Below are 105794 nucleotides of genomic sequence, written 5' to 3'. Positions count from 1 at the left end.
GGGGCGCGTGGTGCCAAAAACCGCTGAGACTTTTTGCTGCACAATGATGGAGCTGATTGCCAGGCGGTGATTTAGGAGGAGAGGAAACTGACTCGGCGGCAATGGCGCAAGGTTGGGTGAGGCGAGAAAAAAAAGTGGCGTCGCTGTCTGGCGTCTTTCGAGATGTGTGTGCGTCTGTGCCTTTCATGGGAAGGGGCAGTGGATGGGATGGCGGACCGGGCGGAAGGGGGCATCGCAAAGGGACGGGGGAGGGAGAGAGAGAGAGAGGGACATTTCATGGTGAGGCCGGGTGCGAGCAGTGGTGTTGGGAGACCAAAGCGAAAAGCAGGGTGCAGCAGAGCTTGAGGAGCGGGCGGGGGCATCGCTATTCTGCAGCGCGGTGCAGAGGATGGGATAAGGTCAGTGCTTGCGCAGCGGGCGGACACTGAGCGGGAAAACAAGGCGGAAGGGCGACACTCCGACATTCACAAGCATCACTTTTGTCTATTGAGTCGTCTTGCTTTGGTAAGGCAACGGCCATTTGTATCGTGAATCGCGCAAGCAAGTTAGTCCGCGGCAGATCTCAGTCAACCAGCGCCGTCCCGTGCGCCCTGCAGGAGGACTAGTAAGCGCGAGCACTTGGGGGACATTATTGCTCGCCAGAGGCTCTTCGTGGCTGGGCAGCGTCATGTCAAGCAGCGGAGCAGGGACAGGGAGGGATCACCAGACGACGAGAAGGCGAAATAGCCGTCGGCGTTACAGCGCGGTGGCTATCGCCGTGGCTGCCATGGCTATTACCGCTGGCGCTTGACACGCCGCTGCCAGGAAAAAGAACAAATGCAATCAATCAGTCAGGCAATTAATTGACCATCGAACCATGTCAATATCTCCTCAAACAAGGCTCCGTCGCAATAAAGGAAGGACGGTGATTGACGAGCGTCAGCCACGCACCCAGCAACCACTGAGCACCAGCGGCAGCGGCAGCAGCAGTTCCAGCTTCAACAATGATGAGCGGGCGGATGTGACGACCTCCAGCCCTCGCCCTGGTGCCGGGGTACCTCTGGCCGTGTCTGATCACTGCGCCTCTCTCTCCCTGTCTCTCGCTTGTCGCTTAGCCCTGTCGGTTCTTTTACCACCAGCTGGCTCCTTCTCTTTCTCTTTCCCCTTTCTGATCTCTGCCCTAGGGAGGACGTGCGCGTTCCTATTTTTTTGGCCTTGGCAACTTCACCTGTTCCCCAGGCGGCTTCTCCAGCTGCCGTCCCACTATTGCAACTATACAAGTCATTCATGAAGGCCCATCGGCCTATATTGGCCGAGTGAGCGACTCAGGCGCCAGCACTCCACCGTGACGGTTAGCCTCTGCTTGGGCAGAATCCATCCCCAGGCTGCCTGCCGCAACCGTCGTGAGGTGATGGCGGACGGAGAGGGAGGGGGAGGGGGGGGAGCGGATGGAACGGACGGGGCGGTGCGTCCTTCGGGTTTCCGGGATTGACGGGCGGCGCTTTTCGCTGGCTGTCCGCTTCATTTTCTCGGAGGGTGGAGTGGGCGGTGGGGAAATAGAGGGGTTTCGCTCATCAATACTGGGTGGCAGTGTCCCTCCAGCGTCCGTGAGCCGTTTCTGGCCGACTCATGCCAGTGCTCTCGCCTGCGATTGACACAGCAGAGCCTGAGTCGAGCCGTCAGTGCTGTGGAACGAGCAGTCGGATCCTCGACGCTGCCGGTGGGCTGCTCTGTGCGCTGCAGCGCGTGGGCAGCGGTTTGCAGAAAGAGGGGTAGGAATGGACGCACGCGGGCAGACTGCGGCGTGTAAGAGTGGCACCAGAGCGAACGGCGCCGATATGGGCGTCGCCAGCAGTGAGCGGTGACAGTAGGGCTAGCTAGCTCGTTGGAGCCCTAAGGGAGGTGGTGCAGGCTGAGGACGGGGCGCGGATGTCCAGTGGAAAGCACTGGCTCCTGACGCGGGCGGTGATGAGAGATCGGTGACGAGGGGGGAGACACACGGGGACGTGCGGCAGGGCTGTGAGGCCATTGCTGTGGTTGCTGCCGCTGCGACGCATGATGAGCGTACATTCCGGCGGCGCCGTCCGTCTCGTCTGCCACAAATGCATGGCCTGCCGTTTCAAGGTAGCCAGCATCGACATTGCGCTGGTCCTCCCGCACGCCAGTTCCTGCTCCCCCGCCTTCACGGCTCCTGTCAGCGTCCAATCCCGTCTCTTCGCCTTGTCTATTTTTTTTTTCTTGGCGGGACAACGGTGCTGTGCCAAAGGTACTTGCCGCGCACCTGGGCTGATCTGGTCTAAATCATTTCCCGATGGAAATCCCTAGGTACCTAGGTGACTGGCCGCGCTAGGGGATGCGCGCTGCTGCGTGGAAACAGTAAACTACTGGATTGGCGGCTCCGTCGCAGACACCCGAATGCCGTCCGAGTGCCGGGAGCAGCGCAGCGCTGTTGACGGTAGTCCGTGGTGTCTGCGCGGTGGTGTTGGCGGAAGCGCAGTCCACGCGCTCCGGTTTTGCACAAGCAATCGGCCCTAGTGCTGAGAGGCTAAGCGGATCTCCCCAGGCATGAGCATCGGGCCAAAATTTCAAATGCACCTGTCCCCACGCCGGTCAGGTGCAAGATTGCCCAATTTTAGACGTGACAGAGGCAAGAGCCATGAGGTGTGGGTTCGCCATCCCCTCATCACTTCGCGCTAGATGCTGGTGGTGTGGGCTTGTTCTAATTTTGCTGCTGCCAGCGGCGCGGGACATGAGTAAGGACGTCGCGACGACAAGTAGGGGGGCATCCGTCATGTTCCATCATGCCGTCTAGTGGGCCTTCTCGGCCGTTGCGAAGGCGAAAGTGAAGGCTCGAGAAAAAAAACCCAGCCCATGCACGTGGTCTTGCAGGGGTGCAGGCTGTAACGTAGCCTGGCCGCACGGCAGAGGAGGAGGTGGGGATCAGCATGGAGGAGCAGCAGCGAGAAGCACCGAATTTAGCAGCGAGTCGGGCTGAGGACGGCGCGCTGCAACGGCCACCGCCTGGACGCCAGCAGCGCCGGAGGACGGAGGACGGAGGACGGAGATTCTTCCGGGGCGGCCCATCGTTGACCGGAGGACCGAGGAAGGGGGAAGGCTCGCGTCAACGACGTGTGTGCCTGAAGCCACCATGGCGCCGTCGTCGACGGGGTGGCATGGGGGACGCACTCCGCGATCTTCTTCGTTTCACCCACAGTCCAGTGCCGAATGCGTCCCGCTGCAGCGGCCACGGGATCCACCATCACCGCCGGCGAGCCCGTGGCCACGGATGCCTCTGCCTGAACTGGCATTCCCCCTTTCGGCCGGCTCGAGTGCTGCGGAAATCAGGACGAGGGGTGGCACTGCCACGCGAATGGGGCCCGGATGCCGCCCGTCACGCCCCTCCCCTTGGTCAGTGGGCGGGCGGCGCAAGATCGGGGACACGGTAGTGCAGAGCCTATGACGGCCGATACGACAGGGCTGGATGGTAGGGCAAAGGGGCGTGGTCCCGTGGAGCGTGTGCTGATGAGAACGCGAGGGTGATGTGCGCATATCACCCCCAAGGGAGAGACGAGGGGAGGCCTCTGGTCGGCCATCTGCAGGCGTGGGCGGCGCGTGCTGGAGCGTCCGGTGGGAGCAGCCGGTGGGATACGGTAGGGCAAGCGCGGGATGCGCGATGCGGGCGTGCGACGGTGGACCGGACGGTAGGGCGACGGCGGGCATGCAAAGACGACTGCTGGTCGGCATCGGGCGGTGTCTGGGCGAGCGGGTTCGACTCGGTCGGCCATTTGACTCGCGGAGGTCTCAGCTTGCGGAGCTTGGGGAGTGTCCAGAAAAGCCGGCAGGGCTGAAGGATCGGCGCGACTGTGCCCGCGCACACACGGAGAAATCCTCGCTTCGGGGGGTGGTAGGGCGGAGAGCAAAATGCTTGTGCGCGGGAGGGAGCGAGGGTCACAGAAAGACAGCCGCCCAATTTCGGCGCCGCTGATTGATCAATGTCTGGAGACGAGCTCGACGCGAGCCCAACCGCGCCGCGGTGATCACTTGCGCCATGGGACGCCTGCGGGCTGGGCGCCTGCGCATGCCGGGGCGATGTTCCACGCCCAAAGCATGCCATCCAGTGCCATCCAGTGCCATCCGGTGCACTCTCGCGGTGGCGGTGCTGCGCGCTCGGAGCCGCACGCGGGTGGGGGGGTTGCTGTGTCGTGGGCGTTGGCGTTGGCGTTGGCGTTGGCGGGTTGCTCCCAGCAAGCGGATGGGAGAGAATCGCTCGGACCGAAACGCTGCTGCAGGGTGCCGAGGCAGTCCCCCGGGTGCAGCAGCGGCGCCGCGGGGCAGAGGGCTGAAAGGCGGTGATGGGGGTGGATCGCTTGCCCGTTTGGGGTCTGGGGGCATCGTGAAGTGCCCGCTCTGGTGTTGAGGCTGTGGCGGGGCGTGCGGTCCGTGGGCGCATCACGGTTTTCTTCCCTATCATTTCACGACGTTTCGTTACAGGCGATGCACTACGCCCGTACCGGGTAGCAGGGAGACGGCGACAAGGGCAGGGTTGCGCCGGGGGGCCACCGCCTCCGCCCGGAGCAGCCCGCTCTTGCGCGAGATGAGGCCCGCGCGCCGGCCGGATGCCTGCTGAACCGGGCAACGCGCCTCCGACGACGCCCAGTGGCCCGCCGCCAAGCGCCCAAGGCGCACTCGCCCTCCATCTGCCGCTCCTCCCCAACGACTATTTTTTTTCTGCCCGGGATGATTGTCCATCAGTGGCCCCTGCGGCTCGGTCCCAGCGCGACGGCCTGTGTGTGGCGGAGCATTAAGGCCAGGCTAATCAGCGGCGAAGCGCAGCCCGCGTTGCATGAGAAAACAACATGCCTTGCTGGGCGGCGCGCGGCGCGAGGTCGCAGTCCGATCGACGCCCGGCGCGAGCATGTTTGCCGGGTGCTACGGGTACAACGGCATGGTGCGACTTTCGCGCGTGCTGCTATCCCACGCGGCTCCGGTGCCTCGAGGTCGCCGGAGCGCTCTCCAAACGTAGCGGCGGCAGCTGGCGGCAGTGCTCGTCTGCCACCCGCAGCGCCGCCGACTTCATACCGCTGCGCCCCCGTCTTGATGCTCTGCTCGCTAATTTGGGCGCTGAGCCGCGTTTTGGGAACCCTGTCGAACGGTCGTCCCAGGCTGCCCGTTCCGGAAGGACCTGGCCATGGCAGCGAGCTGCACCACGCTTGACGTAGTAGCTGCTTTCCCTCGACCGCGTGCAACACTGCCGCCTGCCATCAGCCCATCTTTGCACGTAGCTGAAACGACGACACGGCTGGTCCCAGACTGTGCCTGTCGAGTGCTGCGGCGGCGGCCTCGCCCGGGGCCAGGGTGGCCAAGCCGCACCTTCTTTTCACAGAGAGGCGTTGTGTGACTGGCAGCCCGCGCTAGTGAGGCGGCGCTACTGGGCGACCCCTACCCTAGAGTGGGAGAGGTCGCGCGCCGGTGACCAAATGTGCTCATCAGTGGCTTCTTCTTGTTGCTCCTGCTCCTGCTGCTCCGCTCCACTCGCTCTCGCTTTCTCCCATGTCTCCGCGGCGGCTGCTGCTCCTCCTCGTTGTAGATTGATCCGACCCGCGCCACCCACGTCCGACGGGTTGATCGACTGGCGCGCCGGCAGATCTTGTCTGCCTCAGGCTACTCTTCCGAAGAGACACGAAGAACCATGGCGACGGCTGCCGTGTCACGTCGCGTGCGCTGTAAGGGCGGACAGCCGTGGCGGCCTTCGTGGTAGCTGCCCGTCATCGCACCGCAGATGGTAAGACGAAGATGCTGATGCGCATGCCGGGGCTGGCGGCGTGTGAGTGGGCAGCGCGATACTGCGACCACATGGCGAGCCCGTTGTGCTTGGGTTCCTTGCGCTGCGGGCTGAGCTTAAGTCGTCTGCATGTGTTGTCTTGCGCGCGCGCGTCCTGCCTGCGTTCCCAGAGCTGCTGCCTGCCTACGTGCGTCGCCCGGCTGCTGCGCAATGGACCCCGTAGAACCGCCTGCCACTGGCGCTGCCCGCCGAACTTTCCAGAGCATCTTAGCCCAAAGTCTATTTGCTCCTATGGCGTTGCCAGCACTGTTCGCAACCACCGTTACTTTACGCTTGGGGTCTCACCACGCTCCCCTCTGATTGGTGACGCGTGGCCTCTCGGACGCTCTTTGCTAGCCCGACCTGTCCGTAGGCGCCCTAGCTGTATCAATGGAAAAGCACTTGTGGGGTCTGCTTGAGGTCATGTTTGAGAATTCGATATCTTTGAAAATGGCGAAGCTCGTAGCTTCAGCCCGTTGCTAACCTATCTCGACAAGGTACTTGGTCCTCCGTCCCTGATCCCGCTCTCGTGGGAACCGGACATCCGGTAGTGAGAAATCAGCCCCTCTTCTGAGCCCCCGATAGCGCCGCAGCTATGCAAGTCTGAAAACTGAAACTGAAACACTCGCAACGCGTGCCCAACCTGTCCCTCCAGGCCGCGCCTTCTGCGCGGCACAAACTTTAGAAACCAGATGCCATTATTTCCTGCGCCAAAATTTTCGCCAAATGCCCAGATATGCAAATATGTGTGCTTCGCTTCGCTCGCTAGAAATTGCAAAATAAATAGAGGTGGATGGCGTCCGTCGGCGTGGCGCCCGCCGTCTCGTAGGCCGGTTCGTCCCATCCGATGGTGTAGGCAGAAAGGTCGAGTCAGGAGCCCGTCCAGGTGCAAATGCGACTTATGGGATTGCAACCATGATCGTCATGTCGTAAGAGCGGTGCCAGGATCGTAGATACGCATTGGCTCGCCCGGCGATGGGCACAGGTGGCGTGCCATATTGAGAGCGGCTGACTGTGTTGTCGATGTTTGAGCTTGTGGTCGTTGAAATTTGGTTTGCGGCCCGCTGTGCGCTCTCACATCGTATCTCCTCGGCCTTTGCCTTTGAAGTTCGGGTCGTGGGTGTCGAACTTGATGGTGGGCTGAGAGTGGTGGTGTTGGTGATGGTAGTGATGTTGGTGAGACTGATCCCTGGAAGAAACGAATTCGATTCAGCCTCGTCCTTTGTCTCTACGTCCATACCGTCGGAGTGGCCACGAACCCGCCGGTATATCCAAGCCCCATACCACCACCGTAGTTAAACATATTGTCCTCGTGCGCGTAGCTGATGGGCGGGGCTGCTGGCGATCCGAGCGGCGACGAATAGGCGCTACTCGGCCTGTAATCTATCGCGGACCTAGGAACCTCCAAGTACGGCGAACGAGCTTCCATGATCCCGGGAGCTTGCACGTGAAGAGGGGAAGGAGCAAAGGCCGGGCTCAGGCTCTGGCCATAGCCGTACTCCTGAATCTGCGTCTCGAGGTCGAGGTTGAGGGTGTCCAGGCCATATGGATCTTGCTTGATCTGCAGATCGTCCGTCTGCTGACGGGACCACTCCCGACGCGTCCGATACGACGAGGCCGTGTCCCGGGGGAAATCCATCAAGTACGCGGCGGTCTGCACAGCCTGTGCGTAGCCCTGGGTTGCTTGCAAGGTATTCACGTAGCGAATAATCTCTTCCAAGGGCAACAGAGCATTGTCCGCACAGAAGGCGGCGCCAATGTCGGGGAAAATCGGTTCGATCGCGACTGCAGCGGCGTAGAAGAACGAGAGCACAAGCAGAACGTTGATGTCCCCACTCCTAGCCGACAACAGAGAGATTGGCACCCAGAAAAGCCATTTTCTTAAAGCATAAAGCTGTTGGAACTGATCCTCTGGCGTCTGCGGCGGATTCGATATTCTCAAGCGCTCGATGTAACCCTTCAGCTGCTCCAACCACTTGCACTCCTGGTCGTAGTTCGCCAGGTAAGGCTGTAACCGCTGGATGTGGCTGTGAACCAACTGCAGAGTCGAGAGGTGATCGCGGCGGGCATCTGGTGCGACGAAGGAACCAGCCGAGTTCATGAATGATTGGGAAACGGTCGCTCCTTGTTCCGCGATGTAGTCTGCAAATGCGGACTCGTGTCTCCAGGGCTGCATAGCATTGACAATCTATGAGACCAGTGTTAGCGGACCAGATGCGCTCGGAATGAATCACACTGCGTTCGAGTCGCAGAACAGGAAGCCTTACCGTCTTGATGCCCGTCATGAGCGATGCCCATCCACGCCTGAAATAAACCGTCAGCACTAGAGCTTTTGCTGGGCCAGCCGTGCACGAGGGTGGGAAAGAAAACTCACCAATCCGTGGCCTGCCATGACAGGAGGAGCGAGGAAGCCAACACAGCATCTGAGTTGGCCCTGGAAAAGTTGCCAATGGCCTCGTGAAGGCCCTTGAGGGCAATGCCACCGTGGGCGATGGCCAGATTTCGCGTCTCGGTAGACTGGGAGATCCAAGCCAGGTGCGAGGCGGAGAAGGCCAAGATGGAGTGCATGACGAAAGGATAAGAGGAGGCGATGCTCAAAAACCTGGCAGACCGGTCAGCTAGTGCACTGGCGAATACGAGGACCCCTCCAAGCAGTGGAGGAGCGAGGCCCACTACTCACTTTGGCATGTTCTCGGCCCAGACAGTGAGCTTGGAGGTCCTGCCACGGAACATCTCGTTGGAGATGGATGACAGGTGGTGGATCAGACGGAGATCGGTCTTGGAGTAGCCGCGCCATTGCGGCTGCGGGTAGACGTTGAGCTCGGGGAAGGGGAATTCGCCGGTCGACTGCCAGATGTTGATTGTCGCCTCGATCTCAGGGGTCCACAGAAGGTTGGGCTGCTGGGGTCCCTTGGGGCTGTCTGGGGCGGCCGAGGCCGGGTTGTCGTTGTAGTCGCAACGGACCTGGTGCTTGGTGCAATTGCGGCTGGAGGAGCGTCAGCAGGAGTGCTCGCAGCACCGGGGCGGCGGGGAGGGGCGGGCATACCATTGCGGGTAGGTCTCGTCGCAGCGGATGTGACGCTTCTTGCACGTCTTGCAGCCTTTCCGCGACTTGGTGTGGCTGCGGCGCGAGGGTCCACCACCGGGGCCAGCCATTGCGATTCGAGCTTCGAGCGGACGGTCGAGGGGAGCGTGAGGGTTTTCCGGGCCTCGGGACAGCGGCACGAGGCGGGGTTGCGGGCCTTCAAATCCCCGCGCGGGTGCAGGCGGGCGTGAAGCTGGGCAGCGGCGACGCCGTGATGGTGCTGCTGCTGGTGCGCTGACCGCGGAGTCGAGGGCTTACTCAGGCGGGTTGCAGGACAGGTGAGCGAAGGTGAGGTGTAGCGACGGTGCGGTCTGCGAACGAGGTAAGGCTGATATGCACCGTTGGCGTGCTAACGAATGTGACGGCGGAAAGCCAAAGCGAGCGTCTGAGTTGGTTCCCTGCAGCGAGTCCGCTGGGCACAGCTGAGAACCAGGCTACTCTTATGGCTTGTGCGAGGTTCCGCTGGCGGCCCATGATGGCAGCTCAGTGATCAGACTGAGTGAGAGGTGCCGAGCGCAGGGACGGGCATGCATGTCCACAAATAGAACCGGCTACTGCTGAAATTGCCTAGTCAGCAAGTGCTCAAGCTCCCGTTAGTTAACCTTCTCCACGAGTTGCTGGCCAGGGAACGTGATCAGATGCGGTCGTGTCATGTATGATGGCATAGCCCCCCGCTGTAACACTTGGGTGTTAAGCTCACCACACGGATCCAGGCACACGGTCCGTTTCGGGCGGACGTCGAATGGCGAGCAGGGCGCCGGCCCAAACGGGCGAGCGCGGTGTTGGCCGCCGGCGCTTGGCTGCCCGCCGGCGCGCTGCCCTCGGCCCTCGATGCCCCCGGCGCTGGATGGCTTGCATGAAGCAGACCGCCACATTCGCCGGCGCCCGAGCGCTGCGGTGCTGAGCACGATCGGGAGCAGCGAATGAGACAGGCTGCGAGGGACTGCCGCAACCGGCAAGGCGGAGGATCGAGCGCAGCTGCCACAGGGTCCGCTGGAGGTCCGCTAGATCGCGTGCGGCAGCTGCAGCGCCGGCTATATTTAGGACAGCGATGCCCGCCGGCCGCGAGCTGAGAGCGCCTCCACGCGCCGCTGCTGCCTCTGCGGCGTGCGCCCTGCCCTCGCGGCGCTGCTGGATGAGCTGGCGCGCGACGGGCGGGCCTGCGCGCACCTGGCCGCACCTGGCCGCCCTCGCGCGCGCTGGGCGCACCCGATTCGTGCATATTGGCTGCTGGCCCCTGCGCGCGTACTGCAATAACTTTCACGTCGCGTCAGTAACAAAACGACCGCGCCCAGCGCCAGGCGGAGCGAAGGCAGATCGCCGGCCCCACCGCGCGCGATGCGAGAGTCCGGCGGTGGAGCGGCGGCAGCGGGCGGCGGCGTGAAACTGCCTGGGCGGCGCTGGGCGAAGCGAAGCGGCCGGGGGCGCGCTGATGATGAGTCGCCGGCACAGCAAGAGCCCCGAGTGCAGCGCGCTGCGACGCGGGCACAGAGGGAGCCCCGAGTGCAGGCCAGGCTGCTGGCCCTCGCGGCGCGCCTCGGCAGGCCGGTCGGCGTCCGTCCGTAAGGCTGAGATGACGCCTACCTATCCTAGGGGTGCCGAACAGCGGCGGGTCATCAGCGGCGAGCCCTGGAGCCCTGGAGCCCTGCTGCCCTGCTGCCGCCCTGCCGCCCGCCCCGGGGAGCGCAGCAGCGCAACGTCGTATCCCCCCTCCGAGCCCAGCAGGTAGTATTGACGGCGCGTGCATGCGCGCCCGCGGCGGCGACGGCCTTTAACAATCGATCGCCACGCGCAAGAATCTGATAACGCGCTAATAATAGCGTCCAGCCTGCCCTGCTGACCCGCCAAGCCCGCTGCAGCACGCCCCAATATCGCCAGGCCAAGGGGCTGCCCAGTGGCCGCACCCGTGACCGCACCGCGCCTGCTGCGCCGGGCGTCGGTTGAATCGTTGCGCCTGGGCGCCTTGGCGGTCGTTCGATGAAACCGCTGCAGACTCAGTCGCCCGCCCAGCAGCCATCTCCCCGAGTCATCCTCGAGCCGGCTGGCAGTCGTGTGCCAGTGTGCCAGTGTGCCTGTGCCAGCGTGCCAGTGTGCCAGTGTGCCGTTTGGCACGCCGCTGCAACGGCTGCGCATTATTTTTAGCGCCGCGCCGCGCAAATGATCTGGCCTGCATGGGCTTCCATTGCTTCCATGGGATTTTGGGCAAGCCACCTGCCCGGGCTCTGGGAACCGCCTGGGGTCGGGGGTAGACGGAATGCCCGGCCGCACCCTCATCAGAGCCTGCGCCTGCTAAGCGACCGGCCACCGCTGCTCGCATCCCGCGCGTGCGGGTATCAAATAGACCCGCCCTGCTGAGCGAGCATGCCACGGCACCTTGCCCACCACCACACCGGTCGCCCAGGGGCCAGAGACCCGAGTGCGCATTGAAGAGCCGTCAGCCGCAGCGTCGCTCAGCCCGGCTGCCCATGCTGCTGCTGCTGCTGGAGCAGGGCGGGCGCCGTCGGCCGGTGCTCCTAGTGGTCGAACCACCTCATATACACCGGAGTGGCCGGACGCCGTTCAGAGACCATGATGAAACCTCTCCAGCTTTTCTTGGAACGCCCAAACGTCCTGTTCGTCTTCGCGCCGGTCTGAACCAATCCCGCTAAGCGATGGCAGCCCGGAGAAGAACAGCTACCTACTGCTACCTATTTGGAAAAACGCCTCGCAATGTTCCGTGGCAAGGAAACGACTTCATGGCCCATGGAAACGCTACGCGCTACGTGTCTGCCAGCTCCTGCGTGCCGGCCTTCCGCCCACGCCCTGATGGAGTATACGCAAAAAAGTCGCTCAAACAACAATGTCTATATATATCATCATCGCCGTCCGCCGCCGACGAATCAATGTGCAACTACTCAAGCCGCATCTGCACTGCCCCATCCTCCCTGTACCCAGCGCTTCCAAGACCTTCCTATTCGTTATTCCATCCTTGCCCATTCCTTATTTCAGCTCTACAGTGCCGCCGCCTCCTTGCCCGGCGGGAGTGCAGGGGCGCGGGAGAATGTCTGTCTTCACAAGTGATACGTCTGCCGTAGCGCCTGCTCCTTGTCCGGAGGCAGGTGGTGTAGGAATGCGTCGAAGTCCGGGATCATGTTTTTGTATTGCATGAGGGCCTGGCCAAAGATTAGTGTGATTCCATGATAGATCTGACGTAGATTTACCCTCGAGAACGGTTCTGCCGGCCCGTCCGGGTTGGGCGTGCAGAGAAACTCGCTCGGCGCCGACGCCATCTCCGCGAAGAAGTCGAGCAAGCACTGCTCCATGGCCTGCGGGTTTTGCAGGACAATGTTGATGAATCCATTCAGTGCGTGGCCCTTTTCATCCGTCCAATCGACATGTTTTATGGCGTTGATGAAGTATGGCGCAAATGTTCCCAAATGCGGGGCAAGCGCCTGAGCGTTGCCAATGCCCAGCCTGCCGAGAGCTATAGCCGCATTCTCATTCAATGACATCGGGACCTTGCCGTTGAAGAGAATCGTGGCAAGCTTCTGAAGAAGTCGCTCAACGTAAGGCGCCATGCCTTCCCTCTGGCGCATCGCAATCTCACCAACAGACCAGCAAGCGTTGTTGACAACAGAGAAACCGTTGTCCTCCACGCTAGCCACGGTGTGGTCCAGGTCAAGCTGTGCCGTCAAAATCTCCAGGATTGATGGAAGGAAAGGCTGAAGTTGAGGAAAGACGTAGATTGCACAGTCGCCAAGCAGAGCGTAGGCAGACTGACGCACGTCATTATTTACGTCTTTCATGCAATAAGCCAATAGCTCAAACATGTTGGGCTGGGAAGTCGCCACCAGCTCTGAGCTCTTCGCCTCTTCAAGTGACTGGATGATTGCGCTCAAAAGATCCAGGCTTGTGACCAGAAAGTCCTTGTCTGGCTCATCAAGACCAGGGTTGGCAGTAGCCTGGAAGTACTCCTCCAGGTTCTGGTGTACGATGTTGATACACCTCGTGAAAATCGGTTTGGCGAAAGGGGCGAAGAGGTCGCCGAGGGCAGTGGCCACGTAAGATAGGCATTCCAGCAACGGGAACATCTCCCTCGAGTTGTCTGAAACCTTGTTCCAACGCTCGATGAGGGTGGGCATGAGGAGGTTGACGAGGTCAGGAGCCTTTAGTGCAGGGCCGACATGCTCTGCCAAAGTCTGAACGCAGTCGTACAAGATGAACATGTTGCGGTCCTTGTACCTTGCGAAGCATTCAACGAATTGCTGAACTATTACCGCGCAGTACGGAGTCAGTTGGGCATTGGCCTTTTCCTCCAGGTTGGCGAAAGCAGAAGCGGCAGCTTCTTGAACCCGCTTGTTGGAGTCCAGCATCCTCTTCAAGATTCCATCCATCATCGGCTCAAAGAATTGTCTCTGGCCGGCTGGTTCAAGGTGCGCCGCCCAGGAGGAATACCGACCTAACGACCAGCAGGTGATTTGGCGTACAACAGGCTCTTTGTCCTGAAGTAAAGTAATGAGGTATTGAGTGAGCTCCGGAAGATGACGCTGGACTACGTCCATGCAGCCATCGGCAATGGCCCCGAGTGCCAAGACTGCAGCTTCGCGGTTTGGCCACTCGGCGTGAACAAGGTTCTCCTTGAGGTAAGGGAGTGTGACCTCGAACACGGGTTGGTGGAAAACTGAAGCGAGGACGTCCAGGGCGGCAGCCGAGCACTTCCTCAAGTTCCATTGATCTTCCGGGTCCAATCCATCCTCGTCATCGTCATCATCGTCGAAGTCCTCGAGTTCGCCATCGCTCAAGTCATCTTCGCCAAAAGATTTTGGAACCACGCTCTTGTCAGGATCCGGTGTATCTCCGTTCGCCGTGGTGAACCGGTTGGCCTTGGAGCTGGCAAAAGTAGGTTTGATGTCCTGCTCGCGATCCTCCTGTTCAGCATCATCCCTCTCGCCTTCAAGTCGAAGAATGTCGTCTTCGCTATAGACCATGCTCTCCAGGAGAACAGGCACAATCTTGGGAAGATAAGGGCCAAGTGAGTTTCGCAGATTGTCATCTTCACCCACGCACAGCCAGAACTCAGCTGCGTCTAGTGCGAGCTCCGGGTCATCCACGGAGCGCTGCTGAGTGACCATGTAGTCCACCAGACCTTCCATGTGCGGGACGATCTTCTCCGGACTGATCTCGGCGATGTGAACGAAAGCTCGGCAGACATGCTTCCGGACCTCACCACTGTTGTCACTGGCGAGGCGGAAGAGCGCCAAGAGAAGAGCGTCGAGGCTGGAGACCACGGCGGTTTGCTTGTCGGGGACGAAGACGTTGATGGCTGCCAAAGCATTGGCACGAACCTTGGGGCGTTGACTGTTGGTGAAGTCCAGTAGCTTGGGGAAGATGAAATCCAGCGGGCGTTGGCCCTGGTATTCCCGATCCAGGGCGCGCCTGTTGTCCTCGCATATCTTGAGTAACGCGCCCATGGCACCCTCTTGAGTCTCCGGTGAAACAGAGCCGCTCTGGTTGGAAACCAATGAGATGAGCTCCGCAAGAATCTGGGGCCACCCAAGGATGCCGCCCTGTCGCACAACTTCGGTGATCACGTTCCCTGCATAGTTCCGCATCTGTTCACTGGGGTCTTGGAGCGCGTTCAGAATGGTCGACCGGATGAAAGCCTTGCTGTCATCGGGGATCGACTTGTAGTGTGTCTTGATATCGTTTTTCAACATGATTGCCGCGGCACTTCTCGCCAGGCTGTAGTATTCGGGAGTAAGGTCGATGCCAGCGGGGGGCTGGGAGTTGGTGAAGAGGCAGACGAGATAGTTCTCGATGTCGGGGGCGCGCTTTGCTTGCGCGAGCATCTAGGGCCGCGATGAAGGGTCAGCGGAGGACAATGCGACACGGGGTAGTAGCAGGGCAGACTCGGAAAGGAGTTGAGGCTACGTACAAGCTCCGCATTCTTTTGCGCATTTTGGTCATGGCCGCTGAGTGAGTCCTTGAGACACTGAGCGAGCTGCCGCAGCGGCTCCTGCTGGGGTTCCCAAGACATTGTTCAGGTGTGTCGTGTCCGCGATTCCGAATCTCGCACGGTTGCTGAACACCGGAGGGGTAGCGATGAATGATCCGCGGGGTAGGTCCGAGAGTCGAGATATAAAGGTTCACGCACCAGCGATAGCAGCTAAAAGGGCCAGCTTCGGCAGCACACGCACCTGTCAGCTCGCGGTCAAAAGTAGAAGAAAAAATCTAAAACGCGTCCGAAGATGCGGGCGGGAGCAGTGCGACGCAGAGGGAACCCACCTTCAGTGTCCTACTGTGCGACGACCATCTTTCCAGAAAACACAATTTAGACCTTGGCTTTTCAAATCGTTCTCGGCGTTCCGTTTGACCGGCCGTGAAGCTCACAGCTGGCCTGGGCGGGAGTGTGCAGAGCGGGCAAGCGTCGTTGAAGCACGAGCGGATGGCGCTGTGGCGGTTGTGTAACTGTGGGCGGGCGGGTGACGATGACAGAGGCGAGCGAAGAACGAGCCGTGGGGCCCGGCGGCGAAGTGGAGCAGCGTGTTTCTCAGGACGCGGTGTTGGCGGTGCGATGGTGCGGGCTCGACAAAGAGCGTCGTCCAGCCAAGGCGGGCAAAGCAAGGGCGAGGTGGCCGCGCTACCAGAAATTTTGGCGCCTGGGAAGCTCGACGCGAGCACGCACGTTGCTTGCTGGCAGCCCACGCACGCGTTTGCCTGCACGAGCGACGTCTTCATATAACCTGCGCGAATACCGCTGCCGCCGCTGCTGTTGCCTCTCCCTCCGCCCGCGCTGTGCGGTGAGCGCGCGCAGAGCAGCCCCGGCAACCCACCATCGCCAGCGACCGCGCTGGTGCGATCCAGCGCCCGCCCCAGCGCCGACATCGAAATAAGCCTGCGGTCGAGACACAGGCACGGCGCGTGCGCTGCCGGCATTGGCGATGCTTGTAATCGCGTGCCGTTGGCTGGAGGCGTGCACACGCTCTGCTACGGCTGCTGTCTCTTTGTGCTGGCCGGCCTAGCATCACTTCGCCTTCCAGCATGCTCTGCAGCAGATCGCGCCGGCCCCTGACTATACCGCCCTTGGCCCATTGTCACAGCCGCTTAACCTCTTGCATCAGACGCAGTTATCCGGTCGAAAAAAAGAAGTTCGTCAGGATGAAACGTGCGTCACTGGGCGGATGGATGCCTCGTCCCCACCGAGCGGGATTGATGTGCTGTCCCAGGAAGAAGGCCAAGTGTTGCTGGATGTGAACTTGACTTCACTCCATCTAAGGGCCCGCCGACCATCATCTTGCTGTGCCGTGCGCGACGTTACGTGCTGCCCTCACTTGGCATGTCTGTTACTGTCATACCACGACGCCGATGCAAACACCCGCCGGCTAGCCCAGGCCACGCGAGCGGCTCCTTATAGAGCGTCAAACGGTCGTCCCTTTCTGCCGTTCCGGATGCAGGGACAGCCGTAGGGATCCTGAGACGCCCTGATGCTACGGGCGTGTTCCTGGACATCAGAGAAGCATGAACCCGTCATCCGTTCTTTTCGCACGAACCATTCCGCCCACTTCCGGAAATAGCGTCATGTCACTAAAGCATAGAACACCGCCCAGTGGCTGTGTTGTTTGCCTCTGCAGATGTCAAAAACAACGGCGACATTGTATGGATGCCCCGTCTTGTGTTCCTCGGACACAAATACGCAACAAGCGGCTGAAATGTCAGGCTTCAGCCGGGCCGTCTGGGGCACCACGGTGTTTCCTAATTAGGAAAATTTGTAGGTCGCGGCTGGATGTCGGAATGTCCAGCCCAAGGCGGCGCGCATTGCGTGTAGAGATTTGCACAGGGGTCGCAGCGAATACGACCGGCAATGCTGTGTTGTGCTGCGATGGCGGCGGTGTTTTGCGACGCAGCGCGGACTCCTTAGTCGCGGAATCGTGGATCCCGCCCGACCTTGGCCGTTTGGCTTGAGAGGAGAGCCGCCGAGCAGCAGCGGGATCAGCGGCGGTGAGTTTGAAGCGGCGAGGTTGTGTTGCGCTGCAAGATTGACGAGTGGACTGTATCTAATGTCGGCAGAGGCCCTGACATGGCGATGCATATTTAGCTACATTTGGACAGGACATGGGTGCGCGGCGTGCAGGGCCGGCCATTCGTGCGAGTCAGGTTGGCTGGGGAATGAGACGGCGGCACTGGCGCTGACCCTGATACACTGTCTCACGTCCGGGCGCGCGACAGCTCCAGCATGGTCGACCGGCCAGCGCGGGTTGAGGTGAGGGCCGACCACAGGAGAAGCGCGTATGTGGGGGGTTTGGCGCGACCGGCGGCTCCGGATTCCGCGCGCGCGGCTGAGCGGCGGTCAAGTGTTGGTGTTGGCAGTGCACCGAGTGGAGGTGGCAAGGCGTCTCGAACACTCGCTTCGTCGTCGCATGCAAACGGAAGGGCGGGCCAGCGACAGCTCATGCGACGCTTCCTCTGCACCAACAACACCCTCTCTGCCGCCTCGTCACCACCGATCTCCGAGCGAACGCCTACTATCTTTTGGAACCCTCACCCATCCACGATCTCGACCACGCCGCCCGCTGTCGATCTCGTGCCACTCGCTTGCCCTCTTGCGCGCCGAGTCTGCCCCCGACGTCACCTCTCTTCACTCCAGCACCCTGGTCCCCAGCAGCGGGGCGGACGTGCGGCACGACCGGAGCCAGCCCAACACCACCACCCGCGACTGCTCTCACCACCAGTGCCTCCATCATCGCAGCTGCCGCCGTACCCGCGACCGGACCGAGCATCGCCACGATGCGGCTGCCCGACGCCGAGTTCCTTGCCGCGGTGCCCACCACCTTATCCACCCACGCCATCCACTCACGCCCGACTGCTGCCTCTTCGCTGCCGTTCCTCGCATCGCACCCCGAGGGGATGCAGGCGCCTCCCGGCGGAGCGACGGACACGCTGAGCATCGACAGGATGAGTTCGACGGGGAAGGGGATCTTGGTGGGCATGATATCCGCCTTCGGCTCGGCCGCTTTTGTCGCCGTTGTTTTCGCAATCATCTATTTCTTCCGATACACACAGCAAGGCAGGATTTTCCTGGATCGCATAGGCAGGCCCGGAGAGTACGACGATGAACAAGCGTTCCTCAAGGAGGAAGCGGAGGCGCTCGAGGAAATGGACGATCTGCAGCGCACCGAATACATGCGAGCCAAGGGTAAGACCGCTCTGCGCGCGCCCGCTCTCAAGATGCGGTCCTGCTGTCGCTGAGTTTGCTGACTGGGTCACAGCGTTCATCCAGGCAAACCCGCCCGAGTCGGTGCAGACGGACATCTCGCTATCCCAGTTCTTGGCGATCCAGGAGAAGGGTGTTTCAGCCTGGGAATTTGAGCCGGAACTGGAAATTGCAAACTGCTTCGTCGAGGGCCGCACCGAAGTTGAATTCTTCGACTCAGAATGCAGCGTGCAGAGCAATCTCCCGATTCCGAAGCAGAACGAGGTGTACTACTGGGAGGCAAAGGTCTACGACAAGCCCGAGAATACTACCATCAGCATTGGCCTCACTACCAAGCCGTATCCTCTCTTCCGTCTTCCAGGTAAGTCCGATGCGTTAGACTGCAATGCACGGCTTTAACTCCGGGCTAGGCTTTCACAAGACTTCCATCGCATACACCTCCCCCGGCTCCCGGCGGTTTAACCAACCCTTCACTCCTACTCCCTATGGCCCTTCTTACGTTCAGGGTGACGTTATAGGGGTCGGATACAGGCCTCGGACTGGAACGATCTTCTTCACTCGCAACGGCAAAAAGCTCGAGGATGTGGCACACGGTCTCAAGGCGCAGAACTTCTTCCCCACGATCGGAGCCAATGGCCCGTGCCAGGTGCACGTGAATTTTGGTCAGATGGGATTTGTCTTCATCGAGGCAAACGTGAAGAAATGGGGTCTCGCGCCCATGAACGGCTCGTTGGCGCCACCGCCGCCATACGGCAGTGAGCAAGGCAGCATTCTTTTGGAGGGTGGAAGAGAAGGCATCAGAGAGGGCATGGGTTACCTTGCAGCCGGTTACGCCCATGCGCGGAGAAGCAGTCAGCAGATGCGACTGGGAAGAAACCAGCCCACGAGTCCCGGACCGCAACGTTCTCCCACGGATATTTCTTTGGCCCAGCTGAGCCTGGTCGACTCCAACGAAGGCGATGTAGGTGAGGGCACCAGCACCATTGCTGGAGAATCATTCACGCCGTACGGCCAGGTGCCGCAAAGCCTGGCAATTCCCGTTGCCGAGCTCCCACCGGAGTACGAGTCTCCCCAAGGAAGCCCCAGCACCCAAGCTAGCTTCGACGGCGGGGTGCCTTTGTTGGGAGACAGGACTGGGGATCCCCCAATCCCCACATACGATGCTGCAATGGCGGATTCCCGAGCGGAAAGTAGGGGGAGGAGTGATACCCGTGGCTCGCGCTCATGACTATGACGACGACGACAACAACAACAACAACAACACTTGTACATTGATTGCACTGCGCTCGTTTGCTTTTGAGGCAGCCATGGAGACCTGGCGTTCCCGTGTTTCAGATATCTGATTTCTTTGCATTGCTGCGGTTGTGGGTTGGAGGTCTGTCTGATACAGGAGTATGCCTACTTTGGTTTTGGCAAAAGGAATAGCGTTTCAAAGGTGTCTAAAGGCGTGAGATACCACAGGAGGGAAAGTGTGGCAGTTTGGACGGAGAATCAAGCTGGCAACAAACGTTCTCATGACCGCTGGATAGATACCGTCGTCGGTGTATTTGGATCAAAGTTTTTACTCTCACGCTCGCACCCGTCTTCTTAGGAATTCTTTCCCCTCCTACTTCCGCTCGTTTCCTAGTCTCGATTCTTTCTCCCGTTCCCTCTCGTCACAGCACATACCTAAAATAAAGGTTTTCCTTGTCTGTCAAGTCCTTAAAAGCAAGCTTATCCCTTTCTTCTTCGTCGATTGGTTGTGCATCTCGCCATTTGTTTTCTCTGCGCAGAACGGCATACAGAACCGCAGCTGCTACTATGACTATACAGTAGCTTTCGTCACCCCATCGCGTCAGCACAGAAGGCGAAGCGAGCTCAGATCAAGATGCCAACCCACTGGAGTTCAGGGGGAGGGGTAGTGGATCAAAGAGAGGGAGAGGGAGAGGGAGAGAGAAAGGGTGGGGAAGGTGAAAGGTCACATCACAACTTACCAGATGATCAAGCCCAGCCACAACTCGGGGTAATGGCGATCCTTGGTCTGGCTCTTGACGAGCTGGGGGCCGACGATGTTGCCGACGCAGTAGGCGACGAAGACGGCGGCGGCGACGGTGCTCTTTTTGGTGGCGCCGGCGACGTTGGAGACGGCGATCGTAATGACGAGGCTGACGACGGCGCCGAAGGTGCCGATGATGGAGTAGCCGGCGACGGGGGCGGCGGCGCGGTGGGTCCAGGCGGAGCGCCAGACGAGGGCGCAGCCGGCCATGACGGGCAGGCAGTTGAGCACGAGCAGGGCGATGCGGGCGTCGGGCAGGCGGGCGGCCAGCCAGCCGGCCAGCAGGATGGCGGCGAGGCAGACGGCGCCGAGCGGGAACTGCAGCAGGATGGCCTCGAGCGGCGAGTAGCCGAAGGTGGTGACGATCAGGGGCCCGAAGCCGGACACGGCGCCGTTGACGGTGTAGGCGGCGGCCATGATGACGAAGACGAGCGGCGTCTTGACGTCGCGCAGCAGCGCCTCGACGACCTGCCCGCCCTTGACCGCGGTGCAGCGCGTGCCCGCGGCGCCGCGCCGCAGCCGCTCGACGGCCACGCGCCGCTCCTCGCCGCCGCGCAGGAACCACGCCGTGGCGGGCGAGTCCGGGACCAGCGCCCAGCACCACGCGCCGAAGAGGACGGTGGCGGCGCCGGCGGCGAGGTAGAGGTACTGCCAGCGCTCGAGCGGCGTGGCGGCGTCGTCGATGGTGCCGAAGGCGTAGTTGAGCGCGGCGCCGACGATGGTGAAGAGCCCCGTCGACGCGAACCACAGGCTCTGGCGCAGCGCCTGCTCGCGCTGCGCGTAAAAGGACGACACGATGCAGGTGAAGCCCGTCGGCACCACCGACTCGAGGAAGCCGAGCACGAAGCGCTGCGCGTAGAGGCCGCGGTACGTCGTCACGCCCGCCGTGCTCATGCACACGACGCCCCAGAGCATGACGATGGCGCCCAGCGTGCGGTTCTGCCGCGGCAGCCGCTGCAGCAGGAAGGTGAGGGGGTAGAGGCCCCCGAGCATGCCGAAGTAGAAGAGCGACGTCGCCCAGCTGAGCCGCGTCGAGTCGGTCGTGGCCGGCTGGCCGGGGCCCGCTGCTGGGCGGGTGACGGTCAGCTCGAGCGTCGTGGACATGCCCAGCAGGGCGGCGGACCCGAGGATGGCCTTGTCATAGTAGACGAGCCCGTAGCCTTTGTGGGAGCGTCAGCGGATGGGGGTTCTGCGCTGCTGAGCAGATCGTAGCGTGGTTGCAACGAGGAGCGTGCGGGGCAGCGAGTCAGTAGTAGTGACGGTGACGCCAGCTGTCAACGTAGATACACAGCGTTTATCTGGCTAGCAGAATCGGGCAATACGATCTACAGGGTTTCGTGTTGAAGAATAACAACGGGCGGGTGTGGAGCGTGAAAGCGAAAAGGCGGAGCACGCCTATGCCCTGATCGGGCACCACGCGGTACCACGGGGTTTTCTTCCTCAATCCATCCAAAAAAACGTACCTAGAATCATCGTCGGCATCAGGAACCAATCGATCTTGCGCAGCACCCGCGCCTCGACCTGCGGGTCGTATTCCTGCGCGCGCTCCCCGACCACCGTCAGCGCGACATCCTTGCCCTTGTCGAATGCTGCTGCTGCGCCGGAAGTCGCCGCGTGCGGACCGTGTGATCTCCCGCATGCGCTTCCGCCCGCCGACGGGGACGACGAGATATTGGACGCGCGCAGCGGGGTGCCGTGGCTGCGGTCCCGATCTTGGCCCTGCTGCTGCTGCCGCTGCTGCCGCTGTTCCCGCTGCTGACCGCCGCCGCCGCCGCCGCTGATGCGGCGGGCATTGTGTTCATTACGAGGAGCGGTAGCGACCGCGGAAGCGGGTGCTGCAGCCGCGGCCGGGGACTTCACGTCTGCTGCGGACCCCTCCATGGTGATGGAGGATTGTGATGAGAATTAAGAGAGAAACCGCAGGGCGGGCTCGAGAGGGAGGACAAGGGCGGGGCGCAGCGTGATTGAGTTGAACGGTCTCCAATCCAAAACGGTGGTGTCTGTGTCGCTAAATGGGCTTCCCGGTCCCCTGCGATATCGCAACAAGTTTTCCCTTCCTGGTCGCAGCAAAGGCCGCTTTGGGGCCGATCGTGTCATTCTACCATGCCACAATGCCGAGTGCTGGCATTCTCATCATCCTGCAAGCCACCCTAGGGCATAAGAAGAAGGAAAAACAACCTCGCAGCTGACAAGGATCGTGGCGCGTCTGGGCGTCTTCTGGGCCATATCGAGCATGCCGTTGCCGCCTCTTTGCTCTGCATCGGGCCGGGTATGGGTGTTACGTGCATGCACCGGATCAACCGTGTCGCTGGGCCGTTTTCTGTCGCGCTCAGAGCATGGGTTTGAGTCTGAGAGCATACCGGTGCGCTTTGTCTCCGCCCTGCTCACCGGCCATTGCTGAAGAAGAGATGGTTCTCGGTCCAAATCCTCTGCCGTAAATTCAATCCTGCGGCTCCTCCCACAATGTTGGAGCAGTAAGATCAGGCGGGCTGTCGTGACCTGAGTAGCGGCACAAGCATTGACTTTAATTGCGGGTCTAGCAAAGGATCAACTCAACAAGTCGGAACTGGCGTTGGGTCTCTAGAGAGTGGCGTCTCCACCAAGCGCCCCAAGAACTCTACGAATCAGTCTCTTTTGTTTGAACCCAATGGATTGACCCTCGAAGGGTGACCATGGACAGAGAATATTATATACGTGACACTCCCAATATGTACGCGCTAACCCCCTTTGGATTAACTCAGGCTGCTCTGTCTACTCACCGTTGCTGTTGACTTTTAATAACCTTCACACTCTAAATCGTCGAAGTATTCGAAGATCTTTGTTCTTATCGATGGAAATTTCACAGGCCGACCAGCAGTCATCGCTGGAATTAAATACTGCGCGAACTATGTGAACGCTTAATGTATAACGCTAGACCCATGTTAACTAATGAAATAGTTTGCGACAACATCTGAGATGATACTATCACACAGTAATTACCGCGACGACTCTTACACACAATGCAGATATTATTGTCGCCCCATCGCATAACTCCTCTCCCTCCCTCCCGGTGAAATCGAACGAGATTATTCACTTTGGCATCAAGACAGCATCATCTCGCTTCCGCGGCTGTTCTTTCTCGACATCTCCAGCACAGTCGATGACCCCCGACTGCCCGACCTCGATTCGAGCACATGTCCTGACCCATGGCTACCCGTCCGCGAGTGCATCATCTGCCCGGGCCCGGGACTGGTTTTCCTCGTGGGAACGTCTAGCATGTGCGACGAGCTACGGCTCCCCCTCACCGTTGCGTCCTGAAGCATGTTGGACGAACCACGGCTGGACCGCCGCTGCTCCACCATCGTCATCTTGTCGTTCTCCCCGCGCATCTCTGCCTCTAGATCCGACCGGCTCAACTGCCTCCTCTGGCGGTTCGCGGCCACAGCCGGTGGCATGATACCAACCTGCACTGGGCGGCCCAGTGGCTGCTGCTGCTGCTGCTGCTGCTGCTGCTGCTGCTGTTGCTGTTGCTGATGACGCTTCTCACTCGGCGACATCAGCGGTGCCATGCCATACCAGACAATGGCCGCCATTCCTAGAACGGCGGAAATGCAGCTGAATACCAGCGCGACGATACCTCTCGCAGTGAAGCCAGAGGGTAATGGTGCAGGGCTTTTGTTCTCACCAGAGAGATCAAGGTAATCAATGGTGTTTCCAGCAGCGTTGCCCGCAGTGGGTGTGCCGGCGGCGAGACAGGCACGCCAGTGATCAGCGGGTATGTTGTTGCGAAGTGAGGATTGTAAGTCGAGTGGGGCTGAGACCATCGTGGCGATGAGACCTGAAGCGACGTGCCTGAGTGCGGAAGGGGAGGCGGTCAGTAGATGCAAGTTGCGGAACCGAGGAAGCCTTACCATTCGATGTGACAGTGGAAAAGCCAGGCGCCAGGATTGTCGGCTTTGAACCTCAGTACCATGTTGCCATTGGGGCGGACGAGAATGGTATCACGACGCATGGGTTTTGAAGGAAAGGTTTCATTTCCAACGTAGGAACCGGCCTCTTCCTGAGAGCGAACGACTGCCTGGAATGCATGACCATGCAAATGGAAGGGGTGCTTGCCGGGGTCATTGTTGTTAAGAATGATCTCGACGATTTCGCCCTTGTCCAAGACGAAGGCATTCGTGTTACTACCGTAGATGACGGGATCTGTGGCATTGTTCCCGGTGGATAAAACGGTGTAGAGAGTCGGCACCTTCGGCTCAACGTACGTCACATCGTTGAAGAAGGCGCTAGGTTCGGTGAGTGCTCGTTACTTCATAGGTCTGGGTGCACTTACTAGTTTGCGCCGTCTCCAAGGTTGTCCATCTTCATATCCAGCGTAATGGAATGGTCTACGTGATCATACAAGGCCAAGCCGTCTTGTGGCACGAGCAAAAAGTCATCAAAAGCGTCGTAATCGCCAATCTGCAAAGGCGGAAGGTTCGCATTCCTGTCGTCGTAGACGAGCCATCCGGTTACATTGTTGTTGAGGGTCGAGGGAACAGTATCAAAAAGGTCCTGCAGCAGTTAGTGATGGTATAGGCTGACAGTGTCGCAGCGCCTACCTCGTCCATGCTGCTAACGAAGGGATAGTTGGAGTTGGTTTCATTCTTGGCTGTGATGATTACGCTGTAACGCTGGGCGGCAGTGATGTAGAGTCTCTCAGCATCTGCAGGCTCCGTGTAGACGCCATCGACTTCAACAATACTCATTGTGTGCCCTTCGAACCAGACGTACTGTGCGGCGAAAGCTCCAATGTTGATCAGGCGGAACATGTACCGCTTTCCCGGAGTCATTCGGAAGGTGAGGTCTTGGGTATCATTCATCAATGCCGAATTGGGAACAGGCTCTGCTCCAGTAGGATTGGTGACACTGATGAAGCTTTTCATAAGGGTCGGGATGCGATCATGGTACCAGTCCGAGAAAGTTAAGACAACCTCCTCGTCGTAGTCATCCTTGAACGGACTGTCCGGGTCTCTGACAATGAAGGGCCCGCGCAGTCCGTCAGGATACTGTCCGCGGTTGTGAGAGTGATACCTGAGCCAGGTCAGCGCCGTAGCTAAGAGCTACCAACCACCTACCAGTAGGTCCCGGGCTGGTCAACCTATAAGGGTGGTCAGTTGGACACGCCGACTAGCTGGAGGCAGAGCCTTACGGTAAAGTTGTAGGTGAAGGAGCTGCCGGGCGGGATTTCACACTGGGTGACGCCGGTGGGGCCGTCCATGTGGTTTGTGCCGTTCATGTAGATGCCATGGAAATGCAGGCTGGTGCTCTCAGTCTCGAGCTGGTTGTTGACATTGACAATGACGCGGTCGCCCTTGGTAACGTCGATGGCGGGCAGAGGCCACTGGCCGTTGATGCCAATGGTGGTGCGACGATAAGCCCCATCGGGATTGGCGGCAACCCAGGTCACGTTGAAGTCATAGGTGAGGGTGGCAGCGTGGCTGCACAGGGCGGCGGCGAGCAGGAGGAACAAAGAGCGGGCCATGGCTGCGGAATGGAGCGGGAGCCTCGCTGCGATTACCCCTCATATACAGAGAGACACGGCGGGGCGGGCGGGGCAGATGGGCGGGCGGTGCTGGAGGCGCCACGGACGCGCTGATGCAAGCACCAGGTGGGTGGAGGAAGAGCGTGGTGTGGATCGAGGATTGGCAGAAGGTTGGGACGGGCAGTGATTGATCGATTAGATTTGATAGCGGCGATGCATCTGATTCTGATTGCACGGCGGCGCGCGATCAGACGATCCAGACAGGGTCCAGGCAAGCCAAGCCGCCCAGATGGAGGCCGAAGCTTGATCGACTACGGATCCGTAATGCCGCAGCCTATGGGACGGGGGGCATTGAGGCGGGCCAGGCGGACGCGGGCGGCGGTGCGGTGGGTTAGCGGAGCCGGCGAGGCGGCCTAAAGAGCGCCCTCGGGCTGAAGAATGTCGATTCCGGCGGGGAAAAACAAACGCAGGCGACGGCTGGTGGCGAGGTTATAGAATGCTGGTCGAAACCATGCCCGGCTAGTCATGGTGCAGGAATGGGAGCACATGTACCGCATTGCGGGTCTGCCGATCCGTGGACGTGCGGTGAAGCAAGCAACAGCCAAACTCAAGGATGGGGAGGAGGGGCGGGCGGAGGCCAAAGTAGCGGGCGGGTCGCTAATGCACAAGCCGCCGCAACTGGCCTGACCCTTGCGGCATCCTGTCTCAAATGCCTGGAACGCACGCCAACCGCGCCCATGGCTTTAAGTCTTGTATCCCGCCCAGATAGCCGCTATCTGATCCGCCCAAGCCCCCTTCTTTTCCCAACCTCGCTCCTCACGACACCATGGTGAACGTGTTTGCCGTGCCCAGTTAGTCTGCTGCCGCCGGCCGTCTGATGGCCGCTTCGCCGCTGACCCTGCTGCAGTCTTCTTCATTTGCATGCGCGAATGCCTCGAGACGAGCATCATCGTCTCTGTCCTGCTGTCTTTCCTCAAGCAGACGCTGGGTCCCGGGCATGACCCGCTCACGTACAAGCGCCTGGTCAAGCAGGTGAGTCCGTCGCATCGCCCTCGTATGCCGCGGTGCCGAGCTGACCAGGGCCCAGGTGTGGAGTGGAGTTGCCGCCGGCCTGTTTATCTGCCTTATCATCGGCGGCGGCTTTATTGGCGCCTTCTACGGCGTTGGCCACGACTATTTCTCCAAGACAGAAGACCTGTGGGAGGGCATCTTCAGCCTGATTGCCGCCATCATCATCACCATCATGGGCGCAGCGCTGCTCCGGGTGTCCAAGCTGCAGGACAAGTGGCGCCTGAAGCTTGCGAAAGCCCTCGAGGCCAGGGAGAGCATCAGGACGGTGAACAAGGGCCGCGTGAAGCTCTGGGCCGAGAAGTACGCCATGTTCCTCCTCCCATTCGTCACCGTGCTGCGCGAAGGGCTCGAGGCGGTCGTGTTCATTGGCGGCGTCAGTCTCGGCATGCCGGCCGAGAGCTTCCCACTGGCTGTCGTTGCTGGCTTGGCTGCAGGCATCGTAATCGGCTACCTCATCTACAAGTGAGTCCGTCGCCTCCATGTCCGCATAAGCGTGCTCACCCCGCCATACAGGGGCGGGAATTTCGCATCGCTGCAAATCTTCCTGATCATTTCCACCTGCTTCCTGTACTTGGTCGCGGCCGGCCTGTTTTCCAAGGCCGTGTGGAGCCTCGAGATGCACCGCGTAAGCAAGCCCTTCCCCAACTGGATCCGGACGCTTCGTGTTGACTTCTTTCAGTGGACCCAGCTTACGGGCGGAGACGCGGCTGAGACTGGATCGGGCCCTGGCTCATACGACATCCGGCAGAGCGTGTGGCATGTGAACTGCTGCAACCCGGAGATCAACGGCGGCGGCGGCTGGGGCATCTTCAACAGCATCCTGGGCTGGCAGAACTCGGCCACGTACGGATCCGTCATTTCGTACAACCTCTACTGGGTCTTGGTGTTGGTGACGTTCGCGGGCATGCGCCACGTAGAGAGGGGCGGCCGGGTGCCCTTCTTCAAGAAGAAGCCAAGCTCGCAGTGGGAGCGCGACAACGAGCCCGGTGTCCAAGACAAGGCCATCGTCGGCAAGAAGGTCGCTGGTGGCGACGGAGTGCCCGCGTCGACAAATGTGCGGGAGCTTCACGAGCACGAAACGCGCGAGTCCTACAGAATCTCGTCGCACTCCCGACTGTCGGTGCTGACCGCTGATCTCCGCCAACACTAGCCACTCGAGGTGCTGAAGTCGGGACGGGACTGGGTTTTGCGAGTGGTGTTGATGTTAATGTTAATTATTCGATGCTCCACTAGCTGTCAACGTATATCAGGGTGATGTCTGCTGATGTGTCTCACCGTCTCTGAAGCAGGCCAACTGTGGCTCCGCATAAGTACCAGGCGCACGTGGGGTTGCGGCGGTGGCGGGCGGGCACAGGTGGGCACAGGTGGGCAGTGTGTAGGGTGATGATGCGGGGCAGATGGAGAAGTTCAGCCTTATCGCCTCACGTAGCCAGCCACCCAGCTAGCCAGTCACCCAGTCACCCAGCACCTACACGCACGCCGAGATTTCGCCGCCACGGCCGGTCACAGCGTCCTGCGCCCGGCCGTGACGTGAGCCTTTCTCACCAAGCTCCCGGCCTCTTTGCACGATTCCGTCTGCCTCTTGCTCGTCTACCCGGGGCTCTACTGCACCCTCCACCATGAACTGGCCGTATCCCTGAGTTGCCTACTTGTCTAGTCCAGCACTCTCCGAACTTACTCTGCTAGTGCGCTCAGCTCGCCGACTCCCTTCGTAATGACCTGCGAGTCTCTCTTTGGCACGCCTGCTGCCCCGCCCGCCCCCCCGGTTGTGAGCACCAAGGATGATGCACAATCCGAGGCAGGGCTTATGGCTATCTCAGGCAGTGGAGACTTGCTTCTGCGCGTGAAGGAGGACGACGACCAGGAGGGATTCCTGTACCGTGTCGAGTCCGGTCGCCTCCGTGCCGCGTCTTCATATTTTGAGAAGCTTCTCAGTGGCAGCTTCAGCGAGGCTGCCAACGTTGCCGTTCACCATGAGCGTCTCCGCAACCAGTACTCGGCCATGGCAGACGTGCCTGCTGACGAGCTCCCCGAAGTGACCATCGTCGACATTGGAAGAATCTCCAAGGTCAGCACCATCAAGCTGATCACAGCCGACTTCCTTCGCGCTCTCCACGACCAGGCTCTCGGAAATGGAAAAGATGCCCCGCCCGTCACGAACATGGCCAACCTCACAATTGTCGCCGACCGTTTCGACGCCCTTGCCACATTCGCGCACTTTGTACATCGGAGGAAATACTTGCAGATGATAGACACAAAGACAAAAGGCAAGCCTGCTGCAAGCTTACCAGAGGAGCGCGTGCGGCAAAAGCTCTTGATCGGTGCGCTTTTGGACTACCCACCGTGGGTCAAGCTGTACAGCAAGCGGCTGATACTGGGTGGTTCTGAACGGTGGAACAATGACGCTATCGATGAGTCCGAGAGCGCGCTATGGTGGGATGTCCCGGCCGGTATTGAAGGTAAGAACTGTCTCGACAAGGATCCGTCTCAAGACGCGCCCATCGAAGGCTCGTAGCCGTTCCCAAGGCTCTGGATCATACCCCCTTCCTGCTCCACATGTCAATCCCGCTGACACTTTGTAGACGAGCTTGTTTTTCGTCGCCGGTGCATTTTAAGCACCATGAACTCACTACAAAGCCATTTCGTCAAGCTGTATACTTCGGGTCAACGGCAGTGCAGACTTGGTTACGACTCGTCCTCTCAGTGTGATGTCTATCAGCTTGGAGAGATGGTTCGTTTTTTCGCTCGCATCGGCACATTGCGTCTTGAGTCGGCCATTTGTGGTTCTGACGCGACTCATGACTATGAAGGCGACATATCCCGGCTGTTGGAGTCTTTACGCCAATGTCCCTCGTACCAGATCGATAACAACCACTCTCACTGTGGGCTGCGGACGAAGATCATCCCGATCCTAGACCTCATACAGAGCTGCCTTGGTAGCAACGCCACACAGTATGACTGTGGAATCTGCGGCGACTGCTGGCGAGAGCGTAGAACGGAATATGCCTGGGCACAAGCCAAGCGACCAGTGCTGTGGAGCATCCGCTCTGCTGCTCCACGACCAGGCCCTCGAGAGCCGCACACAAAGGAAAAATGCCTGCGACATCATGCCGCAATCCGGGACATGTTCATGGCTGCGGAGCGTGACTGGTCTGGGGCTGATAATCTGGCTGTAAGGCCGTTTGGGACATGGATGGTGGATCGGAGGAGTACATAAAGGGGCGGCGGTGAATCGCTTCTGCTGCCTTGGGACCCGGCTGTAGGCAGACTTTGCCCTTTTTTTTCTTTCTCAACAGCGCTTCAGGAGGGAGGGTGTCATGATGGCTTAGAGGAAACCTGCGGCTTTGCTAGACTCTTACCTCACACGGGTTCGCCGTAGGGCTGAAACCAAGACAACATGCGAACCATCGAGACTCAGTTGCTTAGTAGATGAGCGTATTGGAAGGATGGGGCGAGGTTCGAAAGGAATGGGTGGCCGAACCCAAGGGGGCAAGGTACCGAAAGCAATAATGGGGCGCAGGCGGCAGGGCTTGTCTTACAAGTCTGCCTTAGGCGTCGCGCAGGAGGGAAGTTGGTGCGCACAGCCCCCAAAAAAAGCCTAGAGGCTACCACCCAAGGCGGGGCAATGATCAAAGAAGGCTGCACAGGCGCTTTGCGACCACCACCACCCCCACCCCCCATCCATCGCGCTCTCGGGTAGGCCTGTGCTAATGCATGACATGCTCAGCCGATTTTGAATTGCCGCATCCCGTGAGAACAGCCACCCGGGCATATTCAAGGCGGACTCTGGTGCTCAACACCAGATCAGTAGTTGAGGGGTATAAAACCTCTTCGTTGGTATGTTTGCTTGGTTCACGCATACCACGGGTCCACAACCGCAGTGCATTCGTTGAAATCATCTGCCTGCCGCCTTCCGTTTGCCCCCGTGCGCCTTCCGCTTATTTAAAGCTCCGCAGTATGACTACCCCGGCTGTTCGGGGCTTCTTCCACGACAACTGCTCGCAAACGCCACATATCGTGCGCCGGGCCTCCTCCACCATGGACCGCAGAGACTCCATTCTTGGCAGCTTAAAGCACAGGTTCTCTCGAGGAAGCGCAAAGGACGCGTCTGCACCCGCACCTTCGCGCGTGAAGAGCCTCAAGTCCGTCATACCGGGAAGCCAAAGGCAAACGACCGACAACCCCTACTCGCAGACCTCGACCCCAACCAGGCGACCAGGTGCGTACTCCTCTCTCCACTGACTGAATACGACAGCTGACCATGACAATGATACCAGACCGGCCCGGCATGAATGCCTTCACAACCCCGGCCACGGAGCCGCCACCCGCTTATTCGGCAACTCCGCAGGGCGGCAACACCACTGCCGCCACCGCCCCTGGGGTGCCCAGCGCCGCCACATCCGCGGCGGTTCCGGCCGACGACCGCTACGCTTTCCTTGGCTCATTCGACACGGTCTTCCTAATTGATGACTCGGGCAGCATGGCCGGCCGCTCATGGCGCGAGACAGGCAAGGCGCTAGAGACCATCACACCCATTTGCACAGAGCACGATGCCGACGGAATCGACATTTTCTTCCTGAACCACCCGGACAACCCCTACCACCACAACGTCACGCTGCCATCCACCGTCACCGAGATCTTCACCACGGTGCGCCCACAGGGTGGCACGCCCACCGGCCAGCGCCTCAACCAGATCCTTAAGCCCTACCTCCAGCGCGTTGCTGCTGACCCGGACAGGACGAAGCCGCTAAACATCATCGTCATCACGGACGGCGAGCCTAGCGACGATGTTGAGAGTGTCATCATCAACGCCGCGAAGAAGCTGGACAAGTGTGACGCTCCTGCCTGGCAAGTTGGCATCCAGTTCTTCCAGGTTGGCCGCGAGCCCGGCGCCAAAGAGCACTTGAAGCAGCTGGATGACGAACTGGCCGAGCTGTCGGGCGAGGACGACCTCAGGGACATCGTTGACACTGTGCCGTTCACCGGCAAAGACGATGCCGAGTTGACCGCTGAAGGCATTCTGAAGGTTGTGCTGGGTGCTGTCAACCGCCGCTTAGATCGCAAGAAGTCGAAGGATTTGCACAGATGAGTGGGAAACTTCTCCGGCTGCTGGTCGTCTCGGCCAAATGCGCTTTCTCGGATGCCTCTGGCTTCTCATTCTTATGGATACCTCTAGTGTTTTCTTTCTAGGCATTTCGGAATGAATTCCGAACGGCACGTCAAACCAGTCTAATTCTTGGGCTCTTCTTCGTTTGCCAATACTCACAGGTATGGGTGTTTTCGTTGAGCTTGGGGATGATTGTCTTTGCTTTGACAACGGAGGCATTTTTTGGTCTGCTTCGGTATGTTAGATGCTCCTGGCGAGTCGCAACACAGGAATGATTTCCCCACGGGACTCTGTGCCTGCAATCGATCATGGACGAGTTATGATTGATTGATGGTGCCAAGGAAAGAAGATACGGATTGGGATAGGCGGCAAGCATTTAGTAAGCGAGAGCGTGGCCCACATGGTCGACGCGCCCTCGCGTCCGGTTCAACAAAACTTCTTCATCTCCGCGTCTTCATCGACTGCACCGCACACGCCTCGCCACCGTTCGGCATGTGTTCTCCACCTTCATACTTTCCCCCTTGACTCTGTGACTGCCGTCATGGAGCCCGCCTCGTCGAGAGCTCTCGGGATTGCTCATCTCGTTGCTAACGTCCTGCACCAATCCCAGGATCACCAGCTTATTGGCCGGGCCAGTGTTGCCCCACTGTCCAGATATGCCTCGGTGAACAAGCTGTGGGCCGACGAGGTGACTGAGATGATCTGGGCCGAGCTCTCTACTCTTGAACCTCTCGAACTCGTCAGGCCCGAGCGTCGGCAGTACTACGCAAGAAAAATCCGGACGCTGAGAGTCGCCTTGGTGGACCCGCGTGTGCCTTCAGCTACTGCCTGCCTCTCGGATCTGGAGCTACCGCGTCTGAGAGAGGTCGAATTGAGGTTTCATTATGACGCGACGCCGCAGCATATTCCGCCCGTCTTGACGTCCAAGCTACGCTCTGTCGCAGTGAAGTGCTCTAATCGATGCCTATCGCGGGCCACTGAACATGCCATCCAGGCCATCATAGTAAGTGTGCTACTTCTGTCATACCTCCGCTGTCAGTCTTTTCACCTCTCGGGAATGGTAGCCCGCTGCCTGCACGGGCTGGGTCTAGCAATGTGACTGCCCTGGGTCCGTTTCTCGTCCCTTTGCACGCTGATCGCATACTACAGGTGCGGTGTCAGCGACTAAAGGCGTTCAATTACACCGGACCCTCGCACCATCTTGTGCCAAAAAGACTGTTGGATCTCTTCATGAGCCAGCGCTCAACTCTTTCAGATATCCGGATCCACATGACGGACTCCCTCACCCAAAATGAGGTTTCTGAGGATCTTGTTACTTACCTCGCCGAACAATCCGTCGTTCGGAATATTCGCGCCCCGCAGTTGAAGCTCCATGCTCCACCAAGATTCGCCATTGCTAACCCGTTCCAAGCACTGGAGTTGCTTGACATCAAGGCTGATTACGATTCATTGTATGCCATCAGTGCCTCGCTCCCTGAACTGAGGACGCTTCAAATCAATTTGGTTCCGAATCAGGCCGTCGTATCTGAACCTTTGGCTCCAATACTTTCCCGCCTGGCCGCCAGCACCAAGCTTGAAATCCTGAAGATTGAACGCCGTTCCCAACCTCGCGAAAGTGGCCTGGAGGTCCAAACTCCAGTGATCATTTCAGGGGCTGCATTTGCGGAATTTGCCCAAAGCTGCCGAAGTCTGCGGAAATTTTGTCTTGAAATACAACCTGGCATGGTTGCAGAGGACTTTACCGCTTCTCATCTCTTGCAAGCTTCGTCGTCTCTTCAATGCCTCCAGGAGGTTGGATTGTTCTTGACGCCGGAGTCCAGCTCGTTAACGGCTGCGACTGTTTCCATTTTCGGACAGTACTGCCCGGACTTGGAGTGTTGTCACATCCTGGGAGAGTTCACGGTCCTCGACATTGACTGGGGGACGGAGGCGATATTTCCGAAGCTTCGAAGGCTCAGCCTCAACCAAATCAGGGGATACCAGACGAATTGGTCCCTTGATGTCTTCGATTCCAAGCTTCGAAAAAAGTTCCCTCGTCTTGAGCTGCTACAGGTGATGAGGGCCTTTCCAGGCCCACTCTCCATCTCCACCTCGTACCTCTACGACGTGCCACAAACACCTCGTAGCCATCCTTCTAGTTGAGAGCGGTTCCCTGAGCCGCAGTTGTCTCATGCCTCGCTCGGTCTTCAGTCCTCAATCTGAAGATCTTGAGCTGGATACACTTTCGTGTAAGAGACAAGAACGACCTTTCGACGATCTTTGAGTACGGGCGCGCCGGAACTTGTCCAGCGGCAAACTCGTAATTTATCAGTCGGAACATACCTTGTTTGCCCAAGAGTCTCTCATGTCTAGAGTGTTGCTAGAACGCAACGTGTCCCCGTTCGTCCATTTTTCTGATCCAGAGAGTTGCGTTGTGGGGTGTGGTGTGATCCAGCCGGCTCCATGGCTTCAGTTGTCATTTTCTTTTCTAGAGTCTATTCCAATCAATAGAGTAATTCTTCGTCCTTCACAAACACTCCCTGTGTGCTAATGGGAAATAGTGTCAGGTTAAAGAGGTACTCGATATATAGTGCTGCATCTAAGAGCTGTACACGATTATTCTTGCTACTCAACCGCTCCAACCCACTTCAATAGCGCTATGATGATATGAAGTGCTAATGAATAATAATAAAAAACAGTTCAACCATTCCAACTCCTATCGCGCTGGGCTCCATGCCATTCAGCCCCCACACCATCGCTCACAAAGGCTCGTCCCCAAAGCCATCACTCATCACCACCTCCGTCGCCACCGCACCCGACCTACCCACCTCCTCCTTTCCCTTCTTCATCTGCACCTCATCCTCCACCACCACCCCTTCGTCCACCACCTCGTCGACCGTCTCGTCCAAACTCTTCCGCTTGAAGATGCCCGAGAACCGCACAATCGTCGGCCTCCTCGCCCGCCTGCTCGCCGCGCCGACACCGCCGCCGGCAGACTCGTCCGGCGTCCAGCTGGGCATGCGCGAGTCGAACGTGCCGAGACTGCTGCTCCTTCTCCTGCTGCCACCACCACCACCACCACCACCACCGATGCTCCCCATCATGCCGGCGTTACCGCTCGACAACAAGCGCTGCTGCGGCTGGCCGTGCCTCGCCACCACCATCATGTCCTCGGGGGAGTTTGTCGTTGTTGTTGCTGTTGTCGTCGTCGCGCTGTTGCTCTCCGCCGCCAGCTGATGATCCCTCAACCTGCTGCCACCCATCTCGTGTGCAGCCGAGGACGAGGAGGCGGAGGCGGCCTCGACATCACCGCCATGCCAGCTCCTCCTCGCTCCAGGACCCGCAAGAGCAGCACCGATGTCCCGGCCATCTCCCGCCGCAGTCGTCGCCGCCGCCGCCGTCGTAGCCGCTTGTTGTTGTTGTTGTTGATCGTCGCCCCTGCTGCTCCTCTGCGCCCTTCCGGCGCCGGCGCCACCACCACCACCATCGCTGCCGAACCCGCCCGAGTAGTACGAGTCCAAGCGCGAGCCGGAGCGGGAGCGCGAGCGCGAGCCCGAGCCAGAGCCCAAGCTGATGCCCTCGTACGCGGCGGCCGGCTCGCCCTCGAGCGCCATGTCCGGATACTCCGGGTCCGGGCACTCGTCCCACACGTCGTCGAGCGCGGCCAGCAGCAGCCGCGGGTCGACGCCCTCCGCCTGGCGGTCGTAGTCCTCGTACACGGCGCGGTCGCGCCGCCGGAGGTGGCGCGGTTTCCCCTTCTTGGGCTTGTCCGTGGACAGGGGCGGGTGGTGCTGATTTTTTCCCGAGGCATCGTCGGCGTCGACGGGAGTTCCCCAGTGGACTTGGCGGAGGATGGGGTCTTTGCTGCCTTTTTCCGAGGGCGGCGGACCCGTGTCGCCCGCCGAAGCGGCTGCCGGAGTGGTTGCTGGAGGAGGAGGTGGTGGTGGTGGTGGCGGTGGGACTGGTGGGGGTGCGTCGAAGGGGTAGGAGGACGGTTCGCTGCCCCTGTCGTATCCGGCGAGGACGGAGCCGAAGGGCGATTCTGGAATCTCGCTGTCAAGAGCGCCGTCGGCGAAGATGCGCGTGAAAGTCTTCGCGATGCTGCTTCTGGCATCGCGGCCGGTCGACAGCGCTCGAGCGAAGTCTTTGACGCTCGATTTGGCGCTGGTGTCGGGCGGCTGCTGGGATGGGGTGGCGGATTTTGCGGAGGTGGCTTCACCTTGTGGCTTCTGTGTCCGGGCCTTGCGAAGGCTCTGCGGAACGGTAAGGCTGCGCGGTTGTGGTTGGGTCTCACGCTGTGACTTGACTACTGGACCAGTCTGCACCCGTGGCGATGGTGGTTGGAAGAAGGAAGTGCGTGATAGAGGTGGGCTTTCTGGAGAGCCTGGCAGCACTGGCTCCCGCATCAGGCAGTAATCACCTACAAAGAAGGGCATTTCTGTTCTAGGAGACATTGGAGGGGACTGAATCGTAATAGCTGGCTTCTCTGGGGCGGAAGGCGCAGCTGGCGGAGAGGGGGGCTTTTTGGAGGGAACGCCATTCAGAATCCTCTCGCGGACTTTGTGGAGCATTTCCTTCCTAACTTTCTTGTACTCCATGTAGTCGTCTGTTTCTTCGGCTGTGGGATGCTTTAAGGGCGGAATTTGTGAGTGTTCATCCTCGAGAGTGTAGTCACGCTCCAGCCTTATTTCCCATATGAGGCTTGAGCCGCCATTTTCCGCTGGATCGGCAGGTCTGATGGACCATCCCGTGGTTCTGTGTCTGTGTTTGTCAGTGATTTTCCCACTTTAGCATTGAACCGATAGAACAGACAGGCCTTCGTATCGCATCCCGGACCTTGGCGCCCAAAGAGAATTCAGGGTGTGAGATCTGAGTACTCTTATGGGAAACCGAGACTGGAAGTCGGCAGAAGTCATCCGGAATCGACCTGGGTCATTCGGCTTGCAGCGATATTTGAACTTGTCCGGGGACTCGGTGTACACTTCGTCATTATCCTTCATGACCACTGCGTAGGCGCCTCGGCTGTTGGCACAGATACCGCCGTCGGTACAATCGAGGTTTATGATGCCGGAATGGAAAGCAAAGGTGCCGTTAATCCACCAACTATAAGCCGTCACTGTCAGCTTCAATCGAGAGTTGGCGTCGTCGATACTACAGCATTGACTTACTCTCCAGGGCTGAAGCCAAGTGATCCATGCTGCATGCCTCTGTCCGGACTCATGTAGCTGGGGTCTTGCTGCGACCAGAACCTCACAAGAGCCTGTGACCTCGTCAGTGTGTCTGTAACAAAGCACAAAGTGCTAAGGAAATGACCTTACATCGCGAGTGAGCTCCCTTCCGGTACAGACACCATAAAGCCTTCCATCTGGTTTGAACAGCCTTGGGCGAATGTCGCTCAGTTTGCCGTACTTTTTCGTCCACAGATCAACGATCTTGTCGCACTCCTCGGCCAGCCTCTTTGGCCAGCGCGTTGCCTTTCCTGACACTTCCAGCACAACGACGTGTATGCGCGAATACCGGAGTGTCGCTATCGAGAGGTCGGCGCTCTGAAGGCCAAGGAACAACTCATGCAACGTAAGTACGTCATCCGGCTGCATGCATTCGGGGCCATCGCGGGAGATGCGCGGATCAAGCTCATCGCGGATCCAACAAGCACGCTGGCGCAAGAACTCTTTGGAGAAGTTTAGTGGCATGAGGAAGCAGGGAGTTGGCGCTGTCCGGGTGGGGTCCGCCAGGCCAAAGGTTGCCGGAGAAGAAAGCACACGCAGGGCTCAGCGGACAGCAGGCGCTTCATGTGAGGTGAGTCGAAGTGACGAAATATCGGTGCCAAGTGCTTTGTTGCTGCCGAATTGGGAGAGGTTTAGTGTCGGTGATAGCGCTCCCGGGCACCATTTTCATTGCTAGACACGCTATGGCGCAATCGCTGGTTGTTGCGCATGCAGTGACCAAGAGCAAAGTGGGTGAAAATCACTGCCGAAAGGTGCGGCGCGTCGGCTTGTATAGCCTGGGGCATCGTGTAGGTGGTGCAGAGTGCAGGCCGCGGAGAGCCCTCCGTGGAACCAGTCGCTCCCCGTTTCGGCCGTGAAGCCCCTTGCTTCCCTCTGCTACATGTTCTAGTGGCCATTCCGTCACTCCCTTGAGCGGCCTGGGTAGCAGTTTCCGTAAGCAGTCAACGATGCTTACACTGCGCTTGTCAGCATGACTTGGCCAAGAAGGAGAAGGCTATCACTGACTGTCCGGGAACATGGGGTTCAAGCGAGGCGGAGCGTTGGCAGGGAAGTCGACTGCGAGAGGTCGGCAGGAAATCCTGGGCGGAAAAAGACCCATAAGAACGTGCATTGTGGCTAAGAGGACGAGTGCCTTGCAGTAGAAACCTAATGCCTGCTCCTCAGTGTTTGTAGAAGTCCACAAGGATATTGTCATGAAAACGAGGTCCGCAAGGATTGCTACGAGAAGTCTGTCGAATGGATCCATGTCGGAGAAGCTGGCGAGCTGCTAAATTCGTGCTCGTTATGTGCTTGGTTGACTCAGGCTCGGACGCCGGGGAGTCGGTGGACTTTGAGAGGGAGCTTCTCTTGGCTAGACCTGAGATGCCTTTGATTGGAATGTACGGGTGCATCCGCCGACCCACACCTGCAAACAGCCGCCAGGGAACAAGGACTTGAGCTAGCAGTCATGTCTCCACTTGCGACGGAAAAGAGTTCGCAGCCGGATGAGCGCAGATGCACCGAACAACCCTCGAAGACACAGCGATCAGCAACAAGGCCATCACCATCAGGACTCGCTCGGCACAGGATGAGCCGGCAACACAGAGATTGGCTGGAGAAGGCGAAGACACGGGCCGTTTGCCAGCTTGAAAGTCGAGAGGCAGGATACTATGGTCGGTGTTGGCCTGCGAGGTCAGAGCAGATCAGCGAGGGGTTCCTCACGCAGCGGCTTACAGCGATAGAAAACAGCGTAACGGGAACGTCGATCATGGAGCCCCTGAGGCTCCCCGGTGCCAATGGATGCGAGCGAAGCGTGGCACGAGTGGCACAAGTGGAGAGCAGCGTTTGTTGTCGACAGAGTGCGGAAGAATGGCGTGCTGGGCAAGCGCGTTTGGGATCGGCCTGATGCCTGATGCCTGCCGCCGATCTCCCGCGCGTCTCCCCCGGCAGCATGCAATGCACTCCCCAGACGATCCCAAGAGATGACGACAGCCTCCCTCAGCCTTAGCCGCTCCCAGCTGTCCGGGCTTGGGCCTTGATGCCGGAGCTCTCTCCCACTGCTTCCCGGCCACAAGCGCCACAATGCGACATATCTCCGACAACACCACGCAGACGCATCAAGCACTCTTGATCAACACCCAGCTCCAAGCCGCACCATCCCCGTGCTAATTGCCAGATTGCTTGCCTTGTTGCGGGGATCCATACCTCAAGCATGATCAGGTGGACCGTTAGATCTCGCCCTTTCCGCTTGATCGCCTGCCCCTGCACCGGCCGCTTGGGAAAGCGCCGCATTTTAATCTACCCGCTTTTCGGACGATTCTCCCGACCCTTGCCCACCAGGCACAAGTGTCTGTTGATCAAGATCCAGTCACCATCGTGCTGTGGAGACGGGAGGGGGTTATCCGCAGCGAGACGGCTGGGTGCCTTGCAAATATTTCGACGAAGTAGTAGTAGACGTTCTCGTTCGAAGTTCATCGTACATCAGGCACGGTTGCAGACAACGATGAAGGCTATCAGATGAACATTGAGGCTGAATAAATTAGGCTATTTGAGCACCGTGGCCACGAAATGACAAGCACTTCGGATGCTGGTCAGATCAGCCCGGTTCCATCACAACGACCGCCTGACCCGACACTTCCTGCGTATACTACTCATCCAGCAACGTCATCGCCATCGCACGTTTGTAAGGCCAGAAGGCAAGGGAGAACCGGCCGAGAACACAGCACAGCGCTTGGGGTGCAGCTGAGGAGACTATAGCAGGTCAGCGCGTTGCCACGAGGACTAAGCTTGTAGGAGTTGGGTTTAGGTGTGTAGTATCAGACAAAGGTGAAAGATGGTAAGTGTGTTTCTCCATTGGCACGAGGCCGTCGGTTGAACTATGCATAAAGTTTTGAACATCATGAAAGAGTCGGGTTGCAAAGGAAGATTCCTGACGTACCATGTGCGAGTACCAAGCGTGCGATCCGTCCTGTCTGTCAGCAGTCAACAGCCTATCCCACGGCAGCCGGTGCGAGATCGCCAGGCTAGGACAATGTTGGTCACAAGGCCATATCGTGAACAACAGCGCGCACAGGCTGCCGTACCGCAATCAGCGTGGTGGATGGAGGTGTTGAGGTTGGGTTTCTCGACGCGGGCGCGAGCTGCAAGAAAAACTTGCGGCAAGCGAGCACCAGCTCTTGCCGGCGTATCCCCGGAGTGCCTCAGGCATCAACCACCGAACCCTCCTCTGCTGTCCTTAGTATCCCTCAATAAGCTTTGCCTGGCCTTCTATATAGCCAAAACAGTGGTCCACTGCATGTGCTTCACTCTGCATGCGCGGCCAAGTGGCGTACTACGTAAGTGCAAGCTCGGCACATGGTCCTCCGTTCCCATGCCAGCAATGCCCACTCAACCAAGCTACCCCGCACCAAGCCCCAACATCGTGAGCGACATCGATGAGCATTCTTCAAAGAACCCACCAGCATCCGCGGGTGCTTTCACGCCGCATTCTTGAACCGGGACAGTCCTCCAATGCATTCACCTGGGGGTTTTTTTGCACTGCAGCCGGAGTGGGATTGGATCTATGGTACTGGGAGACCAACATGGATCAAAGCCGAGCAGTCCTCTTGCCGTTCCGCCAAGTCAAAGAAGGGCACCGCGAGGTCCACCTTGGCTGACACTAGTGCAGTAGCTTCTGAAATCGTAGCTTTCCTCGCATCCTTTTCAATCGGGCCCGCTGTGCATCCAAGTCCATCCTGCCGGCCTTCGACAAATGGAGTCTTGCATGATGGACTAGCCGACATCGGCTGCGTGATAGATAGTACACAGTAAGTGCGCCGTACCACAATGACACCACTCGTGAATGACTGGAAGGGGTTGTGAAGCTGTTGACCTGCTTGTTTGCACAGACCAAAGGAGGGGGTTCCTCTTCAATGCCGTGGCCAACCCACTATCAAATAAGCTTGCGGCAAAACTTCCACCACCTCACACGATCATGCTGCTTTGCAAGAAGCCTGGCCGGGGCCCATGATTCAACAACAGAGACGCTCAGGGTGAGAATAACGCCTCGTCTACGGATAATGATAGACTCGAAAGAGGACGTCGGTCGACCGGGAAAGAGATTCATGTGCAGCACATGCAACAACGTAGGATGCGGAAGAACATCTTGAGTGAAACAAGGCACCTGCATCAAGCGGTAGAGAAAGAGAGCTGGACATGCAGAAGGCAGGTGTACCGACCGTCTGCCCCTCCATGCCTACTGTGGTACTCTACCGGTGTGGCTCCCAACAGGGGTGCCGGAGCAACATTCGCGAGTCTGCACGCGTGGTTTTCATGGGGCTGCGGAGTCAGGATAAGGGTCCAGACGTCACAGTGAGCGGTCAGTGGAGAAATCTGATGATCGTAGTCCTTTGATCTCGGCAGCAATTGCCCGTCCAACCCAACGGGCACGACACGAGTCTGGAGTCGGACATGCACTTCCTTTCGTTCCTGGCAAGAACCAAGCCGTCGGCTATGAGGATGTCACGATGTCACATATGCACCCCCCGAAAACAAGCGTGCGGGACGCCGATCATCAGACGAAACCCACGTCGGATGAGCCCGTCGCTGGAGATCCTCAGGCGTCCTGCTTCCGTGGCCGTTTGTGACGCAGACCCGTTTGCAGATGCTGTTTTTTGTTTGCTCTGCGTTGCCAATGTGCCATGCTTCCGAGACATGCTCCTTCCAATCAGCAGCGCGAATTTTTTCCAATTTTTTTTTTCCCGCGGCACGGTCGCTTTAGGCGGCATCTGTGCAGAACACATCGACACACTCCACACGCAGCGCTACCACTGCCAAGCTCAATCCGGACTGACGCGGGCGAGGTTGTATCTGTCTCGTAACAATTGCCGTACCAAATGCCTAGCTGCGCCACCGGCACTGACTTGTTTGGGCGAAGGCCGCCATCAGAGTTTTCCGCCTCGTCAAATCTGGGGACTTACCGGTGCACGCGCTTGCGGGCGCGCAGGGCGGGTGCGCAGGGCGGGTGCGAAGGGGAAGCGATAACGTACCACCCTCGAAATCTTAACGTACCACCCTCCCCACTTTTTAGCGATTAGTGTAGCACGTTCGGTAATAACGAATATAATAATAATACTTACTACTATAATTATAGTATTTTAAACGTATATACCACGCTATAAATTCTTCTACTCTACTTCGGTGCGACCGAAGCTGCAGTTCTTATAGCTTACGGTTATCGAATAACGTAACCCGTAAGCCTTAAGCCTCTAGTAATAATACTTCGTTTATACCGACTAGCATATCCGACTACGTTCTAAACGAAGCGATATACTATATTATACGTATTAGACGAGAACCGCCTAGATAGAGACGTATACGTGCCTTAGGTATATACGTCGCCCGCTAATTACTACTACCGCCCGATCCGCTTGGTTCTAACGAACGCGAAGACGCGCCTTCTATCTATACTACTATAGAGATTATCGACCTCGGATCTACTAGCGAGTTCGACGATAGGCACCGGCTCGTTAATAACGAAGCTAGTATTACCGGTAATAATATCTTCGCTAGAAACGAGCTAAAGTCCGGATCTAAGTCTAAGGAGGATATTATAGCCCTCGGTAAAATCGAAGAGGACCCTAATACCGCTATTAAGAATAATAGAGTTCTATCCTAGCTTCTTTATTCTTCGTTTATAACGGACGAGGGCGAATAGGTCTTTATTATTAAGCCTCTACTAATAGAGACGTTCGAGTCCTTCGCTAATAGCGAAAGGGCTTATTATAACTAGGGCCTTACGTATAGTATAGACTTCCGCAAGCGTAAGTAGAAGAAGATAAATAGAGCCGTCTATTAGATACGTATTATTTATAATTATAAGGGGCGAAAGAATAGCACCCGTAATAACTCTAACCCGGACGATAACGATTATCTAGACGAATACTATTCGTCTAGGCCGAATTAGCTAAATAGTCGCCGCCCTAGAAGAGGTTCTATCCGTATAGATTATAAGATAGGCTTTCTCTTCGTTACTACCGACCGTAATAACGTTAATAGCGAATAGAAGATTCGTTATTAATAAGAAAATCTAAGCTTCTATTATAATTATCCGCTTAGTATTAATGGCCGTATCTTCGCCTCTTAGCGTCGTCGGTAACGAGCCGAGATGCTATAGCTTACCGAGCTTATTTAAGAGTAGTAGCTTAGTAGTATTCGAGCGAACTAGTCTCTTACGTCTATTATAAATGGATATCCTACTACGCTCGTAACGTAATAGAATATCTATAACCTTCGATAGGCTAATCGCCTTTAGGAGCTTATATACGAGAATATAGTAAATATACTACTCTCTCGTTTTTAACGAAAGAACTTTACCTTCCGCTTTATCGTTAATAACGAGTATTAACTAGATTCCCTACTTACGCTTTCTCCCGAGACGATTAAGCTCTAACGTATTAATCCGGATATTCTACTTATTAATCTTACGTTTAAGACGAATAGATATAACCGGCTATTATTAAATATAGTTAGTATAATAGTAAATAACCGAATAATCCCGCTTAGTATTAGCCTTCTTTCGTTTTAAACGGAGGAGGTATATTACTAGGCGCTCTTAAGCCTCTATAAGATCCTCGTTAAAAACGAAGTACTACTTCTAAGAGTTATTCTAATAGATCGTAATATTAGTTGTATTAATACAGTAAAGCGTAGCTTTACGGGCATTTTAATTATCCTTTACTACTAGTATATTAATAAGGATGTTCTTACCTATATACGAGAGAGGCATTCTTAATTCCGGTAAGATACGGAGTAGGTAGATTCGGCGAGGGCGAAAGAGATTATAGATCGTTTCTCTATATACTATAACGCCTAGATCGAAGAGGAGTTTACTTCGGCCGTAGCGAGTATAGAGAGACTTAATACTCGTATTTCCGACTATCTAAAGGCGGAGTAGTAGCCGTAAAAGAAGATATTTATTTCGATATAGACGAAGGCCTATCTATATTTCGGTAATATTACTACGTCTCGTATTAAAGGCGCTTATACCTAAATTAAGAAGTAGATTATTAACTCTCGTAGTAACGTCTTTACGCTTATCTATAGGCTAGAGACGTAGTGGGCGCTTACTACTACGATAATCGTTTACGACGAAGCGAAGAATAATATCTAGCGTCTAACCGCCGTTCGTAGCGAGTTCTAGAACTACTATTAGAGTTAGATTTACCGCTACGCGTTAATATAGACCTTCCTTAAGCTTACTAAGGCTAAGTAAAATTAGATTAAGAGCTAGTCTAACCCTCGTTTCTAACGAAGATAATATACTAGTTCGTTTAAGGCGATATATGGCCGACTATACTACTAGATACTCTTTACGATTCTATATAAACGAAGACACTTCCTTAATTCTCGGTTATTCGACCGATACTAGTAGATTAATAGAGACTCGATACTAACGATAGAACTAGAGACGCCCGTCTACTATAAACCCGCTATTATTTAGCGTCGACGAAGGGTAGGACTAAGAGTAACGGCACGTCTAATAAAATTCGGAGTAAATAGTATAAGAAGAGACCCTCTTCGTTTAGAACGAGTAGATTAAAATAACGTAGTATTACTACCGATTCTATCTTCTACCCCTACTCGGTCTAAACGAGTCTATATTATCCTTCCTTCGTAGCCTTTATAGCCTTCGTAGCCTTTATAGCCTCCGTAGCTATCGGCTGCTATAATAATATAGCGGGAGGTCTAGTATCTTCGTCTAAAACGAGTATAAACTCTAGTATAGCCAGCCTAGTAACGAGCTCTACTACCCTTTCGAGTACCCTCCTCTTCGCTACTAACGATGCCTATATAATACTACTACTTCGCTAACGGCGAACTATAGTATTATTTCGCCCCGCCGATAGTATTCGCTTACGGCGAACTATAGTATTATTTCGCCCCGTTAATAGCATTCGCTTACGGCGAACTATAATATTATTTCGCTCCGCTAATAGTATTCGCTTATAGCGAACTATAGTATTATTTCGCTCTACTAGTAGCATTCGCCCGTGGCGAACCTACTCTACTAATATACCTAATCGCACTACTATAATAGTATTAATAGACGTTCGTCCCGGGCGAATAGTAGTTCTTCTATAGCCGTATACTAGTAAGGGCGTATAGCTAGTTATCTCGCTCTTCGTTTAGTACGAATACTATATAAGTATTTATTATTAGCTAGCCTTCGGTAATAGCGAGTATAAGTAGTTATCCGGCTATACGGCCTAAGAGCGCTAGCTACTCGGCCGTACTACTTACGTTCGCTATTAACGAGCGCTAGCTATCCGGCTATATAGCCTAGAAGCGCTATTAACGAATACTAGCTACTTAGCTAGCTACTTACGTTCGCTATTAACGAGCGCTAGCTATCCGGCCGTACGGTTTACGAGCGCTAGCTGCTAGGCCGTATAGCTTATACTCGCTAGTTGCGAGGGCTAGCTATTCGGCTATTTAGCTATAAAATTAGCTATTTAACTACACTACTAGCACTCGTTAATAGCGAGTATAAGCTATGCGGCCTAGCAGCTAGCGCCCGTAAATCGTACGGCCGGATAGCTGGCGCTCGTTAATAGCGAGCGCGAGTAGCTGGTATTCGTTAATAGCGTTTCTAGGCCGTACGGCCGGATAGCTAACGCTCGTTAATAGCGAGCGTAAGTAGTATAATATTCGTTAATAGCGAGCGTAAGTAGTACGGCCGAGTAGCTAGTACTCTTAGACCGTATAGCCGGATAGCTGCTTATACTCGCTATTACCGAAGGTTTACTATATAACGAACGTCTCTTACGGTCTTATTTCCCTTCTTTATACTATACTAGTTTACTTCGTTATTAACGATAGCTATACCTTTCTAGTCTTTCTTTATTCTTTCCGGCTATCTAGCCGGTGCTAGCTTCCGTAGCGGCTTTAGCTAAGCTAGCTAAGTTCTAAGATTCTATACGGCTAATTAGGCTAGGCGTATGGACGGTTTATAGTAGAGCTTAAGTAATCTAAGAAAGGCGTAAGTTTAACCCCCCCTTCGTTATAAACGAACTAACTATAAAAAAAGTCGGGTTTAAGCGTATACGGCTCGCTAGAGCCCGTATACGAAGCCTTAAAATACCTAAGGTAGGATAGAGGAGTTTATTTAGTAAGAACGAGCCCTTCTTATTATAATTCGTTACTAACGAGTAAATTATAGTATAACCTTCTAGCGTTCTACGGGTGGTTCGCTAAAGTACTATACCTACTAGGCGTTAAATGCCTCTATATCTATCGAAAATAATATTATCTACGATACTTAGATCGTCCTAGACGAAGACACCTTACCCTATAGCTACGTATACGAAGATACGTTTTTAGAGGCTTAGCTAATCTTAATTAGTAGTTAGATTAAGCGGTAGACGGCTTTAAATAAGTTTAAGATACGTAATATTAACTCTAAATCTATTCGTTGCTAACGAAGCGCTAGGCGATAGGTTAAAAGTAGCGTAATCTTATAAAGAATATCGTTTACGCTATTCTAAATACTAGGTCTATTCTAACGGCCTTAGTTGCGTACCGTACGCCTACTACTTACCCTTATTAATTGCTGTTTAGGCTTCGGTGTGAACGAAGAGATTAGGTTGGCGAGTAGATAGTAAATTATATAATAAATTCTCTCCCTTCGTTAACAACGAATAAGTGTAATAATACTAACAACACGTGCAAATGCTGCTAAGAACTCGTCTATAACGAAACAATAAAGGTATGTATCATGCATTCGTTATTACCGAGCGATCTGCGCTAATTACCACTAAGTGGGGCGGGGTGGTACGTTAAGATTTCGAGGGTGGTACGTTATCGCTTCCCGTGCGAAGGTGTCAGGGCCCGCAGTTAATCCCTCTGCACAAGCCTACCCGCCGGCCGGCCTCAGAATTTCCCCGCTAGCTGTACCTATGTATGGTCGCACAATGTTGAGCGTGCCCCGCTCCCAACGGCGGCGGTGCTGGTACGGCAGCGAAAGTCCGAAGCAGTGTTCAGGAAACGGCCTCGAAGGCTCGTCGTCGGCGAGTTTCTGATTGTGAAGCTTGTGAATGGCCGGTGGGCTGGTGGCCTGGCGGGCGGTTCCCTGGGTGCAGGTCAGCTCCGACATAAGTGGGCAGGACGAGCTTCTGGGCTCTGCAGCTGAGGTGGCGCGCAGGCGGCGAACGGAAGGGGACTAGGAGTGCGCGAGATAAGTGGGATAGGAGACGGCGCCGGACGTATCATGGGCGTTGAAAATCGCATGGTGGTGAGCTGCAGCATCTCGGGCGAGGCACTGTGGCATGAACCGGGCTGCGCGTGGGGCCGCGGCTGCCCTTGGCCCGGGCGGCGCCAGTGACGTGTGGAGGCCAGGAAGGCCCCCCTGGAGCCTTAGGCGGGCGGACGTCGTCTGCAGCGGCAGCGGGAGCCACGGAGCCACGGAGCCACGGGGCCTGGGGCAACAGCCAGCGGCCAGCGGCCGGCGGCCTGTGAGATCACCCGCGCACCCGCAATCAAGCAATCACGCAATGCGCGGGCGTGCGAATAGCCAACCTCTCCACAGGCCGCTGGCATGTGCCCGATGCAGCCCTATCTGGCGCATCTGCTGCAACGCCAACGCGCGCATCGCGACCCGCCGACGGGGTATGGCAGGGCACATGGGCGGGCGCCTGCCGTGCCCTGCCTTGTGCCCTGCCACCGGAGGACTAGCGCCTTAGCGCATTCCGCATATCCACACATTTCACCTGCGCCCGCTTGCGCCCCTTACGATTGCTTGGTTTCCATCTCCCGATTCGGGCGTCGTTACTGGCCTGCTCCCCTGATTTGCCCGCTGGCCCAGCTGCATCCCGGCCCGCGACCATATATATTCGCCCGCCGGCTGCTGCCATTCCGCCACCAATAGCCAGCTTCAGACGCCATCATGTCGAAGAAACCCATTTTCGCTGCAACCCACCCGCGGGCATGCTCCACGGCCTTCGAGCGCGTTCGTTCTCCCCTCCCGCCGCACTCCCGCCGGCTCTCGTTGACACCTCGCCCTGCTTAGGTCTTCATGACGTGCCGGGACACGCTCCAATGCGTGCACGAGCCCTTCGGTGACGCCTTCTACTTCGGCCCCGAAAGACTCAGCGACCGTTACGAGAACGACCTGAAGGCGAGAGCAGAGAGCGGCTTCGAAGACAGCACCTACAGGACTATCTTTGACAGAATCGAGCGTGAAAACACTGAGGTTGGATCCCTTCCCCCGAGATGCAAGCAGCCGTACCCTCGGCCTTGCTCCCCGTTTCCTTTGTCCACGCCATCTTTCTTTTCCGCGCCTATTCAGAAGTCAAGAGAGGGGAAAGAAAAAAAAAGAATATACTACTTTCTCAAGTCACCTCAACCGCGTTTTGTGCTCGACCATGCCTCAACGGTGTGCGATCATGATACTACCTCCTGCAGATTCGACAAAGGCGGCAGTTCAACCTGCTTGCTGAGCGGAGCCCGAATGACGCATCCCCTCGCACATTTCCTTACGCACCTAGCCTGGCGGGCCCCGCCCGAGCTCGCACTCTGTCATGGTGAAGCCGACATGTACTTACCGGGGTCAACAGGGCAAGCGGATCTTCATCAAGGACATTACGCACTATCTGGTGCCGGCGGATCAACAGCCGGCGTCGATTGCGCCATCCCTCGTGAAGTACAAGCGCGGCGTCGGCACTGACGCCGCTCAGCCTGACGCACACGCCCGCGTTGACAGCGCCCACGGCAGCGACGCTGCCACCAACGGCGATGTCAACGCAGCGCCGAATGGGGTGAGCCATGAGGCGAGGATCGAGGGGCACGAGGCTACCAAACCTCCGTACCCCTACCCGACGTTCGTTGAGCCCGGAAACCCGACGGTTGTCCCCACGGAGCTGCTCGCCAAGTTCCACTGGACCTTTTTGATCCGCCACCCTCGCAACAGTATCCCCTCGTATTACCGTTGCACCGTCCCGCCGCTCGACGACATCACTGGCTTCTACAACTTCATGCCCTCCGAGGCCGGCTACGACGAGCTCCGCCGCACCTTCGACTATCTCAAGAACATTGGTCTTGTCGGTCCCAAGATCGCCGGCCAGGAGGGTGCGGAGACGAACGGCGAGACCAACGGCACCGTCATCCCTCCTTTCGGCACTGAACCGGTTGAGATCTGCGTCATCGACGCCGACGACCTTCTCGACAACCCTGCCGGCATCATCCAGCGCTACTGCGAGAGCGTTGGCATCGAGTACAAGCCGGAGATGTTGACCTGGGACAACGACGAGGATCACCGTATCGCCAAGGAGAGGTTCGAGAAGTGGAAGGGCTTCCACGAGGATGCCATCGAATCGAGGGATCTCAAGCCTCGCGCCCAGGTGAGTTGGCTGGCTGTTTCTTCCGTCAGACCGTCATGGTCCTGAATCTCCTTTCTCCTTTGTCTTCCGTACATCATTCTTCCGTCTATCAGTTCGATTGTTGTAAGCACTCGCTTTACATGGACTCGAGGATGTGATTGAGAGAGGATTGTCGGCGACAAGAGATTGGACTTCTAGTGACTACGGCTCTGGGTTGGAAGGAACAGCCTGCTTCGTTACATCCCAATATTCTTTTTCTTGAACAGACATATTAACATCGCTGATCAAAAAGAAAAAGGTTCCGAAGCCCGACGACGTGCTGTACGCCGAATGGGTCGAGAAGTTCGGTGAAGAGGGTGCCAAGGTCATCCAGGACACTGTCGACAAGAACGTCGCCGACTACGAATACCTCAAGCAGTTTGCCATGAGAGTGTAAATGCGGTAGTCCAAACCTACCATTTTGCCGGCCGCAACTGATAACAGCGGCTCGACACATTTATGAGTAACGACCTGCTTTTTGAACATTCTTGGTTTGATGGGATACCTTGGACTTATTTCTCTATCGTCTCTTTCTATTGGAAAAATTGATTACTGGGATTCGATGACTGTTGGAAACGGCAAATTGCAAATTGGTAAAAGACCACTGGACGGGTGATATGATTTTGCGTCCTTTTGGTTCAAGTCTCTCTTGCAACTCTTTCGTACAGTGACACTCGTTTAACAAGATCGTACTGCTCTCGTGTTCTCTCAAGTCTTCTCATACTCAAGCCGCACTCAATCTGCTGTCGAGATCAATGAAACATCTCTCGACTTATTCATCTGTTTTTGGTGCTATGCCGATGATGGTATGGTATGCGCCTGTGCCGGATCCGCGGACATGCTGGGAACATCAAAGTGGAGCCATGACTTCTTCAAATCACGAATTTCGACCGTCTGTGCATGTCTTTGGCACCATGAGCTGACAGAAAAATAGGATCGAAGTTTGTTTCTATTGCTTTCGGCGAAGAGACCTGAGGCACATGCATCCGCAAAGTTTTCTTGCTCAACCCCTTGGTAAGCTTATGCGTATGCCTATGCTTGGGTCTGTCACTACTGCTCCTCTGATCAAATGGACCGACCAACGCAATGGTTGAGCGTACCCTTCCTCCTCCAAAGAATAGTTTGTTGGCTTCGTGCCGCCAGGAATAAGGTTGCGGGTGAGGTAAGTTCATGAGGTCAAATTCAGTATGCTCCGGCTTTCTGACATCGTACCAGTCCCGTTACTGCCAAGTATCATGCTTTTTGTCCCTCCCTCTCCCGGAAGTTGCCAAGGTCTTTCGTTTTGTTTGCCTCAAACGGAAGAGAGGATACATATTTCAAGACTCGAAAGGGGACGCGTAGAGCCTTGACTGAGACAACAGCCTCTCTATCTGACAGCCATACCACTGCTTGCAAATGTGTAGTGATGGTATGGCCAAAGATGCAGTATCGTTGGTAAATGGGAAGCCAATGGTAGGGAAAATCGCCAAAGGTTGCCTGAAGCCGAGCTTCTGGAAGGAAGTGCGGAACCCGCCACCAAACCGGAGGGAACGGCCTTAGGAACGAGAACCAACAAGCGGAGACACACCGACAAGCGGAGGCGCCCCGATGGCGATCGAATTCCGGAAGATTCAGACCCGGGGAGGACCAAAGGAATCGCGGTCGCGGGAAGAGGCCGAGAAGACAGGCCGAGAGAGACCAAGCATAACAGACGACAAGTAACAACCGTCTCAAGGAAGACTCCGACAATTGCGGAAGAAATAACAGCAAGCTCGAAGGATGCTTACAATAGGGATATGCGATCCGGGCCTCACTACACTGAGGCGGCACAAGTAATATCACACCAGTTCGCGGAAGGACTTGTCACTCTTGCGTGGTGTGCGGATCAGACAAATTTTACGAGGCATCTCTGCGACGCGACCCTCTCTCCTTCCTCCAATAGCCTCAGCTGGGATTAGTGGTGGATCCTGGCCAAACATGGCGTCTCACACATGCAAACACCATTGATCGGCTCCTCGGCACCCCAACATGATCTCCCAACCACGCACGAGTCATACCTCTTTCAACAACGGGCTGCTCTCACTCGAAACCGACCAAAGGCAGAAGTGGCTCGACACCGGAACCGAGCGTGCGTCCGTACTGGAGGTGTGCATGTGAGGCAGAGGGCGCGACAGGGCGATGGGGTGAAATAAAGTTTGCGGGTGTCCTGGTGTCCGGAGCCGTCTAGCCGCACGGATTCGTTCCCCACATTGGAGTGGTGGTCCAACGTCTGATGGCACGTCTCATGATTTCCCATTGCGGTTGCGGAGCAACGACCGGCGCAGGTTTGGTGGACAAGCGTAGTGATCCTTCCGGAAGCGGTAATGCCTTTCGTCTACTACGCTGATCACTGGCTCGGCGAGCGAACCAAGGCCATGGCCGGAGCGTCGGTAGCGAGATTCAAGTTGCGGTGCGGTGATGGATTGGACGAGATGGCTTTTGGCTCACTCGAGCGTGAGCGTGAGCGTGGGCTTGGGCATAGCGTTGCAGCCGTGTAGAGCCGGGCTAGCGCTGTTGGGTATAAGAGTCCTTTGGTGGCCGGCTGAGAGCGAGCATGGTCTTGTCCGGAGAAGACGGCAGGCGCTGAACAATGGGCCCCTCTCCCCTATTGGACGCTGATTCGCAGCCTGGGGGTGAAGAAGGGCGAGGTGAGGTTAGCGTTGGAGGCGATTGCGATGCGACGGGTGGGAGGGTTTAGCGCCGGGACCAGCGGCAGGTGAGCAGCATGATGTTTACTCATATCCGGCAGCGGTGCCGATCCCAATAGGCAGCGAGCGCAGCGTCAATGCGAAAGAAATTGTTTTGGCGGCCGGAGTCGATTGCCGAAACGCGTTGCTCGTCCTGCAGCCCGTCGGCCCTTTTCAGACCTCCTTATGCCTGGCCGATCTGCGACACACTCGTCACCAACCCGGCGGCGTCATTTCCCTTGTGGAGAAGCCGTGCGTCGCCTCCAGCTGAGCTTATTTCTAGCGAGCGTGCGAGCTTGCTGCCACTGCCACCGCCTAATGCGAAATAGGGACGCGCTGCTCTAGCCTGGTTTCGACCTTCAGGCTTCACACACCGGCGGCCATCACGTCGCCCATGGCGAGCCATTCAGACACAGCTGCAGCACCAAGCAAACTATACGCCCCACCGCCGCCCTTCGTCCGCTCGTCACGCGCCGTGTCCCAATGCCATCCGGCCACTGGTGCGGCGAGGACGCCCGCCGCCAGCGTCGCTGTGCTCTCCTCCTTGGGCCGGCGTCCGCGGCGGGGCTGCCCATCGACGTGAAGTCGCCATCATGAGAGCGTCTCCGGACCACCTGCGCCTTATTTCCGACCGTACATGTCCAGCCGGCTAGTTTCGATAAAGCTTGGACGGCTGCCCACCAGCTTCACTTGCACGTGGAGTGGATCAGCCGAAGATCCTACACGTGCCCGCCGTCGCCCAGGCCCTGCTCTTCCCTGCACCTATCTCTGCCAGGGACCCTTCTTCATGCATTGCACGCCCTGCAGACTGCAATACTAAAAGCCACCCCGGAGCCTGCCCGTCCTGAGCCACCTACCCGGATCCTACCCCGCCCAATATATCCCGACGCCTCCCGCGACTCAAGCTCCCACGACACCATCCCTCGGCCGTTGCCATGCCTGGTGGCGTGGTGCCTCCACTGGAGCTGGTGCTCCAATGGCAGACCGACGCCTATCCCCACGGCATCCGCGCCCCGCCCACCCTGACCATCATCAGTGTCGTCTTCACCGTCCTCTCGCTGGGCATTGTCGGCTCCCGATTCTACGATCGCTTCATCATCAGGCGTAATGCCGGTTTGGACGATGCTCTCATTGCCGTGGCCTTGGTATGCTGTCCAGCAGCCCCCTTGCTCGACCCCGATCGCTGACTCGCCATTGAAGATTCCACAAATTGCCCTTTGTGTCGCTACCTGCCTTGGTAAGAACCAGTACCGCCGCGTCGCCTCGATGCCCCCTGCTAACCCATCCATCTGTAGCCGAGCAGCTCTACGGCTTCGACCGCCATGCCTGGGACATCACGCCACAGATGGGTCCGATCAGCAGGAAGGTCACGCTTGGCATATCGTTGCTTTACATAACCAGCACCACCTTGACCAAGCTCTCCATCCTGCTCTTCTACCGCCGGCTAGGAAAGATCCGCCAGTGGTTCAAATGGACCATCTGGGCCAACATGACCTTCATCGTTGCCTACGCCGTCTGCTTCATCATAACAATTCCTTTGGAGTGCCACCCGGTGAATGCCTACTGGAACAAGGTCAATCCGATGTGGGCAATGAAGCACGAGTACACTTGCGTCAACGAAGGCGCCGGCAATGTCGCCAACGGTGCAATCAGCGCCGCCCAAGACTTCATTGCCTGCATCCTGCCCATGGCCATCTTCTGGGACCTCCGCATCTCCAAGCGCGCCAAAATGGCTCTCGGCTTCGTCTTTAGCTTGGGATTGATGTAAGTTCTCGCCGCGCTTGCATCTACACACATGGTCTTAACCGCGGCAATAAACAGCACTGGCGTCTGCGGCATCCTGCGAACCATCGAACTTCACCGCATCTTCTTCAAGACCTACGACACGACCTGGAACGCACGCTGGCCCTTCGCTCTGACCATCGTCGAATCGTCGCTGGGCCTGATTTGTGCCTCGATCCCAGCCCTCAAAGGCAGCCTATCGCGCCTCTTCTCCTCCTTCATCAAGCCGCTGCGCTCGGCCAACCGCAACAGCAAGCTTTACGCCCGCCGTCGCTGGACCAACCCCTTCTTTGCCAGCATGAAGCGCAACTCGGCCATGTACAACTTCAACTGGAGCGGCGAAACACCCACCGATTCCCACCGCAGCCGCAACGCCGAGGGCGGCGTCGCTGCCCCGCAAAACACCTACATCGACCCCAACGCTCCTCCCCACTCGCAGGCCGACTCCGTTCCCCAAACACCTAATACCGTCGGCGGATCCGAGTTCGAGTTGGCGCCGGGACACAAGATGGAAGTGTAAGAAAAGAGCAAAAAAAGGAAGATGTCTTTTCACACAACCCCTTCGCTCTCCTGAAGAAGAGGTTCGCTTCGGGCTTACCATACCGACTCCCTGGTACTCCCCGCCCCCAGCACCTTTCCTCCTTGTCAGAGGAGACGTGGTGTCTGAGGAAAGAAGTGCGTGTGCGCTCTCGAGATTGCTTCACGCCCGCCTCACCACTCTCGGATCAAATGATCCAGTCTGAGCGTCCATCCGCTCCACAAGCACACCCGCCTGCCAGAGCAGCGACGGCCGATTACGAGAAAAGAAAAGAGATTCCCCTGGTCCATTCCTCGTTGACGAAGAAACGTCGCATGATCCGAAACCTGTAAGCTATTTAATTAATTCGGAGAGGGGGTGAGGGAAGGGAGATAAATAGGAAAGGTCAGTGGCTGGTCCACGATTCCCACCTAGCAGGAGAGGAGACAAACATCCGCCGCTTTCCACGCTCGGGGTTGGGAGAGAGTAAAGACCACTTTGGCGACGAAGTTCAGGCCACTAAACCTGACCTTGTATAGAAAGGAGTGGATTGCGTGGTTGCGTATGATTCCAGCAAAACCAAGGGTAATTCTTGTTGACCTTCAGAAAAAGATGTAAATATTTTTTTAACAGCCTTTAGTTCAGCGGTGTCGACAAGTAGGGCAAGTTTGTGTCGGCCTGTAGTTACGACAGTTTATGAAGTAACGTTCACTCATAGTTCGGGCTGCTGTGTGACTGAAAGGCCATATGGACACCACTGACAGTGCAGTTCTAACTACATTCAGTAGATACAACGGGTATTCGTCTCAAGCGAGACTTGGGAAAGCATGAGAGGGAATATCGACATTCTTCAGAAAGAGAAGGATATCTTGCCAACACCAAACCAGAAGAATGCTTCGAACAAAAGACAACGACCTCCCAATGACGCTATTCCTGAACCTCCATCCTGAGAAATCGTACACAACTTCGGTCAATGCTGCCGCACCCGTTGTGAGAGAAGGACAAATTCGAAGGGAAAACGTAATGTACATGATGATATAGCACAGAATGGTACTATACGCGTTGAAACTCTAACAAACTCGTAAGCAGGCATCCTTTATACGAGAAACCCTCTCCGTGCGTTCCTTGCCGCCTCTCCTGCATATGCGTCAAGCTTGACGGCATGCATGATGACTTCAACCCGAGATTCACCGTCGAATCGCCGAGGCTGAACTCGCAGTCTCCAATGGCTTTTCGAGATCACCCAGTCCAGGGGTATTTCGTCGTCGGCCTCGGGCGTTCTCAGACGCAGGAGCAAGCTCGACTGCGGATCAAAAGTCTGGCCAGTCTCACGGTCTCGCTTCTCAGCCAGCACTCGCACTCCATCCAGGTCGATCGAACAGTCGGAGCCGATGGCGATCTTGACTCTATCACCACTTACTCCGGAGTTTGCTGGGCTCGCAGGTTGAGCAGCCACGCCGCCGCCTGTTTGCAGCATCATAAGACCCAGTGGTTGAGTCGCCGGTAGGCCCATTTTGCTGGCGATGACTTGGAAAAGACTGGAGATGCGAGCCTTTGTGTCGCCGTAGAACGTGGCACGCATTGACTGCACGTCGATTCGCGCCGATTCGCCTGAGAGCTCCAATATAAGCTCGTACGCGGATTCATCTGCATATGGTCGTGCATAGGTGACCCACCCAGCGCGAGTACTCCCGCCCACGCTCGGCGGTGGTCCTGGGGCTGGAGTTGCAGCAGCGCTTGAAGTAGAGTCTGCGCCCGAGAACGATTCCACTTCGGGCGAGAACGAAACGCCTGACTGGCGGATGTCCTCTAGGCGCATGACTATTTCTGACCTTTCGCGCGCGAGGTTGTACATGATTTCGCAGGGGAGAAGACGTTGTTCGAGGCCTTTGAAATGGAAGTATCGTGCGTCCCGGATCAGATCAGCCCGATGGCCTTCGTTCCGGATGTGTAGAGGATAGCCTTGAAGCAAGCGCAAGAGATCCTCGAATGTTTGTGCAGATCGGTTCGGTACAGATGGCGGTAGGATCGATGGTGGTCGAAGCAGGGTCTGACGATCCAGTCCCGGGAAAACTTCTTGAGGAGTTGTGAAGAAATGCGCGAAACCCAGAGAAAAGAAATTCGGTGAGTCTCCAGGGCTAGAAAAGAGATCTCGGGGAATCTGAAAGTCACGACCGCCGATCTGAATGAAAATTTCCGATTTGAAAAGCTGTTGGGTCAGACGAGGCACTGTGCAAAATCAGCATTTCTTCCCCCGAATGCCAAAGCACTCGACTTACAGCTGTAAAACTGGGCATCAGCAAACAGGCGGACGAAATGCTCTCCATCGCGGGGCCTGACGTAGTAGCCCTGAAGATGAAGGGAGATGTCCTTGAAAGTGGTTGGATCGCGGTCGATGTATAACGTTTTCACGTCACCGGCCTTTCCGCTGGGGTTGTTGTACAGCTGCTCGGCAAAGAAATGCGAGAAATACGAGGGTGCTCTGGCAGCCTTAGTAACAGTTCGACCCTGAGGTTGAGGATTGGTGTCTAACTTACCATCTGAAGAGATGGAGGCGCCGGAGAGCCGGAATAGTTCATTTCCTATTTGGATGGGGAAGACTTTGCCGGCAGGTAAGATGGCCGAATAATTGCTCGAGAGCTCAGGAATCTTGCGTGGCCGCGTGGCTACTGGCTGGGCTGCACTGGGGGTACTTGCGGAGCCAGCCGGCGCGGATTGGCTTCCCGAATGAGCGGCGGCGGTCATGGGAGTCACTCTGGCGGCATTACCATGCCCTTCTGGGGACCCCACTGGGGCGTTCGTAAAGGTGGCGCCCTGCGTCAGCGTAGGGCTTTCGTCTGCCACAGAGGAAGAGCGCGACGTTGCAGTACGCTTGGCGGCTGGCTCCTGGAGGGCTTCAATGCCGAACGGCACGGCGGCGGCGGAGCCAACAGAGGCCGACTCGGAACGGTCCTTTCTCTTCATGGCCGGCTGGGAAAGCAGGGCGGAAGGAAAGGCGGAGAAGGGATTGCTCGCAGGCTGGGCATCCAGGAAGGGAGAGCCGGCGGAGGACGTAAGCCTCGGGCTGCTTGCACCGGCGCTGAGGTCGGAGGCGGCAACGGCGTGGGGGAAGCTGAAATCCTGGGCGGGAGGCTGGTACCGGGCGGTGGTGAGCTCGCCCTGAGGCTCGTAGAACTCGGCGACGTCGGTGAAGTCGATTGCGTTTTCCCAGTCCCAGAACTCAGAGGTGGTGGCCGAGCGTGGGGGCTGGGGGCGCGCAGGCTGGGCGGGCACGGGGGCGCGCAGCTGGGCCTGCAACTGGGCCTGCAACTGGGCCTGGCTGCTGCTGCGCGGGGTGGCAAGGCCCGAAGAGCTCGTGGGTGTTGCTATCTGGCTAGACGACTGGACATGGCGCGGGGCATTGCGTCGCGGTGGGTTTGCAGGGTCTTGGTCGGCGCTGAGGGCGCAGTGAGGGAAGCCCGACATGCCGCCCGCCGCGTCGCTTAAGCTTCAATGTCGTTGCCGAGCACCGCCGTTCACCACCGCTCTCTCCTCGTCCTCGCACGCCAGACGGACTCGAGTTTATGCCCAGGCGCGCGCGGCACTGCTGACGGGGGTCCTGTCTGGGGCCCCTCACCGGCGGTACCCTTGGTAGTCCAGGAATTCGGCTGATCTTGTTGAGTATTAGGGCGCGAAACAACAGCACACAGGTAGCGCTGCGCACATGCAGCCCGCCCGCCGTCCTATATATCCTCGACCGTCTCACGATGCGCTCGGTGCCAGTGGCGACGGCGGCGCGTCTAAGCTCCGCGCGCATTCTCCCCAGTTCGGGGTGAAGACCTGCCCAGCATGTAGTAGACTGTGCCGCACCCGTCTCGAACAGGAGCCGCAGCTGACTCTGCGGCCGCCATGTCAGCAATTCGGCCGGCGGACGCTGCGGCATGGAGCGACGCCGTCGCAGCACGCCTGGCTCTGGTTCGTTGGGCGACGGCCCTCGAATGACGCACGTAAGCAACGCCCTCGTTGTTAAGCCCAGGTCACTCGCTTCCTGCCGCATTGCTCTGGTCGATTCCACGCGCTCTGAAAGGGCGAGCTGGCTGTCCGTCGTCCATGACGCTGCCCAGGCACGGCGTGACTGAGCCTCTGTTGCTGCAAGTGCCCGTCATCCTCGCCCCGAGCGCTGCTCTCGGCCGCCGCCCTTCGCGGTTTCGGGCACCCGCCGCCTCCGCCGTCGGGCGACGGCCTTCCCGCTCATAGGCGGTTCGGACGGCAACGGGGTTGCGCTGCACTAACTTTATCGCAACACCATCCAAGATCTTCGATGAGCCTCTGCCAGGCACCGCCGCCTGAGCCGCCCACCCGATTACACACCAGCCCGCCGGTGACGCCGTGCTGCCACGACTGTTGCCACCAGCCGCTCCGAAAGAAGCCTCGAAATGGCTCACTAATCCCTCTCGACACGGATGCACGAATGCGCAAATTCACCCCAGATCTGCAACTGGACACTACTTTTGATTCCACATTCATTGCGTCTAAGCTATTCCCTGCAACCAAGCCGTTGCTTTCCCCAAGCCGTGTTCCTTTACACCCTCCGTCCACCCTTACGCATTGAAGATGTTTGGGTCGTACTCTTGCCCCGTTACTTCCTTGATCTTCGCATTCGCCTTCTTGAACGCTTCCCTCTCATGCAGAAGGTCCAGATAGGCCGCGAGCTTGGGATACTTGTCCTTGGTCAGACCCGCGCGAAGCGTTGCCGCCTCCAATGGATAGCTCATGAGGATGTCAGCAGCAGTGATTTCTTTGCCACAGAGGTAATCCCCTCCGGAGGTGGCAAGCTGTTCCTCCAAGAAAGTAAGGTGCGTCTTAAAGTTTGGCTTCAGAAAGCCGCCTTCGACCTTCCCCGCGATGGCATTAGAGATTGGCCTGATGAAAAAGGGAACAGGCGCCGTCTTGATCACTACGAATAGTCAGCAGCGTGATCCGCAGCCTAGAGAGGGGCCGTACTGTAGATGAGCAGCGAAAACACCATCAGTGGCATGATGCTGCCCTCGGCATAGTGCATCAGGAAGCGGTACCGAATCCAGGCCTCGGTTTCACCGCCAATCTGGCCCTCTTTGCCTTCGACATAGCGCGTTGGGATCAGCCATTTGCCAAAGTACTCGGTGAGGTACTCGGTGATGGCGCCCGACTCGGCAAGCATGATCGGTTTGTCGGCGCCAGGAGCCTGAATGCCCACCACTGGAGACTTGCCGAGAGGATGCACCTCCTTCAACTCGGGCGGCGCGAGCTTGTCCTTCGTCCGCTTGAAGACCTTGAGTTCATAGTCGAGTTTCAGCTCTTCGAGCAGCCAGAGCACACGATGGGAGCGGGACTTGTCAAGCCTTCAACGTGTTAATCGAAGGACAAGGAAACCCTGCCGCAGACGTGGCGCTGCTGAAGGAGATGCTGGACACTGCAAAGCGGATGGCTGTACTGACCAGTAGAGTGTAATCTTTGCGTTCTGCTGATCGGTGGCCATGTTGACGTGGTTGGAGGTTGAAATACGGTTGCTCACAGAAGTGGAGAGCACACGACGAGAAACCGGGCTCAAACCGGGATGCGATTGAAATTTAAGATGAAGACCAGCGGATATACGATTGCCGGCGCTAGCAGTAAAGTACCTAGGCACAGAGGCCCTATTGCAGATAAGGATACTCCTTTGAAGCATCACATGCAGCTCTTTCCTTTTGAGCCTAGGGAGACGAACTGGGTATGCCGGCCGCAAGATCGGATGCCGGAGGAGCTGATGAGTGGTGTGGAGAACATGAGATGGACCGATGCGTGGATCCGTCCATTGCAAGTGCGGAATCGGGCTGCACGTGACCGTGCCAAGCATCGCAGCCACACGGCCAATCGCTGGGGCGTCATTACAGCAGGAGCACGACCGCAACACCCCGAGCTTGCTGCTGGTAACATCACCCACCATGGCAGGCGACCACCACGGTATGCTCTCACTCGGCGCATGCGCTGCGCCGTCCTGGCTCTCCCGACCGCATTGAGCTGACATTGCGTGTTTCCGCAGTTCTCCACGAAGACCCGGCGCTGGTCAAGTACGGCAGTACGACACCTTCCTGCGGCCCTGCCGCCTGAGCGCGCGCTCGTCCGTCCTTCGCTGCAGCTTGCATTGACGATCCTACAGACGTCGGCCCCAACCGCTACAAGTACTTCCGTTGGACTCCCCGGACTGCTTGGATTTCCATCTGGGTCGCAGTCGCTGTGCCGAGCGTCGTCGGACTCCTTGCCTACAAGACCGATGTGAGTGCATATGCCATGGCTATTCCCTGTGGAGGAACGCATTCGGCCGGAGGAGACGAGTCGGTTCCAACGAGTGCAGGCGGAGCACAAGACGACGAGCATGTGTGGGGCAGGACTTTGAACTCCAAGTGCATTGAAGAACAGGCTGTCGTCGGGCTACAACGTGGACACAAGGCTGACGCTATGATGCAGGGCAAGTACGAGCTTCGTGGCAAGCGTAGAGGAGATGTCATCAAGGAGTTCTGAGCAAGATACCATGATCAATCAGATGCGGTTGTAAACCGCACGTCGAAGCCCCGTCCGCAACAATCGGTAGATGCACAGCGTGTATGTTTCAGGCCAAGAACAACTTGTCCTCATTCAGGAGGACGCCCGTAGTCTCAAGAAAGCAATGGTTCCCGAGAGAGAGGACATGTCTAGCGGTTGCAGAACAAATGATCACGAGAAACATCGCCAGGAACACGACTTGTGACAGGAAACTATCCGTGAGCCATCGAGTCAGGGGCCATGATGAACAGCTACCCGAATCGTAGGAGTGAGCATGAGCGTGAGGTCATCCGACCCTAGCAACGATTACTGTAATCATCAGGACGGACATTCCCTGCCAGGAGGAACACGCGAGCAATAGGACCTCGGTCACCGATGACAAAGCACGGTCGGCGGGTCTCGTCGTAGTTACGCCGGAGCGAATCGGGCGATTCATGGGAGGAAAGACTCAGGCCGGCGTGCCTTTGTTCAGGACGTCGTTGGTGCACTTCCGGAAGCAAGCGGGCAAGCATGCGGGGCCAGCCAATAGGCATGGGAGCCAAGGGCGGAAAAAGGAAAAATTCTCAGCATTCAAAGAAACGGCGGAAGATGCGGGCGTGGGCGCGCTGCAATTGGCAACCTAATCCGCCCGGGATGCGGGCAAGCCATGACGGTAAAGCCGGCGCCCCCACTCGTAGAGGAAAGGCTGGCCACCTTCACGCGGGCGGCCGCTTTGCATTCTAACCGCCTGACAAATCTACAAGACCACCACCATGGCCCGGCCAACACGCGCGACTCCCCGTTCCATGGCGCCCCAGGCTTTGCAGAAATGCGCGACATGGCGAGCACCGCGCTCCGGGACGTTGACACGGTGATTGTGGGTAAGTGCCGGCCCGCGCCCGCCCACCGGGTCGCCTTTGTGGTACTGCGGCCTCCAACCCACGCCTGTTGGCTGACGCAATGGACTTGCTTTCTTGCGAATGACAGGCAATGGCCCCTCGGCGTTGGTCCTGTCTTATATCCTCCACGGCCACATTCCGTACTATGCCCGTCCGCACCACGATCCCTTGCTTCGCGCGAAGCTCGAATCCCGTCGCAACCTCCTCGACCTGACGCCAGACCTCTACGCCCATTTCCAGTCCTCGCTGCGCTACTCGACCCAGGCCTTACCCATCAACACCCTGCTCGACACTCTGATCCGCCCAAATGCCGATACTGAGATCGATCCGGAATCCTGCGTCGATTGGCGCTATGAGCCGGACCAAGCCATTTCACATCTCGCTTTGGGCAACACCCCCGATGCCGGAGGCCAGTGGACCGACAACCCAGTCTCAGCGACCAGTGATATCGGCACATTGAGTTATGCTGAGATGCTCTCATTGCCCGGCTACTCCTTTGCCGACCATTGGAAGGCTGCGAATGGCGAACCGTTGCCGCATTTTCTGCGCCCTACTCGGACGCAGGTAGCTGCGTACTACAAGGCGTACCCGCATGCTGTCGGCATCGCGAAGTCGATTCTGAACAATGCTCAAGTGTCCGGTGTCTCAAGGACGACCGACGGCTTCTACATCGCTTCTCATGGCATTCGATGCAAGCACCTCGTTCTCGGATCTGGGCTATTTTCAGTCAATATACCATCGCCGCCGCTTCTATCTCCTCTGCATAGCCTACGCAATGCGACGGAGCCTGTTCTGGTGGTTGGCTCAGGATTCTCCGCTGCCGATGTCATCATTTCGACGCCGCCGCACCGGAAGGTCATTCACATGTTCAACTGGTCACCGGAGGATAGGCCATCTCCCCTACGGGGCTGCCATCACCAAGCCTATCCTGAATATGCCGGTATCTATCGACAGATGAAACTTGCCGCACTCCCATCTTCGAAGTCCAAATCAGCTGCCTCCCCGCTGAGGAGGAGGAAAAACAACCCTTTCTTCTCCAATCGCGACTGGGCAGATGTATACGAAGGCCTGGCCAACGCCACAGTCGTGGATGTCACCTTGATTGACGACCTCGCCAAGGTTTCGATACGTCTGGAGTCTGGCGACCTGGTTGAACGTGTCGTTGGTGGATTTGAGTACGTGGTGGGAAGGCGCGGGTCTCTTCAGTATCTTGAGGAGCCGCTCCAATCAGAGGTCATTGGTCCCGCCACCGGTCAATGCAAAGAGGAGGACGGGCCCTTGCAGGGCCTGATTTCTGGCCGGACTCTTCGTGAAAAGGCCGAAGAGGATTTGGAGATTGCGCCCTCAGTCTTCATCATCGGCAGTCTGACGGGTGATTCGTTAGTTCGCCATGCTTTCGGCGCGTGTGCCTACGCCGGTGGTAGGATCTTGGATGCGAAGAACGAGTTCGCCAGGGAGAACGGCTGTGCGGCGTCGGCTGCAAAGACGAAGATACCGACCCCCCCAAGGAGCCCCGTCCACAAGGAAGTCAACGGGCATTCTCGTAATGGGAGTAGCCCCAGAATCAGATCAAATGGCGTCAGTCATCAGGACCTCCACCTCGACCGAAGGAAGCTGCCAAGGGCAATGGTGCTACAGGGCGCGGAAAATCAGTAAGCATGTTGCAGAAGCACCTGCTCGTGTAAAAGCTTGGGCAGGTTTGATTTGGCAGAGGAGTTCAGATGGGGATAGATAGTTTTGCTCATGCGCTTGAATATCTTTGCATCGGCGGGTCTTTTGATTTCGTAGAGAGACAATAGAATACCTAAGCCACCTTTCCAGCCAGTTGTTTGCTTTTCATGGTGCTCAAGATTCGCCGTTACGCGTGCTGGCGAGCACTAGAAGCATTAGCCTTGCCCTTCCTGTGCTCAGTCACACGGGATGAGTGTGCATGGTCATCGGAAAGGCGCGGGAGGGTGGGCAGCCCTATTTAGAAAGACCACAGCACTACTACCGGTGACGCACGCTTGTTCAGGAGCAATTTGGTTCCGTCTCCGACTGACTACCTAGTACCTAGTACCTAGCGGCGCGCGATCCTGGCACGGCGACGTCGAAGTCTTGAACCTTCCGTCCACCATCCGAGAACATCCGCAACGGTGCAGGGACGACCAACGTATGCATGAGGAGCACGAATCGAACGCGTAGCCGGCGGCGGTCGAATCGTACGTTGCGGGCTGAAAAGAGGGCTGAACCAAGCCACCCACGTGCCCCCCACGGCGGGCGCGTCTCTGATCCACAGCGGGCAAAGGCGGAGCATGGCCGCATCCGGCGATGACGGCGCAGCTGAGGACCGGGAAGCGGGCATGGATGGGCGCCCAGCTGCAAGGCATCAGGTAGCGCGTCGTCGCGCTTCCGACGACATCACAATCGCTGTTTCTTCTCGTGGAACAATGGGCGCCTCCAACCTATGGATGCTGGAGCGAGCAGGCGCGCGCCGCGCCCGCACGGATTCCCTCGGCGAGCGAGCGATCGGCCTCCGGTGCTCCTCGCCTCGATGACGGCAACACTATACTTCATCCAGCGAGACAATACATCCGAAGAGGAGTGAACCGACGCGCCTAACGAGCAACGAAGCAGAAATTAACGATACTATCCGTAACGAATCATGGCCCGAGCTACGATTAACGACCTCATCACAGCCAAGCTCCCGGCCTTGTTTGGCTGCAACGGCCTCCTCCCGCTCGCCGCCGACTGCTACTCTGCCTCGCCTCCTAATCGCCCTCCCTCCATGGAGCCCGCTGGCCTCGTCGCATCCGCCGCCTCGGCCATGGCCGAATCAGCAACGGCAGCGGCGGCAGCGTTCGAGCCCGCCGCCGAGGTGCCTGTCCAGCTCAACGCGACGAAACCCCCCGACCCGCTGCACCCTTACTATCCCCTCGAGGTCGAGATTGCCGGATACTTGGCCAACGAGTACACGATGGTGCAGCTGCTCGCGTCCTTTGCGGCCGGGTGCGCGATTGTCTTCATGGTCACATTCCTGGTCGCGAAGAAGATCAGGCCGACACTGCGCGGCTCCGAGATCTTGCAGATACTGTGGTTTGTACTGAGTCGGTGTCCCTCCACGCGAACGTGTGCTCGGGCGCTGCTAATGTTTGTAACAGGCGGCTGCATACACTTCTTCTTCGAAGGCAAGACACCCGCCGTGATTCCTTGAGTCGAGCACAACCTAACGAATGCAAACCAGGCTTCTTTGTGTATAACTTCAGGAGAATGGGCGGCTCGCAACACCTGTTCGGACAGCTGTGGAAGGAATATGCGCTTTCAGACTCTCGTTATCTGACGATGGATCCGTTCGTGCTGTGCATGGAGACCATCACTGCTGTAAGTCAGCCTTGGACGCACTCTGGAGGATCAAATTCACTGAAGCTCGGATTGCAGGTGTGCTGGGGACCGCTTTCTTTTGTGGTCGCGCACATGATTACCACCGACCACCCGCTTCGATACCCTCTCCAGGCGATTGTGTCCCTCGGCCAGTTGTACGGCGATGTCCTGTACTACGCGACTGCCATGTTCGACCATTACTTGACGGACTTGAACTACTCCCGGCCAGAGTCATACTACTTTTGGTTCTACTTTGTGTTCATGAACGCGTTTTGGATTGTCATCCCGACCAGTGAGTACCCGGCACCTCTTTGGACACGCTCTGAACATGCGTGTTGACATACAACCAGTCTTGATCGTGAACAGCCTCAGGGCTTCCGGCAGAGCTTTCAAGGCGGTCGCGCGGGTAGAGAAATGCCTCAACTCGTCGCCTGTCAGTCCGAGGAAGAGGAAGGATCTGTAGGGGTGGAGCTATAGTTGGACGTTTAAGAGCAATACGTTCTTTATTATCATTAGAAAAGGAACTTATATCTTTAATGGCATTGGAGAAGATGGCGCAGCCCCTCCAAATGATGCGTCGCACCCGCTTTTTGTAGCACAATGACGCAGCAGTGGAATGACGGCAACGAAGTCAATTGGTCCACCCCTGAGGATGCAAGAAATACCAAGACGCCAGGCCCCAGGTCGGACTGGGTCTGGCGGATGAGGCCGGCAACCTGTCGTTAAAAAACAGGTAGCGGATGTCATTGCGAGCGTTCTGACCACCGGGCCGGGAGGGATAGAGCAGTCCTGCGCCCGTGCATGACGGTCTCGGTACGAGCAGATCCGTCGATAGCTGCTGCTGATCAGCCGCCGAGTCCTCAGCGCCCAAAGCAGAGGCTATGGACGGGCTGAGGAACGTGGAGGCTGCACGTGGCTGCTGGCGCGTGGACAGCTTACCCCCCCTTCTCGCAGAAGCAGAGAAGGCGTTCGAAGCAGGCGGCGGTGAGGCGTTGGGCGCTGGGTAGGCGGCGCACGGCCAAGGCAAGTCGCGCGAGACAGATCTTCACAAGCATGCATGGGCCGCTGGCCAGAGCTATCGGGCGCAAACAACGCGGCAGCCAGGCAGTAAACATAACGCGGAACGGGCCCAGCGTCGACAACAACCTGCCCACAGCCACCAGCAAGCCCCGACCGGGAACCGACGCCTGCACGCCCCGTTTCAGCACCTCTCCAGGGAGCTCGGGCGCGCCCATCGATTCGCGCAGACCTGCAGCGCACCCTCCAATCCCCAGTCCCACACTTTGCACCCACGCAAACTTGCCTGCAGCACGCCCGCGCAACCAACAGCCCGCCATTCGAGCTAGCACGCCGACGGGCGCTGCGACTGCAGCCACCTCCCGCTTGCCTCCCGTTCGTCTATGGGCGTATTGCCGCGCGCGGCCTGCCCTGTTCTCGAGACATCCATCTGACGTGGTGTCCAGGCCCATGAGGCTTGCTGCAAGGTAAGGAATGCCCACCGCCAGCTCCAGCCAGCCTTTCTGGCCCTCCCTGTCAGCAGCTGCACACCATCTCCGCCGGTCACAAGCCGCAAAACCCGCCCCGCCTCCCTCCGAACTGCCCTCCCTCCCACGCCGTTTTCATTTCTGTGTGGGTTTTCGAAAGCTAAAGCCCAGCCCCTCGATGTGCGCGCTGCCCGACAGACACCCATGACCACGCCGGCGACTCCGAAGAGCAAACCCGCGCCCGCCGACAAGAAGCCAGCCAAGTCGCCCTTCGTCTTAGGCAAGGGCCCCGGTCCCATCGACAATGCGAAGATAAAAGCAAAAATCGAGAAATGGCAAGCCGCGGGCGGCGGCTCCATCACCATCGCCGAGCCTGACGTGCCCGAGCCTGCCAAACCCTCTCCAGCTACACCCAAGGAAACGGCGGCAGCGCCCAGAAAAAAGGCAACACCCAAAAAAGCGGCAACGCCGAAGCGAGCGACAACGCCGAAGGAAGCGGTAACGCCAAAGGAAGCGGCAACGCCAAAGGAAGCGGCAACGCCAAAGGAAGCGGCAACACCAAAGGAAGCGGCAACACCAAAGGAAGCGGCAACGCCCAAGGAAACGGCAGCGCCCAGTGAAGCGGATAAGGACGAGGGACTTAAAGAAGCGGAAGAGGCTGCCGAACCGGTTCCAGCTGCTGCTGCTGACGCGGCTGACGTCGATGCGAAAGAGAAGGATCCACCGGTTATGAAGGCCCCAGCAAGGCCTCCATCCAAGACACCCTCGCCGATCAAGATCATGAAGGGCAATGAGCTTGATCAGGAGATGCAGGCTGCCGTGACGCCGAAGAAGCGGGTCATCAGCGACAGCCATTGGCGCAAAAGTCGGTCTCCGCCAAAGGAAAACAGGCCTACCGGCTGGGTGCGTCCTGCCGTCAAGAAAATACAGGTGCCGAAGCCGGAGGAGAAGAAAGAGGAGCCTAAAAAGAAGGAGGAGGAACCTAAGAAGAAGGCGGTGGAACCTAAGAAGGAGGTGCCTGAACCTAAGAAGGAGGAGCCAAAGAAGAGCCCACCCAAGATCCCGATCCTTCCCAAACCTGTTTTTGCGCCGGACGGAACCAGAGTTGCCGCCGTGCGGAGGCGGCGCAAGTCAACTGTGTCGAAGAGTAGTGACGAAGATGAGCCGCCGGAGCAACCTCCAGCACTTCGAGCAGAGCGCGGACGGGTGGACAGCTTTATTCCCCGAGTACTCTCGTACGAGCCGCCTTCAAGCAGCAATCGCGTGAAAGAAGCCATCAGAAGGCACGAGGCGTTGGCTCGCGGAGATGTCTTGGAGGATGTGCCTGCAAAGAGAAGGTCTGTCCGCAAGACAAAAAGCGTCTACGGCGACGACGAGAGAAAGCGAGACCGGAGCCCAGGTGCAGCATCAGCACCCGGTGCTCGTTCAGAAGACGAGCTCCGGAGGAGGCGAAGGATGAGGAGGCGGCCCACCGAATCCAGAGACGACGTCTCAAGCTTGACCCCCGACGGGGACCGAGCCGTGGAGAGGAGGACAAGCCGACGGAAGTCTCACAGGACTCTTTCCCCTGGGCCCGCTGACAAGCCGACCGCCACTCAATCCGCACCCGTCACGCCTCAACCCGGCACGCCGACTCCGACCGACAACCCAGACACGCCTAGCGAGAAGGTGTTCGGGAGCCGAGTAGAAGCATGGCTCTCGGGCACGCCGGATCCTTTCGTTGAGGGCAAGGATGAGAAGAATAAAGAGAAGAGAAGGACTTCGCGGCGTTCGTCTTCAAGCACGGAAGGCTCGACAGTGTTGTCCTCGACTGTGGTCACTGAGAATACACATGACGAAAAGGACTCTGGAAGGCCTCACGAGTCGCCGTCTTCACGTCACGGAAGCAACAGGAGGAGAAGGTCGCGTAGAAACCACGACAGCCAAGACGAGTCGGTCTTGTCGGACGACAGGCAGAGGAAACCGTCGCTTCCTCCTTCGCAAGACGACCAGAACGTCGTCACGGTCGAGTATGACGAATCTACAACGACGGCTTCTAATACGTCATCCCTCAAGCGAAGGCCGGCGCGGCGCAAGTCAGAGTCGTCATCGAAAGCCCGTCCTTCCCAGTTGCCGGCAACCATTCCAGAGGACGAAGCTGTCTCATCCGTTGCAACATCCTCTGTCGATCCATCGGGTGCTGAATTCCCCGACATGACTCCCCGCCCCCGCAATTCTGTGAAGCGCGGATTCCCAACCACCGGCAGGAAACTTTCAACAATTGCTTCGGTGGATACACTCGATTCCAGGCGGAAGACCTCACGCACGGTTTCTCAAGGGTCCGACAATACAATTCATCCCGATGATGCCATCAAGGACGACCACCCGGCCGACGATTCTGGAAAGCCTGCAGACGCTATGTCGATTATGACTGGAATGACTGGCATGAGCACCCGAAGCAGGAATAGCACAAAGCGGCGACTTGCCACTCACGGTGATCTTATGTCTGTCCTTTCGATGCCAGAGCGTAAGAATTCGAAGAGCAGGAGTATCGTGTCCGCACGCAGCATTCGGACCAACAAGAGCAAGCTGGCCACGGCAACAATGAGCGACTTGATGAGGGAGTTGCAGTCGGACGAGTTGAAGTACATGCGCGAGCTGCGCACACTCGTCGATGGAGTGATCCCAGTCCTTTTGACTTGTGTACTGTCAAAGTCGGAGTCTGCCGTAACAGCCGGGCTGTTCAGCAAGACCGGGACTGGAGGGGAGAGCGCAAAGATCACGAAACCCATTGTGGAGATGGGCGTTGCATTGGAAAGGCTGAAGACTCTGCACAAACGCATTCCGAAGGAGGAACCGGAAGCTCTTCTCTCATGGGCACAAAGTGCAACAAGAGTTTACACCGATTACGTGAAGTCTTGGAGGTTGGGCTTCCAGGACGTAGTCGTGAACCTTGCGCCTGCAAGCGATGAGGATAAGCCTGAGAAGAAAGACGACGATGACGCAGAATCGACCATCGACGCGGGCATGCCGTGCAACGACGAAGGATATGTCGTCGATGGCGATGGTGAAAGAGTCGACGTAGCTTTCCTTCTCAAACGCCCACTCGTTCGCCTCAAGTACCTCGCCAAAACTCTCAAGGGCATCAACATCCTCAAACCATCTGACCGGGCGAATGACCTTGCTGCCAGATATCAAGATCTGGTTATCCAGGCCAGGAAGCGATCGAACGAGGAACGAGCCCGATTGGAGGACGAGGCTGCTAGCAGCATAGACCCTACAAGAGCAAGGGACCCGCGCAGTCTGGCTCCCCTATCCGGTGTTAGCATCGATGCGACTCGATGCGTGCGCGCAAGAGACTATTTCGACATGTCACTGCTGCATTCAAGCGGACAAGAGGTTGACTGCAGGGTTGAGCTACTTATCCGCGATGACGCACCTGGGCGCGGAAGCAGCGGAGATCTCCTCCTTTGTGAAGTTGACAACACGGGCCGCTGGCTCTTCTTCCCACCCATTCAAATCACCCGCGTTTCGGCCCGCAATGGCGATCTCAAGGGCGAGATCGTCGTCATGATTCGCGGTAACAGCTCTGGCGGCGAGGAATGGCGTGAATTGCTTACTCTACGGACCAATGAGGAAGATGTAGGCTTTGAATGGGTCCAGATGCTGGGACTAATACCCGTCCCTCACAAGGTTTCAAGGGGCTTGAGCTTTCGCGAGAAGCCAGCTGTACGTCCGACAAGCAGCCACGAATCTTCCTCGCTGTCAGCTGTCACTGGGTCTACTCCACCAATCAAGAGCAGGACACCCAGCCCCCGCGAGATTGAAATACCAATGGGAGAAAGAGCAGGCGAGTCAGCCAAGAGATGGAGCCACGCAACTCCGGACAAGTCAAGGCCTGTTTCGCCGGAGACACCTGGCAGCTCCGTGCTCAGCAGCGAACAAGGCACTCTCGGCGCCTCTGACGCGGTATCACCTGGGGCGGAAGGCGGCGACCTTACACCACGCAAAACGCGTCTACCGCCGCTGCAGATTTCATCGAGCACCTGGACCGACGCGATGGCTGCGGCTGAGAGCCCGACCACTCCGACGCTGAAGCGGTCAAAGGCCAAGAGATATTCGCGGGGTGATCCCCGGCCGCAGAGAGCCTCGAGGGATTCGAGCGCGGATCAAGCACCGTTGAGCCCAGAAGAGCAGACGTCACGGCCAATGTTGCACTCTGAGCATTCGTACGCCACCACTGCCTCATCTCAGACTGGGAGCTCGTATACCGGCAGTTCATACATCAGTGAGTCTACGGAAAGAGGCGGAAAAAGCAACTATACGGTGTGGTATCCTCGGTCGGAACCGGAAGACCTCAGTGACAGCGATTATTCCGACGAGGACGATTCCCCGTTACCCCAGCGGAGACCTTCACAACGGCCTGCGGCCCAGAGACGTACATCGTCTGTTCCTTCGATCGACCTCCCGTCTATCCCAAAGGTCCGCAGATCTAGCCAGCCGGAGGCCCTGACGAGAGACGAGATGCGTGCGGAGTCCCTTCCTATTCATACGCAGAAGAAATCCAGGGCCATGGCCGAGGAGGAGTCGTTGCCAAAGACAGAGGATGTACCGCCTCCTCCCCCACCGCACCGCTCTGTCAGTCCAACGCCACAATTGAAGGTGTCACCAGTGCCAAACTTCAGTCCACCCGCTCCGGGCTTCCGGAACCACAGACGTACTTCATCTCCGCTGAAGCATGAATACCAGCCTTCCACGTGCAGCGAGTCTTCTGGGGACAGCGAATTGTCCTTCTCTGATGATGTCGGCTCCTCCTATTCCGAGTCTTCCGAGGATGACCTTGAGGCCGACGATGTCGCGCCGCTTGGGCAGTTGCCTCCGATGAACCAAACCCACCAGTTCCCCGAAACTTCGCCACCACAGTCGGAATATGCCCCTGGGACGTCTACTTTGACCCCTTCTCAATCCGCCTCTCAGGGCCCATACAGGACTGTCCCGCCCACTTCTGCCAAGCCTGCCAAACTTGTGGCAGACATTTTCGCTTGGTCTGACAATGGCATGTGGGATACTCTTCATCCCGATGAGTGTAGCATCGTCATCACCCCGGGCCTGATTGAAGCCTTCGAGATGGGGCCTGAGCATTCCCAGGATGCTGTCACCGAGGAGGAGAGTGGCAGACGGCCACTCATCGCGCTTGAACTCACCCCTCTCGTACCTCTTAGGCGCGGAACTGCCCTGGATATTTCCATCCGCTCTCCTCCGACCCCCAATTCCAGGATCCGTACAAGTGCTCATATCATGTTCCGTTCGCGCTCTTCCGAGGAGTGTGAGACGCTATACAACATGATCAACCAGGCCCGTATCAACAATCCGACTTACATAGCCCTTCAAAATGCTCGCGGACCGTATGCTGAGGACACTTGGGCCGCTGCTATGGACCGCCGGAATGCTGAACGCACTGAAGGAAGCACCGCTGGAGGCAGCAGCTGGTGGGGTAGTCTTGGTCGCAGGAACAGTTATCGTGCCAAATCCACTCGTGCGCTCAGCACGTCCGCTGGCACCGGCAGCAGCGTCAACACTATCGGGAGCGCTTTCTCGGCACTTAAGCGCTTCGGTGCGGGTGGCAAGCTCTTCAATGGCAAAGGTAGCATGTACTCATCTAACCAGGACAGCCATAGCCGCAGCACGGACTCGCTGACCGGCGAGGTTGAGACGAGCTCTGGCACCTCGCCACACACGCCGGACCCAGATGATCCGATGCTTGATGCCCAGGGAATGCCGCTTGGCATCATGAACACCAAGATCAGACTGTACGCGCGCGAGTCTCAGCAGAAATGGCGCGATATGGGCGCAGCCAGACTGTCCATCATGCGCCCCTCGCCGCCAGCATCACCGAACGCGAACCCATATGTCAGACAGGGCCAAGGATCCCCTGGCCATCGGAACCCAGAGACGGAGAAGCGTATAGTTGTGCTTGGGAAAACGAAGAGCGAAACGCTGCTCGATGTGACCCTGAGTGAGAGTTGCTTCGAAAGAGTCGCGCGCACGGGTATCGCGGTCAGCGTCTGGGAGGATACAGTGGGCATGAACGGGGAAGTGGGAGGTATCCCAGCCCTTGGAGGTGTGGCGGCTACGAAGGCGAGGGTGTATATGATCCAGGTGAGTGGCGATCCCGCTGGTGTCGTGCGGCTCAGAACGCCAGTGATTGCTAACAGCTTCCAGATGAAATCCGAGCGCGAGTGCGCGTACTGCTTCTCCTTGCTCGGAAAGCTGCGGTACTGAGGCGACGACCGAACCCTGTGTGGCATGGACTTGTTTCTTGCCTCACGGAGCGCCGCACTCAGCCCGATCCTACTTACCTCTTTGGCATCCGGATATCTGCGGTGCCTGCCTACAACCCAAACTCTTGTGGAACGATGACGCAACATGCGTATACGACACAAACCTTTGCTTTGCGCTATAGATCATTCTTCGAGTTGCTAACCGGGGCTTTCCCCCCAACGCTGGTCGCGTATCATGCTGGCTTCCACCGAAGATTCTTTTTTCCCCCTTCCACTCTCGGCTTAAGACCGATTTGCATGTCTGTTGTTTCTTTGCTTTTGCATAGCGACGGGGATGGCACCATTCGTCACCTTGGCTTCCTTTTGCACATAGATATTTCTTCATTGCACAGCGAGTCTTTCCAGCGAGTATGGGGTTGTTTTGTTTTTTGGTCATGGTCGTCGCCGCACGACTTGTGTTTTATGCATTGATTTGAGCATGGCGATGGGTTCCTTGACACGGAGGGGGGGGCATACATGAGGGACAGGGACCCGCACGCGGAAAATGGGGTGGCGTTCCGTCAGCTTAATGGGGGTGGTCTGTTTTTTTTTGAGTGGGGTTTGTTTGCTTTTTGTTCTATCCCAAGATATCCATCTGTCTTTTTGCTTTCTGATCATAGCACATGAATTGTCCTCTCATCTGGTGCTGTCATGTTCTGGTGTGGATGCGATGTCCCGGTGTACTCCCTGCATCTTCTCTTTCGCTAAGCATCCAGAAGGGTTCTTTTGGCCTTGTCTACTTCGAGGATGTGGTAGTGCATTTTTCTTTTGACTTCTAATGATGTGGTCGCCTGGTAGCGGGGGGTGGGTAATTTTGGCACGCTGTTCGAGGTGGAGCTGTTGGAATGAGGTGTTGGCAGCGAGGCTGCACGTTCGAAATTTCATCAAGGCGTTAATCTCGTTCGCGACGTTCGATGAAGCAAGCTGCTGGCTGACACCTGCTGGCTCTTGTGTCGTTTCCGGCCAAGCTATCTGCGTCGCGGTGAAAAAGGAACGCAGAGCCGTGATGAAATTCTTTTTGAGCCCATGCATTGCTTTAATTGGTTGCGCCTAAAGAACCGCTGCGTCTGTTTGATGAAGCTTCATCTTGCTGCGACGTTTGACGGTGGACGAGAACGGCAGTTTTGATTTGATCCCTACTTTTTCCTGTTGCTTTTTGCGGAATGAAGGTTCCGTGATTGAGGTTGATGCCATCTTATTCTGCATGCGTGGTGGGGTGGGTTTCATGGGTTCGCCGGGTGATTGGCTGTCGTGGCGCGCGACCTTTGATGAGGGGCGGGAGGGGCAATCTCGTCGCGACGTTCGACGGTGGCGGGGGGAGAGGAGGGGATTGCCTTTCCTCTCCGCTCGCTCATTTCATCGCTACGTTCGACGGAAGGTCCGTAGGGGAATTTGCAGCAATTCCGCTCAGTCATGCGTGGGTTGGTGGTTGGTCGGATGGCGATAGGCGGCAGGGCTGAAGGGGTTTTGGGGCCTAATTTGGCGGCGGGGACCAGTGATCACCGCGCGCTATTCGCTACGCGGGAGTAGATCCGAATCACTCTATCGAAGAAGCTTTATTGATGGAATCTCGCTTTTCGATCGCAGTCGATCATGGCTTGCAGCCCTACGGCGATACGAGCCTTCTCATTATCTACGTCGTTGGAAGATGCTGGGGTGCCGACGTGATAGGAAGAAGGATGGAGATATCGCCACGAACCGCTAACCAATTCTTCTTGCGCTGTCGGACGAGCAATCTCATATAACGGTCAATTCGTGCTTCGTGCGTCCGCATTACCTTTCCACTGGACGGCAGTTCCGCAACAGCAGCGGAGGATGCTGTGGTGGTCCTCCCAAATCCCTGTGTTGCTTCTCTCAAAAGGATGAGCAGAAGCATGCGGGCCGAGCCTCATGGAAATTCAGAGAGCTTGTTCTGGAACACGTTGTAAGTGCGGAATGGGTTGGCAAGCTTCAAGAAAAAAAAAAATTTAATCTTCCAACAAAAAGCGGGCAATTCAAGTTGGCGGAGTGTGACGAGAACAAACAACCATGCGGTTGCAACATGGTCGTGTCTAGCTTACTAAAAGGGTGTGCTACCGGCCAGACACTTCCGAATTGACGCGCTGACATGCCGTGAGCCGGTTGTACGGGCGAACGTGGACGCTGTCGCACTGTACTGACAACGTGACATTGAATTTCCAAGGCTTGGAACGCTGCGCGGGCAACGGGGTGGGGCGAGGCACTGATATGAAATGAAGTTCTACGGTGGCTAGGTAGCAGATGCAGGTCAAGTGTGAACGGAAACTCAGCACTCGGTCGACGCGACGGAGAGGGCAAAGGAGTGACGGCTCGAGATGGACCCTGGAGCAAGGGTCTGTGGAGCACGGCAGGCGGCGGTGGGACGGCGCAGGCCGGGTGCATGATTCGGGCTAGCCTTATGGCGAATGCGTTATCGCCTCCGGCCAGCGATTCCCTTTTGCGGTAAGAAAGAGCTCGGAAGGCGGGCTCACGGCTCCTCGCTTCGCTGCGCCGCGGGCTGCATGCAGGTACCCCAGACCACTCCCCTTGCGGACGGCCTGGTGTGCTTCTTCTGGCGTGAGCCTCTGGACCGGTCCGCCGCGCATTATTGGCGATGATGCAGGCGCACCCGCGTGGAGCAGCACGAAGCCAGCGAGGTAGCAACGTGCCACGGCCACGACACGCAGACGCCACCGTGGGTTGAGTGCCTGTCTGGCTGGCTGGCTGGCTGGCTGGCTGGCTGACGCGCCCTTGCCTTGAGTCAGCCGACACGACGAAGCGGGCGCTGTGATGCCTCCCTTTCTCGCGAGCAAGCAGAGCGATAGCGGGAACAGCCGTCATTGGGTCAGAGTGTGATGGTGGGTGGGTGGGCGGAGTGAGTGGTTCGTGGCCAAGCAGCGTGCCCGGGAGCGGCTGCAGCTGATTTGCGCCGACCGGAAAGAATCCGCTAAAGATTCTCGCTCGGCATTGCGCCGTGCGCAGGCGGCTTAGCGCGGCGGACGTTCCGGAAGTCGAGAGAAAGCAGATGGAAGCCGCGATGCGTGCGCTGGTGGTTGGCAGCCGGCCATGCGACCAGTTTTTTTTTCTTCTCCGATCCCGACCGTGCGCAGGCGTCATCCATCAATCTCTTCCGCACAGGGCCCGCTAGGCGCACTGGTTTCAGGATGTCGGCCAGGGGCGACGGGCGGGGCGTGACTTGGAAAGCCTGGCAAACCGAAGCCGTTACCCACCGGTGTGACGTCGCCGCAGCCGGCTGGCCCAAGAGGCGGACATTCCGGGATGCAGGTGGCTGCAGCGACGAGAAGCAGGGCGGCAGGAGACGGTCGTCCGCCGGTTGGTCGTCGTCGGCGACGCAGCGGGGTCGGCCGCGCGAGTCGAGCTCGAACAGGGCCCAAACTGGAGATGCTGCAGCGCGCCGGCGCGAAAAGAACAAGATCCAAGTTTGATCGACGGCGCCCTGGTCGAGCGGCGATTGGCCGCCTGCTGCGGCGCGGCCGGCTGGCCGGGAGCTCCCAGGCTGGGATGGGAAATGAAACGCGCTGGGGTTGGGCCGACGTCGAACATCCAGCCTCCAACCCGGCAGCCCTCGTGGCCGACGGCAGCTGAGCTCGCACTCGGCGCCGGCGCGTGGTTGCGGTGGGGCGGGGGGAAATGAGCAGCCACAGCTCCTGCCGCTGCCGACGATGCTGGCCGTTAACCACGGCGGCGAGTCCGCCACACCCAGCTGCCCATGCCTTCGCCCGCAACCCCATCAGCCCGCCACCTGCTGCCGCTGCCGCTGCTCAGCCACCCTCAGCTGCTCGATCGCGGCGCCCGCGGCCAAGAGAAGCTGCTGCGCTCGCCGTCGCCCCGTCGAACGTGCTAGCGGCTCCACCGCCGCCGTCCTCAAGCACGCACAAGACGCTGGCCTGTCATTTCATTCCAACCTCGCAAATGGCCCAAGCGTGACCTGGCACTACTGCTGCTCTTCCGCCCATTTTATTTATACACGCCCGCTCCGCCCCTGCTGGCCGGCCCCTTCGTGCTAGCCCGTCTCTAGTCGCTAGCCCAATCACCTGCCGCACCTCCGCCTCCTAGTCAGCCGTTGGCTGACCCCTCTGGCCTGAGACGCACTGCAGGCATCGGCCTGGTCGGCCCCTCACTCGAGTTCCATCCAGATTGACTGGCTGACTGGCTGTTCGACACCAATGGCGCACGCCCCGGTCCCAGCAATCGCCGGCTCCGTTTTGCTTTAGAACGAGCTGCCCCTCCGCTCCGTCTTCCCTCCCCAGAGGGGGCTGATGCGCAAAACCATGGGGGATACAACGCTCTTCACCTTCAGGATGTACGTCCACCCTTGCCCCTTGCTCGAGCCGAGGCTTATTCTGCTGCAGTGACGTGCCGTCCGGTGTCCGGTCAGTTGAGCTGCTGGGATCATGGGACAACTTCACGCATTCCTACCGCATGGAACGGGACCAGAGGAGAAGCTCTCGCCAGTGGTGTGGCATCTTCACCTTCAAAGACGTCGTCTGCGATGGTGAGAACCAATGCCGTTCCGAAAAGAGGGAAGGCGGCTTGAAGATGGGAGGCACCTATTGGTATTACGTGAGTCCAGAGCCCTGAACCGCCACTTTGCATTCCTCCTCCCGGAGTCACTGACCTCCGCGCAGTACATGCTGGACGGTGTATACGAATACCACGACGAATCCAAGCCTTCAACCACAACCTGTTCTCTCTTGCTGGGCGAGTGTGTCAACATCCTCGAAGTGCCTTATGAAGAAAAATCAGATGACTTCAGCCTCGAGTATGCACCAGCACCGGTTCTTACTCCAGCATTTACCATGGACCCGAATGCCCGTTTCAGCACACCCCGACCCAACAAATTCGAAGCTCTGTCCAGGAAACCGACTTCGCCTCCACCGTCGCCGTTCTTTGCCTCTCCCGCCACTCCCTCGTGCGAGGATTCTTGTCGGTCGTCTCTTGCCCCCAGCTCCGATCAAAGCTATCGCAGCTTCGCGTCCGTGGATACCCCTTACAGTCACCTCGGTTCCTTCGACCCGCCTTCCAGCTCGCACGGCAACGCTCGTCCAAAGTCGGCAGGTAGCGCGATTATTGCTCGAACGAACGCACAGAGAATGCGACACCAGAAGCTTCGCAGCAGTAGGCCGGCCTCTGTCGCGCAGTCTGACCCGGTGACTGGACAGGGCAGGAAACCAGGATGCTCGCGCAATGATTCCGGAGTCGTGGGACCTGGTCTGAGCAGATGCAGGGACAACGGTGGGCCGAGAAGCGACGTGGCGGCGCAAGTGGGACCTGCGGAACAGCAAAGAGAACAGCAGAGACACACGGAGGCCAGGGCAATCGACTTCGGAGAGGACGTGCTATCGGACTCGGGCGCCACATTGGCGTGCTGGCAACACAGGGAATGCCTTTTGCGGATACGAGATGGGACTGCAAGGACCGAAGCGCAGGCACGAGTCATGCATGATACATACCAGACGGTGGTTGCCTGGATCGAGCACACGACGATCGCACTGCTGGGTGGAGAATTCCCCTGGGAGGTCGAGAGCGTCTCTACGCTGGAGCTGAGCCCCACAAGGTCTGAGTTTACAGACGTTTGGGAGGGCTGCAGCACGATGCTTGAAAAGGAAAGCTACTGGGCTTCATCCGCGTTTTCGGATGACGAAGAGCCTCGTTCAAGCGATGATTCTTCCAGTTTCGCTAAGATCTGCAGGCTGTCTTGCGTGGCGGAAGAACCGGTTGAAGAGACATCCTACTTCGATCTGGGGGAGCCTCTCCATCGCCGTGTCTCCGAAACGAGGGCATTTTTCGAGGATTTCGAACCGAGTCCAGTGCTCACTCTTGATCCGAGGGTCGAGGAAATTGCTCAGACACTAGCCACATCGCACCAAGCGCAAGAGGACTGTGGAGCACTGACAGAAGGGCCGACGGACAGCTCGTTGATCACGGACCGCCTCATGGACAGCTTCAAGCTTCCTCCGCTCAATACTCAGTTCGGTGGGGATAACAGCTCACTTCTAGATGATGTTTCGCAGTCAATCTACTCGGCTGTGACCAACACTACGGTTGACCTTCCGCAACTGGAAGATTCGGCAGTGCTCTCGCCCACGTGCAGCAGCCCCTGCACCGCCTCATCGGCGCAGTCTGAAACGTTCCAATTTTGGTATGAGCAGGACGGAGAGGATGATGAGATAGAAGAATCACATCTCGACTGTTCATCGCCGGCAACAAGCCCTGGGTTGCTGCCTACCATTGCTCATACTCGGACGAACTCTTGGTTCAGCAACAGCGGCTTCCAGGGTTACAGTCTGCCGGAGGACGAGTACTCGTCGCAGGCGACTCTCACCAAAACCTCGACGCAGGCCACGATAGTCAGGTCGGAATCGCCACCGCTCTCGGCTAGGAGGCACAGTACCTTGGCCGTGAACCCGGAGTTTGAGAACATGAACAAGCTCCTGAACGACTTCAGCTACCTTGGGGAGGCAGTCATATGATGGCTGCCAAACACCATTTCTTCTGTACAGCTTCCAGAAGCACCTACTCGCTTCAATTGCATTTGAGCAGGCGTCCTTTTGTTTTTGTTTTTGTTTTTCTCAGCAAACGATTTCCCTCGTCTTCATCTGCCCTTTCCTTGCGTCTGTTCCAGCACTTTGTGGAGCTCTCATCGAAACATATCGCCTCTTCGTTTTTGTATTTTTTTTCCTTTATTTTTTTTGGTCAGCATGGCGTTGGGCGACAAGGTTCGCCGCTATGCGAAATGTACACAAGGCAGCTCTGAACATGGGGAACAGCGGTAAAAATAGAGGGAACGCATGGCAGGCGGGAAAAATATGGGAAAGGCTGGGCGATACTTGAACGGCACAGCAGCTAAATATGCAGCGATGAATGGGGCAGATTGCGACAGCTGGGCTGTGCTATCCCATCAGACATGGATAGGAAAATAGACACGGAACATGTGATTGCATCTGTCATCGTCACACGCACTGCAGAGGGTGACGTACCCAGCACAGGCTCGCGGCTTGGCGGAGGAAGCCAAGAAGCGCGGAGAGGCAGCGGTGGTGGTTGTGCCGGACGCGTCTCATCATCAGCTTGCGTATTGGGCCCCAGACTTGCACGCTGCCATTGACGCGCGCGCGAGACCAGGCTGGGGCCAAGCCTCGTTGCACGTTCCGGTCCACGCGTCCAGCCATGTTGCGTCAACGACAGCGCCAGCCCAGCGCCGCAGAGGGGGGCTGTGCTCTGCTGGGCCGTGGGTGTGGGGGAGTCTCTGTGTGTCTGTGAGAGTCGGGTTGAAAAGGCCTCTCGACGCTCGCGCATTTCATTCCCGGCAGCAGCCTTACGAAGACTCATCATCCGGAAGGCCAGGTACATAGTGTTGTTGCCTTGAGTGCAGGACCGCGCGCGACGCTACGCGCTCCTACGCAATTACCGGCGCGGCACGCCAGCGACCGGACCCTTAGCCGCGACCCTCTTTTCCGCATAAACCGCCATCCACCGCTGGAAGCTGTCCCCTGCCCCGCGCTGCACCGCCTGTCGCCTTATTCATTCCGCTTCGACGCCCACTGCTCCCACAAGCCAGCTGCCCACGAGCTCGCTGTCCCGGAGCTCCCACGCCATCACCTTGCCTTCAACAACAACACGCCCCCGGGCGAGTAGGACCGCCATGGTGCTGAAGAAGGTGCAGGGCCTGCTCAGCAGGCGTCCTGGAACCAGTGAGCTTCTCTGCTGTTCTTCTGTCGAGAGCGCCCGCTGACAGCCGCCCACAGGCTCCTCTGAAGATACTCCGACGTACGATCAAAATTCACCCGAGGGGAACGCCACGAGGGGCGTGGTATGTGCAGTATAACCACCGGAAGCTCCTGGGGAGGTACTGATGTGGATATACAGCGGCTCTTTTGCGAGTCTGGCGGCCCCAACAATTCTGTGAGTGTCGATCGAGCTCTCCGTGCTCCCAGTCATTGCCCCCCTTCATGTCATAGCTGACCACCGTCGTGTGACAGACGGAAGAAATCCAGTACCTCCCAGACATCGTGACCGCCGCCGAATCCTCCCCCGTGGCCGCCGAAGCCTGCGCATACCAAATCCGCAAGTTCCTTTCCAAGGAAAACTATGGAAAGCCCCATGTGCAGTACAACTCGATCATGCTGATCCGCATCCTCACCGATAACCCCGGCCCCACCTTCACCCGCAATATCGACACCAAGTTCGTCAGCACGATCAAGGACCTGCTCCGCAACGGCCGGGACTCTAGCGTCCAGCAGATCCTGCGGGAGACGCTGTTTGCGCTGGAGAGGGACAAGGCCTACGACACCAACCTGAATCCCCTGTTCCATATGTGGCGTAAGGAGTACGTCCATAGCAATGGTAGCAGCAGTCACGCTCCCCGCACACTCAACGCCCCGCCGTTTGACGCCAGTCAAGGAAGGCCGTCGGGGCAGGGCTGGGGTGACGACAACGGCCAGACCGCCCGCCGCTCGCGTGGCCTTCCCTCCCCCTCGGAGCTGGCTGCACGGATCGAGGAGGCACGGACGAGCGCGAAGCTCCTGATACAGCTTATCCAGAGCACGCCGCCAGAGGAGCTGGGGAACAATGACCTGATCAAGGAATTCGGCGAGCGGTGTCAGCAGGCGCAGCGCAGCATCCAGGCCTACATCAACACGGCGACCGAGGACTCGGCGCAGGCGGACGACGAGACGATGCTCACCCTGATCGAGACAAACGAGCAGCTGTCGCTCGCGCTGACCAAGCACCAACGCGCCTACCTGGCCGCCCGCCGCACCAACTCGTCCAACAACGTGACTTCTTCTTCCAACACCCCGACCCCGACTCCCCCGCCCGCTGCCAGTACGTTCGCCCCTCCCCCGCCCGCCGCCGCCGCCGCCGCCGCGGCAAGCCCTCCCTTCTCCGAGGATCCCGCAGACGCGTACGCGCCTCCGCCCAACCCGCCTCCCCGCTTGCAGCAGTCGCTGGCCGCGCGCGACTACTCTCCCGATCAAGCGGCAGCAGAAGGAGACGATCCCTTCGCGGACTCGCACGCCTCCTCCTCCTCCACCACCGGCGCAACCCCCCAGGTGCACCCGCTGGAGCCGCTGCACTACGGCACCGCCGGAGACAACGCGCACCTGATCAGGCCTGGTGGCGGTGAGTTCCAGAGCACGCCGAGCTACTTGCACAGGCAGGAGAGTGCGGATGTGCACAGGACGATGCATGGAGCGGCGACGGGGTCGCCGTCGGAGCCGGAGGGCAGGAGTGGCGCTGGTGGGTACGGAGAGGTGCCGGATGTGAGCCCTGTGGAGGAGAGGAGGGTCGTGTATAGGTACTAGAGGTGGGTAAAGCGGTGCATGGGGGTGATGTGGGAGGGTTAGATTTCCTACGCAACTAGGGTTTGGGAGGGGGGTGGGGACGAAAGAAGGGAGGGATGTGTTTGGGGATTTTCTTTTCTACTTAGCCTTTGCATGCTTTTCCTTTTCCTATGAGTGGTCCTTTGGGAGTCACACGAGATACCATACGCTTGCTTGTTGGATAAAATGCCATCATACTATTCTTTTTTCCGCCGCTGTTTCTAATATGCGTCGTTCATATCTACGGCAATGCGGTACAGCATGTTCGCGGTTCTATTCAGGGAGCGGTCTCGGCCGACTTATCCGTGCCCTAGTGGTCGGAGAATATTTGCTGCCCTTGAAGCTGACGGGCAGATGGTCCTAGATCCAGGTGCTCTTGGTGGTAGTGCTCGGCCTTCTCGGGAGTGACCACGTTCTTGGTGATGGCCATGCCATCGCGGTGGGAATAATCTCGCCAATCGTCGCACGTGGAGCTGTCATGCTCGAGCAGGTTCTTCGACGGGTAGTGGTAGCCACCCCTTGCGCTATGCTGCGCTTGCGAAGGCCGATAGATGTGGAGAGGGTAAATTGAGCCGAAGTGAAGATCTCTGTTGACCGGAGCCGGTGATGGCGTTTTCAGGACGTCTTCGGAATCCAATCTAATAAATTCTCCATCACCATCTTTACACATCATGCCCATACTAAACGCACTTCCGTAAAATTGCGGGTGTGGAGCAGGGTTTCCAGGCCGAGCATGCGCAGGGTTGTTGCGGGGTGCGCTGTCGATCCCCCACAGTCGGCCTGCGACCTTTCTGCAACCACACCAGCCACAACCCCCAAGGCAGTGCGGGCGCGGACCCCGGTCTATGCCCTGATAGCCATCCCCCACTCGGCACAATGTACTTCCGAGCGCTGCTGAGCCTCTTCGCCCCTAGGGAACGCGGACTGTGTTCAAATGTTCTCTGAAAGCGGTGGGGATATAAATTCAGTTCTTGCTTCATGACTTGTCCGTCGTTCTTAGTTTGGCCCCTCTCCAGGGACTCCAAGCCTCTTACCCCTTTTGAGAAAGCTGCCGTGAGGGAACAGGTTTTCCAAGTGGACTTGGACGTGGAGGTGGTGTCATAGTGGGATGTGGAAGAAATTGACCTACATCGAAAGCAGATATTCCCACGTAAATGTAGGGCCGAACGTAGTTTTCTTATCAGTGCTAGAAGCAGACTCTCAATTATAGATTCGAGTATTAAAAATGCGCAAGTCCATCCAAACACGAGATCCCACCGCCAAAGTGAAATGGGTGTTAGTTGGTAGCTCACCGTGATGTTCACCCTCCTTATATAATTTGCGGAGAATCCACAGATTCCATAAATCTTCTAAGAGACATCAGACATTGTAAGATGAAAATCCCCCGTGACTTGTACCCAAGCTCACATTTCACCTTTTGGTCGGCCGACCATCTCGACGAATGACAGGAGCAAGAGCAAGCGCGAGTCATTCACCAAGCTCGCCCCTGCATTCAATGACTTGGAGCTCCTACTTAGCTTATATCAACTGCTCCCGAGTACGAGCTACACAACGTCCACCAACCCCACGCATTGCTGACTCAAGATTGCCCGTCCACAATGCCGCTGCCGACACCGTTCCTCAAGAAGGTTCTCGGAGTGGTAAGTTCGCGCTCCTCGCCTGCTTCTCGCCGCCTCCTCTCCCGTCCTCCGCCTTCGAGGTTCCGACACGCCCGTGTCAGTCCCGTAGCTACCGTCGTGGGCGGCGCTGCTGCTGTGACGGGCGTCGCGGCTTACCTCCTCCAACCGTCCACCGCTTCCAAAGATCATAAAAATGCTACGATTTTCGTGCCACAGATCAAACCTCTAAAGAGGAATGGCGACGCCGCCGCCGACAACAGCAACAGCAACATCGTACAGCTCCAAAGCCCGGTCAAAGCGCTCGACGTCGCCGATGCAAATGAGGTCCTGCGGCGAGAGGAGCGCTCCAAGCTCTTCGACGCCGGCAACGGCCAAGTCGGGCGCTGCGATCTCGTCCGCGTGCCCAGCAACAGCCCCGTCGAGGACGAATTCGTCACGGGCACGCAAGCAGGACCCGGGGGGAACCCCTGGACCTTCTGGGGCGTCTTTGATGGCCATGCGTAAGCTGGCTCTACTACAATCTCCTCCCCCCACCATTTCATGGGATTGCAACCGCTAACCCCGCAACTATATAGCGGCTGGGCCACCTCCGTTCTCTTGCGCGAGGCCCTCGTCCCCATGGTATCAGACCACCTAGAGCGCCTCCCCGCCCACGCCACCTCGCCGCAGATATCAACCGGCATCAGCCAGGCCTTCCTCGCCGTCGACGATGCCATCAACCGCTCGGCGCTCGCCGCCATGAACGACCCGGAAGCCCACCCGGGCTCCGCGCAGGTCGTGTCCGCCATCGCGCCCGCCATCGCCGGCTCGTGCGCCCTGCTCGCGGCCTACGACCCAGTCTCGACGACGCTCCGGGTCGCCTGCACCGGCGACTCGCGCGCGGTGCTGGGCCGCGCCATCAACCACGACGGCTCCGCGTCCTGCAAGCCGAGGGACAAGTACGCGGCCGTCGCCCTCTCGCGCGACCAGACGGGCAAGAACGACGACGAGTACGCGCGCCTCGTGGCGGCGCACCCGGGCGAGGCCGAGACCATGATCAACCGCGAGAGCGGCCGCCTGCTCGGCCTGGCCGTGACGCGCGCCTTTGGCGACCACCGCTGGAAGTGGCGCGAGGGCGACATCACCGAGGCCCAGCAGAAGTACTGGTCGTCCGCCCCACGGCCCAACTCAAAGTCACCCCCCTACCTGACCGCCGAGCCCGTCGTCGAGGAGACGCGCATCCAGGTCGGCACCAAGAGACCGACGTCGCCAGCACCAACACCAGCAGCACCGGCAAGCAACCCGCAAGGCGGAGAACCGCAACAACAGGAGGACCACCACCGGCGCGGCGACTTCCTCATCCTCGCCAGCGACGGCTTCTGGGACCACATCTCCAACGAGGACGCCGTCGAGTGCGTCGCGCGCTGGCTCGACGCCAAGCGGGCCGACGCCCTGCGCGGCACGCCCGCCGACGCGCTGAAGAAGATGAAGAAGATGAACCCGCGGCACGCCGACGACGCCGACGACGACGAGCACTGGTGGCTCGACGAGGGCCGCTACGTCGAGTGGCGCGCCACGCCCGAGTTCTTCGTCGCCGAGGACGACAACGCCGCCACGCACCTCGTCCGCAACGCCTTCGGCGGCGCCCGCCGCAGCCTCTTCTGCGGCGTCGTCACCGCCTATCCGCCCATCAGCCGCAACGTCAGGGACGACACCACCGTGCAGGTCGTCTTCTTCGGGGACGTGTGAAGAGAGGGGTGAAGGGGTGAAGGGGTGAAGGGGCCGCTGGCGGTTGGTGGTCAGAGAAAAAAAGAAAGAAAAAAAACATTGTCTGTAAAAGACAACAGGAGAGCTGCGTGATATGGTGTTGTCGTCTGGAATGCAGGCATGAGTGCAATGGCAGCAGGTTTGAGAAGACGAAGCTTGAATTTTCACTGCTCCGTGGAGCATCTTCAAATAGAAAGAAAAGAAAAGAAAGGATAGGGGGGATGGGGGTCCTAGATACCTGCTTCAACCCATGACTACTCATGAAGCTTAAAGGGCCGGGGAACACGTACAGCTTGACGTGCATCGTTGAACGGGATAGAAAAATACTGCATAGACTAGCAATAAACAAGAGAGTTTGGAATAAGAATTGGGAATTGCTATAAAGTAAGGAAAGTGCTGCAGCCATTTTATCTCCCATGGAACGCCGTCGCTTTATCTCGTTGATGCCGAATAATGGTAGTAAGTGAATGCAAACCTCCAATCAGTCCAGGTCTTCAAAGGACCAGCCATCCCGCTGCCTGGAGGTCGCTACGCCGTCGTTATCTCCGTTCGCCGCAGGACTGACCGAGGACGACGACCTACCCTCCGCAACATCGACCGCCCTTCCTTTGCCCTTGTCAACCTTGTCCGGATCGACCGCCGTAGGAGTGTCATTTCCAGAGCTCTCCTGCTTGCTAGCCTCATCGGTTGCCGTGCTGTCGCCTTCGTCTGCTCGAGGCTCTTGGACTTGGGGTTGGGGTTGAGCTTCAACTTCGGCCTGAGCTTCAACTTCGGCCTCAGCTTCGGCATCGCGGCGCTCAGCCTCCTCCATCTCCTGTGCGTCCCTTCGCGCCTGCGCCTCAGCCTGCTCCCGCGCAGCAACCATCCTTTCGCCGAGACCGGGCCACAGACTTGCCACGAACAACGCCAAAGAGCGCTCTATCCCACGGATCGTTTCCCAGAACCACGTCCTCTGCTGCTGCTGACGTTCGTGCAGCAGCCTGTGTGCCACTTCCTGGGGAGATGGTGCCCTACTTCTTCTACGCCGGGCAATATCCACAGCGGGGTCCTCATTCGCCTCATTCGCCTGAGGCGGTGGCTGATGCGGTATGCCAACCAGGTTCTCAAAGTAGCGACGCAAGCGATCCCATTGGTTGCCAAGTATGTGCTCGCGTAGGATGCCGGCCTGGAAAACGTAGATGGCGAGACCGCAAAGTGAAAGCATGAATGTGCGTTGCCAACCAGCGCCACTGAAGAACCACAGCATGCCGAATATCCGTAACAGAAGCCAAAAATGCGTCGCAAAGGCGGCAAGTGGCAACTGGTTGGCCTCCTGCTGCTGTTGCAGGATCGGTTGTTGCTGAATTGGTTGTTGCTGAATCGGTTGTCGCTGAATCGGTATTTGCTGAATCATATCTTGCAGCATCGGTTGTTGCAGAATCTGTTGTTGTAGCTGAGGCTGGGCTCCGGCCACAAGTGGATTCTGAACAGGGTTCTGGGGTGGATTCTCTCGAGCAGCTTCACCGACAGGCGGGCGCAGGCCTACCGGCGCACCGAGAGCAGCGGCGTTCTGCTGCGGTCCCATATGCTGCATCGGCCTATCTGCAAGGCTAGCGCGCGTGGGTCCCATGAGACGAGCAACATCGCTGAGTGCACGCTGATAGGCTAGGTTTTGTGTCAGCGCGTCGCCGAAGGAAGAGCCAGACGAAGTAAATGTCCCGTTAGGTGAGTACACGATCGCGTGGGGTCCATTTGGAGAAGACAGCAAGAACACATCGTTTGCGTTCGCCGTCTCAGAGCCCGGGCCTGTCCGGTTGTTGTTTGCGGTTGCAGTGGCGTTGTTTGTCCGAGAGGCAATAGCCAAACCTAGTGCGTCTCTCGTTGCCTGAGTCTCTCCCCGTCTAGCTGAGATGTGGTCACCGAGGGTACGTATAAGACGGCGAGTAGCATTGCGCATATGCTCATTGTCCATCTGCAACGAGACAAGCTCACGGTTGCGCGAGTAAATTGGATTGGCGACAAGAGCGTGCAACAATTGGTCCATGGTGTTGAGGTAGATGTTCAAGCGCTCAATCTCAATAGCAGCACGTTGGAACTGCGCTGGAGGTTGGCTCCATGCTTCCTCCCTGGAAACGTTGGGCGGTGCAAGGATGTTGTTGATAACGGCAACCTGCTGTTGGGCAGATTCCAGGTTTGTGTGCACCTGATTCAGCATCCTTTGGGAATCCACGACAGTCAGTGGGTCCGGCAACCTGAGAGGCGGCCGATGGTCGATCATCACAGGGAGCTGAGGAAGCCCCAAAGGAGGTTGTTGCTGCGGAAGCATGAGAGGCCCGTTGTTCACTGAGAAACTCCAACGCTCTCCGTTGGGACCGACCCCACCTTGCGTTATCGTGACGCGACCTGGCTGCGCCTGCGGATGCTGCGCATTGGTATGGATTGGTTGAGATGCCGATCGGAAGTGACCCCCAGGAGCCGGGCCATTGCTAGTGTCAACAGGCGGAGCTCCATCCTGTGGTCTGCGCTGGTTCATGTTCAACTGCATTTGTTGCATTTGGCGCATGGCTGCTTGGTGTGCGACGTGCATATGCTCCATGAAGGCGGCGCCTTGGATCGGTACACCTTGTTGTATATTTGGAGCGGCGAAGGTGGTAAAGCCTGGTGGAGGAGCGTGATCAACACGCGGAGGTTGTGATTGCGGACGATTAGCGACTGGTATACGAGCATTGGAAGCGCTGTTCGCGGGGGGAGCTTGACGAAAGGGGTTGGTCGGAGGAGCAGTGGAGGATCGTGAGGTGGGAGCTTCGCTGAGGACCATGTGAAGATTATAGACGCGTCCCTGCTGAACCTGGATGATGATGTCAGTCTCAACAAGGACATGAGGGGTCGTGCGAAGAAGATCACCTCTCCAAAGACTGTTCCCAGGGCAGACTCGTTCAGCACTACTCTTCCTAGGTAGATTATCCGCATGCGTTCCGGGGCCGGGTGGGACGGCAGCGCATCCTTGATCCTGGCTTTGAGCTCGCCAACCGTCGTGGAAGTGGACAAGGCAGAGAAGGTGATGCCGCCGTCAGCTTCAGGCGAGGGCGACAGAACGCGCACGTCAACCGTCTGGTCCGCCATGTCGACAATTCACGATGCGGGAGCCTTGGGGGCGGGGCGGACTGTCGTTCGGAGCGGCTTTGGCGCAGAGCTCGGAATAAATGGCGGCAGTGACGGCGGGAGGTGGAGCACAGGCGCTGGCGCGCGGACTCTGGTCGCGAGGTCGGTCAGAGGCCGGTCGCGCTGGCGGACAGCATCTGGGCAGAATGCAGCAGCGGAAGGTGAGGCCAGAGTGGAAGTGGTGCTCTGGGGAAGGTGCCAGAAACGCCAGGTAACGTAGATCGGGGCTTGGGGCAGTGAGCTGCACCTGCAGGGCCGCACAAGCGAGCTCACGCAAGCCGACTGCCCGGCGCCCCGGGCCACCACAGCGTCATCGCTGCTAGTCTACAATCTGTGCGCCTTCACCTCCGCCACTTGCTCGCACGCCGCCGCAATTGCTCCTCACCACATGCCACGATAAGATGGCGTCTTCGGGGATAGGGCTCGCCCGACCGTCCCATCGTCTCCACCTCGCCCTACGCGCCCACCCGCTGCGTCCGCGCCCCGCTGCTCCTCCTTGTTCCTCGCCGCCCCGTTCCCGCTTTGAGTCCCACTGCAGGACCTTTGCCGCGTCTGCGCGCCGCTTTGACTCTGGCCAGCACCGGAGCAAAGAGTCGTTCCGCTCGAGACTTGGCGCGGCTCTTAAGAACACAAAGATCGAGTGGAAACCCATCCCCATCGCGCTTGGCGTCGGCTTCTTGGGCGTTTTCCAGTTCTATCGCATCCAGCGCGATGCGAAGACCCAGGAACGTGACGACGACAGCTCGTACGCGGGTAGTGACAATGGCGATGGAGAAAGACCGCCGAAGAGGAAGAGAATCCGGCCCAGCGGCCCATGGTACGTTCCGGCTCGCTGTCTACTGTCACTGTGCTGACACGGGACAGGCAAGTTCAGATCATGTCTACTTTGCCCCTCAAGGCCCTGTCACGTCTTTGGGGACGGTTCAACGAACTCAACATCCCGTATTACCTGCGAGTCCCTGGCTTCAGGCTATACTCGTTCATTTTCGGCGTAAACCTCGACGAGATGGAAGAACAAGACCTGCACAAATACCCAAACCTGGCCAAGTTTTTCTATCGCACTCTTAAGCCTGGCGTGAGGCCGATTGATCCCAACCCGAATGCTATCGTGTCACCCGCCGACGGCAAGGTCGTGCAATTCGGAACCATCGACAATGGTGAGGTCGAGCAGGTCAAAGGAGTGACGTATAGCTTGGATGCTCTTCTGGGAAGCCACCCTCCGAGTAGACGTAATTCGGATGCCGGATCCAACATTGCTTCTTCGGCGTCATCACCAAAACCAAGCCAGCAGCGCACAACCGACGGAGACCAAGAAGTCATCAAGGCCGACGAGGAGTTTGCCCATGTTAATGGTATTTCGTACACGCTTCCAAACCTCTTTTCGGGCCCGCCAAGTGGCAAAAGAGGCAAGATCTCGGATCAGTCAACACCTCACAGCGCGTCTGCCGAGGCTGAGGTTCGCGCGGATCTCGAGTTGGGTAAACGGCCTTGGTGGAGTCCTATGACTACGCAGGAGCCCACTGCTCTCTACTACTGCGTGGTGTACCTTGCTCCAGGGGACTACCACCGATTCCACTCCCCCGTAAGCTGGGTTGCCGAGTCTCGGCGTCACTTTGCCGGCGAGCTGTATAGCGTTTCCCCTTATCTGGTGCGGACTTTGCCCGGTCTCTTCACACTAAACGAACGAGTTGCCATTCTTGGGAGATGGCGCTGGGGCTTCTTCTCCTACGTCCCTGTCGGTGCCACCAACGTTGGATCGATTGTGATCAACTTTGATCGCGAGCTGCGCACCAACAGCCTGACCACGGACACTGCTGCCGACCGCGCGGCAGCAGAGGCGCAGGAGCGCGGGGAAGCGTACTCGGGCTATGCAGAGGCAACCTATGATGGGGCTAGCCATGTGCTTGGTGGCCATGCTCTGAAGAAGGGAGAAGAGATGGGCGGTTTCCAGTTGGGAAGTACGATTGTGCTCGTATTCGAGGCGCCGAAGCCTCAGAGAAAATCAAGTCTCGATGAAGGATTCACTGGCACGACGGGAGGCTGGAAGTGGACCATTGAACAGGGTCAGAAGCTCAAGGTCGGGCAGGCAATGGGATATGTGCAGACTGATTAGGTCAGATTCTGGCGGTGGAGATGAAAAAGCAACAAGAGAAGGTATTTTTGCGGCACGTATTTGGGGCTCCTTTTTTTTCGTGTTTGTACTTGTACCATAACCTGCATCCTGCGGAGATTGAGACGGCGGCCAAAATGTTCTAGATAAAAGAGGTTGTTCATCTTTCGAGCGGAGACCAACATATTCAAAGCGTACCGTTAGCGCGCACTAGTGCTGGATATTTTTGATTTCTAAAGTGAAGGGGAGACTAAGGATGCCTAACTGTTAGTACCGCCCCTAGATCCGGACGTTTCCGCGGGGGAGGCGTCAAATGAGACCTCTCATCAGAAGTGGATGCTCCCATCCACATGTAACTTCAGTGCTAGCGGAGTCCCGGGCCGGTCCTATAAGGTACCAGGGAAGTTTTGATGGCCTTCGCGCCAATGGGCAAGACCGAAAGAAACTGAGCGATTCATGCTTGACACATTGTACCCCACATCGAACCACCATGTCTCAATTCAATCCTTCAGACGGTCCGGTGAAGCTGGGGGATGACGGTATGAAGGGGCCTCGGGGCGAGTGGGTGTGGAACAGGACGAGCGGCAGAGAGGAGGCAAACTGGCGTCCTGTGTGGGTAGCTGCATGTCGGATTGTGGAGTCTGCGACACCACGTTGAAAAGATTTCCCTCGCAGGAGAGACGTTGGGTTTCCGAGCTGCACAAGTTCGTCCTGCTGCACCCCAAGCCTTTTCAGATCCAATCCGCACATCACAACACAATTTTTCTTGGTGGTCCCCGCGTTAGCAGAGTGACACCCGCTGAGGATGCCCCTTGGACGTGGCACAGCAGGTCTCGTGCCCGGTAAGCGGCGGCAACGCGTGATCGGTCCCTGGCATCGAGTTTTATTAGAGGTGTTGTGATGGAAGCCCGGAGGTGGAAGCCAACACTGCACGCTATACAACGGCAATATATGGGCCGACGGACCTGCTTTCGAGCCGCAATAAAAGCTGTATGATGATGACAGCAACAAGCAAATTGCCAACGGCATGTGGAGTCAAAGGTCGGTGAGGCGTTTTGTACTCCCCGGCGTGCAGGTGGACAGCGGAAGTTGAAACGCTGCTCTGCACCACGCCAGCGAATCAACGCCGCCGCCTGCGATTGCAGGGTTGCCCAAAGCAGCGCGTGTGCAATGTTACGCGCAACCGGGTCTGGAGCCTTTGCACGACAGCCAACGATCGCGGAGCGCGTCGATCGCATTGCATCGGCGCGGCTGGCAGCATGCGGCTGGCGCCCGGCGCCGGACACATCATCCCCACGGCGCGGGCCATTATCTATCTCTTCTTGAGCTGCGTCGCCCTGGGCGGAACATGCCAGCCAGTGGACTCCTGACGACAGCGCACTATTTTTGGGCAGCGGACCCCGGCCGAGGTCGGGCGAGGGCCTGCTTGTGGCAGGGAGATGACCGGTGGTTGTTCTGAATACGCACGGGGCCGGACGTCACAATGCAATACGGATCGCAGGGCCGGCGGGGGGTGTGCATTACGAACAGAGGCAGCGTGAGAGGGAGGCCCTGGCATGGCGCCGCAGCATGTCGCTGGAGCGCAGGACGGGCTCTTCAGGCGGATGGTGGGCGGATGGTGGGCGGACGGTGGGCGCGCGCATTGGCTAACGGCGTCAAGCTGGGGAAGGCGAGGAGGGTGCCGCCGAGCAATTTCAGCAAGCGCCGTGCAGGGCAGGCCCAAAGAGTCAACGAGCCTTCAACGCAGCGCCCCTTTGAGTGCGCCGGCCTACCTACCTGCGTGCTAGCCCGGGAGCACCCACGGCCGGCGTCTTCGCCGGCAACGCTGCGCCCTTGGCCGCGCCCCCTGGCTGCCGCGTCGAATCGCAGGGAGGTGCAGACGCCGGCATCGATTCGCAGATATTCGTGCGGACGGTCATTGGCACCGGTCCAGTCGCCGGGGCCTTATCTGGCCGGGCTTGGCTTCGGCTCGGGCAGGGCAGCGGCGCTGGCAGGGGCGGCCTGGTCCCTCCCCTCCACGCCGGCCGCGGCTTGCCCACAGCCATGGCCCACAGCCCACAGCCCACCGCCCACGGTCGCTGATGCTCGCGATGCGACCAGCCGAGAGCGTTTTAGCGATGTGCGCGGCTGCCAGGGCCGGGGTGCTGTGGAATGTGTGTGTGCGCCCAGGTCGTGTGCCGCCCGCCGCCCGCCGCCCGCGCCCATCGCTGCTGCCGCATTGCATGTGCATCCCCGTCCCAGCTTGCTTTTCTGTGGCGGCCGGCGACTTGACATTTTGCCCTCCTCTTCCTCCCGCGAGGGCGAGCCATGTCCACTTAGCTCCTGCCCTCCAGCTCCCCGTCGTCCCATTCTAGCTGCCGCCGGCACGCCACAATCCCCGGGCGTCCGCAAACTGCCGCTCCTGGCGCGTCTGGCCACAGTCAGCCCTCCAGCTCCTCCCGCCACTGATCGTATACACTACCGAGTACACTACCCAGGAATGTCACAAGTACCTGCGCCGCCCGCCTGAATCCCGCATATCTGTGCTCAACAGAATTCCGCACGTTGATCGTCATCTTCACTGCGCGCCGCCAAACATCTCCGCACATACACGTACACATATTCGCCACGACCGGAAGCATGCCTCACTCAGTACACACACGCACTCCATCCAACATGTCTCGCGAACGAACCTCGACCTCTACCATGTCATCCTCCGCCGACCAGTTCCCCAAGCCCGTGGGCGCCACCTTGCTCGCCCCGCCCGCGGACCGCGATCAGTTTTCCCCGGCCCAGTCCAGCTTCTCCTTCGAGGAGATCCCTCCCACTTCTCCGCGCGGCTTTGCTGAGGGCGACTCTCTGGTGGACCGCAAAGGCATCACCCGCAACCTCGAATGGGGCGCTCCCGGCGAGAAGAAGGACCCGGATCCCACCAATGGCCTCCCTCGCAGCCACCCTTCCAAGAGGGCTCAGTATTTCGAGGGCCAGTTCAACGAGAGGGACACGACGGGCCCCGCTCGTGACCGAATCAGCAAGGACAGCCCCATTGTTGCTGAACTGAAGACCAACGTGATTGTATGTATCCTCGGTGCATACCCGAGTTCTAGTTCTAATGCCGCATGCAGATCAAGGATGAGTACACTCTGGTCACAGACCTTTCCTCTCAGATGTCACAGCGCTTCCAGCGCCCCGAACACTGCGTCATGGTCAGCCTTTACCAGTCGGCCTGCCTCTTGCTTGGTGGCTCATTCGAGCCGGCCTACATTCTCACCATTACTGCACTTCCCTCGCAGCTCCAACCCGTGACGAACAAACGCAACACGGCCATGCTCCAATCCTTCCTCCGCGACATTCTCGGCGTTCCAGCAGACCGGGGCATTGTCAAGTTCCAAGCCATTGAAGAGGCCAACCTGGCTACCGGCGGTCGCACTGTTCTCGGTGACATCGAGCGCGAAGAAAGGAGGCAAGCAGAGGAAAGTGGCGGCCTGAAGCGCGCCGTGACCAAGGCGTCCAGAAGGTCTAGCCTGAAGCCCAAGAAGAGCTTGACCCTGTCGCGCAAAGGTTCGACCAGGTCGGGCCGCGTGATCACTCCGCCCATCCCTAGCCCGGGGCCATTCGATTCCGTCACTGCGATTGCCGAGTACGACGAGAAGGCCGATTTCTTCCCTGTTGACGGCAAGCTGGACGGTTTCTCCGCCAGGAAGTCCAAGCCATCCCTCATGAAGTCAACTCCCAACCTTCTGGCCCCACCGGTTCCCGACGACAAGCCAATGCCCAGGATCGGCAAGAGGAAGAGTTTCATCGCCATTTTCAGGAGATGACTTGCATGTCGGAGCTGAGCATGTCCCGGATTCATTGATTCTGACCAATTGCGGAAGGTTTCTGGAACAAGCACGTCCAGGTCTCCGGGCGTCCCTTGGTCTCCAGAGGCCAATGAGAGGGCGTGTCTTGCAAGGTAGTGAGCACGGTGGCACAAGGTGGCTGCATAGCATCTGTGGCGTTTTGGGTTCCAGGTTTTCATTCGTGTGGGATCCCTCAGAAGTCTCTTGTTAGCATTGCTTTCCAACGAGCATAGCAGCGCAGCATATACCCTTTCCTTTTTCCGTTTTCATTTTTCCCACAAAACCAAACCCTGGCACATCGTCGCAGGCCACTGTTCCTAACACCGTCTCATAGACCTTCAAGCAACTGTATTCTTTGGAGACGTCGCTGTGACCGCGTGACAGCCTGTCATCTTTGCAGCAGGCGTCTCGCCCCCCGCAAAGCCACACAAGTGGAGCATGATGTAATGTGAACCCTGCCAAATGGAATTAAGCTACATCTGCGATCCACGATCCACTCTGCCGTTTCTCCACAATGGTTGCCCTAAAAGCGGCACAGCGGCTCAGCGGCAGCAGGCACTTAACCGATTGGGGCCAGTCAGTTAGCGCCCACGTGTTGTCGTGTTCGGTCGGACGCGTCAGACGAACGGACCACGCTTTCCCCACGCCAGCCAGACGCGTCTTGCATACCCCCAGCATCATCATCGCCGCCAGCGACTCCACACCCACCCAAGAACATCATGCCACCCGTCAGAACAACCAGCAAGAACACGGCTTTCAAACCGCCGCGGCGGGTCAGCGGCAAGTCGAACACCAGCGACCCTGACATTTCGAAAGCCCCAGCCCCTCGTGCGACGGCCGCTGCGGCTGGATCGACAAGCAGACCTGCAGCTTCCGCGTCGCGTGTGGCAGCCTTCAGGCCTGCTACCACGCTCATCTCATCAGACACGGATCTTGATGACATTGACGATGACAGTCACGCTCTCGATGAGGAGATTAATCGCCGCCGTTCAACCAACGCCGGTGCCGACAATGACGCGTCCACTTCGAACGCTGTTGCTGTGCCGCCCGCGTCGCAAGACTCTATGGGAACGGACGACCAGCCTCCCATCCCGCCGAAGCTCCTCAACAGGCTCCTGCATGAGGGCTTCCAAGACGAAGAGGTGCGGATCGGGAAAGAAGCAATGGCGGTGGCGAGCAAGTACGTCGAGACGTTTGTGCGCGAGGCGCTCGCTCGGGCCATGTACGAGCGGGAGGAGGCAGACGGAAAGAAAAAGGACGATTCGGGCGATGGCTTCCTGCAGGTGAGTGTTGCATTTGCCTCAGGGATGAGGACACAATAGCTATGGAATACTGATTGGTGGTCGATCGCTGACTATGCCGTGCCTCGCTCTTGTTAGGTCGAGGATCTCGAGAAGCTCGCGCCGCAGCTGCTGCTCGACTTCTGACCCCGCCACTGGCGCCGTGATGATGCGATTGGCGTAAAATGGGGCGGTCTGACGTTCGACTAGATTCTCTCAAAGACGCATTATTCATGAGCTACACTGATGCATCTGATCGAATCATGAGGGAGTGGCCCGTGGGACCAGGGATGTGCTTTTTTTTGACGAGAGGCACAAGAAAGACTCGGAATACGGTCGGGGGCTACTGGCGCTTGTCACTTGGTCCTCTGGTCTTGGATCGATGCTTTTCTTCCGAGGCGTCGGTAGCCACAGACGAGAGGGGGGAGTGTGGCGGCTGCAACCCTACAGAAAAGCTTGGGTTAAGGCGGCTAGGGCCTCTTTCGGTTCAAGAAAAAAAAAGGGGACATTAGCAATGGTCCAGACTATTGGTTAATGAGGAATTATCAGGGATCCGATCGGCTGTTGCGCATTCCGGACGGAAGTGGAGGCGTGAGCGTCTGGGGCTGCCGCACGTCTGCGATCCGCGACGAGACTGAGACCTCGCTTGTCAAGCCTCACCCCAACCACGCCCAACGCCATGCAATCACCCAAAAGCCAAGCCTGGCTTCTCAGACGACCTCTCCACAACGAGCCCACAAACAGAAGGAAGGTCAGCAGCTCACCATTCCGGGAATTTATTTTGTGCAGCACTCGGATTGCCGCTACACAACTACTAAGTTGTTGCACAGCTCATCGGCCGCTCTCAAGTCTTATGGCGATCCCCGAGGTCTGGCATATCCAAGGGACGGGATCGCCAGACAGCACAGCGTCTCTTATTATCTTGGCTTTTAGATAACTTTAAAAGTTTGATCGGCATAGCCGGTGCCGATCATCCCGCATGCATCAACACCCGCCCGTGGCATTTACTATGGCGCTGGAGCACTGCTGCGCCGCAAGACGTCGCAGCCCACCGTGAACGTGTGCCGAAGGCCATATCTGAGACGCCGTGGCTCACGTCTGCGCCTCTTCACAAATTCATGCGATTCAAGTAATGGACACGTCCTTCCGAACAGCCGTTCAGTTCCTTATCAAGCGTTTTCTCTCCTTCGAACCGTGTCAAGCCGTGCCCTTTTCTTCCGCAGCCGCCCACTCTCTCTAGAGCTGTTTTCTTCCAACAGCCCTTCTGTTTCCTTAGTTTTCGCATCCTCACGACTACGTTCTCTTTAATATCCTTCTCGCTGGCTAGTCCAGTCGACAAACAGCGCAAGCCTCTTCTCATTCTTAATCATTTACAACGCAAACTCCGCTAGTCGGATACAAAACCACAGCTCTTCAGGAAGGATGCATTTCTCAACGCTTTTCACCACCACGCTTCTCCTCGCCGCCGACGGCGCGCAGGCATACTTCAAGCCCCGGACAAACATGCAACTCGCAGTACCCCGCGCCGCCCTCCCCTACGGCAGCTCGAATTACAACAGCTTCGGTCGCCGAAGCGTCGCCCTCAACAAACGTACCGAGCACATGAAAGACTCAGCAGCCTGGGGGACCCCGGCCGCTGCCGCCGCAGAGACCCCTGCTGCAGCAGAAACCCCCGGCTGGTCGGCAGCAGCAGCGGCGGCGGCGGCGGCAGCCACGCCAGGCGCAGGGCAGACGGGTGGCGCGACGCCGGGCCCAGGCGACAAGGTGCAGGTGGTGCAGGTTGGCGGGTCGAACGGGTCGCTGACGTTCCAGCCGGACGACATCAAGGCGGACATGGGCAGCTTCGTGCAGTTCCAGTTCAACCCGATGAACCACTCGGTCGTGCAGTCGACGTTCGACGCACCGTGCATGCCCATGTCCATCAGCATGCCCAACGCCAGCTCCAACGCCTTCTTCTCCGGCTTCATGCCCGCCGCGCTCGCCGACACCGCTTCCGCTGCCGCCGCGAGCAACGGGACCATGATGGCCGCCGCTTCGTCAGGCACAGTCGGCGGCAAGTTGACGTACACGATCAAGGTCTCGGACGCGAAGCCCATCTGGTTCTACTGCTCCCAGGGCAAGCACTGTCAAGCCGGCATGGTCGGCGCCATCAACGCGTAAGTTCCTCCTCGTCACACACACACACACACCCACCTCCCTCCCCTCACCTCAACACCACGAACAGCAGAAGCTAATACAACTCCTTTTTTTTTTTTTCACAGTGCCTCCACCGGCCAAAAGACCCTCACTGCCTACAAGCAGCTCGCCGGCGCCGCCGCCGAGAACCTGTCGCCCGGCCAGATCCCCTCGGCCATGTCAAACGCCACCGCAGGCGGCAGTAGCAGCGGCAGCGGTTCATCGTCTTCCGGCGGCCAGGCCGGCGCCGCGGCCGGCGCCGACACCGCCGCCGGCGCGTCCGGCACCGACAGCAGCAACCCCGCGCAGCAGACCACCAACGCCGGCCCCCGCGTGGCCGGCGACGTCGTGACGTCGTCGTCCGCCGGCGCGGCCTTGGCGTTGGGCGTGGCCGTTTTGGCGCTGTTGTAAGATGGTGAGATGATTGTGTGTGCGTGTGTGTCGCGAGTGGTGGTTGGTGGGAGTAGCTGCAGGGAGGAGGAGGACACCACACGTGGATCGTGCGAGCTTGGGAGCGCGTTTTCCTTCTGTAAAGGGATGATGACTTGAACTGGGTCCGGGGTTGTATCACACGTTATTGTGTCGATGGGCGGAGGAGTTCTTAATGGATATAAATGGGCACGCATGACTTGTTTCTATACCCTTTTCTTTGCATCTTTCCTTACCTCTCTCCTTTTTTCCCCTTTACTCTTCTTCCCTTCGTCGTATGTGAACTGGCTGGTCCTTTGCTCATTTTTTCAAGATAAGGATGTCATTACCCACATTCTTGTTGGGATGACATCCAGCTTGTTTTCCCCTATTCCCCTTCCTTCCCTTGCTTATGCTTTTCTTTTTCTTCCTCTTCTCGCTACAATCAAAAAATACCCCCATTTAGAACGCACGATATCTGTTGTCAGTGCGTACACGGCAGAGGTCAGTAATGAGGATGAAGCTTTAGTATCGTTAGAAAGACGACAAGGAAGATCCGAATCGAGAAAACCATTGCCGTCATCCCTTCACCCTTCTCTCCTTTGGTTTTGGCCAGAACCACTATCCGTGATGCTACTTTTCGTAAGGACAAGGAGTCGTATTCACAGCCACACATTCAGCTCTTTGTGTAGTTTTATCCATTCTTGTATCGGACTACTCTAGCCCCTGTTCTCATGTGATACCGGAACCCATCTCCCCGTTTGATTATTTTTTCTCCTGTCTCATTTCTAAACCATTTTCTTACCACCACCTGCAACCTAATACCATTGTCAATCCACCTCCGTTTCGCCGTTCGTTATGGCATTCTTTTGCCTCGCGACGAGGGAGAAGGTGAAGAATTAAGAAAAAGAAAAGAAAAACCCTTCCATCAAAGAACCTTCCGTTAGGGTATCATTCCGTAGAAACGCCATTTACCTTCCCTGGTGCTCGCGAACAGGTGCATAGAGTCCATGAGCGCTGTGGCAGCAACTGTGAAAACTGGAAAGGGGAAAAATCTGAAAAGTGTAGTCGACACTGCTCTTGCGCCGTGGAAATGGATCGCAGAGTAGTAAAAGAAAACCGGGAGGTGGCAAGTAGAGGTAACTGAACTCTTAGTGCCTAGGGGCGCGAATGACTGCGGAGAAGCGTCCCGTACCTCCCGGACGACAGCCGTCCAAAGTAGCAGCGAAGGTGGATTCTTCATCCTGCCAGCCAATTGTGGCTCCCCAAATAGCCTTGAGAGCGTTGGCCTCTGTTCGAGGTATGAGCGGGATGATTGCAGCAGTCCATCTGTCATTGCCCCTGGGCATGAGCTGCTCGAGCTCGGAGCGGCGTGCCTGGAAGTAAGAGTTCGACGGTTCACGCTTCCACTGGTAGACTTCCTGAAACATCTGAAAGTCCAACCCCGTAAAAGTCCAAAGAGCATGATCGATGGTGCTGTGTCCACATGAGATGAGTTCTAGCTCTTCAAGAGCTCCACGACCCTTGGTGTTTGCTGAGATCTCCCCCAAAAGTTCGAAGTTGGCATCTGGTGAGACTGCATCTAGGACTTGTGGCCAGGACCATGCTCTAAATGGCCAGTCGAGCGCGATATCGTTGGAACCTTGCTGCTCTAAGTAAACCTTGGTAGTTTGCTCTGGAATCTGTCCGCCCGACCTAAGAGGCAGAACCTGCAACGAAACTGAATCGAGAGTTAGTTTTCGAAGCCTACACTCCCGATGGGCATCAACGAGGTATTCCACCCCCCTCGCCGTCATCCAGCTGTTCTTGATGGTCAGGTGTTGAACATGGGGAAACACTACGACGTCGTCCATCATCATTGTCGTCGGTAGCGGCTGTGAACGTAGAAAGGGAGCCGGGAGCAGGTTATTGTTCCTGCCACAAAGTCCAGTCGCATGCTCACCGCCGCTTGTCCAGCCGATTCCAAGGGTTTTGATGTTTTCCAACGTCGCGATTCGGTCCCTAAGGAACTTCTTGAACGGCGCGACGGCCCTCGACATCGGAACAGTGTGGTATTGCAAGATGGAGTCAGAATCGTACTCGACCTCGCCATGTTCTCCCATGACCATCACGTTGAGTGTTTCCAGAGAGGGCAAAGCTTTCCAAAACTCTGGCTGGCCAAAGTCATCCAGGTATCGACCGGGTAAAGAGGCCAGATTGAGACTGCTGACCGCCCTGCATGTCCTCGATTCTTTAACACCCATGATGAACGCGTCCTTTAGAGACTCTTGGCCCCATTTGACTCTCATCAGCGCGCCGACTTGGGAGATAGTGAAACTACCCGGGAGCACCGGATAGGATGAAGACGACTGTGTGGGATCTCGATCCAGAGCGGTAACAAGTAGGCCGTTTGCAGAAGGCAATTTAGCCACTTCGTCGTCGGGGGCATGCACTTCGCCGTCCAGAGGGTTTGCTTCCATGAGGGTCCTGCCGTCGACGTACTGCAGCTCAATCGGTACTCCACTGTAGATGGTGGGATCCTGTAGGGTGATGCACTCAGCGCGTTCGAACCTATAAAGCCGAGATCGAGCAAGATGCCGAAGCTCGCCACGAGCTGCATATTGCGACTTGATGTAGTCCCAAAGCTCCCGCTGTGCCTGTGTTCTCCTTGAGGGCAGGCCATAGGATCCCGGGAACAGGTCCACACGGTCGTGTATCATCTGAGAACGAATGGACTTGTCTGGGCCTGAAAGCCAGCCAAGACCGCTATCGATCGACAGAGCAAGCTCCTTCAGGTTCTCCATCTTGGATAAGGCTCCCTTCATTCCTATAATTTCGTCGACTGCGGATGCTGGCGTATCCTCATGTTCGTTGGGATCGGCTGGCCAGTAGTAGCTTCCCCAATACGACCTGGTGAGGAGTTGCTGCACCACCTTGGGCAAGATGGCTAATGGTGCTTAACAAAGTTAATGAAGGATGGCTTAAACGGACATGAGAGGACTAACCTTCGTCAACTTCGTAGCTGACGCCAAACTTCTGCATATGGTGGCCGAATCTCTCGAAGACATTGGTCGCCGTGCTCTTGCTTTCTCCATTGCCGGGGTCGGTATTCATCTCGGCTCGAAGCTCCTCGCCGAACATGCCAGAACGGAAAGGCACGACAATGGTCTTGAAGAACACACCAGTCGTGCGCGCGCACATCAGTCGAGAAGTCAGACGAAGGGCCTTGAAGTCGTCGCGTGACAAGTATGTTGCGATGTAGTCGAACATCTCCTGAGGGATTTGGGTCAAGAGCTGGCCAGGATGAGGGCCAGCCATGGGGGGTGCATGGGCATGAGCAAGCCCACGACCGGCAGCCCAATCGTTGAAAGCGGCCAGGGGGGCCCGCTTGGCGTTTCCTCCCTGGACAGCTTCTAGAAGGGGATACATGGAATACCTGGCGGCTGCGTTGTCATCGGCGAGGCGGTCAGGCCAGACGTCAGTAACAGTTGTGCTTTCAGGTAAGGCGTATGCCAAGAGCGTGCGCGGCGCTACATTGAAGACATCATGTGAGACTAGGAGGGTGCCGGTCACAGCCTGTGAGTTGGGCGGGCGCAACAGAGGAAACGCGTGGTGGAGTGAGAGTGAGGTGGCATCGCTACACAAGCTGATGCCAGCGAAGTTCAAATGGTACAGGGCGAGCTGGCGGTCAGACTCGGTCGAGGACGCATGCTGCGAGCTAGCGCCGGAGGCCGAAGATGAAGAGGCAGCCGGAGACGGATGCGCGGAGTCGGCTAGAGTGAGGGCACTCAGTATGTCACGAAGCGCGGACGAGACGGATGCAGCGTCGGCTGTGCGGGTGGACTTAGAGAACATGGATGGCAGTGGGTTGTAGGTGAGAGGCGGGACTTACTGTGGTTGGCCGCCATATTGGCTTCACAAGCTGGCGCGCTTGGGCGAGCAATTGCTTGACGATGGCGATGATTTTGAATCGCGAGGCACGGTGTTGCGGGACGGGCGCGCAGCTCAAGATCGAGGCGTGCCGACCTGCAGGTCGCCGTGGAAGGGTTGTGTTTGGGTGATGGAGGGCGCTGTAGCTGGGAGCTGCCATGGTCGCCGTGCGCGCGACGGGAAGCCTAACCGCTTTGGGCCGAGGGCGCGCCCACGGCGGAGCCCCAGCGCCCGCGCCCAGCGCCAAGCGCCAAGCGCCCAGCCCGAGCGTTGGAGAGGGGCAGATACTAGGTAGAAGCCCACCATGCCACTGCGTCATGTCTTCGTTTCCAATGCTAGCAGATGCGACGGCTCCCGCTGGTCACGTCGCCGAAATGGTATTTCTCCCCCCCTTCTGCAAAATCCCATAGTGGAAGCCCCTCAGCAGATCTTGATGCCACAGCACTCGATGCTTCCGCCGTGCACATCTGCCCTCCTTCCAAAGTACATCTGCAGCACCTCTTGCACAAAATCCTTGTCCGACTCGCTCCAAACATCCAACCCCATCCTACTGACGTCATCGCCGTGCACCACCACCGAATCTCCTCCATCGTCCCCATCCGAGCCGTGATCTTCGTCGTCCGCTGCATCAACGATGTCGCCGAGAGTGCTGAATATCTCCGCCGTAACGCGGTGGAAGTAGGCAATGATGGCTGTGTGAGGGGCCGTTGCCCCTTGGTACCACGTCTGCGCCATTGCCTCGTCCGAGCTGCGGAGTGACGCGTGCGACGCGTGTGACATGGTCATGAAGTCCGACAGGTCGCCAACCAACGCCCGGTCGCGGTCTGCTTCCTCAGAAAATGAGGCATCCTTCTCGCCCGCCGACGCCCACCACATGAACCCTGAGTAGGCAAGTGCTGCCCACGTCGAAGCTTCGATCAGGTTGTCCGCGTACACTTCCTCGTCGCCGCCGCAATTGCTCTCGGCCCGTGGTGACGACCCGAGCAATGCTGCATTGTCATCGTCTGACTCCTCGTCTGACTCTTGTTCCTCGGCCCGTGGCATTTCGACAGAGTGCCGTTGCGTTTTGCGAAGCTCTGCGTGCAGGATGCGGAATCGTCTCAAGTCTCGCTGAGTCGCCTTGATCTCTCTGCCTGCCGCCGTCTTGATCCTCGGCCATCGCTTTTCTTCTATCGAGGATTCCACTTGCGCTGGCAGCTCGACAGTGACATCGTAGAGGTTCGTCTTGATGGCCAGGACTTCATCAGTGGTACAGGCTGCCCAGCCTGGAGACCAATTACCTTCCTCCAGAGGCTCATTCGACAGCTTCGCAGATTCGTGTTTGGACGCATCCTCCTGCAACTTGGGAATGTCGTGGATCCCAACTGTGAACAAGCTTCGCAATCGTTGCAACGGTTCAGACCCTGGAGGGAGAACATCTGTAACCGAGGAAGGAATGGTTGAAAGTATCGAGAGGTCATAAACTACCAGGGAAAGTCAGCATTGGGCTTTGCCGAAGGGGCGTAGGGAAAACGGCATACCAAACTCGCAAGCCAACCGAACCGGCGGAGGCGTGATGAACAAGACGCGCTTCCTAAGCAACGCCAATCTAAGGAGAGGGAAGACCAAAGGGCCGAAGGTATCTATGTACTTGATTATGGACAGGGCGGGATGGGCGACATCCAAGGTTTCATGTGTAGGATGGAACGCAGTCACGTTGGACAGCCCGCGATCTCTCGCATAGCTCTTTTTCTTCCTAAGCACCGAAGGTGGAGGACGCGAAACGGTGGATGACGTCTCGGACAGCTCATTTTCTGGGGTATCGGCGCTGCGCTCTGCAGAATTGGCGGTCCAGTATTGCTCCAGGGGCTCCGTCTTTGTTGTGTCATGCGCGAGCAGCCTGTGGTTGCGTCAGCATTGCTAGTGCGGGCAAAAGGATGGCAGGCAGCTGTTGCACGTACTTGGCCAGCTCTCGGAGTCTTTGGGCGTGCAGCCAGCTCCGTCCAAGGCGACCCTGGCTTAGAGGTACCAGGATGCCCACAGCCACAAGATGCGCGTTGCGCTCCGCTTCAGATGCCGGATCATTGATGAATGCGCTGAGCCCTACGTACTGTTCGTGAACGAAGTATCTTGTCATCTGGAGTCAGCGCCTGGTTCGGTCCCCATTTGTGTCCCGTACATACACCAGGTCTTCTTTGACGCTATGCAGGCCCGAAGGCAACGACTTGAATTCTACGGCTCCATCGAGTTCGACTGCGGCGCGATCAGCGTGGCTTCACTTGGAGCGCGGTGGGCGGAAACGTACGGTCGGGCCGGGAGCGCTTCCAGGTGATGGTGTAGCTGCGACACGCGATCAGCATTGAGGGCTGCCTGGCGTAGGGAGATGTCGAGCGGCACTCACCCGACTTTGAGGTCGAACTTGATCAGGAAGAGGGCGGCGAGAGAAGGCAGATCTCCAGGTGGCGCATGGCCATTGGTTGCGGTCGCATTAGGCGCGGACATGGCTTCCGGGCCTCATGGCACGCGCAGGAGGGTCGGGAGGGGGAGTCGGGGGGAGGTGTTGGTTCCGTCGCGGCTCTCGCGTCATGCAGCAGGCGTGAACCTTGATGGATGTCGTTGCCGCCTGAAAGCCGAGACGCCTGCCGAGCCTGCGATCCACGTCCCTGTCACCACCTCCTCCATCAACGTCAACCGCCGCAGCGGCTCGCCCGTTCCGCTAGAAAAAGGCGGCCATGTTAAAGCAGCTCCCATATAACAACCATATTGGCAGAAGAGAGCGGTGCACCGCTTCCTGAACCTTTGGTCTTTGCCGACAGCGTCAACCCGCCCAAAGGACCACATCCGGTGCTCACACAAGATATAACTTATTCTTTCAGACGATTCCCTGTGTATTTGGAGCCGCTGGAGTTTGCGACCACCATATTGGCGCAACGACGCTTCCTTGGGTGCGGACACGTATATATAGGTGGCTCGTATCGTGGTATACAAAGTCACCTTCATACCGCTTGCGATGTGGGGACTGCGCCTCTCCAGATTCGACCTACTGATCTCGCTTCATGCGACCTTGTCTGACAAATGCTCCGACGAGAAGAGGACGTTAGCGAGGTCGCATGCAGGCGAGGAAAGATAGCACGTCCCATAACATGAGTAGTCCGTATACACGAGTCACCCTGTAGGCGCCACCAATCATCACCGGGCTCTCATCTAAATGTGAGCTCCACTTGACCGTCCCACATCCCACATGATCTTCACAGCCGCCAAGTAGTTGTTTTGTTCTTTCATACGCCTTACGGCGAAACCTGGCGATGGAGGGATGCGGAGACTAGACATCTTC

At 57.7% G+C, this 105794-nt stretch overlaps 29 protein-coding genes across 29 annotated transcripts; 18 read left to right on the top strand and 11 right to left on the bottom strand.

Annotated features, from left to right (window-relative positions):
- Positions 1–7028: 7028 nt before the first annotated feature.
- BKCO1_22000143 (ubiquitin carboxyl-terminal hydrolase 2) lies at positions 7029–8956 on the bottom strand (the record flags this gene model as incomplete). The annotated part of the gene is made up of 5 exons (XM_020272809.1): positions 7029–7988; positions 8068–8104; positions 8175–8402; positions 8481–8786; positions 8847–8956. 5 exons carry the CDS (start codon positions 8954–8956, stop codon positions 7029–7031), a joined length of 1641 nt encoding a protein of 546 aa, XP_020130823.1.
- A 2979-nt stretch (positions 8957–11935) lies between these two features.
- Positions 11936–14901, bottom strand: BKCO1_22000142 (arm repeat-containing protein; the record flags this gene model as incomplete). Its single annotated transcript, XM_020272808.1, has 3 exons — positions 11936–12037; positions 12086–14713; positions 14800–14901. 3 exons carry the CDS (start codon positions 14899–14901, stop codon positions 11936–11938), a joined length of 2832 nt encoding a protein of 943 aa, XP_020130824.1.
- Positions 14902–17648: 2747 nt separating this feature from the next.
- On the top strand, positions 17649–19303 carry BKCO1_22000141 (protein ssh4; the record flags this gene model as incomplete). Its single annotated transcript, XM_020272807.1, has 3 exons — positions 17649–18057; positions 18131–18436; positions 18486–19303. 3 exons carry the CDS (start codon positions 17649–17651, stop codon positions 19301–19303), a joined length of 1533 nt encoding a protein of 510 aa, XP_020130821.1.
- Positions 19304–20044: 741 nt separating this feature from the next.
- Positions 20045–21991, bottom strand: BKCO1_22000140 (allantoate transport protein; the record flags this gene model as incomplete). The annotated part of the gene is made up of 2 exons (XM_020272806.1): positions 20045–21270; positions 21574–21991. 2 exons carry the CDS (start codon positions 21989–21991, stop codon positions 20045–20047), a joined length of 1644 nt encoding a protein of 547 aa, XP_020130822.1.
- A 1199-nt stretch (positions 21992–23190) lies between these two features.
- BKCO1_22000139 (multicopper oxidase) lies at positions 23191–25613 on the bottom strand (the record flags this gene model as incomplete). The annotated part of the gene is made up of 6 exons (XM_020272804.1): positions 23191–23941; positions 24001–24375; positions 24423–24643; positions 24691–25162; positions 25207–25229; positions 25281–25613. 6 exons carry the CDS (start codon positions 25611–25613, stop codon positions 23191–23193), a joined length of 2175 nt encoding a protein of 724 aa, XP_020130763.1.
- Positions 25614–26439: 826 nt separating this feature from the next.
- On the top strand, positions 26440–27834 carry BKCO1_22000138 (high-affinity iron transporter; the record flags this gene model as incomplete). The annotated part of the gene is made up of 5 exons (XM_020272803.1): positions 26440–26464; positions 26521–26645; positions 26701–27146; positions 27198–27309; positions 27364–27834. 5 exons carry the CDS (start codon positions 26440–26442, stop codon positions 27832–27834), a joined length of 1179 nt encoding a protein of 392 aa, XP_020130762.1.
- A 564-nt stretch (positions 27835–28398) lies between these two features.
- Positions 28399–29199, top strand: BKCO1_22000137 (uncharacterized protein; the record flags this gene model as incomplete). The annotated part of the gene is made up of 1 exon (XM_020272802.1): positions 28399–29199. The coding sequence occupies one exon, from the start codon at positions 28399–28401 to the stop codon at positions 29197–29199; it is 801 nt and encodes a 266-aa protein (XP_020130771.1).
- A 1523-nt stretch (positions 29200–30722) lies between these two features.
- Positions 30723–31773, top strand: BKCO1_22000136 (von willebrand factor; the record flags this gene model as incomplete). The annotated part of the gene is made up of 2 exons (XM_020272801.1): positions 30723–30903; positions 30962–31773. 2 exons carry the CDS (start codon positions 30723–30725, stop codon positions 31771–31773), a joined length of 993 nt encoding a protein of 330 aa, XP_020130770.1.
- A 559-nt stretch (positions 31774–32332) lies between these two features.
- On the top strand, positions 32333–33933 carry BKCO1_22000135 (leucine-rich repeat-containing protein 16a q5vzk9; the record flags this gene model as incomplete). Its single annotated transcript, XM_020272800.1, has 3 exons — positions 32333–32734; positions 32786–32794; positions 32941–33933. The coding sequence occupies 3 exons, from the start codon at positions 32333–32335 to the stop codon at positions 33931–33933; spliced, it is 1404 nt and encodes a 467-aa protein (XP_020130769.1).
- Positions 33934–34529: 596 nt separating this feature from the next.
- On the bottom strand, positions 34530–37463 carry BKCO1_22000134 (protein stu1; the record flags this gene model as incomplete). Its single annotated transcript, XM_020272799.1, has 4 exons — positions 34530–36525; positions 36583–36873; positions 36939–37030; positions 37089–37463. The coding sequence occupies 4 exons, from the start codon at positions 37461–37463 to the stop codon at positions 34530–34532; spliced, it is 2754 nt and encodes a 917-aa protein (XP_020130768.1).
- A 10435-nt stretch (positions 37464–47898) lies between these two features.
- Positions 47899–49766, top strand: BKCO1_22000133 (uncharacterized protein; the record flags this gene model as incomplete). Its single annotated transcript, XM_020272798.1, has 4 exons — positions 47899–47961; positions 48022–48204; positions 48569–49351; positions 49623–49766. The coding sequence occupies 4 exons, from the start codon at positions 47899–47901 to the stop codon at positions 49764–49766; spliced, it is 1173 nt and encodes a 390-aa protein (XP_020130767.1).
- A 3243-nt stretch (positions 49767–53009) lies between these two features.
- On the top strand, positions 53010–54376 carry BKCO1_22000132 (uncharacterized protein; the record flags this gene model as incomplete). The annotated part of the gene is made up of 4 exons (XM_020272797.1): positions 53010–53219; positions 53275–53311; positions 53370–53838; positions 53896–54376. 4 exons carry the CDS (start codon positions 53010–53012, stop codon positions 54374–54376), a joined length of 1197 nt encoding a protein of 398 aa, XP_020130766.1.
- A 1093-nt stretch (positions 54377–55469) lies between these two features.
- Positions 55470–57838, bottom strand: BKCO1_22000131 (btb poz domain-containing protein; the record flags this gene model as incomplete). Its single annotated transcript, XM_020272796.1, has 3 exons — positions 55470–56602; positions 56653–56853; positions 56911–57838. 3 exons carry the CDS (start codon positions 57836–57838, stop codon positions 55470–55472), a joined length of 2262 nt encoding a protein of 753 aa, XP_020130765.1.
- Positions 57839–58953: 1115 nt separating this feature from the next.
- BKCO1_22000130 (glutathione s-transferase) lies at positions 58954–59870 on the bottom strand (the record flags this gene model as incomplete). Its single annotated transcript, XM_020272795.1, has 3 exons — positions 58954–59309; positions 59357–59733; positions 59830–59870. The coding sequence occupies 3 exons, from the start codon at positions 59868–59870 to the stop codon at positions 58954–58956; spliced, it is 774 nt and encodes a 257-aa protein (XP_020130764.1).
- Positions 59871–60315: 445 nt separating this feature from the next.
- On the top strand, positions 60316–60892 carry BKCO1_22000129 (nadh:ubiquinone oxidoreductase subunit; the record flags this gene model as incomplete). The annotated part of the gene is made up of 3 exons (XM_020272793.1): positions 60316–60334; positions 60414–60449; positions 60531–60892. The coding sequence occupies 3 exons, from the start codon at positions 60316–60318 to the stop codon at positions 60890–60892; spliced, it is 417 nt and encodes a 138-aa protein (XP_020130835.1).
- A 667-nt stretch (positions 60893–61559) lies between these two features.
- On the top strand, positions 61560–63447 carry BKCO1_22000128 (uncharacterized protein; the record flags this gene model as incomplete). Its single annotated transcript, XM_020272792.1, has 2 exons — positions 61560–61773; positions 61880–63447. 2 exons carry the CDS (start codon positions 61560–61562, stop codon positions 63445–63447), a joined length of 1782 nt encoding a protein of 593 aa, XP_020130836.1.
- A 988-nt stretch (positions 63448–64435) lies between these two features.
- On the top strand, positions 64436–65614 carry BKCO1_22000127 (ebp domain-containing protein; the record flags this gene model as incomplete). Its single annotated transcript, XM_020272791.1, has 4 exons — positions 64436–64866; positions 64932–65151; positions 65209–65443; positions 65502–65614. 4 exons carry the CDS (start codon positions 64436–64438, stop codon positions 65612–65614), a joined length of 999 nt encoding a protein of 332 aa, XP_020130837.1.
- A 1225-nt stretch (positions 65615–66839) lies between these two features.
- On the top strand, positions 66840–72896 carry BKCO1_22000126 (srm splicing coactivator protein; the record flags this gene model as incomplete). The annotated part of the gene is made up of 2 exons (XM_020272790.1): positions 66840–72773; positions 72837–72896. The coding sequence occupies 2 exons, from the start codon at positions 66840–66842 to the stop codon at positions 72894–72896; spliced, it is 5994 nt and encodes a 1997-aa protein (XP_020130838.1).
- A 4327-nt stretch (positions 72897–77223) lies between these two features.
- BKCO1_22000125 (uncharacterized protein) lies at positions 77224–79425 on the top strand (the record flags this gene model as incomplete). Its single annotated transcript, XM_020272789.1, has 3 exons — positions 77224–77255; positions 77305–77515; positions 77581–79425. The coding sequence occupies 3 exons, from the start codon at positions 77224–77226 to the stop codon at positions 79423–79425; spliced, it is 2088 nt and encodes a 695-aa protein (XP_020130839.1).
- A 1169-nt stretch (positions 79426–80594) lies between these two features.
- BKCO1_22000124 (gat domain-containing protein) lies at positions 80595–82254 on the top strand (the record flags this gene model as incomplete). The annotated part of the gene is made up of 4 exons (XM_020272788.1): positions 80595–80643; positions 80698–80762; positions 80819–80854; positions 80932–82254. The coding sequence occupies 4 exons, from the start codon at positions 80595–80597 to the stop codon at positions 82252–82254; spliced, it is 1473 nt and encodes a 490-aa protein (XP_020130840.1).
- Positions 82255–82582: 328 nt separating this feature from the next.
- On the bottom strand, positions 82583–82951 carry BKCO1_22000123 (phytanoyl-dioxygenase; the record flags this gene model as incomplete). Its single annotated transcript, XM_020272787.1, has 1 exon — positions 82583–82951. One exon carries the CDS (start codon positions 82949–82951, stop codon positions 82583–82585), a length of 369 nt encoding a protein of 122 aa, XP_020130841.1.
- A 919-nt stretch (positions 82952–83870) lies between these two features.
- BKCO1_22000122 (protein phosphatase 2c) lies at positions 83871–85619 on the top strand (the record flags this gene model as incomplete). Its single annotated transcript, XM_020272786.1, has 2 exons — positions 83871–84391; positions 84467–85619. 2 exons carry the CDS (start codon positions 83871–83873, stop codon positions 85617–85619), a joined length of 1674 nt encoding a protein of 557 aa, XP_020130842.1.
- A 499-nt stretch (positions 85620–86118) lies between these two features.
- BKCO1_22000121 (ubiquitin family protein) lies at positions 86119–88739 on the bottom strand (the record flags this gene model as incomplete). Its single annotated transcript, XM_020272785.1, has 2 exons — positions 86119–88464; positions 88521–88739. 2 exons carry the CDS (start codon positions 88737–88739, stop codon positions 86119–86121), a joined length of 2565 nt encoding a protein of 854 aa, XP_020130843.1.
- Positions 88740–89179: 440 nt separating this feature from the next.
- BKCO1_22000120 (phosphatidylserine decarboxylase) lies at positions 89180–90891 on the top strand (the record flags this gene model as incomplete). The annotated part of the gene is made up of 2 exons (XM_020272784.1): positions 89180–89595; positions 89643–90891. 2 exons carry the CDS (start codon positions 89180–89182, stop codon positions 90889–90891), a joined length of 1665 nt encoding a protein of 554 aa, XP_020130844.1.
- Positions 90892–93543: 2652 nt separating this feature from the next.
- Positions 93544–94688, top strand: BKCO1_22000119 (mif domain-containing protein; the record flags this gene model as incomplete). Its single annotated transcript, XM_020272782.1, has 2 exons — positions 93544–93942; positions 93993–94688. 2 exons carry the CDS (start codon positions 93544–93546, stop codon positions 94686–94688), a joined length of 1095 nt encoding a protein of 364 aa, XP_020130753.1.
- A 740-nt stretch (positions 94689–95428) lies between these two features.
- On the top strand, positions 95429–96136 carry BKCO1_22000118 (centromere protein x; the record flags this gene model as incomplete). Its single annotated transcript, XM_020272781.1, has 2 exons — positions 95429–95992; positions 96089–96136. 2 exons carry the CDS (start codon positions 95429–95431, stop codon positions 96134–96136), a joined length of 612 nt encoding a protein of 203 aa, XP_020130752.1.
- A 1275-nt stretch (positions 96137–97411) lies between these two features.
- BKCO1_22000117 (extracellular serine-rich protein) lies at positions 97412–98575 on the top strand (the record flags this gene model as incomplete). The annotated part of the gene is made up of 2 exons (XM_020272780.1): positions 97412–98145; positions 98251–98575. 2 exons carry the CDS (start codon positions 97412–97414, stop codon positions 98573–98575), a joined length of 1059 nt encoding a protein of 352 aa, XP_020130749.1.
- Positions 98576–99723: 1148 nt separating this feature from the next.
- BKCO1_22000116 (f-box domain-containing protein) lies at positions 99724–102406 on the bottom strand (the record flags this gene model as incomplete). The annotated part of the gene is made up of 2 exons (XM_020272779.1): positions 99724–101498; positions 101557–102406. 2 exons carry the CDS (start codon positions 102404–102406, stop codon positions 99724–99726), a joined length of 2625 nt encoding a protein of 874 aa, XP_020130748.1.
- Positions 102407–102901: 495 nt separating this feature from the next.
- BKCO1_22000115 (uncharacterized protein) lies at positions 102902–104962 on the bottom strand (the record flags this gene model as incomplete). Its single annotated transcript, XM_020272778.1, has 6 exons — positions 102902–103944; positions 104002–104360; positions 104422–104589; positions 104644–104713; positions 104766–104800; positions 104862–104962. The coding sequence occupies 6 exons, from the start codon at positions 104960–104962 to the stop codon at positions 102902–102904; spliced, it is 1776 nt and encodes a 591-aa protein (XP_020130751.1).
- Positions 104963–105794: the final 832 nt, after the last annotated feature.

This window comes from Diplodia corticola, assembly GCF_001883845.1.
Source record: "Diplodia corticola strain CBS 112549 chromosome Unknown scaffold22, whole genome shotgun sequence".
NCBI classification, from domain to species: Eukaryota; Fungi; Ascomycota; class Dothideomycetes; order Botryosphaeriales; family Botryosphaeriaceae; genus Diplodia; species Diplodia corticola.
Note: the sequence above shows the minus strand (reverse complement) of the source record. Positions and strands in the feature narration are given on the sequence as shown.